The 128,686-nt window shown below is 43.6% G+C and overlaps 2 protein-coding genes and 2 long non-coding RNA genes across 23 annotated transcripts; 3 read left to right on the top strand and 1 right to left on the bottom strand.

The window, feature by feature from the left end:
• Positions 1–8,005: 8,005 nt before the first annotated feature.
• Positions 8,006–23,761, bottom strand: LOC110498813 (myc-associated zinc finger protein). 3 transcript variants are annotated; one of them, XM_021575444.2, is made up of 7 exons: positions 22,927–23,761; positions 19,166–19,316; positions 18,531–18,928; positions 17,958–18,199; positions 17,450–17,513; positions 14,647–14,818; positions 8,006–10,517 (listed from the first exon to the last, which is right to left on the bottom strand). In XM_021575444.2, the coding sequence occupies exons 1-7, from the start codon at positions 22,957–22,959 to the stop codon at positions 10,171–10,173; spliced, it is 1,407 nt and encodes a 468-aa protein (XP_021431119.1). In that variant the 5' UTR covers positions 22,960–23,761; the 3' UTR covers positions 8,006–10,170. The 3 variants fall into 3 exon arrangements, with proteins under 3 accessions (XP_021431119.1, XP_021431118.1, XP_021431120.1); XM_021575443.2 differs by having other exon boundaries at positions 17,441–17,513; XM_021575445.2 differs by having other exon boundaries at positions 17,441–17,513; positions 18,822–18,928; positions 22,927–23,759.
• A 291-nt stretch (positions 23,762–24,052) lies between these two features.
• Positions 24,053–26,060, top strand: LOC110498815. Its single transcript, XR_002469871.2, has 2 exons — positions 24,053–24,602; positions 24,842–26,060. It is a non-coding gene; the product is annotated as an uncharacterized LOC110498815 (long non-coding RNA).
• Positions 26,061–32,382: 6,322 nt separating this feature from the next.
• Positions 32,383–54,025, top strand: LOC118942027. Of its 5 annotated transcripts, none has more exons than XR_005037887.1 (11): positions 32,383–33,235; positions 38,704–38,797; positions 38,881–39,165; positions 41,233–41,344; positions 42,998–44,191; positions 44,283–44,414; positions 47,661–47,833; positions 47,933–48,022; positions 48,131–48,261; positions 48,767–48,884; positions 52,412–54,025. It is a non-coding gene; the product is annotated as an uncharacterized LOC118942027 (long non-coding RNA). The 5 variants fall into 5 exon arrangements; XR_005037889.1 differs by having other exon boundaries at positions 43,722–44,191; XR_005037888.1 differs by having other exon boundaries at positions 38,881–39,049.
• A 12,584-nt stretch (positions 54,026–66,609) lies between these two features.
• On the top strand, positions 66,610–77,927 carry LOC110498816 (neurogenic differentiation factor 2-like). 14 transcript variants are annotated; one of them, XR_005037897.1, is made up of 5 exons: positions 71,861–72,102; positions 74,381–75,209; positions 76,977–77,055; positions 77,148–77,235; positions 77,527–77,927. XR_005037897.1 is itself a non-coding variant. In XM_036955602.1 (4 exons), exons 1-3 carry the CDS (start codon positions 71,876–71,878, stop codon positions 77,037–77,039), a joined length of 1,119 nt encoding a protein of 372 aa, XP_036811497.1. In that variant the 5' UTR covers positions 71,861–71,875; the 3' UTR covers positions 77,040–77,055; positions 77,148–77,927. The 14 variants fall into 14 exon arrangements, 7 of the variants coding, with proteins under 7 accessions (XP_021431124.2, XP_036811497.1, XP_036811498.1 ...); XR_005037896.1 differs by having other exon boundaries at positions 77,166–77,235; XR_005037898.1 differs by having other exon boundaries at positions 77,190–77,235.
• Positions 77,928–128,686: the final 50,759 nt, after the last annotated feature.

The raw sequence follows: 128,686 nt of genomic DNA on the forward strand, positions 1-128,686 counted from the left end.
TTTTCTGAGGTCTTGGCTGATTTCTTTTGATTTTCATATGATGTCAAGCAAAGAGGCACTGAGTTTGAAGGTAGGCCTTGAAATACATCCACTGGAGGAAATGGAGGAAATCAAAAGCTCCAGCTGAAATGGAGGAAGTCAAGAGCTCCAGCTGAAATGGAGGAAGTCAAGAGCTCCAGCTGAAATGTCATTATCCGTTGTACGACGAGAGAGGGGAATAAGAGTGTACATAGTGTGATTATAGATCAGAGACCATAAGTCTCAGAGGTGTAAATATACAAATCAACTGTGAATGTTAATCAGGTTTCATTTCTTGTTAATTTATGTCATTTCCAAGTTAATGTAATTTTAAATAGCATGGCGTTAACTGTTAAAAGTGAGATCTGTTGGATTCTATCTTCTAACTTGAAATATCCTTATTCGTGTTACCATATTATAACTGAGTGTATGGAAATCTACTGAGTGAGAATGGGGGTACAGAAAGTTTACATTCTGTCAGAACATGTTATTGTTAAATCTCATGTATCCTATGGAGAGGAGAAGGAAAACAGTCTGGTTTCTGCCACTGATAAGGTAGAACAGCCGTGAGTTAGGGAGCAGTGAGGAATGGGCGCCGAGGTCATGTCAGATGAAGTGAGAAGGAACAGTCACCACTTGAGTTCCTGCCTAGCAACAGAGATGTATTGGCTGTCCAGATGTGCAAGGAGGAGCCTCCGCCAAGGAGGGTTTACATATATGTGCTTGTGTAAACATGTCTTTGTCTTTTCAGCTGTTTGACCCAGTGGGTGAATAAACTTGGTTTGATCTTTGAATAGTTGTCCATTAGTTTTTTACTCTGTTTGTCACACCCTACAGTATATTGAAACTAATATCACAATCATAATATTCATAATAATAATAATATGTGGCCTAAAGACAATATTAAATCGAGAATGTCTGATGTGTGACGATATTATCAATTGTCGAATAGAGAATGAAGAGACTAATGACCTGTGCAGAGTACATTGACAGCTTGCATTGACAAATAGCACTTCTTCCATTTCATGCTAGAGGTCCATGCAGGCCAGTTGTTTTGATTGCTATACCCTATCAGAAATAGCAGATTCCAACGTTTCTAATGAACCTATTTTTGCAAAACAACTGTACAAATTGTGCGGATGGTCTCTGTTTCAGAATATTACTTTTTCCTAGAATTTTTCATGTCAGTAGGCTACTGGTGACAATCAGCAATAGCCATTTGGGATAGTCCATTCTATTCTTACTGTAAAATATGTCTGTTGACTGTGGTAGGGCCTGTGATGTCTGCTAAACGAACAAGTTCATTTTATTGGCATGGCGCATCCATAGCCTTGATTACTAAGCACAGATATTCTGTTGTTTTGAAATAAATTGCCTTGTATCGTTTTTTTATGACCTTCCTAAACAAAATGTTTATGGACTTAAATGGATTTATGGACTGTGTAAATTAACATCTGAAAGGCAGAGAGCGTCATAATGTTTCAAAATAAATGTAAATGTTTAATTTCTCTGCAGGAGAGGATTGGCCACCCCTCAGAGCCTGGATCCTCTCTATGTTTCTTCCTAGGTTCTGGCCTTTCTAGGGAGTTTCTCCTAGCTACTCTGCTTCTACACCTGCATTGCTTGCTGTTCGGGGTTTTAGGCTGGGTTTTTGTACAGCACTTTGAGACATCAGCTGATGTAAAAAGGGCTTTATAAATAAATGTGATTTGATTTGATAATTAGGTAATCACCAATTGTGAATAAAGAACAAGAAGGGCCATTCTATTGTACTCATCTGTTCTAATTATAATCTCACAATGGTGTACACCATATCAGTCCACCGAATTCAAGCAGTTTTATTAGCCTACTCTAGGCCAACTTGGAGTAGGCTACACAGTGAGAGCGTGCATTTTACAATGGCAAGACCAAGATGAATGGATGCACATGGTGCATTAGTGTTGCTACAAGATGTGAATGAAAACGACTCAGATGGAAGAACTGGATCATGACATCTCTGATGATTATTATTCTGATTCATGCTTAATGGTTTTTCATATCTGGGAAAGGATCCATATCGGGCTGCAGGTAAGCGAGTGTCGGATAATGGTTTGGATCAGATGGCACGGCTGTACTAGGTGAAAGGAGGAACTCGCTGGCCTGTTGCTGTGTTCTACAACATGCTTGACTTGGCTGCTATCAACATACAGGTGTTGTTTAAACAGTGCATGAACAACACCCTTCTGCATGAGCAGAAGAGACTTCATCGTGAGTCTGGCACATGGGCTACGAGAGAAACATATGAGAGCCGAAGCAGCAGCAAAGATTCCATGCGAGTCATTGAGCACATCGATCCACTTTTCATTTTCCATGTGTTTTGTCTTGTTTTTCCTCACACCTGGTTTCAATTCCATAAATCACTTGTTGTGTATTTAACCCTCTGTTCCCCCCATGTCTTTGTGTGAGATTATTTCTTTTAAGTGCTTGTGCACGTGTTTATTGGTGCGCGACGGGTTTTTGTACTCAATATCTTGTTATTTTTATGCCGTTGGTTTTGCTATTAAACTGCTCCGGCTATTACCAAGTTCTGCTCTCCTGCGACTAACTTCCCTGCCACCGGTTTGCACCCCTTACAAAAGTGACAGTCAGTATCTAGTGTGGCCACTAGCTATATTAAGTACTGCAGTGCATCTCCTCCTCATGGACTGCACCAGATTTGCCCGTTCTTGCTGTCAGATGTTACCCCACTCTTCCACCAAGGCACCTGCAAGTTCCCGGACATTCCTGGGGGAATGGCCCTAGCCCTCACCCGCTGATCGAACGGGTCCCAGACGTGCACAGTCCGATGATGCTGTGACACACCGCCCCAGACCATAACGGACCTTCCACCTCCAATTCAATCCTGCTCCAGAGTACAGGCCTCGGTGTAACGCTCTGTCCTTCGACGATGAACGCGAATCCGACCATCACACCTGGTGAGACAAAACCGTGACTCGTCAGTGGAGAGCACTTTTTGCCAGTCCTGTCTGGTCCAGCGATGGTGGGTTTGTGCCCATAGGCAACGTTGTTGCCGGTGATGTCTGGTGAGGACCTGCCTTACAACAGGCCTACAAGTCCTCAGTCCAGCCTCTCTCAGCTTATTGCGGACAGTCTGAGCACTGTTGGAGAGATTGTGTGTTCCTTGTGTAACTTGGGCAGTTGTTGTTGCCATCCTGTACCTGTCCTGCAGGTGTGATGTTCAGATGTACCGATCCTGTGCAGGTGTTGTTACACGTGGTCTGTCACTGCGAGGGCGTTTAGCTCTCCATCCTGTCTCCCTGTAGTGCTGTCTTAGGCGTCTCACAGTACGGCCATTGTAATTTATTGCCCTGGCCCCATCTGCAGTCCTCATGCCTCCTTGCAGCATGCCTAAGACACGTTCACGCAGATGAGCAGGGACCCTGGGCATCTTTCTTTTGGTGTTTTTCAGAGTCAGTAGAAAGGCCTCTTTAGTGCCCTAAGTTTTCATAACTGTGACCTTAATTGCTTACCATCTGTAAGATGTTAGTGTCTTAACGACCGTTTCACAGGCGCATGTTCATTAATTGTTTAAGGTTCATTGAACAAGAATGGGAAACAGTGTTTAAACCCTTTACAATGAAGATCTGTGAAGTTATTTGGATTTTTAAGAGTTTTCTTTGAAAGACAGGGTCCTAAAAATGGGACGTTTCTTTTTTTGTTGAGTTTAGTTGTAACAAAGGCACTCAACGCCTACAGAAACAGAAATGAATGAAAATGTTGTTATGTTCTTCCAAATATTTACATTTGGTATTCTAATGTTACCTAACACCTTCATAAGCAAACCAAATATTTACATTTGGTATTCTAATGTTACCTAACACCTTCATAAGCACAACCAAATTGCATTGGCACTGGGGTTCCAATGAGGCCAGGTTCTAGTGTTAAATTGAGATTTTGTGTCACTGATCTACACCCCATAATGTCAAAGTGGAATTATGTTTGTTTAACCTTTTAGAAATGAATACAAAATAAAAAGCTGAAATGTCTTCAGTCAATAAGTCAATACTTTGTTATGGCAAACCTAAATAAATTCAGAAGTAAAAATGTAAGTAGTTATTATTCTGTGTTCAATAATAGTGGTTAACATGGCTTTTGAATGACTACCTCATCTCTTTATCACACACATACAATTACCTGTAAGATCTGTGAGGGAAATGCTGTTGTCTGAAGACATAGGCTTGAATTGTACATCTTGTCTCATTGGTTCCTGTAGGTGCTGGGTAGAGATATGAGGGGGAGACGGTCATGACCCCCTCCTCAGACGTTTTGGCAGAACGCCCAGAACATGTTCTATAAGTTAAGATAGGAAATGGTGCCAGTCACATGCAGGAAGCAACCCTTTGAACCATATCTATGTAGCTTGTCTATGGAACTACTATATAAGAGGGGCGGCAGGTAGCCTAGTGGTTAGGGCGGTAGGTAGCCTAGTGGTTAGAGCGTTGGGCCAGTAACCGAAAGATTGAATCCCTGAGCTCACAAGGTAAAAAATATGTTGTTCTGCCCCTGAACAAGGCAGTTAACCCACGGTTCCCTGGAAGGCTGTCATTTTGCTCTTAACTGACTTGCCTAGGTTAAATTAAAAAAAGAGAACTAACAGGACTGTCCTGTGAGAACTCCTGATTGACGTGCCCTATGGTGCATTACGTTTGTTGGAAGCTCTCCAGCTTGCTGATAATAAAGAATGATTCGTTTAAGCTTGACTTGGAGTCCATGGTGGTAATTTCAATGACAGATCCCTCAGTCAAGCAGTGAATTTCCACCACAAAGACCAGGGGAGGTTTTCCAATACTCGCAATGAAGGCCACCTATGTGTGACCACTGTTGTGTCATCAGCAAACTTAATGATGGTGTTGGAGTCATGCCTGGTCGTGCAGTCATGAGTGAACTTCTACACCTGCATTGCTTGCTGTTTGGGGTTTTAGGCTGGGTTTCTGTACAGCACTTTGAGATATCAGCTGATGTACGAAGGGCTATATAAATAAATTTGATTTGATTTGATTTGATTTGAACAGGGAGTACAGGAGGGGACTGAGCACGCACCTCTGAGGGGCCCCCGTGTTGAGGAGCAGCGTGGCGGATGTTTTGTTACCTACCCTTACCACCTGGGGGCGGCCCGTCAGGAAGTCCTGGATCCAGTTGCAGAGGGAGGTGTTTGGTCCCAGGGTCCTTAGTTTAGTGATGAGCTTTGAGGGCACTATGGCGCTGAATGCTGAGCTGTAGTCAATAAATAGCATTCTCACAGAGGTGTTCCTTTTGTCCAGGTGGGATAGGGTAGTGTGGAGTGCAATAGAGATTGCACACTCTTGGCTTCCCTTAACCAGCTTCATGAGGAATATTTTTCCAACACCATTAAAGGAGTTTCCACATTTGCTGAGCACTTGTTGGCTGCTTTTCCTTTACCCTGCGGTCCAACTCATCCCGAACCATCTCAATTGGGTTGAGGTCGGGTGATTGTGGAGGCCAGGTCATCTGATGCAGCACTCCATCACTCTCCTTGGTAAAATAGCCCTTGACTTATTGTCCTGTGGAAAAATAAATGATAATCCCACTAAGCGCAAACCAGATGGGATGGCGTATCGCTGCAGAATGCTGTGGTAGCCATGCTTGTTAAGTGTGCCTTGAATTCTAAATAAATCACTGAGTGTCACCAGCAAAGTACACCCACACCATCACACTTCCTCCTCCATGCTTCATGGTGGGAACCACACATGTGGAGATCATCCGTTCACCTACTCTGTCTCACAAAGACATGGAGGTTGGAGGCAAAAATCTCAAATTTGGACTCATCAGACCAAAGGACAGATTTCCACTGGTCTAATGTCCATTGCTCGTGTTTCTTGGTCCAAGCAAGTTTCATATTCTTATTGGTGTCCTTTAGTAGTGTTTTTTATTTATTTTTTACATCAATTCAACCACGAAGGCCTAATTCACGCAGTCTCCTCTGAACAGTAGATGTTGAGATGTGTCTGCTATTATTAGGGCTGCAGTTTCTGAGGCTGGTAACTCTAATGAACTTACCGTCTGCAGCAGAGGTAACTTTGAAGAAACTTTCAAAGTTCTTGAAATGTTTCGGATTGACTGACCATCATGTTTTTAATGAATGATGGACTGTCGTTTCTCTTTGCTTGTTTGAGCTGTTCTTGCCACATGTTCTTTTACCAAATAGGGCTATCTTCTGATTGACTCAAATGCATTAAGGAAAGAAATTCCACAAATGAACTTTTAACAAGGCACACCTGTTAATTGAAATGCATTCCAGGTGACTACCTCATCAAATCAAATCAAATCAAATTTGATTTGTCACATACACATGGTTAGCAGATGTTAATGCGAGTGTAGCGAAATGCTTGTGCTTCTAGTTCCGACAATGCAGTAATAACCAACAAGTAATCTAGCTAACAATTCCAAAACTACTACCTTATACACCCAAGTGTAAGCTGGTTGAGAGATTGCCAAGAGTGTGCAAAGCTGTCATCAAGGCAAAGGGTGGCTACTTTGAAGAATCTCAAATTGAAAACACTTTTTTGGTTACTACATGATTCCATATGTGTTATTTCTGATGTCTTCACTATTATCATACAATGTAGAACATAGTAAAAATGATGGAAAACCCTTGAATGAGTGAGTAGGTGTGTCCAAACTTTTGACTGGTCCTGTTAATCTTCACCAAATCAATGCAAACTGGTATTTTTCCTAAAGATTTGAAAATTGCCAAAGTTATCCCCCTCTACAAATCTGGGGATTCCAGATCTTTTACACATTACCACCTAATATCTGTACTAACACGTTTGACTAAAATCCTAGAAAAATTGGTGCATAAGAGAATGTTGAAACATTTATATCAGCACTTTATTCTATATGAGCACCAATATGGTTTTTGTAAAAACGACTCCACAGATGTGTCTCTTTTGCAACTTGTGGATAAAATCGTTACAGCCCTGAACAACAACGAATACGCACTTGCCGTTTTTTTAGATGTATCCAAAGTGTTTGACACGGTTGATCATGAAATATTATTTATTGAATTGCATTATTACGTTTTCATGATTATACATATAACTGGCTATAACTTTATGTTTGTGATAGAGAACAATTTGTTCATACAAACATCTGTGCACCTACCAGGGCCAAGATATCCTGCCACAGGGTTCAATAATTGAACCTTTTTTTATTCCTAATCTATGTCATTGACCTTGCTGCTGTGTATTCTACCATACTTGTCATTCTCTTTGCTGATGACACCAATTTGATTTTATCACACAATAATTTGTATTCACTAATTAATGAAGCCAACTCAGGCATGGCCAAATTATCTTTAAATGTTAACAAATGTAACTTTATTGTATTAATCATTAATAAAAATAAGCATGGTAAAAAATAAAAAAAGAGCCAGAATCTTAATTGGTGGGAATGAAATGGAACATCCAGTAGATTCCGAATCTGAGTTCTAATTAATGAAAAGTTATCCTGGAAACAGCATACTTAATTTGCCTGCAGCAAAGTGATGAAATCTGTTGGTATCATCAGACAGTTTAGTGGTTTGGTTCATCAAGCTTGCTTCCTAACTCTATACTAACGCTGAACTAACGCCTCCTACCTACACAAATTACACATCATACAAAAGTCATTTGCAAGACTAGCCTCCTCTAATTACCTGGCTCCATCTGAACCTTTGTTTAAGAAACTCAATATCTTGTCTAATTACGACATTAATGTGAGCCCATTATGTACTTTCATCCGTTTACTCAAATAAAAAAAATGCTCATCTCACACTTAATATATTTTACTTGTCAGAGATACCACAGATGTTGTTACCAGTTGCATGCCACCGCCCACCATTCTCATTACACCTGATCTGACATTGACAAAAAAATCCTTAAGACTATCTATCTCAAGCATGTGTGTGACAGACACAAACACCAAATAAATAATGGACACCCCTCACCTCATCTGTTTAGTCGTTTTACTTTTAATAGTAAACATTACAAAATAACATGATCTCTACTTCATCTACAAAATAATAACTTAATATTCATGATCGTGGTAAGCGTCAAAAATGGTTTGGCTCCAACAACTGTTCATAAACATGCATACTGTTGAAATATAAAAATAGAAATACATCCCATTAATGTCCTTAATAAATCCATGACTAAGATTTTAAATAGTTCAGAATAAAATAATTAAAAACGCAGTTGAGTACAATAAGGCATTAAGATGTATCGCAAGAGCTGTACAGGTTCATAGAATATAGTTAAAAAATATAATTTGTTTTGCTTAATGCGGGAACCCTAAAATAACTTTGATTAAATCACTACTTTTCTCAACAGGAAGAACAAGTCTCAAATTTTTTTCAAGCTAACATACCAACACTAAACAGATGAAATGAAGCACTTCGGTACAAAACCAGGACTTATTGAAAGCATACCAGGGGTGGGGCACAGAACACAAGTAGCACCTGGATATACTTATCTCAACCTGACCTTTGACCTTTAAAGTCCTTCCATGACATCACACCTTAACCACTGAAAAAGTCTAACAACCAAAATTATCTGAGGAAAAGTGATCTTTCTCAGATTCATGGGGAGCAGTAAGTCATAATATGAGTTGTGATCAGAATGCTGTGCGCATATACAGTGGGGCAAAAAAGTATTTATTCAGCCACCAATTGTGCAAGTTCTTCCACTTAAAAAGATGCAAATAAATTCATTAAAAATCCTACAATGTGATTTTCTGGATTTTTTTTCTCATTTTGTCTGTCATAGTTGAAGTGTACCTATGATGAAAATTACAGGCCTCTCTCATCTTTTTAAGTGGGAGGACTTGTACAATTGGTGGCTGACTAAATACTTTTTTGCCCCACTGTACATGGTGGTGTCTAGAATTTGAATGAATGAGTTTTAATCATGTGAACTTGTACAAGGAACAAAACAAAGGAGACTATGGCAATGACAGTTACAAACAAAGAAAATGGCAGACATGGGTACAATTAATTTGACTGAATCAATGGCCACTTGATCTGTAGTGTAAGGGGGACTGCGGCTAACGTTCTTGTAGCATGATAACTTTACTTTTCCTAAAAGCAAAAAGTTGTCTTAGTTTCACTTTCATGCAAATTGTGTTTTAGGTGCAAGTGAACTGTGTCATGAGCCTGGCTGTACAGTAGCAGTCATGAGCACCTCATTGTGTATTAAAATGTGGCCGTGCCCAGAGAGGAAGACGCAGAGCAAATACCTGTCTGAACCTTCGGCGAAATTAAACATCAACATTTGTAAGGTGCTTGATACTCCTTAACTCAACTTTACCAATGTTTTTTTCTCTCTACTGTACCTGAAACAAATAGATGAAGTACACTGTTCATAATCACCATTACAGTATGGGCTAACCTCCAGATACATCGTTGGCCCTATTTAAAACAGACATACTCTGTGAAAACACAATTTATACACAGTGTCTACTCCTGTCCATTTCTGGAAGGTAGCAGCCCCTGACTTATGTGCTATTCTCCCCCTCAACTTTTCATTCTCTCTCAGAATATCCTACTAATATACGCAACCTTTTGTAAGATAATTTCCCTGTTACTCTTTTATATCATCCCCCAACTTCTTACTACGAGCCTTTCTTTTGAAGGCTCGGAAAAGAGAGCGACAAAAAGGAGACAAAAGGAAAGTCTTTCTGACATACACATTACTAGCAGAGGGGAGTAGTTGCTGGGACTGAGGGAGACCAAGGGTGGAAGGAGGGAGGGAGAGGGATAGAGTAGACGCACACAAGACCACATATAGGAGTCATAGGAGTCCTGAAAGTGCAAGAAAGTTCAGCCACGTTGGGGAAACTCACTTTCGTATTTGTCGTTGTCTCGGGTTATCGAATCAGCAGCGTACGTCCCCCTCTCGCCACATTCTCCTAACTGTTCTCACATACTTTCTCTCTGCCTCTGTCTCCCCTAAGCCAGCCCGCTCTGTCCCTTTCCACCTTTTCCACTAGCTATGGGACTTTGAGTAGCCACATTCTTTACTGTGGCTCTCCCCTAAGCAAGCCCCCTTTGTCCTCCTAACCTCTCACTATAGGACTTAGGGACTCAAGGGGATGTGGTTCAAATGAGGCTCCACTCTGCTAACTGTGGGACTGAGGCTGGATGCTGGAGCAATCCGACACTAGCAGGTCCACCACCGTGTTGCCGCTGATGTAGAAGTTTGGGGCGGACACCATGTTGCCAAGGGACATGGAGGAGCTGGATGCCCCACTAGAGGTGACAGGGCTGGGAGATCCCCCTTGGCCCCCTGTGCTGTGGGTGCCCATGTGGCCCTGCAGCTGGGTGGGGGTCTTGCAGTGCACCCCGCACAGCTGGCACACAAGGACACCGCCGGAGCCCGTGCCGCCGAAGACGCCAGCGCTCTCCTTCCACTCCTGGCCGTGGTGCTTCTGGGCGTGGACGCGCAGGTAGGTCAGAGTGGTGAAGCCTGGAAGAGACACAGAGAGTTAGCGGTTAGTATCATTTCAAGGCTGTACAAGTAATGCTTTATAGCGTGGCTCCCCAAAAGGCAAGTGATTTTATTTGGCCCCCCAAGTTTTCTGAGCAAAAAAACAAACATTGTTGGACTAAGACTGTAAAAACAACAGCAAATCTGCTGCAAGTGATTTTGATTTTAGAAGTCCGTTCCAAATGATTCCCACGCATGATAAAGAGATATAAGGTACCAGTCAAAAGCTTCTCATTCAAGGGTTTTTCTTTATTTTTAAAAACTTTTTTCTACATCGTAGAATAATATTGAAGACATCAAAACTATGAAATAACACATATGGAATCATGGAGTAACCAAAAAAAGTGTTAAAAAAATCGAAATATATTTTAGATTCTTCGAAGTAGCCATCCTTTGCCTTAATGACAGCTTTGCAAACTTTTGGCACTCTGCGGTCCAACTCATCCCAAACCATCTCAATTGGGTTGAGGTCGGGTGATTGTGGAGGCCAGGTCATCTGATGCAGCACTGCATCACTCTCCTTCTTGGTCAAATAGCACATACACAGCCTGGAAGTGTGTTGGGTTATTGTTCTGTTGAAAAACAAATGATCGTCCCACTAAGTGCAAACCATATGGGAAGGTGTTTTGCTGCAGAATGCTATGGTTGCCATGCTGGTTAAGTGTGCCTTGAATTCTAAATAAATCACTGACAGTGTCACCAGCAAAGCACCCCCACACCATCACACCTCTTCCTCCATGCTTAACGGTAGGAAACACACAAGCAGAGATCATCCGTTCACCTACTCTGTGTCTCACAAAAAACATGACGGTTGGAAAATCTCAAATTTGGACTAATCAGACCAAAAGGAGAGATTTCCACCGGTCTAATGTCCATTGCTCGTGTTTCTTGGCCCAAGCATGTCATTTCTTCTTATTGGTGTCCTTTACTAGTGGTTTCATTGCAGCAATTCGACCATGAAGGCCTGATTCATGCAGTCCCCTCTGAACAGTTGATGTTGAGATGTCTGTTATTTGAACTCTGTGAAGCATATATTTGGGCTGCAATTTCTGAGGCTGGTAATTCTAATGAACGTATCCTCTGCAGCAGAGGTAACTCTGGGTCTTCCTTTCCTGTTGTGGTCCTTATGAGAGCCAGTTTCATAGTGCTTGATGTTAATTGTGACTGCACTTGAAGAAACTTTCAAAGTTCTTGAAATTTTCCAAATTGACTGACCTTCATGTCTTAAATTTCTCTTTGCTTTTTTTTTACCTGTAATTGCCATAATATGGCCTTGGTCTTTTACCAAATGGAGCCATCTTCTGTATACCACCCCTACCTTGTCACAACACAACTGATTGGCACAAAGGCATTATGAAGAAATTCCATAAATTAACAAGGCACAGTTGTTAATTTAAATGCATTCCAGGTGACTACCTCATGAAGCTGGTTGAGAGAATGCCAAGAGTGTGCAAAACTGTCATCAAGGCAAATTGTGGCTACTTTGAAGAATTTCAAATATAAAATATATTTTGATTTGTTTATCATTTTAATTGGTTACTACATGTCACTTCCTAGTTTTAATGTCTGAAAATAGTCCAAATAAATAAAAACCCTTGAGAGAGTAGTTGTGTCCAAATTTTTGACTGGTACTGCATGTGATCGTATTGTAGTGAACATTGTTGTGTCTTCTGTGAAGATGCTGTGAAGTTTGAAGAAGAGGTGAGAGCAATCCTTGACATGTATAATCAAAGTAGAATACTCTCCGGCCATGATAATAAAGATCTGTTCATTTAACTTTGAAACTGTGAAATTGAGGAAATACTCCGTCTGTGTTTGAAGTTCAAGTGGAACCAGTGTAAAGGAGGTTGGAACAGTGATGCCAACTGTGCTGACCAACTCACTGCTGTGTTAAATAATGTAACGACAACAAACCCAAAGCACACAGACTAACAGAAAATACATTCCACCATGATGAAGGCCGGTGAGAGCTTTTAGGACTATCAGGAACGAATGGAGATCTTCCTCCAGCACTCTGGTCTGACCCCTGACAAAGACTCATTCGGCAGTCTGCTGTGTCATGCAGTGGTTACTGGCCTGCGACAAGACCAGAAGACAGCTGTGACCACTACATGCATTGGGTGGGAGACAAAGACCCTTGCTGATGTCAAACCTCACATCCCCATGCAGAAAGACAAATCAGGTCTAAGAACTCCAAGGCTGGTGCTTAACTACAAGCTGCACAGTTGATGTTATTTGCTGGAGGAAGAGGATACTGTGGAGGTGGAGGTCAAGGATGAGGCAGATGGCCTCGGTAGAGGAAGGGGAAGAGGCAGATGGTGAGGAGAGCAAGGCACCTCTGGAAAGAGAGACTGGAGCTGCTACAACTGTGGCAAGCCAGGACATTTTGCAAGGGACTGTCCTGGTGATGGTAATAACCTTCCATATTTGCCCAGAAAATGGCGAAAACCTGGAAGATTTCATTCCCCCTGGAGGTAGTACTGTGGTTCAATATGTTGATGACCTGTTGGTCTGTTCCACATCTGAGGAAATCTATCACAAAGATACATTGTTGATGTTCTTAGCTGAAAATGGTCATAAAGCTTCCCTCTCTAAGATGCAGTTGTGTAGAAGTTATGTTAAATATTTGGGTCATGACATTACTTCTGAGGTGCAAGGCCCTCTCTAAAGATAAGCTTGTGGCGATAAAGTCTCTGCCTAAACCTGTTCCTAAGCAGCACAATGTCGCTGTTGGGAGTGGCTTGCTACTGTCGTCGATGCTTGAAAGACTGTGCGGAGACAGTACAGCCTCTGCAGCAGGAAGACATTATGGAAGAAAGATGGAAATGTCTGAAGTGGTGACTTTAAAGCAGGCTCTAATGTTGTGTTGACACAGTACCACAGAGTTGGCTGTAGGCCTGTGGGGTACTACTCTTAAGCGTTTAGACACTTATCCGAGGCATAGTATCCTGCCTCCGCTCTGTTGCAACTCGGTTTTGACATGTTCTGATATTGTAGCAATATATATAATATATAATATAATATCTACACCGATAGTCGATTTGCATTTGGTGTTGTGCGCGATTTTGGCATGTTGTGGAATAGACCATTTTTTACTTAGTCTGGAAAAACTATTGCTCACAGTGATTTTGTCTCCTCTTTGCTGACGGCCATTCAGCTTTCCTCATCTTTTGGAGTGGTTAAAGTGCCAAGCACACACTTCTGCAAAGGACAGCTTTTCATCCAAAATTCAGAATGCTGCCCCCTACCCTAGAGAAGTTAACGACCGTTCCACAGGTGCATGTTCATGAATTGTTTATGGTTCTTTGAACAAGCATGGGAAACAGTGTTTAAACCCTTTACAATGAAGATCTGTGAAGTTACTTAGATTTTTATGAATTATCTTTGAAAGACAGGGTCCTGAAAAAAAGAGAAGTGTCTTTTTTTGCTGAGTTTATATGTCATTAATTTCCACTGAACCAAAAATAGAAATGAAACATGCAACAACTTTAAAGATTTTACTGAGTTATAGTTCAAATACTTATTTTCCACCATAATTTGCAAATAAATTCATTCAAAATGCTACAATGTGATTTTATCAATTTTTTTTCTCATTTTGTCTGTCATAGTTGAAGTGTACCTATGATGAAAATTACAGGCCTCTCTCATCTTTTTAAGTAGGAGAACTTGCACAATTGGTGGCTGACTAAATACTTTTTTTGCCCCACTGTAACTACTCCTCAGCACCCCCCCTCCCCTCCACACACACACACTTTAAAGTGGCCTTTTATTGTCCCCAGCCCAAGGTCCATCTGTGTAATGAGCTTGGTGTTTAATCAGCTTCTTGATATGCCACACCTGTCAGGTGGATGGATTATCTTGGCAAAGGAGAAATGCTAACTAACAGGGATATAAACAAATTAGTGTACAAGTTGAGACAAAAAAAAGCATTTTGTGCATGGACTTGACACATTTTTCCATGCCAGGACTTGACAAATGTTTATTACCTCTAAATAAACCATTTATAAACTTTGAATGTTTATTAAGATCAGATAAACCACTTATAAACTCGAAACGTTTCTTAACATCTTCACCCGTCAAACAATCTGGGGTGTTGACAGACACTCACTGCGGTTACAGAGATGGCAGGCGTGGTGCTGCGATTGGTTGTGGACCCTCATGTGATCGGTGATGTAGGCAGCAGACAGGAGCTTGCCGCATATGTGGCACGGGACCTTCTCCTCGTGGCGGATCATATGGGCACGTAGCCGGTCCCTCGTGGCGAAGCTGGATTCGCACGTCTAAACACATCAAGAGATATGAGGAATGACTGGTTATCCATAAAGATACAGAGGAAGCAGTAGTTTAAGCCTATAGAGGTTAAGCCCCGTCTAAGCCGGGCAGGTTTTGATTTATTTTAAGACCGCTTAATGTATCCAAGAGATGTATAAAAAACATTATTGGATGAATTTGGCATTACTGCTATTAGCAGTGAATAACAGGTTCACTGGAATCAACAAATAGTCCCCACAAAAAAAATCTACAGGAAGTTTGTTCTGAAGCGCTTCTCCTATATCTGAGAGATAAGGAAGATCAGGAAACATTTTGTTGTTTTTAAACATACACTGCTCAAAAAAATAAAGGGAACACTAAAATAACACATCCTAGATCTGAATGAATGAAATATTATTATTAAATACTTTTTTCATTACATAGTTGAATGTGCTGACAATAAAATCACACATAAATTATCAATGGAAATCAAATGTATCAACCCATGGAGGTCTGGATTTGGAGTCACACGCAAAATTAAAGTGGAAAACCACACTACAGGCTGATCCAACTTTGATGTAATGTCCTTAAAACAAGTCAAAATGAGGCTCAGTAGTGTGTGTGGCCTCCACGTGCCTGTATGACCTCCCTACAACACCTGGGCATGCTCCTGATGAGGTGGCGGATGGTCTCCTGAGGGATCTCCTCCCAGACCTGGACTAAAGCATCCGCTAACTCCTGGATAGTCTGTGGTGCAACGTGGCATTGGTGGATGGAGCGAGACATGATGTCCCAGATGTGCTCAATTGGATTCAGGTCTGGGGAACGGGCAGGCCAGTCCATAGCATCAATGCCTTCCTCTTGCAGGAACTGCTGACACACTCCAGCCACATGAGATCTAGCATTGTCTTGCATTAGGAGAAATCCATGGCCAACATATGGTCTCACAAGGGCTCTGAGAATCTCATCTCGGTACCTAATAGCAGTCAGGCTACCTCTGGCGAGCACATGGAGGCCCCCCAAAGAAATGCCCCCCAAAGGCCCCCCAAAGAAATGCCACCCCACACCATGACTGACCCACCGCCAAACCGGTCATGCTGGAGGATGTTGCAGGCAGCAGAACGTTCTCCACGGCGTCTCCAGACTGTCATGTCTGTCACATGTGCTCAGTGTGAACCTGCTTTCATCTGTGAAGAGCACAGGGCGCCAGTGGCGAATTTACCAATCTTGGTGTTCTCTGGCAAATGAAAAACGTCCTGCACAGTGTTGGGCTGTAAGCACAACCCCCACCTGTGGACGTTGGGCCCTCATACCACCCTCATGGAGTCTGTTTCTGACCGTTTGAGCAGACACATGCACATTTGCGGCCTGCTGGAGGTCATTTTGCAGGGCTCTGGCAGTGCTCCTCCTGCTCCTCCTTGCACAAAGGTGGAGGTAGCGGTCCTGCTGCTGGGTTGTTGCCCTCCTACGGCCTCCTCCACGTCTCCTGATGTACTGGCCTGTCTCCTGGTAGCGCCTCCATGCTCTGGACACTACGCTGACAGACACAGCAAACCTTCTTGCCACAGCTCGCATTGATGTGCCATCCTGGATGAGCTGCACTACCTGAGCCACTTGTGTGGGTTGTAGACTCCGTCTCATGTTACCACTAGAGTGAAAGCACCGGCAGCATTCAAAAGTGACCAAAACATCAGCCAGGAACATAGGAACTGAGAAGTGGTCTGTGGTCCCCACCTGCAGAACCACTCCTTTATTGGGGGTGTCTTGCTAATTGCCTGTAATTTCCACTTGTTGTCTTTTCCATTTGCACAACAGCATGTGAAATTTATTGTCAATCAGTGTTGCTTCCTAAGTGGACAGTTTGATTTCACAGAAGTGTGATTGACTTGGTGTTACATTGTGTTGTTTAAGTGTTCCCTTTATTTTTTTGAGCAGTGTATATTTAACCCCTTATTTTAGGCAATAAACTACAAGATATACAGTGCATTCAGAAAGTATTCAGACCCGTCTACTTTTCCCACATTTTGTTATGTTACAGCCATATTCTAAAATGTATACAATATTTTTTTCCCCAGCTTCAATCTATACCCCATAATGACAGAGAACACCACCACGTTCGTGAGAGTCATCTTTCAACAGATTGATCTTAATACTTTGTAGGCCAAACCGGTCGGACGCTACAGACGTTTTATGAGAACAGCAATGTTTGGGATGTCTCATGGTCTGACAAACACTGCTCTAGCTCTGCCACCACCACAGATGCGGAAGGGCAATATCAGCGGATGCACAGCTTAAACAGATGGATTTTGATTGGGATTTTTTTATTATGTTAATTACATTTCCGCTGGGAAGCGGAAATTGTAGGCTCAGGGTTAATAGCAAAATTATCTTTCATTTTGATTTAATTCAGGGTTGGAGTCAATTCCATTTCAATTCAGTCAATTAAGGAAGTAAACTCAAATTCCAATACCAAAGAAAATTGGAATTTCAGTTCACTTCCTGAATTGACTGAATTTAAATGGAATTGATCCCAACCCCAATTCTATTACAATGGATAGTTATGGTACGAAGGATTTAAGGTACAGAGAAGCAAATTGATGGTTAACAATGACTGTATTGAGATGTGTAAAAGGATATAAAATAGCACAAACATCAAGTACCGGACACTTGAAGGGTCGTTCAGAAGAGTGGACTTGTCTGACATGACTGTTGAGATGGTCGGGCCTGAAAGAAGTGAGACAGGAAGAGTTGAGACCACAACACCTTGTTATACACTTTCTCCAGCTGAAAATGTGAACTTCCAAATTCAAAACTTTGTCAGATGTCTTAAGATAAGTTCAAGTCCCAGGGCGTGTTTTGTGTAGATTCAGCTAAATGCCACAACCCAATATGAATGAAAAAGATACAAAATTTGTGGTGCTTAAATTTTCCATTCATTTTGGGTTGAGCCTTACAGCTGCATCTACACAACTCATGGCATGGGATGTGGACTCATCTTGATCTTCATCTACTTTTGAGGTCTAAAACATCTGACAAACCCGTTGGATCACAGACACAAAGTGTAAGAAAGCGAAATACAGAGAGAGAGAGGCAATATATGAAAACATTTTCTTTGTCTGCCCAAATTAACACAACCCTGCTCTCTGGCCTATAGCGTGCCATTCTCACCTGGAGAAAGCCTTGGCACAGTGGGGGCACACGTAGGGTTTCTCCACACCACCTTGGTGAGAGCGCACGTGGTGGCTCATGCGGTCCTTCCTCTTGAACCTCTGCTGGCAGATGGGGCAGGAGAAGGGTTTCTCATCCGAGTGGGAGAGACGGTGTCGGTTAAGGTGGTACACGTCTCGGAAGGCCTTCCCGCACGTTTCACAAGCGTGATTCTTCCGCACAGGGTTTGGGTTCGATGGCCGCTGGGGGGGAGGGGGTGAGGAGAACAAACATTGTTTGTGAGGAGTAAAAACTGTTTTTTATGCATTGTCGGACATGACTATTACACATGCCTTGTTGATTATTTACATATCATATAGTCGAGTCTCTGTGTCTTTCCGAACCACGCAGACAAACATGGCTCGCTACACCTAGATCATTTCTTTGGACCGTTTGCATAAAGTGCTGAATTCCCTCTATTGAAAATAAGGCTTTTCCACAATCTCCATAAAGACCATGCAAGAGAAAGCTAAAGTCTAGTTTTCCTTTTCACGGACGACGACAACAACAACCTCCAGAAGCACCCTGACCCACCTGTGCTGTCGCCCCCGCCCCCATGTCAACAGCTGCAGGAGGAGCATGGGGGTTAACGCTAGCCACTACGCTTGCCATGGCAACCTCTTCGCCATCCTGACTACCCACAGCTGGCTGCTGGGACGCCAGCACGCTGGGAGGGGGGAGAGGGGGAGGAACGGAGAGGTGGAGCAGGGTGAGGGGGACCGTGTACCTCTCCGTCCTACCTCCCGACACCACCTGCGCTGGGCCGGCACCATTGCCACCCTCCTTTGCCCCCTCCTCCTGCTCCCCTGCTCGCTTCATGCGTACCCCGGTGTGGACCGACTGGTGCCGCCGCAGGTTGTAGTTGTTCTTGAACTGCTTGCTGCATATGGCACAGATGTGGGGCACACGGGCAGGCCGGGACACCGTCTTCACTGTAGGACGGAAGACCGGAAGAAGAGAGGGAATGAAAGAGGAAGACAGGGAGAGGAAATGCACATTAATAACAATATCCCTATCAATTCAAAATATAATAGTATGAAGACTAACACATTATGCTTATAACAGGATAACAGACCACTTGTTTGGCAATCTACATTACTTCCTTTTCAACTTAATTGCTGATAACGGCTGAAGAAGCAATGGTATTTCACAACCCATGATTCTCTCACCAGGTAAGGGTTCTTCATTGAGGGCAGCAGTGTCCACCGTGGAAGGAGGATGGACAATGTGCTCTGTGGGAGGAGTCTGAGGAGAGGCCATATGGACTGGTAAGAGTTCTGATTGGAGGGTCCCCTCCACTTGGTTTTGGGTGGGAGTAGTCTGGAGAAATAAACACAGCCATCAGCAGAAAGTCACTGCATTGTCTAGGGCAGGTATTCCCAAACTGGGGTACCCCCAGGAATAGCGCAATGCCGTCGGGGTTCACCAAATAAAAAATGTGATTCGCATTTTTTTTATATAATTTAAAAAATATATACATATATATAAAAAACATTCTTCACATTTTAAAAACATTTATATTTTCCAACGGGGCAATACATTTTGGTGAGGTCTTTTTCGCCTGAGTAGCCTCGTTTCACTGCAAAAATCAAATGAAACCATCTAGTGTTCAGGGAAACAACAACACAATGTGAAATACAGGTAGCCTCGTCAAATAATCAACATCCAATCACATTAACCGTTACTCTGGTGGGAATTCCACTAACGATCAGTACGTAGCTGCTGCTCATTCCATTTGCTCAAAAATTGATAAATGGTTAAAAAAAAAAGTAAGGCCATAGAGACAGATAACAGCTCTACTGGTAGTACTGCTACTACCAGCAGTACTATACCTGCACCTGTCGACAACAGAAGTTGTTCTGCTTCCACGAGCACATCCAATGCTAGCATCAGTAATTCTACATTCGTGTTAGCCCAGCTAACATGGACACTGACAGTTGTAAATCTGATGCAGCCGAAGAGCTACTGCCCCCTTCCCCAGGAAAGCACCGAACAACAGACAGGGACATTGGACCATCGAAGACGCAAATATGATGAGAACTACATTGATTGGGGTTCACTTATATTGGGAGTAGTGCCTTTCCTCAGCCACAGTGTGTTATATGTTCAAAAGTACTATCTCACAACTCGATGAAACCTTCACTCTTAAGCAGACATTTAGAAACAAAACAGACCAATTTGAAAAATAAGCGACGGGAGTTTTTTGAGCGAGAATTAAGACGACTTTCGAGTAGTAAGACATGTATAAAAGCAACAGATGCCATTAATAAGGAGCTAGAAGCGTCTTATATAGTGAACTACCAAGTGGCTAGGATAGGCAAGCCCCATACTATTGTGGAGGACTTAATTCTGTCGTGGATATAGCTGGGACAATGCTGGGGGAAAAGGCACAAAAAACTATACAGACAATGCCTTCATCAAATAACACAGTTTCACCACGCATCAGTGACATGGCAGGAGATGTTCTGAAACAATTACTGCTTCGTATACAAGCCAGTGAATTCTATGCGCTACAGCTTGATGAGTCAACACATGTGGCGGGCCTGGCACAGCTCCTGGTACATGTCCGTTACATTTATGGGAGGACAATTAAGGAAGACATCCTATTCTGCAAACCACTGGAAACCAGGACAACAGGAGAGGATATGTTTAAAGTACTGGACAGTTTTATGACATCAAATGGACTTTGGTGGTCAAGATGTGTTGGTATCTGTACTGATGGCACAAAAGCCATGACAAGGGGACATAGTGGAGTGGTGACGCGCGTGCAAGCAGTTGCTCCCGACACCACTTGGGTACACTGCAGCATCCACCGAGAGACTCTTACTGCCAAAGGAATGCCTGACAGCTTGAAAGACGTTTTGGACACTACAGTGAAAATGATTAACTTTGTTAAAGCAAAGTCCCTGAACTCTCCTGTATTTTCTGCGATATGCGATGATATGGGCAGCGACCATGTTACACTTATACAACATACAGGAGTGCGCTGATTATCCAGGGGCAAAGTATTGACACTTTTTTTTTTTTTTATAAAATTGAAAGACGAGCTTAGTTTTCTTCACTGACCATCATTTTCACTTGTCTGACCGCTCTCATGATGACGAGTTCCTCACAAGACTGGCCTACCTGGGTGATGTTTTTCTCACCTGAATGATCTGAATCTAGGATTACAGGGGACTCTCCGCAACTATATTCAATGTACGGGACAAAATTGAGGCTATGATTAAGCAGTTGGAGCTCTTCTCTCTCTCTGCACTAACAAGGACAACACACAGGTCTTTCCATCATTGTATGATTTTTTGTGTGCAAATGAACTCAAGCTAACGGACAATGTCATATGAGATATAGTGAAGAACCTGAGTGAGTTTGGTGCAAATTAGGCAGGTACTTTTCCAAAACGGACGGCACAAACAACTGGATTCATTATCCCTTTCATGCCCTGCCTCCAGTCCACTTGCCAATATCTGAACAAGAGAGCCTCATTGAAATTGCAACAAGCAGTTCTGTGAAAATTTAATTTAATCAGAAGCCACTGCCAGATTTCTGGATTGGGCTGCGCTCAGAGTATCCTGTCTTGGCAAATCGCGCTGTTAAGACACGGACGCCCTTTCCAACCACGGACCTCGGCCCGCACTAGCATGAAAACTACATACAGGCACAGACTGTGAGTGGAAAATTATTTAAAACTGAGACTCTCTCCAATACAACCCAACATTGCAGTTATGTGCATCCTTTCCAGCACACCCTTCTCAATTAACCTGTGGTGAGTTATTCACAATTTTCTAGGAACAAAAAGTTGTATATGTAAGATGGTTAAATAAAGAGAAAAATTATTGATTATTATTATATTATTATTTGTGCCCTTGTCCTAGAAGAGCTCTTTGTCACTTCCCACGAGCCTGGTTGTGACAAAAACTCACACTCAGTCTTATGTTTAATAAATGTATGGTATGTGTCTTTTTCCCAATGCAGTTCAACCAAACCCCCCCCCCCCCCATTATTTAGAGGGGCGTTCTACTACGCTCCCATTGGCTAGCTAACGTTGTCTCTCTCACAGGCGATGAGCGCAGACACAGTGGCCTTCCAAGGTAAGGATGGGAAGTGTCATTTAACAATAAGCTGCCTACCATAATGCAGGCCTATTATCATCATGTCTGGTAACATTTGCCCATTTGTCTGGTAACATTTGCCCATGTATTTATTTTTTTGTTTCAATGACTTTTAAAAATAGCTCAGAACTTTGCTGAATTCCCTCAATTGAAGGTCAGCTAAGTTAAAATGGGCTACTTAACGTTACTAGGTCGGTATTTGAAGTTACACTACTAATGATAATATATCATCAGGTTAAAGCATATGTTTATTATTCATCATTTCTCTAATATTTTAGCTAATCATTCAGTCGAATTGCGCTATGCTACAGCCATTGAATCTGTCTTTGCGCGTTAAAGGACGTTAATGGATAGCTCTGTCCACATTACGTTGTTATATTTTTCAATCTTGAAATACAAGGGCAAACGTTATTAATCAGTGACTGAAATTTGGCGCTCCGTGGTATTCACTTCCGGACTTGGAGAGCGTCCAAAGCCTCGAGGAACGCCTCTCTGAATAACGGGGCGTGGTTTTGGCTTAACTGCGGTGTGGGAAAAGAAAGACGCTTCACACGTAGTATGTGTGGCAGGCTTACAATGATGGCAAAAGACAACATTTGAGAGTGCGCTGACCCTGGTGCTAGAGGGGGTACGCAGCTGGAGGTTGAATGTTTGAAGGGGTAACGGGACGATAAAAAGTTTGGGAACCACTGGTTTAGAGTAAATGCTACTTCGTTTACCTAAATGGACAGGCCCCTGGGGCTACAGACAAAAAAAATATTCAACAGCCATTTTTCAGAAAAGCGCACACACGAATAGAAAGAAGGTCAATTAAAACTTACCTGGAAGAGAAAATTGCTCCAAGCAGCATCCATTTTGCACCAAAGCGATGAAGAGTATAAAATCAGCTAAGTAATCCTGATGGCGATTCGACAGTAAAACCGTTGGCATAATATTTAATCGCACTGTTGATGATTGTGGCGAGAAGATCTATGTTGACAGTATTCAAATGCAACAAGAAAAGTATGCTATTGATCATCCGAAAGGGACATGCAACTATCAAAAATGTACCTAAAATATTTATCTAACAGGCGTATTCAAGCTATTCAAATTTACGCAGGCGTTTCGTCTAGGCTGACTGCCTGAGTGGAATTGCCAGCTCCAATAGTGGCCTATTTATCTTTGACTTTGGTTTCAAACTTTAATTTTATCAAAGCATAAGGAATGCATATCTTTTGGCATTGATGACTTTGAAACCAAAAATCTGTGCGCACAAAATCAATGTTATTTATATAGCCGTAGTCATAATAGGTCGATCTTAAAATTAAAAGTAATGCATTACGCACAATGACAACTACTATCAGTGTTACAATAAAAGCATTCGAAAGAGTAGCAGTTCATTATTTTAATTTATGAATCTATTCTGCCGATTTCCCCCAACAGGCCAATCGCTTGTTTTGTCGAAGCCTCGTTGTTGGATTCAAGCCCTGACCCTAAGCTAAGAGCGCTCGCGCCGGGACGCCGCCTATCGCTCCACCTCGGCTGTTCAATTGCGAGGATGTCATCTTTCTTTTTTTATTGCTCGCTCTCCCTCCTCCCTCCATGTATCTTTCTTCCTTTTCTTTTTAAATCCTCTTTCTTCTCCCCCTCCTCTCTTTTTCTTGCACCGCTATGTCCCAGTTGCTCTTAAAGGGATATCATTTATATTCGTTGGTCGCCCTCTTTAAGTTCCCTTTCCCCCATTGGAGCATTTCCTTTCTGCCCCCTCCTCTTCGGGATTTCGGCCGACAGATATTGCACTACAGTATTTTTCAGACCATCATAAATAGATCTCTGCCGTTGCTATAGAGAGAAATATTAATGGAGTCTTTTTGAAGGCCCTAGCTCCGCCATGTTCGTTGGACAAAGCCTATGAGGAAAATGAATGGCTTATTTGTAGGATTTTGATAAACGCCGAAAATAAGGTCTGTGGGAAACACAGATATAGGATATCTTATTTGTTCTATTAGATCATCTTCATTATCTAACGTCACTTTTAGTTCACGTTGGAAGTTTTTTGGTAATAATAAAAACCAAATACATCTCATAAAGTTAATGTAAACTGACTGCTATCATCACAACATATAAGATCTCCTAAGCCTGTGTTAAAGAAGCATTATGTCGAGTTGTTGCATTATAATGTCATGATATATCTGCAGTAACCGTATAATTCTAGTGTTGTAACATATATTATATATATGTATATATAATGCTTTGGGCTCTTACATAACACTCCATACAGAACCAATCAGTCGATATAATGGACATCATAAATCACGCGATGTGAATCAGACAGTGGGGAGGTGCGACTCGTTGGTCAGAAGGTTCCAATCATCGTTTTATGTCATCATTTCCGAGCAGTCAAACAGCGTCAACCACAGCTGTTATTACACCCCGTTTACGTTGGCGGCGGTAAAGACCATTTTTATTGTGCAGTAACTAAAACTAGAAGATCTGGCGTCCTTTCCCTTCGCCAAAGGTACGTATTCGCGTTCTTTTTTACTGTGATTTACAAAGCTAATGCAATGGATTTTAAAAAGTGCTTTTACCCCGTGATAGCCCGCTAATATGACCCGTAGTAGGGAAGGACATTTCCTGAGAACAATTCGATCTGAATATTTAAGTATAGAAGAACATTTCTTGAGTACAATTCGATTAGAATATATCAATTTAAAAAGATGTGCATTAACTTTATGAGATGTATGTGGGTTTTTTCAGCGTACATTTCCGGGGAGCCCGTGGCATGGTGTGACAGACGTGAGGGAGAGGCTGAAAGCGGTGGCTAGCGATCCGTCGCTGATAAACAACTTGACTCGCTTCGACACGGCTGTGCGGTGACTGGGTCAGGGATGTTAGGCGATGGAGAACAAAGTATGGAGCATGGTGGTACAAATAAAGGGGGAGAGAATGTGAGTAGGGGTTTGAAGGGGAGAGAGAGTTATGGAGGCAGAAAATGACGTTTGAAGAGAGCAACATAGTTTCCAGCGGCAGCTCGGGGGTCGAGAGTGCAGAGGAAGGGCAAGATGCGTCGCGGGGTGAGGAGGAGCATAAAGTGATTATGAACTTTAAGGGAGGAAGGGGGAGTTGGGGCGACGAGTCCGATAAGGTTGACGGCTGTGATAAAGTAGTTGATTGGGGAAATTGTCAACGCTAAAGTGTTACTGGATGGGAGCTTGTTGGTGTTCTGTAAGGACAATGCGCAGAGGGGAAAAGCTCTTGAGTGAAGCAAATAGGAAAGTGTAAGGTGGTGTCGAGCAGCTGGACTGATCAAGCAGGAAAACTGTGGATTAAAGGGGTGATAACAGGAGTGAATGTGAGTGTTGGCACTAAAGAGGTAAGAGACAACTTGAGATGAGTTATTCTAGTAAATGATCAAAGATTGCAAAAAAACAAGGGGTGGAGTTAGGGTAGATAGCCCGTTTATTCTGTTACACTTCAAGGACCGGGTACTGCCAAATATAGTAACCATAGGATACATGAGTGTATCCTATAAACTGGGTGGTTTGAGCCCTGAATTCTGATTGGCTGAAGGCCATAGTATATCAGACCGTATGCCACTGGTCTGACAAAACATTTAGTTTTACTGCTCTGATTACATTGGTAACCAGTTTATAATAGCAATAAGGCTCCTTAGCCTGATGTGATTTGTGTGTGTGAAGGAAACATGGCTCGTCCCTAGACGAGCAAGGACTTGCTTATAGGATGCTGGACAGTATGAATAACTGGGTGAGAACAGCGTTAGTGGGGCCAGCTACTGAGGTGATACCTAAGAGTTCAGGGGGGAGGTGATATCTCAGGTGGATATGAGAGGGGATGTGGACAGTATGAATAACTGGGTGAGAACAGCGTTAGTGGGGGCAGATACTGAGGTGATACCTAAGAGTTCAGGGAGGAGGTGATATCTCGGGTGGATATGAGAGGGGATGTGGACCGTATGAATAACTGGGTGAGAACAGCGTTAGTGGGGCCAGCTACTGAGGTGATACCTAAGAGTTCAGGGAGGAGGTGATATCTCGGGTGGATATGAGAGGGGATGTGGACAGTATGAATAACTGGGTGAGAACAGCGTTAGTGGGGGCAGATACTGAGGTGATACCTAAGAGTTCAGGGAGGAGGAGATATCTCGGGTGGATATGAGAGGGGATGTGGACCGTATGAATAACTGGGTGAGAACAGCGTTAGTGGGGGCAGCTACTGAGGTGATACCTAGGAGTTCAGGGAGGAGGTGATATCTCGGGTGGATATGAGAGGGGATGTGGACAGTATGAATAACTGGGTGAGAACAGCGTTAGTGGGGCCAGCTACTGAGGTGATACCTAAGAGTTCAGGGAGGAGGTGATATCTCGGGTGGATATGAGAGGGGATGTGGACAGTATGAATAACTGGGTGAGAACAGCCTTAGTGGGGGCAGCTACTGAGGTGATACCTAAGAGTTCAGGGAGGAGGTGATATCTCGGGTGGATATGAGAGGGGATGTGGACTGTATGAATAACTGGGTGAGAACAGCCTTAGTGGGGGCAGCTACTGAGGTGATACCTAAGAGTTCAGGGAGGAGGTGATATCTCGGGTGGATATGAGAGGGGATGTGGACAGTATGAATAACTGGGTGAGAACAGCGTTAGTGGGGGCAGATACTGAGGTGATACCTAAGAGTTCAGGGAGGAGGAGGAAAGCAGTCCCGTGGTGGACGGAGGATTGTGGGGCAGTTGTGAGGAATATAAACAAGACATTTAGAGTACTGAAAAGGACATATAACTTCCAACATCTGATTCAGTATCAGCAGGCCCTGGTGAGGAGAACTCTCCCTCAGTCTGATTCAGTATCAGCAGACCCTGGTGAGGAGAACTATCCCTCAGTCTGATTCAGTATCAGCAGGCCCTGGTGAGGAGAACTCTCCCTCAGTCTGATTCAGTATCAGCAGGCCCTGGTGAGGAGAACTATCCCTCAGTCTGATTCAGTATCAGCAGGCTCTGGTGAGGATAACTCTCCCTCAGTCTGATTCAGTATCAGCAGGCCCTGGTGAGGAGAACTATCCCTCAGTCTGATTCAGTATAAACAGGCCCTGGTGAGGAGAACTATCCCTCAGTCTGATTCAGTATCAGCAGGCCCTGGTGAGGAGAACTATCCCTCAGTCTGATTCAGTATCAGCAGACCCAGGCCCTGGTGAGGAGAACTATCCATCAGTCTGATTCAGTATCAGCAGGCCCTGGTGAGGAGAACTATCCCTCAGTCTGATTCAGTATCAGCAGACCCTGGTGAGGAGAACTATCCCTCAGTCTGATTCAGTATCAGCAGGCCCTGGTGAGGAGAACTCTCCCTCAGTCTGATTCAGTATCAGCAGGCTCTGGTGAGGAGAACTCTCCCTCAGTCTGATTCAGTATCAGCAGGCCCTGGTGAGGAGAACTATCCCTCAGTCTGATTCAGTATCAGCAGACCCAGGCCCTGGTGAGGAGAACTATCCCTCAGTCTGATTCAGTATCAGCAGGCCCTGGTGAGGAGAACTATCCCTCAGTCTGATTCAGTATCAGCAGGCCCTGGTGAGGAGAACTATCCCTCAGTCTGATTCAGTATCAGCAGGCCCTGGTGAGGAGAACTCTCCCTCAGTCTGATTCAGTATCAGCAGGCCCTGGTGAGGAGAACTATCCCTCAGTCTGATTCAGTATAAACAGGCCCTGGTGAGGAGAACTATCCCTCAGTCTGATTCAGTATCAGCAGACCCAGGCTCTGGTGAGGAGAACTCTCCCTCAGTCTGATTCAGTATCAGCAGGCCCTGGTGAGGAGAACTATCCCTCAGTCTGATTCAGTATCAGCAGGCCCTGGTGAGGAGAACTATCCCTCAGTCTGATTCAGTATCAGCAGGCCCTGGTGAGGAGAACTATCCCTCAGTCTGATTCAGTATGAACAGGCCCTGGTGAGGAGAACTATCCCTCAGTCTGATTCAGTATAAACAGGCCCTGGTGAGGAGAACTATCCCTCAGTCTGATTCAGTATCAGCAGGCCCTGGTGAGGAGAACTATCCCTCAGTCTGATTCAGTATCAGCAGGCCCTGGTGAGGAGAACTATCCCTCAGTCTGATTCAGTATAAACAGGCCCTGGTGAGGAGAACTCTCCCTCAGTCTGATTCAGTATCAGCAGGCCCTGGTGAGGAGAACTATCCCTCAGTCTGATTCAGTATCAGCAGACCCAGGCTCTGGTGAGGAGAACTATCCCTCAGTCTGATTCAGTATCAGCAGGCCCTGGTGAGGAGAACTATCCCTCAGTCTGATTCAGTATCAGCAGACCCAGGCTCTGGTGAGGAGAACTATCCCTCAGTCTGATTCAGTATCAGCAGGCCCTGGTGAGGAGAACTATCCCTCAGTCTGATTCAGTATCAGCAGGCCCTGGTGAGGAGAACTATCCCTCAGTCTGATTCAGTATAAACAGGCCCTGGTGAGGAGAACTATCCCTCAGTCTGATTCAGTATCAGCAGACCCAGGCTCTGGTGAGGAGAACTCTCCCTCAGTCTGATTCAGTATCAGCAGGCCCTGGTGAGGAGAACTATCCCTCAGTCTGATTCAGTATCAGCAGGCCCTGGTGAGGAGAACTATCCCTCAGTCTGATTCAGTATCAGCAGACCCAGGCCCTGGTGAGGAGAACTCTCCCTCAGTCTGATTCAGTATCAGCAGACCCAGGCCCTGGTGAGGAGAACTATCCCTCAGTCTGATTCAGTATCAGCAGACCCAGGCCCTGGTGAGGAGAACTCTCCCTCAGTCTGATTCAGTATCAGCAGGCCCTGGTGAGGAGAACTATCCATCAGTCTGATTCAGTATCAGCAGGCCCTGGTGAGGAGAACTATCCATCAGTCTGATTCAGTATCAGCAGACCCTGGTGAGGAGAACTATCCCTCAGTCTGATTCAGTATCAGCAGGCCCAGGCTCTGGTGAGGAGAACTCTCCCTCAGTCTGATTCAGTATCAGCAGACCCAGGCTCTGGTGAGGAGAACTCTCCCTCAGTCTGATTCAGTATCAGCAGGCCCTGGTGAGGAGAACTCTCCCTCAGTCTGATTCAGTATCAGCAGGCCCTGGTGAGGAGAACTATCCCTCAGTCTGATTCAGTATCAGCAGGCCCTGGTGAGGAGAACTATCCCTCAGTCTGATTCAGTATCAGCAGACCCTGGTGAGGAGAACTATCCCTCAGTCTGATTCAGTATCAGCAGGCCCTGGTGAGGAGAACTCTCCCTCAGTCTGATTCAGTATCAGCAGGCCCTGGTGAGGAGAACTATCCCTCAGTCTGATTCAGTATCAGCAGGCCCTGGTTAGGATAACTATCCCTCAGTCTGATTCAGTATCAGCAGACCCTGGTGAGGAGAACTATCCCTCAGTCTGATTCAGTATCAACAGGCCCTGGTGAGGAGAACTATCCCTCAGTCTGATTCAGTATCAGCAGGCCCTGGTGAGGAGAACTATCCCTCAGTCTGATTCAGTATCAGCAGGCCCTGGTGAGGAGAACTATCCCTCAGTCTGATTCAGTATAAACAGGCCCTGGTGAGGAGAACTATCCCTCAGTCTGATTCAGTATCAGCAGGCCCTGGTGAGGAGAACTATCCCTCAGTCTGATTCAGTATCAGCAGGCCCTGGTGAGGAGAACTATCCCTCAGTCTGATTCAGTATGAACAGGCCCTGGTGAGGAGAACTATCCCTCAGTCTGATTCAGTATCAGCAGGCCCTGGTGAGGAGAACTATCCCTCAGTCTGATTCAGTATCAGCAGGCCCTGGTGAGGAGAACTATCCCTCAGTCTGATTCAGTATGAACAGGCCCTGGTGAGGAGAACTATCCCTCAGTCTGATTCAGTATCAGCAGGCCCTGGTGAGGAGAACTCTCCCTCAGTCTGATTCAGTATCAGCAGGCCCTGGTGAGGAGAACTATCCCTCAGTCTGATTCAGTATCAGCAGGCCCTGGTTAGGAGAACTATCCCTCAGTCTGATTCAGTATCAACAGGCCCTGGTGAGGAGAACTATCCCTCAGTCTGATTCAGTATCAGCAGGCCCTGGTGAGGAGAACTATCCCTCAGTCTGATTCAGTATCAGCAGGCCCTGGTGAGGAGAACTATCCCTCAGTCTGATTCAGTATAAACAGGCCCTGGTGAGGAGAACTATCCCTCAGTCTGATTCAGTATCAGCAGGCCCTGGTGAGGAGAACTATCCCTCAGTCTGATTCAGTATCAGCAGGCCCTGGTGAGGAGAACTATCCCTCAGTCTGATTCAGTATGAACAGGCCCTGGTGAGGAGAACTATCCCTCAGTCTGATTCAGTATAAACAGGCCCTGGTGAGGAGAACTATCCCTCAGTCTGATTCAGTATCAGCAGGCCCTGGTGAGGAGAACTATCCCTCAGTCTGATTCAGTATCAGCAGGCCCTGGTTAGGAGAACTATCCCTCAGTCTGATTCAGTATCAGCAGACCCTGGTGAGGAGAACTATCCCTCAGTCTGATTCAGTATCAACAGGCCCTGGTGAGGAGAACTATCCCTCAGTCTGATTCAGTATCAGCAGGCCCTGGTGAGGAGAACTATCCCTCAGTCTGATTCAGTATCAGCAGGCCCTGGTGAGGAGAACTATCCCTCAGTCTGATTCAGTATAAACAGGCCCTGGTGAGGAGAACTATCCCTCAGTCTGATTCAGTATCAGCAGGCCCTGGTGAGGAGAACTATCCCTCAGTCTGATTCAGTATCAGCAGGCCCTGGTGAGGAGAACTATCCCTCAGTCTGATTCAGTATGAACAGGCCCTGGTGAGGAGAACTATCCCTCAGTCTGATTCAGTATAAACAGGCCCTGGTGAGGAGAACTATCCCTCAGTCTGATTCAGTATCAGCAGGCCCTGGTGAGGAGAACTATCCCTCAGTCTGATTCAGTATCAGCAGGCCCTGGTGAGGAGAACTATCCCTCAGTCTGATTCAGTATCAGCAGGCCCTGGTGAGGAGAACTATCCCTCAGTCTGATTCAGTATCAGCAGACCCAGGCCCTGGTGAGGAGAACTATCCCTCAGTCTGATTCAGTATCAGCAGGCCCTGGTGAGGAGAACTCTCCCTCAGTCTGATTCAGTATCAGCAGGCCCTGGTGAGGAGAACTATCCCTCAGTCTGATTCAGTATCAGCAGGCCCTGGTTAGGAGAACTATCCCTCAGTCTGATTCAGTATCAGCAGACCCTGGTGAGGAGAACTATCCCTCAGTCTGATTCAGTATCAACAGGCCCTGGTGAGGAGAACTATCCCTCAGTCTGATTCAGTATCAGCAGGCCCTGGTGAGGAGAACTATCCCTCAGTCTGATTCAGTATCAGCAGGCCCTGGTGAGGAGAACTATCCCTCAGTCTGATTCAGTATAAACAGGCCCTGGTGAGGAGAACTATCCCTCAGTCTGATTCAGTATCAGCAGGCCCTGGTGAGGAGAACTATCCCTCAGTCTGATTCAGTATCAGCAGGCCCTGGTGAGGAGAACTATCCCTCAGTCTGATTCAGTATGAACAGGCCCTGGTGAGGAGAACTATCCCTCAGTCTGATTCAGTATAAACAGGCCCTGGTGAGGAGAACTATCCCTCAGTCTGATTCAGTATCAGCAGGCCCTGGTGAGGAGAACTATCCCTCAGTCTGATTCAGTATCAGCAGGCCCTGGTGAGGAGAACTATCCCTCAGTCTGATTCAGTATCAGCAGGCCCTGGTGAGGAGAACTATCCCTCAGTCTGATTCAGTATCAGCAGACCCAGGCCCTGGTGAGGAGAACTATCCCTCAGTCTGATTCAGTATCAGCAGGCTCTGGTGAGGAGAACTCTCCCTCAGTCTGATTCAGTATCAGCAGGCCCTGGTGAGGAGAACTATCCCTCAGTCTGATTCAGTATAAACAGGCCCTGGTGAGGAGAACTATCCCTCAGTCTGATTCAGTATAAACAGGCCCTGGTGAGGAGAACTATCCCTCAGTCTGATTCAGTATCAGCAGGCCCTGGTGAGGAGAACTATCCCTCAGTCTGATTCAGTATAAACAGGCCCTGGTGAGGAGAACTATCCCTCAGTCTGATTCAGTATAAACAGGCCCTGGTGAGGAGAACTATCCCTCAGTCTGATTCAGTATCAGCAGGCCCTGGTGAGGAGAACTATCCCTCAGTCTGATTCAGTATAAACAGGCCCTGGTGAGGAGAACTATCCCTCAGTCTGATTCAGTATAAACAGGCCCTGGTGAGGAGAACTATCCCTCAGTCTGATTCAGTATCAGCAGGCCCTGGTGAGGAGAACTATACCTCAGTCTGATTCAGTATCAGCAGGCCCTGGTGAGGAGAACTATCCCTCAGTCTGATTCAGTATCAGCAGGCCCTGGTGAGGAGAACTATCCCTCAGGTGAAGAGGTCATGTTTCCGTTGGTTCTGTAACACCATTGGAAGGGCGACACCTGTGGGAGAAGTGTGGGGGATGATCAAGAGGATGAGTCGGGTCAGAAGGGAGTGGGAGACTACAGAAAGATAGGAAGGGTGTTGATCCATCTGGAGAGACTACAGAAAGATAGGAAGGGTGTTGATCCATCTGGAGAGACTACAGAAAGATAGGGAGGGTGTTGATCCACCTGGAGAGACTACAGAAAGATAGGGAGGGTGTTGATCCATCTGGAGAGACTACAGAAAGATAGGGACTGTGCCCTGCGACCCAATGTACACCTGGCCCACCATCGATCTGGACTGTCTCTATGACCATGTTCACCTGTACAGGGAAACAGTCCCCATCCTTGCCAATACTCTCGAGGACGTCGCTTTAAACCGCAGTCCGACCTCTCCACCCAGGAACAGCAGAGCAATCTCCACCCCGAAAAAGATCACCGGGACAATACCCCGGACCAGCACCCTGGAACTCACAGCCACGACCACAGCACCACCAACCTCAATGCCTACCACAGCCAGCGCAGCACAGACCACCCCAGCCCAGCTTCAGAGCCACCCAGACGAGGCCTCCCTGCCCCCCACCGCAGACCCACACTTGGAGGAGGCGCAGGCACAGGCTGTGAGAGGAGCAACTGGCCCAGCTCCCACCAACCAAATGAGTGACATTAAACATGCTGAGTCTACTATGCTCACATGTGATAGGCCGAGGGTCATGGTAAGATGAGCACAAGAACTCCACCATCCTCACACTACACCCACCCAAGTGGCATGACACAAATTCTATTTAAATACTAAACAAATCACATTTGCATAATAAGAGTTTACTTTAATTGAAAAATCTTATTTTAATAGTTCTTGTTGGATTGTGAGTGTGTGTCTCATTTTGAAGGTAAAGAAAAATAAAAAAAGTTATGAAATCTTTTTACGTTGCATGTTGGAATTTACAAGGATTGAAGTCCTCTGCTTTTGGACTAAAGAGCAGAAACCCAGACTTCCTGAAAGAAATTGATGATGTTGATATTGTAGCACTACAGGAAACATGGTGCAGAGGTGATGTTTCCACTGGCTGTCCACTAGGTTATAGGGAGATAATCATACCATCCACTAAATTAAAAGGAATCAAACAGACTACTTCCTCACCGACCTAAACCCAGAGTCTCTCAGAGCCTTCACAGTCAGCCCACTAACACCTCTCTCAGACCACAGTAAAATCACAGTATCTGAGACGAGCAGAACCCAACCATGAAGCATCACGGCCCAAAAAGCAATTAGTAGCCAAAAAATACAATCTCTCCTGGACAACTTTTTAGCCTTAACATTCTCCTACAGCAATGAAGGTGTAAATTTGGCTGTTTAGAACATAAACTATATATTTGACAAATTAGCCTCCTTGGCTAATTTAAAGAAGCATAAGAGCAAACCAGAAATAACAGATATTGAAAAATGGTTTGATAATGATTTCAAAAATCTAAGAAAGTCATTGAGAAATATATCTAATCAAAAACACAGAGAACCAGACAACAAAAATATACGCCTTCAATATGGGGAAACACTGAAGCAATACAAACACACCCTAAGAACAGAAAAGGAACAGCACATTAGAAATCAGATGGATGGAATTGAGGAATCCATAGAATCAAACCACTTCTGGGAGAATTTTTATAAATTAAACAAACCTCATCATGAGGAATTGGCTATCCAAAATGGGGATATGTGGAGAAATCACTTTGCAAACGTCTACAGCAATATAACACAGAGCCCAGAACAAAAAGATATACAAGAAAAATTACAAATCCTTGAATCAGCAGTTAAAGACTTTCAGAATCCTGTGGATACCCCAATTACAGAAGAAGAATTATTGGAAAAACTATGCACTCTCCAACCCAAAAAGGCCTGTGGTGCTGATGGTATTTTAAATGAAATGATCAAATATACAGACCACAAATTCAAATTGGCTATACTCAAACTCTTCAACATTATCCTCACTGCAGGTATTTTCCCCGATATTTGGAACCAGGGATTGATCACACCAATCTATAAAAATGGAGACAAATTTGACCCAAATAATTACAGAGGAATTTGCGTTAACAGCAACTTGGGGAAAATTCTCTGCAGTATTATAAATAGCAGACTACATCATTTCCTTGACAAACACAACGTCCTGAACAGAAGTCAGGTTGGATTTCTAAAAAAATTAAAATCGTACAAAAGACCACATCTACACCCTCCACACTAATAGATAAACAAGCAAACCAAAACAAAGGCACAATCTACTCATGGTTTGTAGATTTCAAGAAAGCATTTGATTCAATTTGGCATGATGGTCTTTTTTTTATAAACTAATAGAAAGTGGTATTGGAGGGAAAACATGATTTTATTAAATCAATGTACACTAAAAACAAATGTGCGGTTAAAATTGGCAACAAGCAAACAGACTTCTTCTCTCAGGGACGGGGAGTGAAACAGGGCTGCCCAATAAGTCCAACACTTTAACATCTACATTAATGAATTAACAACAACAAACAGACTTCTTCTCTCAGGGACGGGGAGTGAAACAGGGCTGCCCAATAAGTCCAACACTTTAACATCTACATTAATGAATTAACAACAACAAACAGACTTCTTCTCTCAGGGACGGGGAGTGAAACAGGGCTGCCCAATAAGTCCAACACTTTGACATCTACATTAATGAATTAACAACAACAAACAGACTTCTTCTCTCAGGGACGGGGAGTGAAACAGGGCTGCCCAATAAGTCCAACACTTTAACATCTACATTAATGAATTGGGGCAAAAACATTAGAAGAAATCGGCAGCACCTGGTATCACCCTACACAACACTAAAATCAAGTGTCTGCTGTCAGGACCTGGTTACGAACTCGGGAAAGGGAGGGAAACGAGGCACAGGTGCAAATAATAATCTGGAAACAGGGGAAAACAAAAAGGTCAAAAAAGCACAATGGGGGCATCTAGTGGCCAAAACCGGAACAATCCTGGCCAAATCCTGACAGTCTGCTGTACGCAGATGACCTGGTGCTGCTGTCTCCCACTAAAGAGGGGTTACAGCAGCACCTAGATCATCTTCACAGGTTCTGTCAGACCTGGGCTCTGACCGTTAACCTAAAAAAATACAAATATAATGATATTCCAAAAAAAGGTCTGGAAATAAGGATGACAAATATAAATTATATTTGGACACAGTTCTATTAGAACACACCAAAAACTACACATATCTAGGACTAAATATCAGCAACACAGGTAGCTTTCACATGGCTGTGAACGAGCTGAGAGACAAAGCAAGAAGAGCATTCTATGCCATTAAAAGGAACATCAAAATCGAAATTCCAATTAGAATCTGGCTCTAACTTTTTCAATCAGTTATAGAACCAATTGCTCTATATGGCAGTGAAGTATGGGGTCCAATCTCTAATAATGAATTTACCAAATGGGACAAACATCCAATCGAAATACTGCATGCAGAGTTTTGCAAGACTGTATTGCAAGTGCAAAGAAAAACTCAAAATAACGCACGAAGAGCAGAATTGGGCCAATACCCCCTCCTCATTCGAATAGAAAAAAGAGCCATCAAATTTTACAACCACCTAAAAACAAGTGACCCCAAAACATTCCATCACACAGCTCTACAATGCCAAGAGATGAAAAAAGAGAAGAGTCCCCTCAGCCAGCTGGTTCTGAGGCTCAGTTCACCAACCCAAACCAACCCCATAGAGCCTCAGGACAGGACTCAGAAAATCTGGCCCAACCAAATCATCACAAAACAAAAAGAAAAATGTGTCACCTATTGGAAAGACACCACAGTAAACTTCAATGCTATTTGGCTCTAAACAGACAGTACGGGGGGCAGACTATCTGACCACTGTGACTGATAGAAAACTGAGGAAAACATTGACTAGGTACAGACTCAGTGAGCACAGTCTGGGTATAGAGACCGGTTGTCACAGACAAACCTGGCTGCCCAGAGAGGACAGGCTGTGCTCACTCTGCTCCAGGGGAGAGGTAGAGACAGAGCTGCATTTCCTACTACACTGTGATAAATACTCAGACCAAATTCCCAAAATTATAATTCAATACAAAGAATTTTAAACTATAAAAGATGAAGAAAAAAATCCAATATTTATTGGGTGAAAAGCCAAAATGTGTAGTTTTGGCAGCCAAATATGTGTCCTCCTGCCACAGCCTGAGGGACAGCCAGTGAAAAGTGCAAAGTAATGTCGATAATATTTCCCATCGTGTTTTGTCTTTCATACAACGTCATGTGTCTTCTCAGTCATGTTGACATTGGTCCACTACCAGGTCATGTGTCTTCTCAGTCATGTTGACACTGGTCTACTACCAGGTCATGTGTCTTCTCAGTCATGTTGACACTGGTCCACTACCAGGTCATGTGTCTTCTCAGTCATGTTGACACTGGTCCACTACCAGGTCATGTGTCTTCTCAGTCATGTTGACACTGGTCCACTACCATTGCTTTAATGTATTGTTATTCTCATTAATATTGTTGTTGTAGTTGTTGTTAATGGTAATCCCATGTCCACTACTACTATTATTATTGCTGTTGGTCCCACCATTTATTTATATATAAATATACATGTTTATTTTATTTTTTATTTTTCAATATATATACACTTTACAATGTAAGTAATAATGAACTTGCCATGTCAATAAAGTCAATTGAATTGAATTGAATTGATAAGGAGGGTGTTGATCCATCTGGATAGACTACAGAAAGATAGGGAGGGTGTTGATCCATCTGATTGGTTTAAGAGACGTCTGGATACTGTGTATCAGGATTTTATGGTTTTAAAGATGCAAGGACAGGACGTACTGGGTCAGTATTTGAAGTGGAGGAACGTGGGTTTGCAATCAGGAAACGTATTACAGATCATTTGGCTGTATATACGGCTGAGATGATGGCCATACTGTTGACCTTGCAGTGGGTGGAGGAAGTTAAACCAGAAAGAGTAGTTATTTGCTCTGATTCATGTGCAGTGTTAATGAGTCTCCAGTGCTTTAGGTCACGTAGTAGACAAGACCTGCTTTATGTGGTGCTACAAACCCATGGCAGGATTAGACAGATGGGTATACAGATAAGATTTACTTGGGTCCCAGCCCATGTGGGGGTGGAGGGGAACGAGGCAGTTGATGTACTGGCTAAACAATCACTTAGTAGTGGGGATGTTGATGTTGTAGTTTCAATGAGCAAGGCAGAGGCAAAAAGCCTGATATGGACAGTGATGGTGCAGAGATGGCAGGAGCAGTGGAATAGAGATTCTGAAGGTGGGCAGAGAGAAGTTGTGGAGGGGAGGACGACAGGAAGGGACAGAAGAGAGGATGCTATTTTTACAAGATTAAGGATGGAACACAGCCAGTTGAATAGGTCTTTAAATGTGATAGGAAAGCATCCAACAGGAAAGTGTTGAGAGAGACCGTGGAGCATACAGTATTGCCACAGTGTGGGGAAAGAAAGAGGCTGAGATCTAGTATGAGGGAGAAGGGGATACAGGAAACCCCACTGAAGAAGAAGCAGCAGCATGGTGTCATTTCCTGTTTTCGGTGCTAGGCTGGGTCTAATTTCTTTGACTGCGTCTCTTGTCTCGGTCTTAAATCTCCATACTTTTTGTTGTTGTAGTAGTACACTAGTATACTTTCTCGCATGGATTTCAACTCTAGCCAATGCTTACTTCATTCATATATCCAGGAACCAATATCCAAAGTGGGTACTTAGAAAGACCCATTAATGCATATGAGGGGGTACTTTGGGGGCACTATGGGCAGAGCAAGATGTGATTGGGCCGACAATGACCAAAATAGGTTGAGAACCACTGGACTAGGCAAGCATTAGATGGTACATTAACAATCCCAACAATAATCATCCATTAGCCAAGATGCCCAAAATATTACTGTCCCATGCTTGTTGAAGCCAAAAGATGAATCATTATCTGTCTCTAAAGGCATTGTAGACTACTTAATTTCCATGCGAAGCGCAACTTCCAACCCATAACGGTCTTTAGATTCCCTATAAGAAAATAAGTGTGTAAGCAAGGTAACTCCACTAGTCATGCATTGATACAGTAGATTATTGTGTCCTATGGATCAGATCATGTAAATGTAATTCATGTTATATCTTCATTTAGAATAAATAATCTAACTGTTTTTCTTTAGATGCTATCTTTGAGAAGAAAAAGAGCCAGGCTGGTTTACAGAGACCTGACTAGAGGCGTGACAGTGCCGACACCCCTGCCATCAACTTGGATCGGTGAGAAAGTTGCTCTGTTCACTTCTGTTCCACCTAATTTAACCAGGATAGTCAACTCAGTAACACGTGTTGCTACTCTTTAGCGAGTACTGGGAGAACAGAGCCGGTTCCCTCTGCAGCAGAAGTTGTGCCCAGCTGCAGTGATGCACCTCTATCATAAAAGAAAAAAGGAAGGCAGCGGATGGAAGGAGGGAGATACTCTACATGCCTGCAGTGGAGCTGGACTGTCCTCCACTCCACACCATCAGCAGTGTATGTAGTGTTTTGCAGGAGGCTGAGCTATGGCGCGGTGGGAATTGTGGCTCAGATAAATAATTCTGTGCCACCTGTGCTGTGAGAACATTGTTCACCAGTTGGAGTTATGGAAGGTAATGAATTTTAACTTATGTCAACAAACCTGTCAACTTCTGGCTTTAAACAATTGCTTCCCAGTCAAAAATGTTGATCATGTATAGGGCTGTGGCACTCACGATATTTTGTCAGCCGGTGTTTATGAAGCAAATGGCTGTCGCTCTCATGGTAATTGACCGTTAAATTAACAAACACATTTAGCATCTCCCAGCTTGCAGACCTTTGGAAAATCTACATTTTTTTAAGTATAATAAATGCATGTAATATAGCCTTCACCATCACAATAAATCCATGATTTATTTTTGGCAGGTCTAAAGAAGCATGACATAAAGAAAATGTATATTTCAGAAGAACAGAATAGCATACTCTGAGTTGTCCTCATGTTAGGTCCTGATCTGGCTATGCCATATGGCTGTGGGCTACACTAGTTTATTTAGCAGACAAGATTTGCTTAGAATTCCGTGGCATTATTTTATAGTATGAAGAATAGAATTGAATCAAATATAAATCATATTTTCTCCAAACGATTTGAGGGAGTGCGCACATGCGGCTATTCTGTGTTGAGCGGTTAGGGATAGGTACTGCTATATGCTTAATTTAGAGTTATTAATAGAACTTTAGAAGTTGTGATACAAACGTTGGGTGATATGTTTAATGTTTAATACATTGTTAGGCTGCATGATGCAACTCTAATGATGATTTGAAAAAAGTTGCTTGAAAGGCATGTAGACACTACATCAGTGTCTCATTCACAATTTGACAACCACTTGATAATGCCTTGAATTTCAAGTCGGCATCCCCTTTGTGTCGCTGTAATGCACCCCAAAAAAACATGCCTTTTGCAGCCAGTGGCCGTTGTGCCCTTCTCCCTAAACATTTATATGCAATGAGCCTGACCCAACAGATCAGAATTTTTAGCTTAAAATGTTGGTAAACTATTAGGCTATTTCTTCACATTAAAAACGCAGCAATGCGCACACGGCAGTAGGTAATAAGCGCTAATGTTGCATTAGCGGAAAACACCATTATCAAAAGTGACCACAAATGTGATTATGCAGGTAATGCTTTTATTATAAAGGTGCATTTATATGGTGAAAATAATCTTCCCCAATCTTGAAAGTCACGCGCTGCTTATGTATACCAGTTAGGCTCTACACCCTTTGTAAAGCGGATTAACGATGCTTAATTTTAATAAATTAATTGGACACTTTAGTCGTGATCCAAACCTTATCAGAACATATAGGCCTATGGGCTAGGCTACAAGGATGTGTGCGTCTATGATTTGAGAAAGGCATTGTTTCTTATGCTGGGCATCATTCAAAAGTGATAATATATCATATATAGCGATAGGCTAATATTGTCACCCATCAAGCTATTCTTGATTTAATCTTCTCTTTACATATACTAAATAATATTTGTGTGAAATGTGTTTTTATAATGGACCGTTATCATGCACATGTATCGAAATGGGCAGTGGGGGAAAAAATTGATGTAATCTATTTAAAATAGCGAATGGAGGCCTAGTAGGCCTAGTCTATAGAAAGCTGATGGGATCCTCCTCTTTTTAATAAAGGCCATCACTCTGTTTTCTCAAGCAATTGCCTATAGAAATTTTGCGCAACATGAACTCATGGGATCTCATTAAGTGTTTGATTTGATTTTTGACACATTTGCATAGATGTCAAAGTGATTAGAGGGACAATGGAGTGCTGAGTACCAGGCAGTTAGCCAGTTTGATAGGCTACTAATGACCATCAGCAGCATCATAGCTTGGAGAAGCCTAATTACCGTGACTAAATGGTCACGTGGAATTTGACTGCCTTCATGACTCGTGACCTCCGGTGTGGCGGTAATACGGTCACCGCAACACCCCATGTCATGTACATACAGTTCACTTTCTATAAAAGTTACAGTTCCCTGCAGTGGTAAGGTAAATGTGACAAAATCTCTCGTGCCAAGCACAGAGTTGATTTGGAGTTTTCTAATAACTTGTGCAATGAAATATCCCCCTGATAGTGTAGTTTCAAATCTGCAACTACTGTCGTCTGTTCTACAACAACTTTGTGTCTGCCTGTTTGTCTTAGTCAGGGCAGTTCAACCCATGTGTTCCTGTGGTCCTACGATGGCAGTGGAGGAGACAAGATGACCATGACTGTCACAGCCAGTACAACTCTATTCTGACTGTTAACATTAGAGGTAGGACTTATATTACATTTGGAAACTAAGACGTCTGTGTCCTTCACCATTTTGCAAAGAGTATCAGAGCATCCAGTGTAGCAGCACCATGTTCAGAGACAGTTTCTCCCTCAAGTCATAAGACAGAGTATCAGAGCATCAAGTGTAGCAACACCATGTTCAGAGACCGTTTCTCCCTCAAGTCATAAGACAGAGTATCAGGGCATCAAGTGTAGCAACACCATGTTCAGAGACCGTTTCTCCCTCAAGTCATAAGACAGAGTATCAGAGCATCAAGTGTAGCAACACCATGTTCAGAGACAGTTTCTCCCTCAAGTCATAAGACAGAGTATCAGAGCATCCAGTGTAGCAGCACCATGTTCAGAGACAGTTTCTCCCTCAAGTCATAAGACAGTATCAGAGCATCAAGTGTAGCAACACCATGTTCAGAGACCGTTTCTCCCTCAAGTCATAAGACAGAGTATCAGAGCATCAAGTGTAGCAGCACCATGTTCAGAGACAGTTTCTCCCTCAAGTCATAAGACAGAGTATCAGAGCATCAAGTGTAGCAGCACCATGTTCAGAGACAGTTTCTCCCTCAAGTCATAAGACAGAGTATCAGAGCATCCAGTGTAGCAGCACCATGTTCAGAGACAGTTTCTCCCTCAAGTCATAAGACAGAGTATCAGAGCATCAAGTGTAGCAACACCATGTTCAGAGACAGTTTCTCCCTCAAGTCATAAGACAGTATCAGAGCATCAAGTGTAGCAGCACCATGTTCAGAGACAGTTTCTCCCTCAAGTCATAAGACAGAGTATCAGAGCATCCAGTGTAGCAACACCATGTTCAGAGACAGTTTCTCCCTCAAGTCATAAGACAGTATCAGAGCATCCAGTGTAGCAGCACCATGCTCAGAGACCGTTTCTCCCTCAAGTCATAAGACAGAGTATCAGAGCATCCAGTGTAGCAGCACCATGTTCAGAGACAGTTTCTCCCTCAAGTCATAAGACAGAGTATCAGAGCATCCAGTGTAGCAACACCATGTTCAGAGACAGTTTCTCCCTCAAGTCATAAGACAGAGTATCAGAGCATCCAGTGTAGCAGCACCATGTTCAGAGACAGTTTCTCCCTCAAGTCATAAGACAGTATCAGAGCATCCAGTGTAGCAGCACCATGTTCAGAGACAGTTTCTCCCTCAAGTCATAAGACAGAGTATCAGAGCATCCAGTGTAGCAACACCATGTTCAGAGACAGTTTCTCCCTCAAGTCATAAGACAGAGTATCAGAGCATCCAGTGTAGCAGCACCATGCTCAGAGACCGTTTCTCCCTCAAGTCATAAGACTGTTGATGAAAACTGAACGGACTCTTTGCTGCTATGGCAACTACTGTACTTAATATACTGTAATCTACTTATTTCATTGTATTGTGCACACTATGCTGTATTCCTGCGCAAATAACAATTTTGATTTAATTTGATCTAGTTGACCATAACCCTGTTCACTCTGTAGTTTTGATGAAAATATGGAGTCATTTTGAAAGTTCTTAGGAGACATGCATCTCACCAACATCGGATGTAATGTTTAGCAATGTAACGGAATGTCTGGAAGAGCTCATGATGTCTGGCTGCAGTTTTATAACTGTGAGCTGGAACCTGTCACTCTGATCCTCCACAGACTGGCCTGCCACCCCCCAACTGTGAGCTGGAGCCTGTCACTCTGATCCTCCACAGACTGGCCTGCCACCCCCCAACTGTGAGCTGGAGCCTGTCACTCTGATCCTCCACAGACTGGCCTGCCACCCCCCAACTTTGAGCTGGAACCTGTCACTCTGATCCTCCACAGACTGGCCTGCCACCCCCCAACTGTGAGCTGGAGCCTGTCACTCTGATCCTCCACAGACTGGCCTGCCACCCCCCAACTGTGAGCTGGAGCCTGTCACTCTGATCCTCCACAGACTGGCCTGCCACCCCCCAACTGTGAGCTGGATCCTGTCACTCTGATCCTCCACAGACTGGCCTGCCACCCCCCAACTGTGAGCTGGAGCCTGTCACTGATCCTCCACAGACTGGCCTGCCACCACCCAACTGTGAGCTGGAGCCTGTCACTCTGATCCTCCACAGACTGGCCTGCCACCCCCCAACTGTGAGCTGGAGCCTGTCACTCTGATCCTCCACAGACTGGCCTGCCACCCCCCAACTTTGAGCTGGAGCCTGTCACTCTGATCCTCCACAGACTGGCCTGCCACCCCCCAACTGTGAGCTGGAGCCTGTCACTCTGATCCTCCACAGACTGGCCTGCCACCCCCCAACTGTGAGCTGGATCCTGTCACTCTGATCCTCCACAGACTGGCCTGCCACCCCCCAACTGTGAGCTGGAGCCTGTCACTGATCCTCCACAGACTGGCCTGCCACCCCCCAACTGTGAGCTGGAACCTGTCACTCTGATCCTCCACAGACTGGCCTGCCACCCCCCAACTGTGAGCTGGAGCCTGTCACTCTGATCCTCCACAGACTGGCCTGCCACCCCCAACTTTGAGCTGGAGCCTGTCACTCTGATCCTCCACAGACTGGCCTGCCACCCCCCAACTGTGAGCTGGAGCCTGTCACTCTGATCCTCCACAGACTGGCCTGCCACCCCCCAACTTTGAGCTGGAACCTGTCACTCTGATCCTCCACAGACTGGCCTGCCACCCCCCAACTGTGAGCTGGAACCTGTCACTCTGATCCTCCACAGACTGGCCTGCCACCCCCCAAATGCCGCAAACAGATATTTCAGTGGACCTCCTGCGCCAGTTTGCAGCCCCGCAGCTGGAGTGGGGAGTGTCTTTGAGGGGGATTACCTTTCCATAAATCCAATACATGCTGGAAGGTAGTTATTGTATTTTAAATTGAAAATCAAACAATATATGTAAGTGTTCTTTAATATGAGGAGTATTATTTTTTATCTTTTCTATCTCCAGACAATTGAGCTCTACCGGAAACTCACAAATGAGTCATTTGAGGAGTTCAAACACTGGCAGTTTGAACGAGAGACTGTCAGGGATTTGGCGCCACTGACCTCAGATGGAACAAAGTGCCTTCTCGGTCCATAGGTATGTCAATGATAACAATGAATGGACAACTATAGAGTCTCATTAAGCTAGGATTCTTATTTTCATTCAGTGTTGTTCATCATTTATAAGGGGAAATATATCCAACCTCGGTTGTCTTTCTTATATACACTACCGTTCAAATGTTTGGGGTCACTTAGAAATGTACTTGTTTTTTTAAAGAACACTTTTTGTCCATTAAAATAACATCAAATTGATCAGAAATACAGTGTTGACATTGTTAATGATGTAAATGACTATTGTAGCTGGAAACGGCTGATTTTTAATGGAATATCTACATAGGCGTATAGAGGCTCATTATCAGCAACCATCACTCCTGTGTTCCAATGGCACGTTGTGTTAGCTAATCCAAGTTTATCATTTTAAAAGGCGGATTGATCATTAGAAAACCATTTTGCAATTATGTTATCACAGCTGAAAACTGTTGTGCTGGTTAAAAAAGCAATAAAACTGGCCTTCTTTAGACTAGTTGAGTATCTGGAGCATCAGCATTTGTGGGTTTGATTACAGGCTCAAAATGGCCAGAAACAAAGCACTTTCTTCTGAAACTCGTCAGTCTATTCTTGTTCTGAGAAATGAAGGCTATTCCATGTGAGAAATTGCCAAGAAACTGAAAATCTCGTACAACGCTGTGTACTACTCTCTTCATAGTACAGCGTAAACTGGCTCTAACCAGAATAGAGTGGGAGGCCCCAGTGCACAACTGAGCAAGAGGACAAGTACATTAGAGTGTCTAGTTTGGAAAACAATAAGGACAATAAGTCCTCAACTGGCAGCTTCATTAAATAGTACCCTCAAAACACCAGTCTCAATGTCAACAGTGAAGAGGCGACTCCGGGATGCTGGCCTTCTAGGCAGAGTTCCTCTGTCCAGTGTCTGTTCTTTTGTCCATCTTTTCTTTTTATTGGCCAGTCTGAGATATGGCTTTTTCTTTGCAACCCTGCCTAGAATGCCAGCATCCCGGAGTTGCCTCTTCACTGTTGACTTGGAGACTGGTGTTTACTTACAAGCCCTTAACCAACCATGCAGTTTTAAGAAAATACTCCCCCCCCAAAAGGTAAGAGGATAAGAATAGCAATTAATTAAAGAGCAGCAGTAAATAACAATGGCGGGTATATATACAGGGGGTACCGGTACAGAGTCAATATCAGTGTGCGGGGTACCGGTGTCAAGGTAATTGAGGTAATATGTACATGTAGGTAGAATTCATAGTGACTGCATAGATAATAATCGAGAGTAGCAGCGGTGTTCCGGAGGGGAGGGAAATGCAAATAGTCTGGGTAGCCATTTGATTAGCTGTTCAGGAGTCTTATGGCTTGCGGGTAGAAGCTATTTAGGAGCCTCTTGGACATAGACTTGGTACCGCTTGCCGTGCTGTAGCAGAGAGAACAGTCCATGACTAAGGTGGGTGGAGTCTTTGACAATTTTTAGGGCCTTCCTCTGACACCGCCTTGTATAGAGGTACTGGATAGCAGGAAGCTTGGACCCGGTGATGTACTGGGCCGTACGCACTACCCTCTGTAGTGCCTTGTGGTCGGAGGTCAAGCAGTTGCCATACCAGGCAGTGATGCAACCAGTCAGGATGCTCCCGATGGTGCAGCTGTAGAACCTTAAGGATCTGAGGACCCATGCCAAATTGTTTGTCTCCTGAGGGAGAATAGGTTTTGTCGTGCCCTCTTCACGGCTGTCTTGGTGTGCTTGGACCGTGTTAGTTTGTTGGTGATCTGGACGCCAAAGAACTTGAAGCTCTCAACCTGCTCCACTACAGCCTCGTCGACGAGAATGGGGGCGTGCTCGGTCCTCCTATTCCTTTATTCCACAATCATCTCCTTGGTCTTGATCACGTTGAGGGAGAGGTTGTTGGCTTTGCACTACACGGCCAGGTCTCTGACCTCCTCCCTATGGGCAGTCTCATCGTTGTTGGTGATCAGACCTTCCACTGTTGTATCATCAGCAAACTTAATGATGGTGTTGGAGTCATGCCTGGTCGTGCAGTCATGAGTGAACAGGGAGTACAGAAGGGGACTGACCATGCACCCCTGAGGGACACCTGTGTTGAGGATCAGCATGGTGGATGTGTTGTTACCTACCCTCACCACCTGGGAGCGGCCCTTCAGGAAGTCCAGGATCCAGTTGCAGAAAGAGGTGTTTAGCCCCAGGGTCCTTAACTTAGCAATTAGCTTTGAGGGCACTATGGTGTTGAACGCTGAGCTGTAGTCAATGAATAGCATTCTCACAGAGGTGTTCCTTTTGACCAGGTGGGAAAGGGCAATGTGGAGTGCAATAGAGATTGCATAATCTGTTGATCTGTTGGGGGGGGTATGCAAATTATGGTGGGTCTAGGGTTTCTGGGATAATGGTGTTGATGTGAGCCATGACTAGCCTTTCAAAGCACTTCATGGCTACAGACGTGAGTGCTCCGGGTCGGTAGTCATTTAGTCAGGTTACCTTAGTGTTCTTGGGCACAGGGACCATGGTGGTCTAATTGAAACATGTTGGTATTACAGACTCAGACAGGGAGAGGTTGAAAATGTCAGTGAAGACACTTGCCAGTTGGTCAGCGCATGCTCGCAGTACACGTCCTGGTAATCCGTCTGGCCCTGCGGCCTTGTGAGTGTTGACCTGTTTGAAGGTCTTATTCCCATCTGCTGTGGAGAGCGTGATCACACAGTCGTCTGTAACAGCTGATGCTCTCATGCATGTTTCAGTGTTACTTGCCTCGACGCGAGCATATTTATTTAGCTCATCTTGTAGGCTCGTGTTACTGTGCATCTCTCGGCTTTGCTTCCCTTTGTAGTCTGTAATAGTTTGCAAGCCCTGCCACATCTGACGAGCGTCGGAGCTATTTTAGAACGATTGTCTTAGTCCTGTATTGACGCTTTGCCTGTTTGCTAGTTCGTCGGAGGGCATAGCAGGATTTATTATAAGCTTCCGGGTTAGAGTCCCGCTCCTTGAAAGCGTCAGCTCTGCCCTTTAGCTCGGGGGAATGTTGCCTGTAATCCATGGCTTCTGGTTGGGGTATGTACGTACAGTCACCGTGGGGACGACGTCCTCGATGCACTTATTGATAAAGCCAGTGACTGATGTGGTGTACTCCTCAATGCCATCGGAGGAATCCCAGAACATATTCCAGTCTGTGCTAGCAAAGCAGTCCTGTAATTTGTCCTTTAATTCATCATCACCCATTGTAATGCTCATTATTTTTTCTGATTGTACTTTACATTTCAGGTCACTAAGTGTACCAGGTGTGTGACTGGTAGCGGGCTTGCTGACATAGAACAGATGGAGAGGTTAGAACGTTAGAACATTTGTGAAGATCACAAAAGAGATGACACCAACTCATCGTGTTGACGCCCTCAAAGATGCCCTCTACTACGCATCCAGGGTCAAGGAGAAGCAAGGTATAACTGTATAACTGGAAATCAGTTAAGTATTGAGACAACCTATTGTTCAGGATTGTGTTGATAACATTTTGCCCCCCAAAAAAGCTGATGTTATAGCACCGGCAATACAACTCCGTCGGCAGAAGGTCCTGATAGAGGAAGCCGAGGCAAAGAAGCAGTTGATGGTGTTGCTTAACCGCATTCTAGGTTAGATTCCAGGTGTTTTATTTATATGTAATGATCCTTTTCTGCAAATTCAATCAGATTAATTGGCAGCAGGGCTTCATTATCATGAGACAAGGCTTTCTCCCACAGAGCTCATCTTTATGGAATGGTTTGCCGATGTGAAAGAGTCAGATCTTCAAGTCTAGACTGAAGACTTCTCTCGTCTGTCAGTCCTATGATTGAGTATCGTCTTGCCCATGGGTGGGAAGGTGAACAGAAAGGTACTAGCCCCCACAACCCACCCCACCCATAAACCTTGACATCCTAAAACAGGAAAGCCATCTGACCCTAGAGTGTTTTGTACCCTCTATAGCCATTGCGGTCTTTGCCTGACCCTGCTGGTCATCTACAGTATGAACGTTTGAACGTGTGTTTGTGTGTCCTATGCCGTTCTGATTATCCATCTGTCTGACAAGCACACCAAGAGCTGCTTGTATTGTTCTTCTGACTCTGCATTGCTTGCTCTTTGGTGTTTTTAGACAGGGTATCTGTAAAGCACTATGTGATGCTGTTTTACAACTGCTGATGTAAAAAGGGCTTTATAAAATACATTTGATTTGATGATGAAATCCTTGCTGTGGTTTCACTGACAATTTGATATTTGAGTAAAATTCCTCACATTGTCCATAAGATATTTCTCTCTAACCTGTGAGCATTGCACATGTAGAACTCAGCACAACTGCCAGTGTGGTTTATTATGTTCTGCAACCCTTGATTATGTCGTAGGCAGCACCCAGTCGGACATGGAAGTTTGGACCCGTAAGACGAAGGAGACCCTCACAGACAAGAGGACGTTGTTCCTTACCTGGCAGGAGAGATGCGTGGAAACTCTCGCAGAACAACAGTAAGTCACATAAGCAGTTGCTACATCTCTGACCTAAGGTTTTATCCCGTCTCTAAACACCCCTTTCTGTCTGGCTTAGCCTGTGTCCTAGTCTCACCATCTCTAAACACCCCTTTCTGTCTGGCTTAGTCTGTGTCCTAGTCTCACCATCTCTAAACACCCCTTTCTGTCTGGCTTAGTTTGTGTCCTAGTCTCACCATCTCTAAACACCCCTTTCTGTCTGGCTTAGTCTGTGTCCTAGTCTCACCATCTCTAAACACCCCTTTCTGTCTGGCTTAGTTTGTGTCCTAGTCTCACCATCTCTAAACACCCCTTTCTGTCTGGCTTAGTTTGTGTCCTAGTCTCACCATCTCTAAACACCCCTTTCTGTCTGGCTTAGTCTGTGTCCTAGTCTCACCATCTCTGTACACCCCTTTCTGTCTGGCTTAGCCTCACCATCTCTTGCATCTGCATAGCTACTTCCTGTTACTTTATACACTTATCACCCATTCCTGCTTTCAGCTGACCCTTTCCACTACATAACCCAGAAACATGAGTACCCCCCTTGCTTTAATCTATTGTACATGAAGTACCAACACTCCACTCTGCATAATCCACTCTACACTCAAAGGGATGTTGCCTTCCTAACTGGTTAGTTGTATGTTGAGATGCTTTCATACTGTTTACATTTTCACTTAAATATCTGTATAATATTTTCAAGGTCTGACATGGTGTCCCCGGCAATCACAGATGAAAGGAACGCTCAGTTGACTACTCAGCTTGAAAAGTAGGATGTTGTCTCTATATTTGTCCCACTGTATTGGGACTACAGCTTGAAAAGTAAATAGCTTTTTTTAGGATGTTGTCTCTATATTTGTCCCACTGTATTGGGGCTACTCAGCTTGAAAAGTAAATAGCTTTTTTTAGGATGTTGTCTCTACATTTGTCCCACTGTATTGGGGCTACTCAGCTTGAAAAGTAGGATGTTGTCTCTATATTTGTCCCACTGTATTGGGGCTACTCAGCTTGAAAAGTAGGATGTTGTCTCTACATTTGTCCCACTGTATTGGGGCTACTCAGCTTGAAAAGTAGGATGTTGTCTCTACATTTGTCCCACTGTATTGGGGCTACTCAGCTTGAAAAGTAGGATGTTGTCTCTACATTTGTCCCACTGTATTGGGGCTACTCAGCTTGAAAAGTAGGATGTTGTCTCTACATTTGTCCCACTGTATTGGGGCTACTCAGCTTGAAAAGTAGGATGTTGTCTCTACATTTGTCCCACTGTATTGGGGCTACTCAGCTTGAAAAGTAGGATGTTGTCTCTACATTTGTCCCACTGTATTGGGGCTACTCAGCTTGAAAAGTAGGATGTTGTCTCTACATTTGTCCCACTGTATTGGGGCTACTCGATATAGGTTCTAAACCTTTTAACATAAATGTTCACGTTTCAGCCTGGAGAAAAGGTTGAAGGTCATGGAGAAGAGAAACCGGATTGTACGCTGGTCTCGTCAACACTGTGCAGCAATTTTGGAAAAGTCTGCAGACTAAGATGATTCTCTGTCTGCTGGCTACAATCCATAGACTGGTCCTGTAGCGCTCTTCCTATTGTGGCCTGGTCAGAAAGTCTGCAGACTAAGATGATTCTCTGTCTACTGGCTACAATCCATAGACTGGTCCTGTAGCGCTCTTCCTATTGTGGCCTGGTCAGAAAGTCTGCAGACTAAGATGATTCTCTGTCTGCTGGCCACAATCCATAGACAAGTCCTGTAGCGCTCTTCCTATTGTGGCCTGGTCAGAAAGTCTGCAGACTAAGATGATTCTCTGTCTGCTGGCTACAATCCATAGACTGGTCCTGTAGCGCTCTTCCTATTGTGGCCTGGTCAGAAAGTCTGCAGACTAAGATGATTCTCTGTCTGCTGGCTACAATCCATAGACTGGTCCTGTAGCGCTCTTCCTATTGTGGCCTGGTCAGAAAGTCTGCAGACTAAGATGATTCTCTGTTTGCTGGCTACAATCCATAGACTGGTCCTGTAGCGCTCTTCCTATTGTGGCCTGGTCAGAAAGTCTGCAGACTAAGATGATTCTCTGTCTGCTGGCTACAATCCATAGACTGGTCCTGTAGCGCTCTTCCTATTGTGGCCTGGTCAGAAAGTCTGCAGACTAAGATGATTCTCTGTCTGCTGGCTACAATCCATAGACTGGTCCTGTAGCGCTCTTCCTATTGTGGCCTGGTCAGAAAGTCTGCAGACTAAGATGATTCTCTGTCTGCTGGCTACAATCCATAGACTGGTCCTGTAGCGCTCTTCCTATTGTGGCCTGGTCAGAAAGTCTGCAGACTAAGATGATTCTCTGTCTGCTGGCTACAATCCACAGACTGGTCCTGTAGCGCTCTTCCTATTGTGGCCTGGTCAGAAAGTCTGCAGACTAAGATGATTCTCTGTCTGCTGGCTACAATCCATAGACTGGTCCTGTAGCGCTCTTCCTATTGTGGCCTGGTCAGAAAGTCTGCAGACTGAGATGACTCTCTGTCTGCTGGCCACAATCCATAGACTGGTCCTGTAGCGCTCTTCCTATTGTGGCCTGGTCAGAAAGTCTGCAGACTAAGATGATTCTCTGTCTGCTGGCTACAATCCATAGACTGGTCCTGTAGCGCTCTTCCTATTGTGGCCTGGTCAGAAAGTCTGCAGACTAAGATGACTCTCTGTCTGCTGGCTACAATCCATTGGCTGGTCCTGTAGCGCTCTTCCTATTGTGGCCTGGTCAGAAAGTCTGCAGACTAAGATGATTCTCTGTCTGCTGGCTACAATCCATTGGCTGGTCCTGTAGCGCTCTTCCTATTGTGGCCTGGTCAGAAAGTCTGCAGACTAAGATGATTCTCTGTCTGGTGGCTACAATCCATTGGCTGGTCCTGTAGCGCTCTTCCTATTGTGGCCTGGTCAGAAAGTCTGCAGACTAAGATGATTCTCTGTCTGCTGGCTACAATCCATTGGCTGGTCCTGTAGCGCTCTTCCTATTGTGGCCTGGTCAGAAAGTCTGCAGACTAAGATGATTCTCTGTCTGCTGGCTACAATCCATTGGCTGGTCCTGTAGCGCTCTTCCTATTGTGGCCTGGTCAGAAAGTCTGCAGACTAAGATGATTCTCTGTCTGCTGGCTACAATCCATAGACTGGTCCTGTAGCGCTCTTCCTATTGTGGCCTGGTCAGAAAGTCTGCAGACTAAGATGATTCTCTGTCTGCTGGCTACAATCCATAGACTGGTCCTGTAGCGCTCTTCCTATTGTGGCCTGGTCAGAAAGTCTGCAGACTAAGATGATTCTCTGTCTGCTGGCTACAATCCATAGACTGGTCCTGTAGCGCTCTTCCTATTGTGGCCTGGTCAGAAAGTATACAGGTACTGCAGCCAATTTAGTGTTGTTGAACACTGCATCACTCCCTGGCAGATCACTGCTGTTATCTACGTCTCATTCAGCCAGGTGTTTTGAACTATATGAAACGATTTCTATCAAACTTCACGATTTTCATGACCATTTCTTAAAATTGTTTTTCAGATGGACAAACCATTGCTGTGCGGCTCTCCAGAAAATTCAAGCGTACATCAGAGAGAATAAAACCGCAGATCAACGCCTACAATGGAAGGAACAAGTCACCTTAATTCCCCCCAAGACAGGAGTATGTGAAGGTTCTCCAGCAAGACCATCCAGTCTGGTCCCAGGTGTCCAACAACCTGGGGGACAGTCTGCTCCGGGCAAAGCAGTGTGCAGTGATGCTGCATAACATGTGCCTTAGGGCAGCGGAGGAGAGGCACACAATACAGGCAGACCTACACAATGGCCTTTTGTATTGCCAGCAAGAGCTGGGGCCTTTTAAAGATGCATAACATGTAAAATGCAGAACATATTAAAGCTCCAGCAAGCATTTTCAATGTTGGCTGATGATGGCTCAGTCAGCACAGATGTAAAAGAGGACAGTGAATCAGAAGATGAAAGTGGTTGAGGAATGAATGTCTGTGTGTGTGTGAGTTTTATAGGGCAAACTATACACTGAGTATTTCTAACATTAGGAACACCTTCCTAATATTGAGTTGCACCCCCCCAGCCCCCCTTTTTCCCTCAGAACAGACTCAAATTGTTAGGTAATGTCACCTGTACCCCCGCACATTGACTCGGTACCGGTACCCCCTGTATATAGCCTCGTTATCGTTATTTAATTGTTACTTTTGTAAACTTTATTTAGTAAATGCATTTTCTTAACTCTATTTTCTTAACTGCATTGTTGTATAAGGGCTTGTAAGTAAGTATTTCATGGTCAAGTTTACACCTGTTGTATTCTTTCGCATGTGACAAATACAATTTGATTGGACTCTACAATGTGTGGAAAGCGTTCCACAGGGATACTGGCCCACGTTGACTCCAATGCTTCCCACAGTTGTGTCAAGTTGGCTGGATGTCCTTTGGGTGGTGGACCATTCTTGACACATGTGTGAAAAACCCAGCAGCGTTGCAGTTCTTGACACAACGGTGCGCCTGGCACTTACTACCATAACCCCGTTCGAAGTCATTTAAATAATTTGTCTTGCCCATTCACCCTTCTGAAGGGCACACAATCCATGTCGCAATTGTCTCAAGCCTTAGAAATCCTTTAACCAGTCTCCTCCCCTTCATCTCCACTGATTTAAATGTATTTAGCAAGTGACGTCAATGAGGGATCATATCTTTCACCTGGAATCACCTGGTCAGTTTATGTCGTGGAAAGAGCAGTTGTCCTTAATGTTTATTACACTCAGTGTATATGTTTGTCATACTTGGGACAAATAGGATGTTATGCAGAAAAATATGTTGGTAAGACAAGGCTATGTATGGAAGTCAGTGATTTATGTTACCTATACTGTAGGTTAATGAGGCAATACAAATGTGATGTGATCAACATATGGATTAAATGAAAGGGCCGAGATTCAACAAAACCTTAAGAAGACATTTCTTAACTGTCTTATGAAGAAGGTTTTATAACTCAAAAAGGTTATTGGAAATGTTATTGTGCAATTTCTTATGTTTCCCATTAAGCATAAAGTTGGGAAGGAATTAGATTCTTGAAAATGAAGTTAATGGATTTGTTCTTAATTCCAAGATGGCTAAACTCTTGTATTAAACTCGGTGAGAGAATAAGCTCATGTTTAATTGACTCACAAACTTCATCTGACATTTTCAGTAGGGTTATTTTAAACCCAAGAACATGTTTTAGAACCATTATCTTAGTATGAAATATGCTAACTTGTTTGCCATTTCTAGCTACAGTTGAAGTCGGACGTTTTCATACACTTAGGTTGGAGTCATTAAAACTTGTTTTTCAACCACTCCACAAATTTGTTGTTAACAAACTATAGTTTTGGCAAGTCGGTTAGGACATCTACTTTGTGCATGACACAAGTCATTTTTCCAACAAGTGTTTACAGACAGATTATTTCACTAATTCACTGTATCACAATTCCAGTGGGTCAGAAGTTTACATACACTAAGTTGACTGTGTCTTTAAACAGCTTGGAAATTTCCAGAAAATTATGTCATAGCTTTAGAAGCTTCTGATAGGCTAATTGACATAATTTGAGTCAATTGGAGGTGTACCTGTGAATGTACTTCAAACTCAGTGCCTCTTTGCTTGACATGGGAAAATCAAAAGAAATCAGGCAAAAAATAGTTGACCTCCACAAGTCTGGTTCATCCTTGGGAGCAATTTCCAAACGCCAGAAAGTACCATGTTCATCTGTACAAACAATAGTATGCAAGTACAAACTCCATGGGACCACACAGCCGTCATACCGCTCAGGAAGGAGACGCGTTCTGTCTCCTAGAGATGAACGTACTTTGGTGCGAAAAGTGCAAATCAATCCCAGAACAACAGCAAAGGACCTTGTGAAGATGCTGGAGGAAACGGGTACAAAAGTATCTATATCCACAGTAAAACGAGTCCTATATCGACATAACCCGAAAGGCCGCTCAGCAAGGAAGAAGCCACTGCTCCAAAACCGCCATAAAAAAGCCAGACAACGGTTTGCAACTACACATGGGGACAAAGATCGTACTTTTTGGAGAAATGTCCTCTGGTCTGATGAAACAAAAATAGAACTGTTTGGCCATAATGACCATTGTTATGTTTGGAGGAAAAAGGGGGATGCTTGCAAGCCGAAGAACACCATCCCAACCGTGAAGCACGGGGGTGGCAGAATCATGTTATGGGGGTGCTTTGCTGCAGGAGGGACTGGTGCACTGGGGGACTTCACAAAATAGATGGCATCATTTAGGGAGGAAAATTATGTCGAGATATTGAAGCAACATCTCAAGATATCACTCAGGAAGTTAAAGCTTGGTTGCAAATGGGTCTTCCAAATGGACAATGACCCCAGCATACTTCCAAAGTTGTGGCAAAATGGCTTAAGGACAACAAAGTCAAGGTATTGGAGTGGCCATCACAAAGCCCTGACCTCAATCCTATAGAAAATTTAAGGGCAGAATTAAAAAGCGTGTGCGAGCAAGGAGGCCCGCAAACCTGATTCAGTTACACCAGCTCTGTCAGGAGGAATGGGCCAGAATTCACCCAACTTATTGTGGGAAGCTTGTGGAAGGCTACCTGAAACTTTTGACCCAAGTTAAAGAATTTAAAGGCAATACTACCAAATAATAATTGAGTGTATGTAAACTTCTGACACACTGGGAATGTGATGAACGAAATAAAAGCTGAAATGAATCATTCTCTCTACTATTATTCTGACATTTCACATTCTTAAAATAAAGTGGTGATCCTAACTGACCTAAGACAGGGAATTGTTACTAGGATTAAATGTCAGGAATTGTGAAAAACTTAGTTTAAATGTATTTGGCTAAGGTGTATTTAATTTTCTGACATACACACAAATAAATACATGATCAAGGAAATACAAAAATAGTGACAATTGTATTTATTTTTCTCTTCATATCTGTACAGTCTTGGCCAATAGTTTTGAGAATGACACAAATATTATTTTTCACAAAGTCTGCTGCCTGTATGATGAGTTTGTATGATGGCAATTTGCATATATTCCAGAATGTTATGAAGAGTGATCAGATGAATTGCAATTAATTGCAAAGTCCCTATTTGCCATGCAAATGAACTGAATCCCCAAAAAACATTATCACTGCATTTCAGCCCTGCCACAAAATGACCAGCTGACATCATGTCAGTGATTCTCTCGTTAACACAGGTGTGAGTGTTGATGAGGACAAGGCTGGAGATCACTCTGTTATGCTGATTGAGTTTGAATAACAGACTGGAAGCTTCAAAAGGAGGGTGGTGCTTGGAATCATTGTTCCTCCTCTGTCAACCATGGTTACCTCCCAGGAAACACATGCTGTCATCATTGCTTTGCACAAAAAGGGCTTCACAGGTAAGGATATTGCTGCCAGTAAGACTGCACCTAAACCAACCATTTATCGGATCATCAAGAACTTCAAGGAGAGCAGTTCAATTGTTGTGAAGAAGGCTTCAGGGCGCCCAAGAAAGTCCAGCAAGAGCCAGGACCGTCTCCTAAAGTTGATTCAGCTGCGGGATCAAGGCACCACCAGTACAGAGCTTGCTCAGGAATGGCAGCAGGCAGGTGTGAGTGCATCTGCACGCACAGTGAGGCGAAGACTTTTGGAGGATGGCCTGGTGTCAAGAAAGGCAGCAAACTGACCACTTCTCTCCAGGAAAAACATCAGGGACAGACTGATATTCTGCAAAAGGTACAGGGATTGGACTGCTGAGGACTGGGGTAAAGTCATTTTCTCTGATGAATCCCCTTTTAGATTGTTTGGGGCATCCGAAAAAAATTGTCCGGAGAAGACAAGATGAGCGCTACCATCAGTCCTGTGTCATGCCAACAGTAAAGCATCCTGAGACCATTCATCTGTGGGATTGCTTCTCAGCCAAGGGAGTGCTTTCCTTCACAATTTTGCCTAACATAGCCATGAATAAAGAATGGTACCAACACATCCTCTGAGAGCAACTTCTCCCAACCATCCAGGAACAGTTTGGTGACGAACAATGACTTTTCCAGCATGATGGAGCACCTTGCCATAAGGCAGAAGTCATAACTAAGTGGCTCGGGGAACAAAATATTGATATTTTGGGTCCATGGCCAGGAAACTCCCCAGACCTTAATCCCATTGAGAACTTGTAGTCAATCCTCAAGAGGTGGGTGGACAAACAAAAACCCACACATTCTGACAAACTCCAAGCATTGATTATGCAAGAATGGGCTGCCATCAGTCAGGATGTGGCCCAGAAGTTAATTGACAGCATGCCAGGGCGGATTTCAGAGGTCTTGAAAAAGAGGGTCAACACTGCAAATATTGACTCTTTCCATCAACTTCATGTAATTGTCAATTAAAAGCCTTTGACACTTATGAAATGCGTGTAATTATACTTCAGCATTCCATAGTAACACCTGACAACAATATCTAAAGACAGAGGGAGCAGACTTTGTGAAAATGAATATTTGTATCATTCAAATTTCACTACTTTACATGTATTCAATTAATTATGTAATTATTATAGTCCATTTTATTCATTTATATTCATTTATATACACTGAACAAAAATATAAATGCAACAACATCAAAGATTTTACTGAGTCACAGTTCATATAAGGAAATCAGTCAATTGAAATAAATTCATAGAGCCGTAATCTGTGGATTTCACATGACTGGGAATACAGATATGCGTATGTTGGTCACAAAAGAAGTTAGGGGCGTGGATCAGAAAACCAGTCAGTATCTGGTGTGACCCCCATTTGCCTCATGCAGGGCGACACATCTCCTTCGCATAGAGTTGATTTGGCTGATGATTGTGGCCTCTGAAATGTTTTCCCACTCCTCTTCAATGGCTGTGCGAACTTGCTGGATATTGGCGGGAACTGGAACACGCTGTCATGTCGTACACGTCGTAAACGTGCTCAATGGGTGACATGTCTGGTGAGTATGTAGGCCATGGAAGAACATTTTCAGCTTTCAGAAATGGTGTTCAGATCCTTGCAACATGGGGCTGTGAATTATCATGCTGAAACTTGAGGTGATGGTGGTGGATGAATGGCACGACAATGGGCCTCAGTACCTCATCACGATATTTGTGCATTCAAATTGCCATCAATAAAATGCCTTGTGTTTGTTGTCCGTAGCTTATGCCTGCCCATACCATAACCCTAACGCTTCCCTAGGGCACTCTGTTAACAGTGTTGACACCAGTATCCGCTCGCCCACACAACGCCATACACACTATCTGCCATCTGCCCCGTACAGATAAAACTGGGATTCATCTGTGAAGAGCACACTTCTCCAGCGAGCTAGTGGCCATAGAAGGTGAGCATTTGCCCACTGAAGTCGGTTACGATGCCGAACTGCAGTCAGGTCAAGACCCTGGTTAGGGTCACAAGCTTCAAACACGCAGATGAGCTTCCCTGAGACGGTTTCTGACAGTTTGTGCAGAACTTCTTTGGTTGTGCGAACCCACAGTTTCATCAGCTGTCCAGGTGGCTGGTCTCAGACCATCCCACAGTTTCATCAGTTGTCCAGGTGGCTGGTCTCAGACGATCCCACAGTTTCATCAGTTGTCCAGGTGGCTGGTCTCAGACGATCCCACAGTTTCATCAGCTGTCCAGGTGGCTGGTCTCAGACGATCCCACAGTTTCATCAGTTGTCCAGGTGGCTGGTCTCAGATGATCCCACAGTTTCATCAGCTGTCCAGGTGGCTGGTCTCAGACGATCCCACAGTTTCATCAGTTGTCCAGGTGGCTGGTCTCAGACGATCCCACAGTTTCATCAGCTGTCCAGGTGGCTGGTCTCAGACGATCCCACAGTTTCATCAGTTGTCCAGGTGGCTGGTCTCAGACGATCCCACAGTTTCATCAGCTGTCCAGGTGGCTGGTCTCAGACGATCCCACAGTTTCATCAGCTGTCCAGGTGGCTGGTCTCAGACGATCCCACAGTTTCATCAGCTGTCCAGGTGGCTGGTCTCAGATGATCCCACAGTTTCATCAGCTGTCCAGGTGGCTGGTCTCAGACCATCCCACAGTTTCATCAGCTGTCCAGGTGGCTGGTCTCAGACGATCCCACAGTTTCATCAGTAGTCCAGGTGGCTGGTCTCAGACCATCCCACAGTTTCATCAGCTGTCCAGGTGGCTGGTCTCAGACGATCCCACAGTTTCATCAGTAGTCCAGGTGGCTGGTCTCAGACCATCCCACAGTTTCATCAGCTGTCCAGGTGGCTGGTCTCAGACCATCCCACAGTTTCATCAGTTGTCCAGGTGGCTGGTCTCAGACCATCCCACAGTTTCATCAGTTGTCCAGGTGGCTGGTCTCAGACCATCCCACAGTTTCATCAGTTGTCCAGGTGGCTGGTCTCAGACCATCCCACAGTTTCATCAGTAGTCCAGGTGGCTTGTCTCAGACCATCCCACAGTTTCATCAGTTGTCCAGGTGGCTGGTCTCAGACCATCCCACAGTTTCATCAGTTGTCCAGGTGGCTGGTCTCAGACCATCCCACAGTTTCATCAGCTGTCCAGGTGGCTGGTCTCAGACCATCCCACAGTTTCATCAGCTGTCCAGGTGACTGGTCTCAGACCATCCCACAGTTTCATCAGCTGTCCAGGTGGCTGGTCTCAGACCATCCCACAGTTTCATCAGTTGTCCAGGTGGCTGGTCTCAGACCATCCCACAGTTTCATCAGCTGTCCAGGTGGCTGGTCTCAGACCATCCCACAGTTTCATCAGTTGTCCAGGTGGCTGGTCTCAGACCATCCCACAGTTTCATCAGTTGTCCAGGTGGCTGGTCTCAGATGATCCCACAGTTTCATCAGCTGTCCAGGTGGCTGGTCTCAGACGATCCCACAGTTTCATCAGTTGTCCAGGTGGCTGGTCTCAGACGATCCCACAGTTTCATCAGCTGTCCAGGTGGCTGGTCTCAGACGATCCCACAGTTTCATCAGTTGTCCAGGTGGCTGGTCTCAGACAATCCCACAGTTTCATCAGCTGTCCAGGTGGCTGGTCTCAGACGATCCCACAGTTTCATCAGTTGTCCAGGTGGCTGGTCTCAGACGATTCCACAGTTTCATCAGCTGTCCAGGTGGCTGGTCTCAGACGATCCCACAGTTTCATCAGCTGTCCAGGTGGCTGGTCTCAGACGATCCCACAGTTTCATCAGTTGTCCAGGTGGCTGGTCTCAGACGATCCCACAGTTTCATCAGTTGTCCAGGTGGCTGGTCTCAGACGATCCCACAGTTTCATCAGTAGTCCAGGTGGCTGGTCTCAGACCATCCCACAGTTTCATCAGTAGTCCAGGTGGCTGGTCTCAGACCATCCCACAGTTTCATCAGTAGTCCAGGTGGCTGGTCTCAGACCATCCCACAGTTTCATCAGCTGTCCAGGTGGCTGGTCTCAGATGATCCCACAGTTTCATCAGCTGTCCAGGTGGCTGGTCTCAGACGATCCCACAGTTTCATCAGTAGTCCAGGTGGCTGGTCTCAGACGATCCCACAGTTTCATCAGTAGTCCAGGTGGCTGGTCTCAGATGATCCCACAGTTTCATCAGCTGTCCAGGTGGCTGGTCTCAGACGATCCCACAGTTTCATCAGCTGTCCAGGTGGCTGGTCTCAGACGATCCCACAGTTTCATCAGCTGTCCAGGTGGCTGGTCTCAGACGATCCCACAGTTTCATCAGCTGTCCAGGTGGCTGGTCTCAGACGATCCCACAGTTTCATCAGCTGTCCAGGTGGCTGGTCTCAGACGATCCCACAGTTTCATCAGCTGTCCAGGTGGCTGGTCTCAGATGATCCCACAGGTGAAGAAGCCGGATGTGGAGGTCCTGGACTGGCGTGGTTACACGTGGTCTGTGGTTGTGAGGGCGGTAGAATGTACCGCCAAATTCTCTAAAATTACGTTGGAGGCGGCTTATGGTAGAGAAATTAACATTCAATTCTCTCACAACAGCTCTGGTGGACATTCCTGCAGTCAGAATGCTAATTGCACGCTCCCTCAAAACTTGAGACATCTGCGGTATTGTGTTGTGTGACAAAACTGCACATTTTAGAGTGGCCCTTTATTGTCCCCAGTATAATGATCATGCTGTTTAATTAAGCTTCAGCTTCTTGATATGCCACACCTGTCAGGTGGATGGATTATCTTGGCAAAGGAGAAATACTAACTAACAGGGACGTAATCAAATTTGTGCACAACATGTTTGAGAAGTCAGCTTTTTGTGGCAGCCTAGTTGTTAAGAGCGTTGGGAGAGTGACCAAAAGGTCGCTGTTTTGAATCCTCAAGCCGACTAGGTGAAAAATCTGTCAATGTGCCCTTGAGCAAGGCATGTAACCCTAATTGCTCCTGGAAGTCTTTTATTTCAGCACATGAAACATGGGACCAACACTTTGTGCTTGTGTTTTTGTTCAGTATATTTATGCATTTATTTATTTCTGTATTTCCTTAATATGATAATGAGGGGGTGTCATTCAATGTGGTATCTAACACACCATTGGTTTATCAATGAAAGTGTTTAACTGTTAGTCTACACCTGTTTATGAATCATGTGACAAACACATTTGATTTGAATGTCACTGTGCATTGCTTGATTGCTTTTTGCCTGGCTTTGATGGCATAGAAAGTAAACAATCACTTGTTAGATACCACCCACATACGTTTGGTGGACAACCCTCATTATCATATTTGAGGAAGAAATACATAAATAAATTAAGAAAATGTAAATGAATGAAAGTGGGATTACATATTTAAATAATGATTTCTTTTTTTTTTTTAAAGGCAGACCCTCTTAACTTGACCTTCAGACCTGTCAATCGCCTATCTCAATTCCAACCAATCAGGGCGCTTGGACGCACTCCAAGGCTCTGCCCACGCAAACTTCAAGTCAAAGCATGTTCACCTACCGTCATCTTTCCGCTCCGAGCCATCAGAGGAAGTTTTTGTGTCCTGAGAAGAACGGGAAGATGGTGGAAACTGAGGTTTTGTTTCAAACTGCTAGTGAGTCGGGTGAAGATAATAACACAGAGAGTGAGAATGAGTGGGTGTCAAAGAAAAAGGGAAACAAGAGAAGTAAAGCTGTGGTGGAAAATAGGAAACCACTAGACTCGTTTTTAGTTGGCTTTGTAGTTGGTTTTGGATTAATGCTACCTGGGAAATCCATTTAACGTCCCGAGGAACATCTGGAATGTGTTGGAGGGAAGTGTGAAATCGCTGAGAGTCACAACAAGTGGTCTTATATAGATTTTCTGTGCTTCTGCAGAGGAGAAGAAGCGTGTATTAAGACAAGACAAAGATATCGAAGTGGAATGTTTCCTGTATGGATTTTTGTAGCAGGGCGCCTATAAAGGGGGTTATTTCTGGGGTGGCACAAGAAGTACTGTAAAGGCAGAGGACATAACTGAAGACATAGATGGAGTGGTACCTAGACTGACCTGTATGGTGGATGGAGAAAATAATTTGACTGCATCCATGCTACTGTTCTTTGATGAAGAGTCTCTCCCGTCTCATATAAAGTTAGGATTCATGAGATACCCTGTAAGAGCTTTTGTGCACAAGCCCCTTCAGGGATTTCCTCCTCTTCGTCCGAAGAGGAGAGGCGAGAAGGATCAGAGGACCAATATGCGGCGTGGTAAGTGTCCATGGTTCTTTTAATACGTAAATGTACACATGAACAACTGACTACAAAAACAAGAAACGTGAAAACCCAAAACAGTCCTATCTGGTGCAAACACAGAGACAGGAACAATCACCCACAAACACACAGTGAAACCCAGGCTACCTAAGTATGATTCTCAATCAGAGACAACTAATGACACCTGCCTCTGATTGAGAACCATACTAGGCCGAAACATAGAAATACCCAAATCATAGAAAAACAAACATAGACTGCCCAACCAACTCATGCCCTGACCATACTAAATAAATACAAAACAAAGGAAATAAAGGTCAGAACCTGACAAGTGTCATAATTATAAAATATGTGGTCTTGTGTCAAGTGTGTGCAGGAGGGAAGAGTATCATATGCCAGATGAAGTGAAATGCTCCAACTGTGGAAGCGAACATGCGCTTGAATTCCTGGAGTGCCATGTTAGGGTGAAGGAGACCGAGGTGGCAGGGGTTAGGAATGTCCAGCATGTCTCCTATCTGGTTGTGAGGAGATTGGAAGGAACGAGTGGAGGGGAAGAAACAATGGTAGTAGAGCCACCACGACCAGTGAAGGTTTCTCATCATCATCTGAGGGACAGTGAAATGCTACATGTTAACAAGGTGGACTTTGTAGTATTTAATGCAATGATCATTAACTGTACAGCACAAGCAGAGAAGAAGTGAATCATTGTGAATGCAGCTGAACGTTTTGTTGGTGTCTTTGTGATTTCACAGCTTAGGACGTGCACGAAATCCTGTCTGTGAATGTCCCGCCATCACAGGCCCCTGAGCCTGTGTAGGGATGAATTTTGAAGTGGACTGTGATTGAAGAATTGGGATGGGTTTTGTTAGTTGACGTGTCTTATTTTGTATCATGTTTTCTATTTTCTCATTCAATACCTTGTCTAGCTGGCGGCGGTAATGCACCATAAACACTGGATGCCTCTGTTAAACCCCATCAAAAAAGAAGAATGCCATTTTGAGAAAATGCAAGTTATGCAGTGACTGACTCTCACATGCTGTTTTTCTATCTTGAAGTGGTGTGCGTCCATCGAACATGTAAGTGTTGTGAAATGTGCATATTGGTGTGGGCAACATCTGACCCCGCAATAACATCTGCTAAACTGACAAATGTGACAAATAAAATTAGATCTGATGTGAGTTGTTAGGTTTAAAGGGAAACCGCACCCGCTTATTTGACCTTGTTATTCTCGCTCCTCAACAAATGCTGGAAGCCATGACAGCAGCGAAACATGAGTTGGCTTGGGGGTGTGGTTTGACATGGGAGGTTTTTGGGTGTGACCTTGCCACCACCAAGACACACCCATTTGTCAGAACCTTGCCCTCAGCTGTTTCCCACCACTCAATAAAAACAAACTAAACACTTGCAGGTTGAGTTCAATAACTACAGGCAGATGTAGCCAGCAGCATACCACCCTGCATACCACTGCTGGCTTGCTTCTGAAGCTGAGCAGGGTTGGTCCTGGTCAGTCCCTGGATGGGAGATCAGATGCTGCTGGAAGTGGTGTTGGAGGGCCAGTAGGAGGCACTCTTTCCTCTGTTCTAAAACATATCCCAATACCCTAGGGCAGTGATTGGGGACACTACCCTGTATAGGATGCCATCTTTTGGGTGGGATGTTAAACGGGAGTCCTGACTCTTTGAGGTCATTAAATATCCCATGGCACTTATTGTAGGGTTGTTAACCCCGGTGTCCTGGCTAAATTCCCAATCTGGCCCTCAAACCATCATGGTCACCTAATAATCCCCAGTTTACAATTGGCTCATTCATCCCCCTCCTCTCCCTTGTAACTATTCCCCAGGTTGTTGCTGCAAATGAGAATGTGTTCTCAGTCAACTTAACTGGTAAAATAATGGATAAATAAAAAAAAAAGTGAGATGATGGAGGAAGCTTTGAATAGGTCAGAAGAATGCAGTTGCTGAATTTATGTAGATAATCTAAACAAGGGTTTTGATAACTTTCAAATGTAGTAACAGGTCTATGTAGAATAAACAGCCTTTTACATACAGTGGCTTGCGAAAGTATTCACCCCCCTTGGCATTTTTCCTATTTTGTTGCCTGCAACCTGGAATTAAAATAGATTTTTGGGGGTTTGTATCATTTGATTTACACAACATGCCTACCACTTTGAAGATGCAAAATAATTTGGGGGGTGAAACAAACAAGAAATAATACAAAAAATGTTTTACTTGAGCGTGCATAACTATTCATCCCCGCCCCCAAAGTCAATACTTTGTAGACACCTTTTGCAGCAATTACAGCTACAAGTCTCTTCAGGTATGTCTCTCTAAGCTTGGCACATCTAGCCACTGGGATTTTTGCCGATTCTTCAAGGAAAAACTGCTTCCGCTCCTTCAAGTCTAATGGGTTCCGCAGGTGTACAGCAATCTTTAAGTCATACCACAGATTCTCAATTGGAGTGAGGTCTGGGCTTTGACTCGGCCATTCCAAGACGTTTAATGTTTCCCTTTAAACCACTCAAGTGTTGCTTTAGCAGTATTCTTAGGGTCATTGTCCTGCTGGAAGGTGAACCTCTGTCCCAGTCTCAAATCTCTGAAAGGCTGAAACAGGTTTCCCTCAAGAATTTCCCTGTATTTAGCGCCATCCATCATTCCTTAAATTCTGATCAGTTTCCCAGTTCCTGACGATGAAAAACATCCCCACAGCATGCTGCCACCACCACCATGCTTCACTGTGGGGATGGTGTTCTCAGGTTGATGATAGGTGTTGGGTTTGCGCCAGACATAGCCTTTTCCTTGATGGCCAAAAAGCTACATTTTAGTCTAATCTGACCAGAGTACCTTCTTCCATATGATTGGGGAGTCTCCCACATGTCTTTAGGCAAAAACCAAATGTGTTTGCTTATTTTTTTCTTTAAGCAATTACTTTTTTCTGGCCACTCTTCCATAAAGCCCAGCTCTGTGGAGTGTGCGGCTTAAAGTGGTTCTATGGACAGATACTCCAATCTCCACTGTGAAGCTTTGCAGCTCCTTCTGGGTTATCTTTGGTCTCTTTGTTGCCTCTCTGATTAATGCCCTCCTTGCCTGGTCAGTGAGTTTTGGTGGGCAGCCCTATGTTTGCAGGTTTGTTGTGGTGCCATATTCTTTCCATTTTTTTAAATAATGGATTTAATTGTGCTTTGTGGGATGTTCAAAGTTTTGGATATTTTTTAGAACCCAACCCTGATCTGTACTTCTCCACAACTTTGTCCCTGACCTGTTTGGAGAGCTCATTGGTCTTCATGGTGCCACTTGCTTGGTGGTGCCCCTTAGTGGTGTTGCAGACTCAGGGGCCTTTCAGAACAGGTGTATATATACTGAGATCATGTGACAGATCATGTGACACTTAGATTGCACACAGGTGGACTTTATTTAACTAATTGTGTGACTTCTGAAGGTAATTGGATGCACTAGATCTTATTTAGGGACTTAGCAAAGGGGGTAAGGGGGTGAATACATATGCACCGTTTTTGAATTTTTTTAGTTAATTTTTTTCATTTCACCACCAATTTGGACTGTCCATCACATGAAAATCCAAATAAAAATCAATTTAAATTACATGTTGTAATGCCACAAAATAGGAAAAACATGAAAGGGGATGAATACTTTTGCAAGGCACTGAAATACCATTAAAGCACTGTTCTGCTAATATGTGACCCACCATCTCTTTTCAGTCTTATTATCAAAGCACAAGGCGAGACCCAGATGCAGACACGGGAGGCAGATAATTGGAGTCTCACAATGTTTATTAATCCAAAGGGGTAGGTAAGAGTATGGTCGTGGACAGGAAAAAAGGTCAAAACCAGATCAGAGTCCAGGAGGTACAGAGTGGCAGACAGGCTGGTGGTCAAGGAAGGCAGAATGGTCAGGCAGGTGGATACAAAGTCCAGAAACAGGCAAGGGTCAAAATCAGGAGGACTAGAAAAAGGAGAATGTAAAAATCAGAACGGGAAAACCACTGTATGACTTGGAAACGTACAAGACGAGCTGGCAAAGAGAGACAGGAAACACAGGGATAAATACACTGGGGAAAATAAGCGACACCTGGAGGGGGTGGAGACAATCACAAGGACAGGTGAAACAGATCAGGGCGTGACCCAGACATATCAGTAATGGTTTTTAAAACGGCAGTAAATTAAGCTGACTGATCTGTTTTGCTGCCATAGGAGGCTCCGCAGATAGCCAGGTGTCGCGGTGGTAAGTATTCCCTCAATGGTGCTGGAAGGAAAGCTCTGCTGTCGGGACAGCTTCATGGAGGCCCTAACAGTTTGTAGATACCGTTTGTCGCTGTTAAATTGCATTTAATGTATTGTTTAGATGCATGCATCTAAAAAAACATTGGTTGAGTTTGCCCCACCAAGATTTATAAGCTAAAATTGCCAATGGTCGTCGTATCAAACAGTCTTATTGCAGTTGAAAAAAAGAGACTCGGAATGATTTGGGTGTAGGCATACTACTACAGTACCTATTCACGACCACTAGATGTCAGCCATGCATCATATACAGAGTAGTGCTCAAAGGTGCTGATTGGTAGATTGGCACATTCCACTTTAAAACCCACTTTAATGTATTTAACCAACTTCAACCCCTTATGAGGGAACAGAAACAGAGCCATACGCTATAAGGGCACATAGGCCAACATATCTTATTTTAGGGTTGTTGATAATGGGGTAGCAGGTGAGATTCTCAACCAGGAGGGCCTCAGTTTTTAGGGGCTCCCTGAAGGCAGGGAGAAAACATACAAATAGAAAATAGCTGCAGTAAGGACAAAATATATGACATTTAATAGGAGAGTACTGTTTATCAGGAATTAAAATATTTAAAACAATGTTAATTTTCATATTTTGAGTGTTGACAATGAATATCAATCACAATTTGTGTATACATGTTATCTCTGCCGTAGGAGGTCCCCAGATTTTCTGAAAGCATATTAGAAGGACCTTGGAAAAGAAAAGGTTGAGAACCACTTTCCAAGAGGTTCAGAAGGCAGATTAGTAGATGGAATGTTGCTGTTTCAAGCCCGGGCAGGGCATAAAAACTGAACTGTGGGAACCTGATGGCTGCTGGTCTCTGATCCCAGGTACCTGCTGTTGTGGCCTAGAGCAAGACACTTAAGCCCTAAAACTGCTCTCCATCCTGTGGCACTGTGCTCCATGGCTGACCCTTTGCCATTCTATGTGTGTATGAGTTAGGCAGAAGACACATTTCTGTTCCTCAAATGCACAAAAAAGTATCTATTCGATTCTATTCTAAGAAAGAGTATCCTATAGCCGGCAGCCGCAGAGTAATCCGCTTTTGGGCAGACACTTTTCCCCCGCAACAACAACCAGCAGAAATAGCCTGGGTGGGCTAGTGCCTTAGCATGCCTTTAATGCTAGTGCCTTAAATTAAAGGCAATCTAAAATGCTTCCATCTTGCCTGTAATGTATAGCAAATATAATTTCATAATAATGCCAAAACCAGCAACTGGATCTAGACACACTGCTGTGCACAGGTTTTTCTCTTCCTTTTTTGCGTGCCTTGTGGTCTGCGTGCCTTGTGGTCTGCGAGCCTTGTGGTCTGCAATACTGCTGGTTTTCTTTATTGATTGAATGTCATTGATTGGCTGGGAGAGCCAGCTCACCTGAGGTGCGTTCCGTTCGCTTGAACGTTTGCTAAGTTGCAGAACGGTTTGTACTGAACAACACGTTTCCCCAAAAAGTTAATGAACAGACTTTGAGGTACGTTTGGTGGGTGTGCGAGGTGTTTCTTGAAGCAAAGAGTGACATATTTAAAGGGCAGTGGCCATGCTGACAGCGTTCCACAACACAACCCCCTCCCTGTTTTTCAACTGGTCGTTCAGTAAAGCACCGTTTCCATTTAATTAAAGGTTCCAGAACGTAAAAATGTACTGAACGCAGCCCATGTTTCCCCATTTAGCCCTGTATTAGTCCCAGAATAGAGGAGAAGATTGAAAACCAGCAGTGTTGTGGACCTCAAACCCTGTATCTGAGACTGTGTCAATTGCTTTAGGCCAGATAGTTTTGTCATTCTTATTATTTCCTTTGAAAAGGTTTCATTTCAATCAATATAAGCATACCTGAGTGTCCTGCACTGATGATTCTTCTGTTCCATGCTCTGTATCATGCTATCATCAAAGGTACAGTATATAGGCCATGGCTATTACCATATGGTCCAGCTAATATTATACAATTTAAAGGAATATGGCTATTGTTGCATTCAGTCCAGGGCCAGAGCTTAGCTTTCACCCCCATGGGTGCGAAGCATAGTCTGAACAACACGTTTGTGTGTAAAATCTGAATCAGTAAGGGCAATCGCTAACTGCTTCCCCAAGTCGAACATGTACAAAGTATATTGCTTTTCAATATAATTTACAAATGATTTAAGCAAATTGTTTCTACCATGATGAACACAAGCTTGTATTAGGCTACAGAAATGTGTACCAGCAGGTACAAGGCCCCAGATCGCTTTTTAGCTAGCTAGTTGGCATGATCTGACGCTGACGCCTAGACGGTCACAGATTGGTTGGATGCAAAAATGCATTATGCAAATCCATGGCAACGGACGAATGCGCCAATATGGGTCTTAATATCTTAAACAAATGCATATTTTAATCACTTGTCAATTTCCAAATACTTATTTTCTAAACTAAATATAGGGCGATAGGTAGCCTAGTGGCTGTAAGGTTGCTAGATCGAACCCCCCGAGCTGACAAGGTAAAAATCTGTTGTTCTGCCCCTGAACAAGGCAGTTAACCCACTGTTCCTAGGCTGTCATTGAAAATAAGAATTTGTTCTTAATTGACTTGCCTAATCAAATAAAGTTGAAATACAATTAACATTCAAAATATATTTTTATTCAGCTTGTGACAATTATATTCAATGACATGACAAACTCACGACCCATATGCATGCTGGCACATATTGGGCACCTGGATCTCCCCATTTCCAGATGGATATCCTGCCGAAATTCAGGGTTTAGACGAGTATTAAGAATGTGCCTATTGAAGCTTATTCGCAATACATATTCCTTAACATGTGCCTCTATCTCTTCTTTTGCCCCTCTGATTCCACATTGTCCCACCACCCATCAGTATCCTGCCCACTAGCACTGCCAGGCATGTGGGCATCTCTAAGCTAGGAGGCTCTCTCAGAGCACAGCCCTGATTATCTCTGTTCAAATGACTCATTTAGCCAAATGTACCTTGGTGATCTTTGTGGTTAGCTTTGTGGTTTGGTGTGGAATTCACATTGATGATATATTTTCTCTAATTGCAAGAAACAGTGATATACACTATATATACAAAAGTATGTGGACACTCCTTCAAATTAGTGGATTCGGCTATTTCAGCCACACCCGTTGCTGACAACTGTATAAAATCGAGCACACAGCCATGTAATCTCCATAGATAAACATTGGCAGTAGCCGAATAGCCTTACTGAAGAGCTCAGTGATTTTTAACGTGGCACCATCATAGGATGCCACCTTTCCAACAAGTCAGTTCGTCAAATTCTTTCAACTATAAGTCCTGTTATTCTGAAATGGAAATGTCTAGGAGCAACAACGGCTCAGCCACGAAGTGGTAGGCCACACAATCTCACAGAATGGGACTGCTGTGTGCTGAAGCTCGTAGTGAGTAAAAAATAATCTGTCCTCGAATGCAACACTCCCTTCCGAGTTCCAAACTGCTTCTGGAAGCAATGTCAGCACAATAACAGTTCGTCGGGAGCTTCGTGAAATGGGTTTCCATGGCCTCGGCTCGTGTGGTGTAAAGCTCGCCTCCACTGGACTCTGGAGCAGTGGAAACGCGTTATCTGGAGTGATGCTTCACCTTCTGGCATTCCGAAGAACTAATCTGGGTTTGGCGGATGCCAGGAGAACGCTATCTGCCCCATTGCATAGTGCCAACTGTACAGTTTGGTGGAGGAGGAATAATGGTCTGGGGCTGTTTTTATGGTTCTTGCTAAGCCCCTTAGTTCCAGTGATGGGAAATCTTAATGCTACAGCATACAATGACATTCTAGATGATTCTGTGCTTCCAACTTTATGGCAACAATTTGGGGAAGGCCATTTCCTGTTTCAGCATGACAATGAGCACAGAGCCCTGACCCCAACCTCATCGAACAACTTTGGGATGAATTGGAACGCCGACTGTGAGCCAGGCCTAATCGCCCAGCATCAGTGCCTGACCTCACTAATGATCTTGTGCCTAAATGGAAGCAAGTCCCCGCAGCAATGTTGCATCATATAGTGTATAGCCTAGTGTATGGATATTGAAAGGGAAGTCAATGCATTTTCAAAAAAACAATTCACTGGATGTAGGTGTTTTTGCCATGTCCCCAGATGTTATTCATCAACTTCCATGAGAAATATAAGCCATAACATATTACAATATTTAAAATCTGTCTCCATTATTTTATAGTCCTAGTTAAAATTCTCATCGATGACATGTTTTTCACGATTATTGTATTTATTATTATTATTTTATTTTAGATCTAGATCTTTTAGATTCTAGTTCTGTGTGCCCCTGAAATAACTTTTCACCAATGTCTTTTGTTGTAATTCTCATTTAAGAAAACACCGTCCTGCAATGACACCACATTCAGGAAGTGTCACAATTTCTTTGGTGGGAAAACAACAGTACAAAGCAACATAAATATGTACCCTCAGTTGTATCTATTTTACAATGTTTTATGATAGTCGGTGTGCTCCACTCATACATTTCCACCCTGTTAGGCTAAATTATGAAGAAGATTAACCCAATTACTAAATAATAAAATATGTTTGATAGAGAAGTTCAAATCCTGTTAAAGTGGTCCCCATTATTCTAACTCAATCTGGCTCACTCACAAGAGCTATGGCTAATTTAGACTCCAAATGTCCATCCTGTTAGAAGTATACACTAACAGGTTGGAAAATGCACCTGAGATTGACTGACTGTTTCTCGGAAAATCAAACGTGTCCTTTTTCTGATAGAATACAACATACAAACAAAAAACATACTTATTTTTCAAAAGTTAAGCGTCCAAAAAGCACCTGACAGTAGGAATGACCTAGCTAGGCCTAAGTAGATTCATAAATGGGTGTCCATTGTTAGGCCTATTCTCTGATAGGAGTGAAATCTGTCATAAAAACGACATCAAACGAGAATATTTATTCTCTCTCCGTTTTTGTTACTCTTTCTCTCTCTCTTACTGGCTGTGACAGATGGCGAGTGCCTCTTCCCTCCAGAAGGCACTCTCTGTGAATGCGGGCGCATGTCAATCACCCGCGCTCATGTCATGACTCTTGCCAATGATGTGTCAGCCATATGGCCTTGCATCATAGCTTGTATGTAACCCACTCAGCCCTGGTAGAGTATACCACACTACTGTATCTGCGTAGTTGGGGTAGGGATAGCACAGCGAAAAAGCAGCGAGCTTGGCTTCAGCCGCACCAATTGAAGTGTCCATGCAGGAGCGGTGTGGACTTGGACTGGCCACCCGGAGATGGTCTAAACAAACGCGCTTTCGCCACTCACCCAGCTCCAAGACGGCGGTAGGTTTACATTTTTTGGATGGCCCTCAACGAATTATGGAACTAACACCAACGAGAGAATTTATACAAAGGTTGGATGGAACATGTGTTATTTCATAAGATTGCTCTTTAGAGAAACTAGGCTACAGCGTATCTTGCGCATGAATGAAATTATATTGTTCAACCCTCGTTGTTTTATCTCATATCAAGAGTGACAGAGTCAAAGACATAATTTAACCCTGCTCCACGCTCTTTATCTGCGCTATCATGTAACGCGAACACGGGAAGGGATTGATTCCATGCACAGCGCGGACAACTACATTTAATAAGAAAGCCTTTAACGATCAATTTGATCGTTTGTCGTTTCCTTTGAGAAAGGGTTGGTACTTTATATTAAAAGTCCCTGAAATCGTATCTCCGTTTGAAATGGAGCCATTTAAGGGACAGACTTCATTTGACAGAACCTAAAATCAATTTAAAAGGAAATCATACTAAGCAGCACATGGGATACGGTAAATGTGTCTGTGTCAGAGCATTATGGCCCTACAAGATATGAAGGAGAGTGCGTGGTAGCGGAAGAGAATTCTACTTTTCAATTCACATTACATCCTTGCCTTACCTTCGTTGTGTCTGGCAACGCGACATTCTTGGTCAGTAGCTCAAATTGACCATGAATATGACAGTAAATACCACTAGCCAGTAAGCACAAACTATTCAATGACAAACGTTTCTTATAAACATATTAAACTCAACCGAACCATATTACACTCTTGAATAATGCAACAATTCACAAGCAGACAACTATTGGTTTTATATTATTGTCTGTAGGCTACACGCATTACATTTTAGCTTCAAGACCAAATACAGACTTGCTATAACAGCATGTCATTAAGTAACGTTAGCCTATCAAAAAATGAAAGATTAACCCTGTCATACAATATTAAAGTAAGCTACAGTAGGCCAACATTACAACAAACAAGGGTTGATTTTGAACAATATCATGCAAATCATTACATGTGGTAATTGCGACTGAAAACGTGGGTAGGCTATAACACCGGGAGTAGCTGTTTATATGGAAGTAAATCAAATGTCTCAACTAGGGTCCGAAGTTGGTTAGGTAAGCTACCAGATCAGGAAAAACTCTGGGCCCCAGGAAAACAACACAGCCATATAAAGTCGAATGAAGAAGCCTGAAGGAGAAGAGATTACTAGAAACAAACGTTTACCCTTTTATCTGTTGATTCATTGTCAGAGTAGAGGACCTTGTGCATATCAGGAAAAATAACAACTTAATGTTTATATACCAGGACAAATTAGCTACATTTCCATAAATGTTTGCATCTTGACCTGTCCCCAAATGAATATAGTTCGTTCAGAGTTCGTTTTGATATTTAAACCTGTGTGTCCTGATCGTGTCTGGTGTAGAAGGACACAATCAACATACGCGTGATGGCGCACGCGCGAGAGCATTCTGGTCAGCATGTTACTGTAAACATAGTTGTCCAGAGATGATTTTATCCTCTTTTTCCAAATCTAGATAACCTACAAAAATATAGACTGAAGACTTAGTTCTGCTGTGGCAGCCTGCTAATTTTTGAAGGGGAAAGGGAAGAAAAGAAAGCTAAGGCTATTTTACAGCAAATCTGTCATGTCAAATTGGCATTACCGTTTAGGCCATTCACACATGCGTAGAATCGGTTATTATTCGAAGCAAATAACAATGAAGTAAATTGAATATTATCAGAAATTTGTTTTAATTTATGGGTAGGGTATATTCTAAAATTAGTCCACAATTTCTTATGCCTGTGTTGGAATGTGGCCAGAAATGGTGTGTGTGTGGGGGGGGGGGGGGGGGGGAAGAGTCTACTCGCCGCACAATGTGCCCCATGAGACCTTATGATCAGCCAGCCCATAGGGCCAGCACCGAAAAACCTGCTGTGAGACTGCACGCCAAGGCACGTGCACGGAGAATTGAGGGAAGCGCTTAGTTGGTCCCGTCTGTCTGTCCCGTCTGTCCCCTCTGTAGCATCCCCCTACTAAGATAAGACATATATTTAATAATAGCCTGTTATTTTGACGAATAGCCTTATCAAAGTCATTTTAGACTCATGAATTAACACGATGTCTAAAGTTATTATAATAACATTAGCCTATTCTATTAGAGGCCTATGGAACATGGCTCAAGTGCACACATAGGTAGGTATACATCTAATTTTGGATAAGACCTAGCCTATCACCAAGACCATGCACTGTCTGAAACTGCTTCTAGTTCTCATCTGTCTTGTGATGTGTTTTCCAGTGCCACCATGTTGACAAGGCTATTCAGCGAGGTTCTGCCGGATGTCCAGAAGCTCTCGGGTTGGGTGGAGAACAGCGAGGGCGAGGACTCCAAAACCAAGGAGGAAGACATGCAAGACGACGACTTGGATGACGGCGACGCCAGAGATGGAAGCAGCCGGGATCAGTCCGAGATGGCTGGGGATGATGACGTCGACGATGAGGACTGTGGTGATGAGAACGAGGGGGAAGACACAGCCGAAAAGCCCGGGCCAAAGAAACGCAAGATGACGCCAGCACGAATTGAGCGCTCCAAGGTGCGGCGTCAAAAAGCCAACGCACGAGAGAGAACGCGTATGCATGATTTGAACTCTGCGCTGGACAACTTGCGCAAAGTAGTCCCCTGTTATTCCAAAACGCAAAAACTCTCAAAGATAGAGACGCTGAGACTTGCCAAGAATTACATTTGGGCGCTCGGGGAGATCTTGCGCAATGGGAAAAGGCCAGATGTAGTATCCTACGTGCAGACACTGTGCAAGGGCCTGTCCCAGCCCACCACAAATCTAGTAGCTGGTTGTCTGCAGCTCAACTCTCGGAACTTCTTGACAGAGCAGTGTCCTGACGGGGCCCGGTTTCATGTCCCCAACTCCTCTTTCTCCGTGCACCCTTACTCCTACCAGTGTCCCCGTCTGTCTAGCCCTCAGTGCCAACCCGGCTCCAGTCGGCATATGAGGACCCATAACTACGGCTACGGCGACGCGGTCTACCCAGGGGCAATCTCCCCAGAGTACGACAGCCCAGACTATGGGGGCCATCACAGCTCGCCTGTGTGCGTCAACGGCAACTTTTCCGTGAGTCAACAGGAGTGTGGGTCGCCGGACACAGACATGAACTATCACTATGCTATGCACTACTCTGGACTGTCTGCTTCGCGCGCCACTGCTGTCCACGGACTAGCGTTCGGCACATCGGGAGCGCGCAGTGGTTCCGCGCACTCTGAAAACGTGCCGCCGCCATTTCATGACATACACTTATTACACCATGACAGGACGCCCGTGTACGAGGAACTTAACGTCCTTTACCACAACTGAATTCACCAAAACCCTAACAACCCACCGGACCCCTAAATACCCAACTAAAAATCGTAACGTTAGCCTACCCATTTTGACACTGGATGAGGTTTTTAGAAAACGGAAGGTGGGGTGGCAGGAATTGAGAGAGAAATACCAATATTCTCAATGTTGGTTCTCTGTTTTATTGATGTCGTTCCTGAATTGTCGTTATGCACATTTTAAGGTATGTCAGAAATCAATATTTCCAATCAAATGTCGCCGTGTATGCATAATGCGAGTGCACTCAAAATAAAATGTGTTACATGAACGAAACATCTTATAAACAAAAAATAAAACAATATTTTATAATTATCTGACATGAGGTGGTTGACCAAATAAATTATTTCTGACTTGAGAAATTGAGTCAATCTCACTGTATGCTGAAGGGCAAGAGCTCCACCATGGAATCACAAATACATTATTTGAGTACATAACTATCTAAGTGACAAGAACCACTTTCTGCATTAGGTTCGTTTCCAAATCCAATATTGAAACGAAAGACAATTCATCATTAAACTGACCAAACGCTTAATGGGCGTATTAGGAATAGGTCAATAGCCTAGTATACTGTACACCCTAAAAAATAAACGTTTCCTGGAAAGTCCTTCGTGGTAATTTAAAGTAATCAACCTTTAGATTCCTGTAGGATCCATTAGGATAATTAAGGTTAAGGGAACCTTACATTTAATTTAAGAACCCATAATCTGCTATCAGTTCGTTTTTTAAACGTTGTAGACATAAGGGATGCCTTGAATAACCCTGTTCAAAAGAGGGGTTTTGGAACCAGCAGTGCGCTCCTGAGTAAATGGCGCTGGTGCGTGTATCATTTTACAAATGTGATCTCTCTCATGCCAGCAAAATAGACGCGAGCACTAGCTGTCGCCAACCAGAGCCAGGACCATGGACAGTTCTTCCACTCGTGTGCCATCAACGGAAACGTCACTATTTTAAAAAAATGTACTTATCCTTTATATAACTAGGCATCACCAACTACCTTAGTTAGCTCGGACTCGCCAACCATAATAGTTTATGCCTATGTAGGACTATTGGATATTTATTCAATCATTATTTATTGAAGTTCTTGTCTCTCATCATCATTGCATCTCTGCTAGCTAGCTACCTGCCACTTTTTTTGTTTAGCATAGTAACGTTGAATGTTTATCCTGCCCCTGTCCAGTTAAGTTGTAGATAGTTTGGGTGCTGTGAGAAACTCAGCCTCCACAAACAAGGTAAGACACACACAGAGATATGACGCAATCTAGGTTATGTTAAACGTGCAAAAATGAAAACATTCAGATGTTACGTCTATCAACTACCCATGTTGAATGTGCCTAATTTATGTCTTTCAGGCTGATGTGTTGGGGTGGACTGCTTTGATAGAGAAAATCAACCTCACATAAAACACACACAGAAGACTTAATCTAAGTTATGTTTAGCTAACCTGACAAAAATCTTTCAACCCATGATACACTCTTTCAACATCTCTTTCCATCTTTCTCCCTTTAGTCCCTGTCTTATCCTGGACAGTTAAGTGGTGGAGAGTTTAGGTGCTGTAATAGAGAAATGTAGCAACCTCCACAAACAGGTAAGGCACACACAAACAGCGAGAGAGATGACCAAATGTCGTGAATGCTCATGTTTTTTATATTGTGTTTGTGTCTAATTTATGTATTTAAGGCTGGTATATTGGGGCAGCCTGTTCTGTCCTCTGTATTTCAGACGAAATCAAGACAATGTTTAAGGCTCTCTATGGATCCACAACAAGGTTAGCCTCTAAAGTCTTTGGATGTATTTGCAGTGTGATTATAGTGTTCTGTGCCATTTCTTTGTCTTTCCAATACTAACTGAATAGTGAATGAATTTACAGTGGGATTATTGTATGTTCTGTTACCCTGTCTTTGTCCTCCATACTGTCTTGTTATTATCACTGCAGCTGATTGCATAGCACATACTCAACTTTAATTGATGATAATCAACACCCGTAATCAATGCCATTGTTATTACAAAAGTAATTGTTAGTCTACGTGCTATCTTGTATGTTTCTCTTATGTTTTAGGTATCCCAATACCCGGCAAAACATGGGTGTGTGTGCACTCTTTAAAAAGTACTCCTCGTTGAGAGACCAGACATTGAAGGGATATATAAGAATTCTTCAAATTTACTACTCATATTAATTCACACACTAAAACTTTTTACACCACTGTGCCTACCCAGACCATGATGCTGGCTTGGATATTTTGTTCTTACATTGTTTATTCCGTCACATTTCCAGCAGCTTAACAAGACCATCATCACTGTAAAAAACGACCCACGGGCTTAGTAAATATTGCAAAAGAAAATCAATGATTTTTACTTAAAATAAAAGGTTTCTGGTTTTACTTCTTTTTTTTTTATATAGTACTTAATTTATGTGTTGAAAATCCAAGGTAATATGCTGCTAAATTTGAACAAATATTTCTAAGTAACAACCAACAACTATTTTTTTTATTTCAAATTATCATTGTTGGACTGACATGCTAGTGTAACCAGTGTGAAATGGTCAGCTAGTTAGCGGGGTGTCAGCTAGTTAGCGGGGTGCCAGCTAGTTAGCGGGGTGCCAGCTAGTTAGCGGGGTGCCAGCTAGTTAGCGGGGTGCCAGCTAGTTAGCGGGGTGCCAGCTAGTTAGCGGGGTGCCAGCTAGTTAGCGTTTCAATCGGTGACGTCACTCGCTCTGAGACCTTGAAGTACTGTAGTTGTTCCCCTTGCTCGGCAAGGGCTGTGGCTTTTGTTGAGCGATAGGGAACGATGCTTCGAGGGTGTCAGTTGTTGACGTGTGCAGAGGGTCCCTGGTTCGAGCCCAGGTATGGGCAAGGACAGGAACAGAAGAAAAACTGTTACATTGATGCTGTTGACCCGGATCGCTGGTTGCTGCAGAAAAGGAGGACTCAAACAAGGTTCCGAAGGTACAGTCACTGGGCCTACACAGGGCACACCCTTTAATTTGTCAATTTTCATCTCACATGTTTTTAGATTCATATTTGAAACTTAAACATTTCAATAGCTCCCTAGTCATGTGACCTACTGACTTCAAACAAGGTCCAGAATGTCCAATCAGTGGGCCTACACATTGCACATCCTTAAGTTTGTCCTTTAGTTTGTCCAGTTTACCCTTTTCTTTAGTATTTCTCTACAATAATTGGTAGTTCTAAGTACTTATTTTCCATGTTTTTTATTTTTCCACGTTATTTAACAGCGGTACACAACAGGAGAGAGACAGAATATCTCCTTTCGTCGTTAATATCAACCATAAAGGAAAAGGGCAAAGCACGAGAGTCATGTTATTAATTGTCCAAAGCAGGGATGGAGGGTGAGGTGGGCTGCAGTGGGTTTGCTGGTCAGTACATATACTGAACATGTAACCATAGTAATGGTGGCCAGTAAATCAATGAATAAAAATGTAATATTGACAAATTAAACAGAATGTAGACCTTTAATCTTTTCCAACATGTCAACAGACACAGCATTTCACCGTGTTAACTTTCTCTTTATCCCTGGTTGATGTACATGTCAGAGCCTCTTCAGTGTGGATGGGGTATAGCATACATTTTCAACAACAAAGACTGCCCTTCCAGTTCGTGTTCTTTACTCTGAACTCTTGTCTTCATTCCTAGAAACAGCACATGGAACCACCGTTAGCAAAACAAAGCGTAACATGTTATATATAAAATATCAATGCAGTGTGATGAATTAGCCATACATTGTGTTATATCATAAATTGTCTTCCATGCCGTCACTGTTGTCAAAAGATTATAAACATGTTAAATAAAGTTATTAACCTAGTCAGTCTTTGGGCCACATCCAGGTTCTTTATCAGTGACAAAGATGACGCAGTTGTTGGCTTTGTTGACCTCTGAAATCATAGGCATGAACTGAACATATGGCTGTCCCACACAACTACATGAAAATAAAGAATTGACATTTACTTTGAATTAAATGTCATTACCAGACATGTTTAGTCTATCCTCAGCCGTTTCTTTAAGCAGTTGCTCCATGTGTTTTTGAAGGTTCTGTATCAATTTGGAAGGGGATGCTGGGGAAGTTCTGTGCAACTTCCTTGGCCATCTACATCAAAAAATTAAATATAGTTTTTGACCTAATTGTCACATTACAGCTAACCGTTCATTATTGAAAATACAACTATCAAACCTGCATTACAAAGACCCCGCAGCTGAAGGTGTCCTGCTGCATGGTGGGAGTTATTTCCCCTCCTTTCCACTTTATGTCCACCCAGTCGTCTTTTCCATGGCAATATCTTCTCATTTTGAAGTATTCTCTTTTTTATGTAAACATTATGGAATTCTGATTATTTATAGGCAAATGAATACACAGGCCAAAACTGTATGCTGATTTCCTGATCACTATATTCTAGTAGAGGTAATTTCCTTTATGCCCCATTCTACACACAGCCTAAATTATAGGCACTGAACCATTTACAGGACAATAATACAAGTAGCATATAGGATCCAACCCTCACAGAGGGAATAAATGTAGAGCGTTTGTAGACTTTAAGAAAAAAATATTAAGGGACAGTTGCATCAGTACGTGCTTAAAGAAAGTCCTATCACAGATGACAGTCTATGACAATAGAGAATGAATTGTAACCACCAAAGTGTGTTTGTCAAAATAATATCTGAAAATGTCAGTTGTTGAACATAATACTTATATTTGCAATAGCAATTTATGATGTATGCAGTTGAGGAATATTCCATATACCAACACTACATGTAGGACGGACATAAGACATTCCCACATACAGTAGGATAGAGGTATTTTTCAGCTATGATTTTACCATGCAGAATCCAGAATGGATATGACAGTGGGACCAGCACAGGACGTACTACACCCTTACAACAATCTACTTTTTGATCTTCTTGACTTCTTGTCTGGTAAACTGCTACTATGTGTCAAGAAAAGAGCCCCAATTAGGGGTTAGTGTACTCCAGTAAAGAAGGGCTGGTTTAGATTAAAAACTATTGCCATGTGTCCCCGTTCAGAGGCATGAGAGACTAGTCAGTGGTAGAATTGAGTTGGCACTTTATTGGCCCAAACACCCACAGACACACAAGGTTGAGGTTACTCATGGACAGTAATTCGTTTTTTTTTTTTTTTTTTTGCATTGATGCATTGTGTCTTCTAACTGTCCAAGAATAGGATCCAAAGTGTTAGGAAATATTTGTTCCCATAAATACAGAGGAGGATGTCTCTCCTCATACCTCTGGCACTTTAGTCAGACTGCCAGACTGTGTAACAACTTCATGATGGGGCTGGCAACACAGTTCCCATTGACTAAGCACCACGGAGACCAATCAGGAGAGAATACCAATACCAGGGTGCCAATTGAAAGTCAAGGGGTGTGTCTGTGCCTTTAGGATTACTCTCTCTTTACAGAAAACCCCTGTAGTTCAAGTCATGAGCTACCCTTCCCCTTTCAGTCTGCTCTGCGCATGTCTGAAAGTGACAGAGCCAGCAGCCAAGAGACGTTTTCACAGTATGTCATAAAAAGGTATTGCACTTATGAATGTATGTGAAATGCTAATATGTATTACAATCAGTACAATGGAATAACTATAGTCCACTGACTATATAAGGGTAGTCAGTGGACATTCTGAATCTTGTTTGAAGTCAGTAGGTCACATGACCAAGGAGCTATTGACATTTTAAAGTTTGAAAAATGTATGTAAAATCTTATGAGGTGGAAACAGACAAACTGAAGGTGGTGCAATGTGTAGGCCCAGTGAGTGGACATTCTGAACCGGGTTTGAAGTCAGTAGGTCATATGACCAAAGAGCTACGGAAAAATTAAAACATGTAAATAAATAATTTAAAATAGTGCGAGATGTAAATCGACAAAAAAAGCGTGTGCAATGTGTGTCTATGCCATCGGGTTAGCAAGAACCAGTTTTAGGAGTGATAGTTAAAGAGCTGCTGAAATGTGAAAATTAGATTTGTCACAATGTTGAAGGTCCCTAACTGCTGTTGGTGGACGTAAGGAAAACTACAGGCGAATATCCAACCTGAAGCTGTCTTTACCTCGGGCTACAGTAGCTAATGTAAACTCACTCACTTTTGTACATCGCCTTGGTCCGTACAATTGACCTTATTTTAGCGCCCCAAAAACATAATATTTCCAGATCAACTGTAATGTCAATACCATTGTAAAGCACACTTTCTCCCCTTTCCAACTAAATAAATGGCATGACCTAAACGATCTGTCCAACTTATCACTTTATCGCCTCTACAATGTAAAGAAAACACTATAAAGAGTTTATTTAATGTGTCATTACATACCTACAGTGGGGCAAAAAAGTATTTAGTCAGCCACCAATTGTGCAAGTTCTCCCACTTAAAAAGATGAGAGAGGCCTGTAATTTTCATCATAGGTACACATCAACTATGACAGACAAAATGAGAAGAAAAAAATCCAGAAAATCACATTGTAGGATTTTTTATGAATTTATTTGCAAATTATAGTGGAAAATAAGTATTTGGTCAATAACAAAAGTTTATCTCAATACTTTGTTATATACCCTTTGTTGGCAATGACAGAGGTCAAATGTTTTCACACACTGTTGCTGGTATTTTGGCCCATTCCTCCATGCAGATCTCCTCTAGAGCAATTATGTTTTGGGGCTGTTGCTGGGCAACACGGACTTTCAACTCCCTCCAAAGATTTTCAATGGGGTTGAGATCTGGAGACTGGCTAGGCCACTCCAGGACCTTGAAATGCTTCTTACGAAGCCACTCCTTCGTTGCCCGGGCGGTGTGTTTGGGATCATTGTCATATAATACAATTCCTCATCTTTAGGTTTTCACGTATCCAGACATTCCTGAGTACTGATACAGAGCTTATTCTTGAGGCAGCTAATGAAGCACACATAAAGGGATGGAACACTAAACAATTTGTCTATGAAATCAGACATCCTGGAAAAATTGTCTGAAAGTATCTTCAGTTTACAGCCTATATGTCAAGTCTACAAATTTGCCAAGTTGCTGAAGCTTTGGTAAAAAAAAAAAGTACCCATGCCTTAAAGAGCCTGGTCCTACTCAGGCCTGCAAACCAGCCTGAAATACAAGATAGGCAATTACAGATCGAAACTGGTTCGGTTGCCCAGAACTGGAAGTGAACTCTGTCAAGGGAACATCACCAGAGGACTGTTGCCAAGAACATAAAAGCCAAAGAAGGTGGAGGTAAATGACTGGAGAAACAGATGAGACCCTGGAGAGGGAGCGAGTGGAGCTACTGGGAGAAGTAAAAATACGTGACAACCACAACATTGGCAAAGACCTTCTCATATCGAAGACAAGATGTCATTCAGGCCCTTCCTGTGAAGGACTTCAAAGAAAGATGGCCAGCCCTGTTTGAGCCCACTCGGGTACAAAATATTGCTGAATGAAAATAGTCAATGTAGGTAAAACGTATATTGATTTAAATATTTTGTGTTGTCTTGACCAAATATTCTAATCTACAATTAAATATTCATTAAAGTCTGAACATTCTCAATCTGCACAAGATTGGGGAAGGGTTTCCTAATAGCATTCTGTCTCTCAGATCATCCTTTGTCCTTATGTGATCAGAAGATGTTTCCTCCCCCGTCTCCTCTCTCTCAGATTAAGGAAGACTTCAGAAGAATGACAGCTGTTGCTCTCGAGTCCACCTTTATCCAGAAGACGAATTGACACCAAAACAAAAGGAGGACATGCAGAAAGACGGGACACACGGGACGGGACACAGTAACACCTTCACAATGGTATATAGATTATACTATATGTAATTAGTTGCCAGTATTAAATGCATTTATGTGTATAACATATTACAGTGCAACATCATCCAGGAAAGAAGAGAGTGTGATCCGTGGCCTGATCATATACGTCGGCGAGAGGGTTGAAGACCTTATTGCAGAGTACAAGGTAAAGGTTTTCATTTTTGTATCCTTATTTATCTCTAAATTAGGTATCTTCATTTGTTCCCCTCTCTCTCCTCTCAAATGGTACAGTTAATCTAGTAGCCTAGTCTGTTATTTCTAAACAATTTCACTCAGGATGCTGACGACACCATGATCCGAGAAGACCTCATTCAACATTTGATGAGGAGGATCTGTGAAGGATCTGCACCAGAATATAGAGCATGGGGATCTGCATCGAAGGAGCAGAGGTCCTTGCTGGTATTTCCAGTGTTTTGCAGTCATGTACGTTGCTTATGGGCCTCATCTATGGCTTAAATCTAAAGTACCCCAAATATCTGAAATATACCTTTGAGGTGTTCCAAAAAGTATTCTTGGAACTTAATGATCTCAGGACCTCTCCACGGGTCCAAGCTCAGAAGGCAAAGTTACTCGTTTTCAGAGATATCTAAAGATAACTATGAGAACTCTCAAAGGGCCACTCACAAACTGTGGTCTAAACCCTACTCAGTAAGCTGAAAAGCTAGTTGATAGATGGTATAGGAGCTACAGTTTACATGATGCTCTTTGTCAGGTGAAGTCATAAGAGACATTGTCAATTCCTGTTTAAAAAGCAGCTTTGTTTGAAAACTTACTCCACATGCACTAGTGGATATCTGAGATTATTTGTCAGGTGCAAGCTATCTGGATGTAACTCTACCTAAGGAGACAAGGTGGAGTTATACCCAGAATGCTTGTACCTGTCAAAATAATTTGCCCATATGGGCTTCACTAATGCATATGGAGTCAAGTTTAAGGGACAATTTGGCATATACACTACCGTTCAAAAGTTTGGGGCCACTTAGAAATGTCCTTGTTTTTGAAAGAAAAACACATGTAACCTCTTGAAACTAGGGGGCACTATTTTTATTTTTGGAAAAATAATGTTCCCAAAGTAAACCACCTATTTCTCAGGACCAGATGCTAGAATATGCATATAATTGACAGCTTAGGATAGAAAACACTAAAGTTTCCAAAACTGTCAAAAATATTGTCTGTGAGTATAACATAACTGATTTTGCAGGCGAAACCCTGAGGAAAATCCAATCAGGAAGTGCCTCTTATTTTGAAACTGTTGTCTTCCTATGCACCCCTATTAGCCATTGAAAGGGATATCAACCAGATTCCTTTTTCTACGTATTCCCTAAGATGTCTACAGCATTTTGACGTAGTTTCACGCCTTTATGTTGAAGAATGAGCGTAAATGACTACATTGCGTAAGTGTCCAGCTGAGGGCTCTCAGAGTGATTCTTGCATAAAAGACAGAGGTAGTCATTTTTCCTCTTGCTCCTACTGAAAAGCCAATTTTCCCGGTTGATATATTATCGAATAGATATTTGAAAAACACCTTGAGGATTGATTATAAAAACGTTTGCCATGTTTCTGTCGATATTATGGATATAATTTGATTTGATTTGATTAATTTGTCGTGACCGCTATTTCCGGTGGATTTCTTAACATAACGTGACAAACAAACGGAGGTATTTTGGGTATGAAAATAATCTTTATGGAACAAAAGGAACATTTGCTGTCTAACTGGGAGTCTCACCAGTTAGAAAGTGAAAACATCCGAAGATCATCAAAGGTAAACGGTTAATTTGATTGCTTTTCTGATTTTGTGACCAAGCTTCCTGCTGCTAGCTGGACATAATGCTATGCTAGACTATCGATAAACTTACACAAACGCTTCTCTTGCTTTGCCTGTAAAGCATAATTTCAAAATCTGAGATGACAGGGTGATTAACAAAAGGCTAAACTGTGTTTCACTATATTTCACTTGGGATTTCAAGAATATGAATATTTTCTAGTAATATTTTTTGACCGTTGCTGATTAGTGTAGTTGATGACAATTCTCCCGGATCCACAATTTTTTGAAAGTGTTTTTTCCTCTTTTACATTTTTTTCCTTCAAATCAAATCAAATCAAATGTATTTATATAGCCCTTCTTACATCAGCTGATATATCAAAGTCCTGTACAGAAACTCAGCCTAAAACCCCAAGCAGCAAGCAATGCAGGTGTAGAAGCACGGTGGCTAGGAAAAACTCCCTAGAAAGCCCAAAACCTAGGAAGAAACCTAGAGAGGAACCAGGCTATGAGGGGTGGCCAGTCCTCTTCTGGCTGTGCCGGGTGGAGATTATAACAGAACATGGCCAAGATGTTCAAATGTTCATAACTGACCAGCATGGTCAAATAATAATAATCACAGTAGTTGTCGAGGGTGCAACAAGTCAACACCTCAGGAGTAAATGACAGTTGGCTTTTCATAGCCGATCATTGAGAGTATCTCTACCGCTCCTGCTGTCTCTAGAGAGTTGAAAACAGCAGGTCTGGGACAGGTAGCACGTCCGGTGAACAGGTCAGGGCTCCATAAGTTGTGCCTAACAACTTGAAATACATTTTAGACACTACAGTGAAAACTTTGTTAAATCAAGGCCCCTGAACACTCCTGTTTTTTCTGCACTATGCAATGATATGGGCAGTGTCGTTTTTAAAAATATAGAGACGAGCTTAAAACTTCTTATGGGCAGGTGGGACAGTAGCGTCCCACCTGGCCAACATCTGGTGAAATTGCAGGATGCGAAATTCAAACTACAGAATTATAAATATTTAACTTTCATGAAATCACAAGTGTAATACATCAAAATAAAGCTTAACTTCTTGTTAATCCAGCCGCTGTGTCAGATTTCAAAAAGGCTTTACGGCGAAAACACACCATGCGATTATCTGAGGACAGCGCCCCGCATACAAAAGCATGAAAAACATATTTCAACCAGGCAGGTGCGCCACGAAAGTCAGAAATAGCGATATATAAATGCCTTACCTTTGATCTTCTTCTGTTGGCACTCCAAAAGGTCCCAGATACTTCACAAATGGTCATTTTGTTCGATGATGTCCTTCTTTACATCCATAGAAACTCAGTTTAGCTGGCGCGCTTCAGTCAATAATCCACCCAGTTTCCCTCCATCAAAATGCATACAAAATGAATCCCAAACGTTACTAATAAAGTTTTCCGAACAAGTCAAACAACGTTTATAATCAAACCTTAGTTACCCTAATACGTAAATAAACAAATTTAAGATGGAGAATCGTTGTTGTCTTTACCAAAGAACGCACTCTCTCCAAGCGCTTGTAAACACTACAGCCAAAATGGGAGTCACCTAGAAAAACTACAATTTCTGGCTAATTTTTCCAAAAACCTGCATGAAACTCTTTCTAAAGACTGTTGATATCTAGTGGAAGCCCTAGGAACTGCATTCTGGGAGGATTTCGCCTTATAATAGAAGTGACAGCCATTGAAAACAGGGGTGGGCTGAAATTATTTTTTGGGGGGATGGATTGTCCTCAGGGTTTTGCCTGCCATATCAGTTCTGTTATACTCACAGACATAATTTTAACAGTTTCAATTAACAAATAAGGTTTTATTTGTAAGATGGTTAAATAAAGAGCAAAATTATTGATTATTATTATATTATTATTTGTGGCCTTGGTCGTATAAGAGCTCTTTGTCACTTCCCATGAGCTGTGTTGTGACAAAAACTCACACTCATTCTTATGTTTAATAAATGTATAGTGTATGTGTGGCAGGCTTACAATGATGGCAAAAAACATCATTTGAGAGTGCGCTGACCCTGGTGCTAGAGGGGGTACGCAGCTGGAGGTTGAATGTTTGAAGGGTTGCTAGTTTAAAATCCTAGATGCCGTTGCCTGCCGTTGTGCCCTTGAGCAAGGCACTTAATCCCCCACAACAACTGCTCCATGGGTGCCCCTTGTGGCAGCCAGAGCACCTTGTCCCTATCCAACCTGTGTGTGTGTTGTTCGGGAGTTAGGACAAAACGGAAGTCAAAATTTGGTTGGACCTTGTGTACAATTGACAAATAAAGTTATTTTAATCTTAATTACTTGGACGTGATCAAATGAATGTCCAAAAGATGAAGTTACAGACACTACATTCTGTTTATCTAACTGAATAGTGGCCGGTGACTTTAATGCAGGAAAACTGAAATCGATTTTACCTAATTTCTACCAGCATGTCATCGGTGCAACTAGAGGCGAAAAAACTCTAGCTCACCTTGACTCCACACACAGAGATGCATATAATGCTCTCCTCACCGTCCATTTGGCAACTCTGACGATAACTCTATCCTCCTGATTCCTTCTTACGAGCAAAAACTCAAACAGGAAGTACCAGTGATAGGTCACTGTAGGGACAACGTTGTCAATGCACTTATTCATGAAGCCGGTGACTGATATGATAAACTTCTCAATGTCATCTGATTAATCCCTCTCAGCCTTTCCCTCAACGTCAGCAAGACAAAGGAGCTGATCGTAGACTACAACAAACGGAGAGCCGAGCACACCCCCATCCATATCGACGGGGCTGTAGTGGAGCAGGTCGAGAGCTTCAAGTTCCTCTGTGTTCCTGAAAGGTGCTACAGAGGGTAATGCATATGGCCCAGTACATCACTGGGGCAAGCTCCCTGCCATCCAAGACCTCTGGATATAGAGGTCCTGGATGGACCTCTATACACTCCAGCCACCCAAGTCATAGACTGTTCTCTCTTCTACCACATGGCAACCGATGCACCAAGTCTGGAACCGGCAGGACCCTGAACAGCTTCAACCCCAAGCCATGTGATTGCTAAGTAGCTAGTTCAATAGTTACCCAATAGCTACCCTGACTATCTGCATTGACCCATTTATGTTGCTGTTTATTGTCTATCCTATTGGCTAGTCACTTTATCCCTACCTACAGTATATGTACACATCTACCTCAATTACCTCGTACCACTGCACATCGACCCGGTACCCCGTGTATATAGTCAAGTAATCATTACTCATTGTGTAGTGATTTCTTGTGTTATTATTGTTCTATTATTTCTCTTTTTTTCTCTGCATTGTTGGGAAGGGCCTGTAAGTAAGCATTTCACTGATAGTCTACTCCTGTTGTTTACGAAGCATATGACAAATACAATTTGATTTGATTTGAAGGGTTGGGTCAATCTCTCGTACATTAAACTTGAGGGGGGAAACGCAGATGAAAAACAACAAAACAAGATGAAAACAGGGCTATAGCTCTAAAAACAGAACATTTCTGGAGGCACCTTTAGAGGTTCTTAACAATGTCTACACTGTATTTCTGATCAATTTGATGTTGTTTTAATCACATTTTTATTTGGCATACCCCCCACGGCATTGTGCATACCCCAGTTTGGAAACACCAGCTCTAGAGAAACATACAGGCTACTCATATGTTGACAGATGGAAATGTGATATATGCTAATTTAGGCTTTGAACGCCAGCCACCGTGATTATTTTAGAATTCATATGGGCTACCCAGTGATGTGCGATAGAAATGATAGCCTATAAAAAAAACGAACGACACACATTTATGATGAAAAAATATATACACCAATACCATTTTTTGGCTCATTGATGAAGATGAAGGTTAATCGAAAACCGATTGAGTTGATCAAGAAAAATGTCTGATTGGCCTGTAGAAAGTTGCGGTTCTAGCTTGTATGGCTCCTTGGGCGAAGCCCCCCTTCAGCACCCCCCTCCCCATCAAAATAAACAAACACCATTCGGAATTAACTGTCATTTTGAACAGAAATAAATAATCATAACATTTAAAACTATGTAAATATAAATACAAAAATAAAGACTCAAACATATCAAAAAGAAGTAACAAAGACCAATAGAAACAAATTGTAGTCTATCAATACTAATAAAAAATATAATTTAATTACTACACTATTACCCTATTGCTAAAAAAAACACAAATACATTTCACAAATCCTATAACACACAAATACACAGAATAACACACTTATAAAGAAGAGAACCTGATTATTACACTATTGCACTTCAAACAAGAAACACACAAACTAAAGTTCACAACTAATTGCATTATTAATTGCATTAGTACGGTACAAAGTTAGAGGTGCGCTATTTGATAGATTCCCCCGCTCCCCCTTACCTCGGGCTTCCAGTGGGGAGACCTGAGGTCAACTCCCCATCTCGTACTTCTGAGTGGGAGACCTTCCCAGGCAGTAGCCTGCCTAGCTCACAAACTAGAATCAGGGCGCCCACTCCGACAAGGTCACACGGTGACATGATATTATTGACATTACGTGCATATTAACGATAGAAAACAGATCGCACAAATGTCCCCATTCGGAATATTTTATTGATTTATCGATTGATAGATTTTTTTTTTTCTGTTTATGCATCTTGCCAACTCCTTATGGAATTGTCATGCCGTCATGTTTTGCTTGACAATGACACTGGAGTAAGGACAAGCACAAACAGATCTGGGACCAGGCTATGATGGAGGGACAATCGGAGATGTTGGCGCCATTAAAAGAAGGGAATAATGCAGGAAGCAAATTATAAGCTAAATGTCATACTGTAATTGCAGTGAAGCGTGGACATTGTTACAACTGGTATAACTGTTACATTGATAAATTGTAGCATACTGCAAAACAAACTCAACCCAATATTTATTTCTAAATCTTGATACAGTAAATGGTGAGTCAATCATTTAAATGGGGCATACCGATGATAGCCTATTTGTTCGTAGGCTAACAATGTCAACACTATGCTTAATACTCGGTAATGAGGTTTTGGCTACACTTCATTTATTGGACAAAAAGTATATTATTAACTTTATCAGCTGCTTAATACCTGCGAATTGAGGATAACTGACCCTTTTACATTTTATCATTTCATTATGGGACATATAGGCCTATCGCAAATTGCTTTAAGCATATAGATGTAGAAAATGTACATCAGAGTTTGACACATTTGGATATGCCTTTCCGCTACAATTTTTGTTTAAGGGTATTTTTTTTACATAGCCCATACATCAAATGTTTAATATATTTGAAACAAACTTATTTGAAACTGTCTCACCTGTTATCCACGATGTATGTTAACCAGATGCAACGAATCATTTCATTTGAACCATGTAACAGATTCTAATAACATGGCATTCTCGCCGAGATAGCTTTAGCGAATAACAAGTGCACGACACATTCATAACCACATGTGTATCTTCAGAAATGTGGCCAATGTGAATTATATAATGTTGCTTCCAATATTCTCATTTTATAGCGTCGAACCATACGTGTTTGTAGAGTGTTAGTCTTTTATAAGCATGATGGATTTTATATTGTCAGTGGTAGCTTAATGAAAGGACTCCCCACTTTGGACCGCTGCCCCGGGACCCATATGACCCACCGTCTGTGCATGGTATGAGCAGCAGCGGGCACTGGGGTGCACGAAGAAGGGTCTGGCCAATCAAGGCCTGTCCCCAAACAAAAAGGGAATAATTAGCCTAATATATTGTGCTACACATTTCTTACCAATGTATTTTCTGTTCAGAAGTTAACGCCTAATGGTTTTCATATGGTATCAAATACAATGGTCAGATGGCTCAGATTATGCATAAAAACTGTGGTGATTTATGCTAAAATAATGGGCCTAAAATAACACGCATATGTGGGCCTATTCAGACAACAGTCAGTGGCCCATAAACGATAACAGCCTATTTGTGAGACTTAACAGCCTAGCCTATGTGTGAAACGGTCTACCTTTATTGGTGGTTCCGATTCAAAATTATATTTGCCTGAAGGAAAATGTTAGTGTTTTTTATCGTGCCATATAGGCCTTACTTATATTTAAGCGTTTTAACATCAAAGCGGTCATGGGTACTTTGGCGAGGTAAGAGGCCCACCACATTAAGATAACAGCTTGCTAGGCTACAACTTGGCAGGTCCTCAAATGTAGGCCTAAACGTGTCTCAACCAAAACTAAAATATTGCTCTCCTACCAACAGATATCAATATGAATTCAATTAGATGAATTAATAGTTACTTCATGGGACAAATAACCGCATTTCCAGGCTTAGTCGTCGTCGATTTGCTATACACCTTTCACAATGTTGTACCTTTCCCTTTAGGAAAGCGATCTGTTAATATCTGTGCTCCTTGGTGTCCTTGTTCTTCGTAGCGCCAGCTGTGTACTTTATGTCAGTTGCCTTGTCGAGTACTGTCAAGTTTATTTCTAGCCTATTTGGCTTTAATTTTAATTTGATGCACTTTAAGATTATTCCGTATAATGAAAAGCGCTTTACAAATGTAATACATTAATAGTCTTATTATTATTATAATAATAATTATTATTATATTAAAGAATTCATTGAACGTCAACAGTGAGAAAGTTTACACAAGACAGCTGATTACATCGCAATTCGCAAATGCGTGTGTATGATTTCAATATCTAAAATAAAGTTTGGTGTTATCTTTATAAATTCCCCAACCTGCAGTTGTAGCCTATGAAGTAAAAAAAAGAATACAAAACTGTGATGAATTACAACAACATTGCAGCCCAATGACCTGGGCCCGGTTTCCCAAAAGCAATGAAAAAAATGTCAAATAAAAACCCTACGTCATCACGCACAGCCTTTTATCTGCAACAAGTCTGTTTGATGCAAAAAAAAACAGCTCTGGTGGGAAAAAAACGCTTATTCTTTTTATGCGGATTTTAGAATATTTGCATGAAAATCTGGGAGGCACGAAATTACAGACATAAGCCTAGACGCAAAAAAACATCGCGACTGGATTCGAGGCCCTGCCCAATTTTTGTCTAAACTTGAGGTCTATGGGCTAATGCTGAACTAAAATAGAATTTCCTCTAACAAACATAGGCTATAGTATTTTCTTTATTTGAAATTCAGTGATTTTTTTAGGCTCTAATAAAAAAAGTCTTTCCACAGTCGAGGGTGAAGGACAGGCCATAAAGGACACACGATGAAAGTGTTATAATGTTATTTGAAATGCTTCAATCCTATCGACGAATTTCATAGCAATCAAATAACGTACATCGTTGGAGGTGGTGGTTGACCGCTGGCAAAACGCTAAATGTCTCAGCACGAGTAGGCCTGAGCACAAGAGGAGCCCGTCACCGCGCTGCCAGCTGCAATACGTGCCAGCCAAAGCACCGGCCAAACTGGTACTTTGGGAGGGGAGAGTATTTCTTTCCTAATTCAGTGGCATCTGTTCATTATTCTCCACGTTATAGGCTGAAGAAGGGCTTGTGAGCGCGTTCCCAAACAAACGCGAGCATTTTATTCATTTATTTACAGTGAACTGCAGAGCTGTTGTCTGGACATTTCTGGAAGGGAGAAAGAGATACGTTCCATAGCGGTAGAGGGACTGATAAAAATTACAACCCCTTTTGCTGTGGATAGCTTTAATGTAAAAAATATCACGTTTATTTTCACATCAATTAGTGCTAGATTCACTGAAATGAATGTAAAAGAGATAAGACAATGGAAGTCGAAAGTTTTGCAGAGAAACAGATTATATAATATTAATGGGTTAATAATAATAATACATGCATACTGACATCTAAAATGTAATTAGATTATTCGCTTTGACATTTACTATTGATTTTGGTGTAGATAGGCCGAACAATAAAATGTATATATATATATATATATATATATATGGTCGTTATATAAAATCATTCATTTGTTTTTAACCAACTCTTGTGGGCAACAAATCATATGATTCAATTACTTTAAAAAAATGTCCCATAAAAAAATGGTTTGCTATTATTTTTATTAGGTTTAGTATAAGATAAAAATGATAAGTTCAACTTTTCAGAGGAGATAAATAGGAAAATGTGAGCGGGCATACTATAAGGTAAATGCGTCGGTTTACTTTATTCTAGTTCCAGAAAATATTGATGATTAATAAAACAACAAATCTCGAGTAACCTAATCCTCTTGCTAAATACAAGTGTTTTGCTTCACACCCCTGATGAAGCAGGTGACAGGCCTATATAGTCCATGAGCCAGGTCGTCGCTCGCGTCTACTTGGGTTTACGATGTCTCATAGTGATTGTCTTGAAGGAATTTTAATAATAATTGTATTTATTTAATTCCTCCATCTCATTCGTTTTTCCCATAGGGATTTCACTCAATGAAAAATAATGTCAGTAAACAACACGTTATTGTTCATGTCTACCCATTAAATTAGCGATTCAGACACCTTTTTGGGCACAAACTTAACAATATTTTAAATATATTTATATCTGGCCCACCGAGCTCATTTGGTTGTGTATTCTACATCACTATGAACATCACTATGAACATTTTCAGATATTATTGGGCATTCTATAATTATATTTCGTACAAGTATGGAGACTTATATCTCCCTCCCTAACTTTAAGCATCAGCTGTCAGAGCAGCTTACCGATCACTGCACCTGTACACAGCCCATCTGTAAATAGCCCACCCAACTACCTCATCCCCCCCATATTGTTATTTATTTTTGCTCTTTTGCACCCCAGTATCCCTACTTGCACATCATCATCTGCACATCTATCACTTCAATGTTACTAATAAATTGTAATTATTTCGCCACTATGACCTATTTATTGCCTTACCTCACGGCATTTGCATACACTGTATATGGACTTTTTCTATTGTGTTATCGACTGCACGTTTGTTTATCCCATGTTTGTCTCTGTGTTGTTGTCACGGGCGTCTTCCTGGAAATGACCGGACCAAGGTGCAGCGTAGTGAGCGTACATTTTCCTTTATTTAATATAAATGTCGCCAGCAAAACAAGAAACAAAGAAACGACCGTGAAGCTTACTAGGGCTATAGTGCCACTAACAAAGTCAACTACCCACAATAACAAAGGGAAAAAAGGTTGCCTAAGTATGATTCTCAATCAGAGACAACGATAGACAGCTGTCCCCTGATTGAGAACCATACCCGGCCAAAACATAGAAACAGAAAACATAGAAATAAAGAAACTAGAATGCCCACCCTAGTCACACCCTGGCCTACCCAAAATAGAGAATAAAAGGCTCTCTATGGCCAGGGCGTGACAGTTGTATTTGTCAAACTGCTTTGCTTTATCTTGGCCAGGTCGTAGTTGTACATGATAACTTGTTCTCAACCGGCCTATGTGGTTAAATAAAGGTGAAATATATAAATATATATTTTTAAGTATGGTCATGCGAATTTAATCCAATTGTCCAATCGCCTTGAGTTGTTTGGCGGCCATATTGGATACAGGCTTATGTGGAGTTTAGACATGAATCATGTAATGGCCATCTATCTAAAAACATATATTTTTAAACACTCTTAAAACTGTGTGTGTGAAATGTGGTGCCCCTATTAGCAACGGTACAATCGAAAAACATAGCTGGCTCCACTACTTGGAATTATTTGGTTAAGCTTCCAACATGAAAATGGCACAATATGGGCTATTTTTAAACAATACTTGTAGCTGGTGCTTTCAAAGTTGTTTATATTATATATAATTTGAAAGGTAGGCTTCCTCTCCACTCCTCGGCGCCAGAGGGTGATGACAGGTTGCCCTATGCTGGGCAGCTGACATCGTCAGAAGACTGTTGCTGCAAAACAGCAAATGAGAGACACAAGGGGTGAGATGACATATACGTACTCCCCGAGATTTATGCCCATTGGTTGAAAGAACGGAAAGTGATTATTGGTTTGATTATTCAGGAAGCTTGCCTTAGTGTGCCATGCTCATAGGCTGAAGTTAATAGGTGAGTGACATTCTGCACGCTTGCTAATTTCGACACTTTGTGGAGTCCATGACCCGACGAATTGAAGGTGTTCTGATGATATCCAGAAACAAAATGCCACAATTTCAGCAAATAGACCTGTTTTAATCTGGACTAACTATTCTGCAACTACGACCAATTTTCCCTAATCGGTCACTATATACAAGATCCACTGAAATGATTCCATGTGAGGATTGGACACTGTGTTCCTAATTGGATTTAAAATGTTCAACTAGCCATCGGTGTATTTTTCTTTTCAAATGATCAGATTACAGATTTTCTCTGATTAATGTCTTAATTATTTTGGCGTTAAATAATATCTCACTATGGTTAATCATTTTCATAGTGCCATATAAGCAGAAAAAATATTGCCTACTTTTAGCTTGCTATGTGAAAAATCCATTATCATAATGAAGAGGCATAAACTAGGCTACATACAGCGCATGCCCTTGACTTCTAAATGACTATTTAAAGGTGAGTGACATCATCTAGTGAGGTCATCATCACTCGAGCAATGCCTCCTGTGGATACTCCGGACCCATGTGCACTCCTGAGTGACACACACACACACACACACACACACACACACAACAAATTGTATAAAGTTATTACAAAGTATTAAGCCTATAAAAAGATTGCTTTGATCACGTGGACTGGGATACGTTCCGCATTGCGTCAAACAACAACATTGACGAATATGCTAATTCGGTGAGCGAGTTCATTAGAAAGTGCATCGGTGATGTCATACCCACAGCAACTATTAAAACATTCCCAAACCAGAAACCATGGATTGATGGCAGCATTCGAGCGAAACTGAAAGCAAGAACCACTGCTTTTAACTAGGGCAAGGTGACCAGAAACATGACCGAATACAAACAGTGTAGCTATTCCCTCCGCAAGGCAATCAAACAAGCTAAGCGTCAGTATAGAGACAAAGTAGAGTCGCAATTCAACGGCTCAGACACAAGAGGTATGTGGCAGGGTCTACAGTCATTCACGGATTACAAAAAGAAAACCAGACCCGTCGCGGACCAGGATGTCTTGCTCCCAGACAGACTAAACAACTTCTTGCTCGCTTTGAGGACAACATAGTGCTACTGACACGGCCCGCTACCAAAACCTGCGGCCTCTTCTTCACTGCAGCCGACGTGAGTAAAACATTTAAACTTGTTAAACCTCGCAAGGCTGCAGGCCCAGACGGCATCCCCAGCCGCGTCCTCAGAGCATGCGCAGACCAGCTGGCTGGTGTGTTTACTGACATATTCAATCAATACTTATCCCAGTCTGCTGTTCCCACTTGCTTCAAGAGGGCCACCATTGTTCCTGTTCCCAAGAAAGCGAAGGTAACCGAGCTAAACGACTACCGCCCCATAGCACTCACTTCCGTCATCATGAAGTGCTTTGAGAGACTAGTCAAGGATCATATCACCTCCACCCTACCTGACACCCTAGACCCACTCCAATTTGCTTACTGCCCCAATAGGTCCACAGATGACGCAATCGCAACCAAACTGCACTCTGCCCTAACCCATCTGGACAAGAGGAATACCTACGTGAGAATGCTGTTCATCGACTACAGCTCAGCATTTAACACCATAGTACCCTCCAAACTCGTCATCAAGCTTGAGACCCTGGGTTTCGACCCCGCACTGTGCAACTGGGTGCTGGACTTCCTGACAGGCCGCCCCCAGGTGGTGAGGGTAGGCAACAACATCTCCACCCCGCTGATCCTCAACACTGGGGCCCCACAAGGGTGCGTTCTGAGCCCTCTCCTGTACTCCCTGTTCACCCACGACTGCGTGGCCATGCACGCCTCCAACTCAATCATCAAGTTGGCAGACAAGACTACAGTGGTAGGCTTGATTACCAACAATGACGAGACTGCCTACAGGGAGGAGGTGAGGGCTCTCGGAGTGTGGTGTCAGGAAAATAACCTCACACTCAACGTCAACAAAACAAAGGAGATGATCGTGGACTTCAGGAAACAGCAGAGGGAGCACCCCCCTATCCACATCGATGGGACATCGAGTAATGGAGAGGGTAGTAAGTTTTATGTTCCTCGGCGTACACATCACGGACAAACTGAATTGGTCCACCCACACGGACAGCATGGTGAAGAAGGCACAGAAGCGCCTCTTCAACCTCAGGAGGCTGAAGAAATTTGGCTTGTCACCAAAAGCACTCACAAACTTTTACAGATGCACAATCGAGAGCATCCTGTCGGGCTGTATCACCGCCTGGTACGGCAACTGCTCCGCCCACAACCGTAAGGCTCTCCAGAGGGTAGTGAGGTCTGCACAACGCATCACCGGGGGCAAACTACCTGCCCTCCAGGACACCTACACCCCTCGATGTCACAGGAAGGCCATAAAGATCATCAAGGACAACAACCACCTGAGCCACTGCCTGTTCACCCCGTTATCATCCAGAAGGCGAGGTCAGTACAGGTGCATTAAAGCAGGGACCGAGAGACTGAAAAACAGCTTCTATCTCAAGGCCATCAGTTTGTTAAACAGCCTCCACTAACAATGAGTGGCTGCTGCCAACATACTGACTCAACTCTAGCCACTTTAATAATGGAAAAATGTATGTAAAAAAATGTATCACTAGCCACTTTAAACAATGCCACTTAATATAATGTTTACATACCCTACATTACTCATCTCATATGTATATACTGTACTCGATACCATCTACTGCATCTTGCCATCTTTATGTAATACATGTATCACAAGCCACTTTAAACAATGCCACTTTTATATGTTTACATACCCTACATTACTCATCTCATATGTATATACTGTACTCGATACCATCTACTGCATCTTGCCTATGCCGTTCTGTACCAACAGTCATTCATATATCTTTATGTACACATTCTTCATCCCTTTACACTTGTGTATATAAGGTAGTAGTTGTGGAATTGTTAGGTTAGATTACTCGTTGGTTATTACGGCATTGTCGGAACTAGAAGCACAAGCATTTCGCTACACTCGCATTAACATCTGCTAACCATGTGTATGTGACGAATAACATTTGATTTGATTTGAAAACATGGGCACCACATTGTGAATGACTACACTTACAAAGGTCAGTTCCTCCGCAGTGGGCACCCACCTCAGCCCTGACCTTCCACCTGCCTGGCCATCTCAGTCTGCCAGCCTGTACGCCATGCCCAACGAGGAACAGAACTGACACAGGCGTGGCGGTGAGGCAGTTGAAATTCCACTGCATAAGTGCACAATGGTGGCAGATGTGTGTGACTCTGAAATCATCACAGGAGACAAAGTAGGGGAGTTTTATTTTTTGTGTGTTGTCCTGTATAGTACAGTATACATAGCATACATATATACATAGTATACCTATATACATATACATAGAGTGGGGCAAAAAAGTATTTAGTCAGCCACCAATTGTGCAAGTTCTCCCACTTAAAAATATGAGGCCTGTAATTTTCATCATAGCTACACTTCAATTATGACAGACAAAATGAGGAAAAAAATCCAGAAAATCACATTGTAGGATTTTTAATGAATTTATTTGCAAATTATGGTGGAAAATAAGTATTTGGTCAATAACAAAAGTTTATCTCAATATTTTGTTATATACCCTTTGTTGGCAATGACAGAGGTCAAACGTTTTCTGTAAGTCTTCACAAGGTTTTCACACACTGTTGCTGGTATTTTGGCCCATTCCTCCATGCAGATCTCCTCTAGAGCAGTGATGTTTTGGGGCTGTTGCTGGGCAACACGGACTTTCAACTCCCTCCAAAGATTTTCTATGGGGTTGAGATCTGGAGACTGGCTAGGCCACTCCAGGACCTTGAAATGCTTCTTACGAAGCCACTCCTTCGTTGCCCGGACAGTGTGTTTGGGATCATTGTCATGCTGAAAGACCCAGCCACGTTTCATCTTCAATGCCCTTGCTGATGGAAGGAGGTTCTCACTCAAAATCTCACGATACATGGCCCCATTCATTCTTTCCTTTACACGGATCAGTCGTCCTGGTCCCTTTGCAGAAAAACAGACCCAAAGCATGATGTTTCCACCCCCATGCTTCACAGTAGGTGTGGTGTTCTTTGGATGCAACTCAGCATTCCTTGTCCTCCAAACACGACGAGTTGAGTTTTTTAACAAAAAGTTATATTTTGGTTTCATCTGACCATATGACATTCTCCCAATCTTCTTCTGGATCATCCAAATGCTCTCTAGCAAACTTCAGACGGGCTTGGACATGTACTGTCTTAAGCAGAGGGACACGTCTGGCACTGCAGGATTTGAGTCCCTGGCGGTGTAGTGTGTTACTGATGGTAGGCTTTGTTACTTTGGTCCCAGCTCTCTGCAGGTCATTCACTAGGTCCCCCGTGTGGTTCTCGGATATTTGCTCACCGTTCTTGTGATCATTTTGACCCCACAGGGTGAGATCTTGCATGGAGCCCCAGATCGAGGGAGATTATCAGTGGTCTTGTATGTCTTCCATTTCCTAATAATTGCTCCCACAGTTGATTTCTTCAAACCAAGCTGCTTACCTATTGCAGATGCAGTCTTCCCAGCCTGGTGCAGGTCTACAATTTTGTTTTTGGTGTCCTTTGACAGCTCTTTGGTCTTGGCCATAGTGGAGTTTGGAGTGTGACTGTTTGAGGTTGTGGACAGGTGTCTTTTATACTGATAACAAGTTCAAACAGGTGCCATTAATACAGGTAACGAGTGGAGGACAGAGGAGCCTCTTAAAGAAGAAGTTACAGGTCTGTGAGAGCCAGAAATCTTGCTTGTTTGTAGGTGACCAAATACTTATTTTCCACCATAATTTGCAAATAAATTCATTAAAAATCCTACAATGTGATTTTCTGGATTTTTTTTCTCATTTTGTCTGTCATAGTTGAAGTGTACCTATGATGAAAATTACAGGCCTCTCTCATCTTTTTAAGTGGGAGAACTTGCACAATTGGTGGCTGACTAAATATTTTTTTGCCCCACTGTATATATATGTAGTTAAACATTAGTGTGCCACTTCATCCTAGTCTGTACATCTCAAATTCTCAATTCAGTACACTGTTTCTATTGTAGACCTATGCAGTTGATTCTGTCAAGTGACCTTGTATTACCATATCGCAGGTGCATGTGTACCTGCAATATTTGTGTGTGTTTATACATCAGGAGTGTGTGATTACAGTATTATGTACATGGGAGGGTATAGAGATTGTTGCTGGTTTGCACAGATGGTGGGGTATGGGGGTGGGGGGTGATTTTGAATGGGCAGCTCTGATGATGCCATGCCACGGTGGTCACACAGACAGCTAGTAATTGGCACCCATATCGACCAGTTTGCGGAGCTGTGGGGTGAGTAGCCTCCCAACTGGACCTGTCAGATGGCATTGCATCCAGCTCATTGGCCTCTCCTCTCTCTTCCTATCTTTCATCTCTTTTTTTTGTCTTGGTATCTCACACATGTTCATGTATTCACATACAGTATGCTATCTCTCTCTCTCACACACACACACACACACACACACACACACACACACACACACACACACACCTGTCTGTCCCTCTTTTGCTCTAAACTTGATCATTAGCCTATGACATGAATATGTTTTCCAGTATGTCCTCTGATTGTGGGGGGTTCTATTTTAAGGTGGTCATACTATGGATTATTTAGCTATTTGATTTAGAATTTAGGTAGGTATCCCCCAAATGTAACTTTTGGCCTTCATTACTATAGCCCATAGAAAAGCATCAAATAACACATTCAAAAAAGACAGTAAAAAAACAAAAACAAACAGGAGACAAAGGGCTGTGAGACATGGGTTTACATCTAGATACATGAAAAGTTGAAAGTATACAGAGGGGAAACAGAGGACGAAGAGCAGAGGGGCAAATGATTTTGGAGCAGGGGGAAAGGTCTCAGATTCTGGTGGTGTATGTGCGGGGCTATAGCGGTGTGCCAGCGCATCCGGCTAAACATCCTTGGGTACCGGTCGGTGTTGCAGAAGCGGGCCTTACTGAACCCCACCCGGAGGTCCTGGTACTCCGCGGGAATGGCGGAGAGGTTCAGGGCAGTTTCCAAGCTCCCAGGAAGACGTCCCGGGGCAGGCAGAGCTGATTTCAGGCAATGAGTGTGGCAGAACGGACTCCAGCCCACGATGACACCAGTAGACCAGTCAATCGAACGATTGTGTCGCTGGAGCCAAGAGAATCCCAAGACCACAGGAACCTGCGGAGACTCACTTAGCAGGAATTGGATCATCTCGCTGTGGTTCCTTTACACTCGTAGGTTGACGGAGTTGGTATGGTGGGTGACCCAGCCTTTTGAGCGCCCGTCCAGCATTCTAACATTCATGGGAATGGAGAGGGGTTGAGCAGGGATGCCCAGCACGGACATCAGGGTAATGTCCATAAGACTCATATCGGCCCCCAAGTCAATGAGTATCTGAAGAGACTTGGACTGGTCGTCCCACACCAGGGCGTCATGGAGAGGGGGGCGAATAGGGGGAGAAGCAAAATTGTCCTTAAGACCTACCAGAGTACTCATTCCTACCAATGAGCTAGGTCTCTTGAAGGGACAGGTAGACACATAATGACCGGTAGTATCACAATACAGACATCTCTGGGTGTTAGGTCTGCGTACGCGTTTGGCTGGAGACGGCCTAGCCCTGCCGAGCTGCATCAACTCGGGATGAGGTAAATCGTCAGACTTCGGAGGCTCTTGGAGGAACTCGGGTAAGCTTGGATCCTCTCGGGGGTGTAGACGTCGGGGACTTCCGGAGTTCATCAGATGCAAGGTGGGATCCTTGAGTGAGCGATTGGGACTGCAATCAGACCTCTTCTCCCTCCTACGTTCCCATAGCAGTCCATCGAGCCGGATGGTCAAAGCGATGAGTGAGTCGAGATCCGTAGGTAGTTCCCGGGCTTGAATCTCGTCCTTTACTTCCTCTGATAATCAGTGCAGGAACAGCTCTTCCGGGTTCAAGGCAATCTCCGCTGCCAGCGTGCGGAAATCCACCGCATAGTCTGCCACACTGAGGGAATTCTGCCGAAGCTGGAGTAACTTCCGGGTTCATAGTCTGCCGCACTGAGGGAGTCCTGCCGAAGCTGGAGTAACTTCCGGGTTCATAGTCTGCCGCACTGAGGGAGTCCTGCCGAAGCTGGAGTAACTTCCGGGTTCATAGTCTGCCGCACTGAGGGAGTCCTGCCGAAGCTGGAGTAACTTCCGGGTTCATAGTCTGCCACACTGAGGGAGTCCTGTCGAAGCTGGAGTAACTTCCGGTTCATAGTCTGCCACACCGAGGGAGTCCTGCCGAAGCTGGAGTAACTTCCAGGTTCATAGTCTGCCACACTGAGGGAGTCCTGCCGAAGCTGGAGTAACCTCTGGGTTCATAGTCTGCCACACTAAGGGAGTCCTGCCGAAGCTGGAGTAACTTCCAGATTCATAGTCTGCCACACTGAGGGAGTCCTGCCGAAGCTGGAGTAACTTCCGGGTTCATAGTCTGCCACACTGAGGAAGTCCTGCCGAAGCTGGAGTAACTTCCAGGTTCATAGTCTGCCACACTGAGGGAGTCCTGCCGAAGCTGGAGTAACTTCCGGGTTGATAGTCTGCCACACTGAGGGACTCCTGCCGAAGCTGGAGTAACTTCCGGGTTCATAGTCTGCCACACTGAGGGAGTCCTGCCGAAGCTGGAGTAACTTCCGGGTTCATAGTCTGCCACACTGAGGGAGTCCTGCCGAAGCTGGAGTAACTTCTGGGTTCATAGTCTGCCACACTGAGGGAGTCCTGCCGAAGCTGGAGTAACTTCCAGGTTCATAGTCTGACACACTGAGGGAGTCCTGCCGTAGCTGGAGTAATTTCTGGGTTCATAGTCTGCCACACTGAGGGAGTCCTGCCGAAGCTGGAGTAACTTCTGGGCACCCTCTCTCCCGGACACCGGAGCCTCAAAACATCTCACCTCTACCATGAATATCTGAGGCAGACGGCGGATTGTTGCTCCCACACCGCCGTGGCCCAGGCGACTGACCCCCCCCGGACAGCAGCCTATTAATGTACGGATATCCTTGAGTGGTCCGAGGGGAACGAAGAAGGCTACAACTCATGATGAGAGAGCGCTGGGAGAGAAAGGTCTGACAGTTTCTTGAATCTCCATCGTAGCACTCCGGAGGAGGTAACCGGGGTTCTCGGGAAACCGGGGTGACGTTGCTGCTACCAGTCGGGTTACCGAGGGGCTGGGAGGTTACCGTTGTGGGAATTGCTCCCGCAATGCGTCCAATGCTAGGTCGTGAAGTTTGGCCATTTCCATTCCATCAGACTGCGAAGCAACTCCTCGTACCTACCGATGGTGGCTCCTTGGGAGGAGATGGCGTTGCGGAGCTGGGCCAAGTCTGCTGGGTCAGTCATGGCCAGTTCGTACTATCACGTTTCAGGTAAGACCCAAATGCAGACTGTGTTGAAGTAACAATTTTTTTTACAGCAACGGGGCAGGCAAATGACAGGTCAAGGCAGGCAGGGATCGGTAATCCAGAGTAGGGAAAAGGTACAGGAAGACAGGCAGGCTCAGGCAGATTGGTCAGGCAGGCGGACTCAGAGTCCGGACAGGCAAGGGTCAAAACCAGGAGGGCGAGAAAAAGAGAGACTAGGGAAAAGCAAGAGCTGTGACAAAACGCTGGTTGACTTGACAAACAAGACAAACTGGCAACAGACAAACAGAGAACACAGGTATAAGTACCCAGGGGATAGTGGGGAAGATGGGCGACACCTGGAGGGGGGTGGAGACAAGCACAGGGACAGGTGAAACAGATCAGGGCGTGACAGACAAATTCAATGGATTGAGATGCATCCAATGCAAAAATATCTGAACCTTAAACTGACAGATTTGGATGGGGATTTACCGTTGAAGTCGGAAGTTTACATACACCTTAGCCAAATACATTTAAACTCAGTTTTTCACAATTCCTGACATTTAATCCTATAAAAATGTCCCTGTATTAGGTCAGTTAGGATCACCACTTTATTTTAAGAATGTGAAATGTCAGAATAATAGTAGAGAGAATGATTTCCGCTTTTATTTCTTTCATCACATTCCCAGTGGGTCAGAAGTTTACATACACTCAATTAGTATTTGGTTGCATTGCCTTTAAATTATTTAACTTGTGTCAAACATTTTGGGTAGCCTTCCACAAGCTTCCCACAATAAGTTGGGGGAATTTTGGCCCATTCCTCCTGACAGAGCTGGTCTAACAGAATCAAGTTTGTAGGCCTTGCTCGCACATGCTTTTTCAGTTCTGCTCACAAATTTTCTGTAAGATTGAGGTCAAGGCTTTTTGATGGCCACTCCAATACCTTGACTTTGTTGTCCTTAAGCCATTTTGCCACAACTTTGGAAGTATGCTTGGGGTCATTGTTCATTTGGAAGACCCATTTGTGACCAAGCTTTAACTTCCTGACTGATGTCTTGAGATGTTGCTTCTATATATCCACGTAATTTTCCTGCCTCATGATGCCATCTATTTTGTGAAGTGCACCAGGCCCTCCTGCAGCAAAGCATCCCCATAACATGATGCTGCCCCCCCGTGCTCCACAGTTGGGATGGTGTTCTTCGGCTTGCAAGCATCCCCCTTTTCCTCCAAACTTAACGATGGTCATTATGGCCAAACAGTTCTATTTTTGTTTCATCAGACCAGAGGACATTTCTCCAAAAAGTACAATCTTTGTCCCCATGTGCAGTTGCAAACTGTAGTCTGGATTTTTTATGGAGGTTTTGGAGCAGTGGCTTTTTCCTTGCTAAATGGCCTTTCAGGTTATGTCGATATAGGACTCGTTTTACTGTGGATATTGATACTTTTGTACCTGTTTCCTCCAGCATCTTCACAAGGTCCTTTACTGTTGTTCTGGGATTGATTTGCACTTCTCGCACCAAAGTACGTTCATCTCTTAGGGACAGAACTATTGTTTGTGCAGATGAACGTGGTACCTTCAGGCGTTTGGAAATTGCTCCCAAGGATGAACCAGACTTGTGCAGGTCAACAATTTTTTTCTGAGGTCTTGGCTGATTCCTTTTGATTTTCCCATGATGTCAAGCAAAGAAGCACTGATTTTGAAGGAAGGCCTTGAAAAACATCCACAGGTACACCTCCAATTGACTTCAAATTATGTCAATTAGCCTATCAGAAGCTTCTAAAGCCATGACATAATTTTCTGGGATTTTCTAAGCGTCAATTTAGTGTATGTAAACATCTGACCCACTGGAATTGTGATACAGTGAATTATAAGTGAAATAATCTGTCTGTAAACAATTGTTGTAAAAATTACTTCTGTCAGTCACAAAGTAGAGATTTGTTAAGAAGAGATTTGTGGAGTGGTTGAAAAATGAGTTTTAATGACTCCAATCTAAGTGTATGTAAACTTCCGACTTCAACTCTATGTTAACATTTTTTCCTGTTATTACTGCAAGGTATCAATACAAATCACAGCATAGATTACAGGTCCTCTGACTGAGAGTGTGAATTATGTTATTGATTTGACCTTTAATTAAGGTTGTAAGTCAATTAAGGTATTCTTTATTTGCAATAATGACCTGTCAGAGTAGCATATCCATATGTGCATATCCTTCTTTTTGTTAGTTAAGGGGATTTACAAATGTCAGCCAGGAAACAATCTGACCTGGCAACGTGTGGCTCCTAGGAGGAATATTGGTAGACAACAGAGGAACATTGCTGCAACGAATAAATTTGATAGACAGAGGTTAGATCGAGCAGGAGGTTGAAAATTCAGGGTTCAGCCAAACAGTCTCAGGAATGAATGTATGTGTGTGTGTGTGCATCTGTGTGTGTGTTCGACAGCTGTTCATTAGTACATTACAACCACACTGGTTATTTCCAAAACGGGCAGCACCACTGGGTATGATGGAATGGCCTGTTTCCTCAATGAATGAAATGAGGAAACAATGGAGAAAAAAGAGGAAGACTGTCACTGTCCACCATCCTTGGGTGCTGAATGTCAAGTATGAGATTTTTTGTTTACTTTAGAATTGGAACCTTTTACTACTGTGACAATGTCTACTCAAGTATGCCCAGCCCAAAACACACCTAATTCAACAAATAAAGGACTTAATGAATCAGGTGCGCTAGTTCTGGCCCAGAACAACATAAATATGCAATCTTGTGGGCACTCAAGTAATGGATTAGGTCTACTGAATTGACAGATAGCCTACATAATAATGTCTACTAAATGACCATTTATAAGTCCGTGTCCGAGTCAGAATGGCCCATAGGGTAGGATGTTTCTGTAGTGAGGCAGCTTGATGTACCAGTACACCCCCTGGACAGGACACTAGTCTATTTTATTGTCATACAACAACATAATATACATTTTATTTTCATGCTTGAATAAGAAATAAAAGACGATGGAATGTCCACACAGTATGTCTGACGGAGCTACATCTATAATGCTTGAATGTGCATACAGGGTTTCTCTAACATATGACCAATGGACACTTCTATTTCTATGAGCTGTAAATTAAACTTAAAAACACCTGGCTGTACCTGCAGTTTAACTAGCACTTCTCTGCAGTATGCTAGTTTCTGCAGTACAGAGGGTCATTGGAGGCAAGGGTTTGCCTCCCGAGTTGACTGTGGGATGTCAAATTGGCACATATTCCCTACCTCCCCTTCCTGGCTCACCCTCACTCTCTGACTCTCACTTAGCCTCTCACCTGTCTTTAGTGCTCTTCCGCTCCATCTCTCCCCATTTCTGCCTGTTGTCTTATCTCGCTCTCTCTCCATCTCTCTCATGACACCGCAAGAGAAGCAAACACATCCATGTGTGTGTCCCTGCCTTCCTCTTCACCCATCACCCCCATCTCTCTCTCCCTCCGGTCTCTGTCTTCTCTCTCCTCCATAAGAGGAGTAAACACATCCATGTGTGTGTCCCTGCCTTCCTCTTCACCCATCACCCCTCTCTCCCTCCGATCTCTGTCTTCTCTCTCCTCTATAAGAGGAGTAAACACATCCATGTGTGTGTCCCTGCCTTCCTCTTCACCCATCACCCCTCTCTCCCTCCGATCTCTGTCTTCTCTCTCCTCTATAAGAGGAGTAAACACATCCATGTGTGTGTCCCTGCCTTCCTCTTCACCCATCACCCCCATCTCTCTCCCTCTCCGGTCTCTGTCTTCTCTCTCCTCCATAAGATAAGCAAACACATCAATGTGTGTGTCCCTGCCTTCCTCTTCACCCATCACCCCTCTCTCCCTCCGATCTCTGTCTTCTCTCTCCTCTATAAGAGGAGTAAACACATCCATGTGTGTGTCCCTGCCTTCCTCTTCACCCATCACCCCCATCTCTCTCTCTCTCCGGTCTCTGTCTTCTCTCTCCTCTATAAGAGGAGTAAACACATCAATGTGTGTGTCCCTGCCTTCCTCTTCACCCATCACCCCTCTCTCCCTCCGATCTCTGTCTTCTCTCTCCTCCATAAGAGGAGTAAACACATCCATGTGTGTGTCCCTGCCTTCCTCTTCACCCATCACCCATCTCTCCCTCCGATCTCTGTCTTCTCTCTCCTCCATAAGAGGAGTAAACACACCAATGTGTGTGTCCCTGCCTTCCTCTTCACCCATCACCCCCATCTCTCTCTCTCTCCGGTCTCTGTCTTCTCTCTCCTCCATAAGAGAAGCAAACACATCCATGTGTGTGTCCCTGCCTTCCTCTTCACCCATCACCCCCATCTCTCTCCCTCTGGTCTCTGTCTTCTCTCTCCTCTATAAGAGGAGTAAACACATCCATGTGTGTGTCCTGATGTGAGGCTTGAGATGCTCGAGTTAGAGTGTTGACACAGCAGGCTCTGTCGCCTCAGATTAAAAGAGATTATAGAATGGGAACAAGATAGAAGTCTCACGCCAGGAGAGAATCGTGGGTCGTGTTCAGCACAAAATTGAAGAAAATGGTCCGAAACAGGGAGGTATTATCTGAACAAGAAATGCTTGTTTTTCACGTTCCGTTGCACAAGTCTTTTAAAAAAGTCTCCCTTATATAGCTTGAGAAAACTAGGCCTTTAAACTATCAACAGTTTCCTATGGAGATTCTCAATTGGATTTGCTCAACTCCTGCATTCTCTCTCCTCCGTCCTCTATTGCCTCCTTTTGAAAAAGGTAAATAGTAATCGAGTAGAGGCGGCGAGGAGAGGGAAAGTGCACGAAAATACGCTTGTATGAAATTAGACTCTCCTTCTCCAATTGCTCGTCATTAGGCAAATTACGTTCACAGGGTGAAATCCCAAAATGAATGTATAAAGTAATAAAAATTAATTTAACTAGTTGTGCAATACATTTTATAGATAAAATGATAAGTAGCATATAATTTTTAAATGTTTGCATGCTTTTCTCCTTCGAGAAAACAATAGCTGATTGAAAGGGGTGATTTTCAAACTCTTTTGCGAAAGACTCAGGTAGGATACACATGTGCTTCCTTGCCAAAAGGAGGCTATAAAGAAGGGGTCTTCCATTTGCCTACTAACGAATTGACACTCTTCTCGACCACTTACACACTACCGTTCAAAAGTTTGGTCCTTGTTTTTGAAAGAAAACCAGATTTTTTTGTCCATTAAAATAACATAAAATTGATCCGAAATACAGTGTAGACATGGTTAATGTTGTAAATGACTATTGTAGCTGGAAACGGCTGATTTTTAATGGAATAATCTACATAGGCGTACAGAGGCCCATTATCAGCAACCATCATTCCTGTGTTCCAATGGCACGTTGTGTTAGCTAATCCAAGTTTATCATTTTAAAAGGCAAATTGATCATTACAAAACCCTTTTGCAATTATGTTAGCACAGCTGGAAACTGTGTCCTGATTAAAGAAGCAGTAAAACTGGCCTTCTTTAGACTAGTTGAGTATCTGGAGCGTCAGCATTTGTGGGTTCAATTACAGGCTCAAAATTGCCAGAAACAAGTCTCACTTGTATGGAAATTCTTTGGTTGCGCAAACCTACAGTTTCATCAGCTGTCCGGGTGGCTGGTCTCAGACGATCATGCAGGTGAAGAAGCCAGATGTGGAGGTCCTAGGCTGCCGTGGTTACATGTGGTCTGCGGTTGTGGTTAAAATGGCGCCGGAAGAAATGGCAGCAGATTTACGGGCGCCCAACCAATTGTGCTATTATGTGTTTTTTCCCCCGCATTATTTGTAACTTATTTTGTACATAATGTTTCTGCAACCGTATCTTAAGGCAAAAAAGAGCTTCCTGATATCAGGACAGCGATCACTCACCTCGGATTAGACTAAATATTTTTCTACAACAAGCAGGAAGCACAGGACATTCTCCAAACACCCGACAGGGCCGACATCCCCGTTATTTGCAAGAGGAAGCGACGCAGGTACAGAGGACAGAGCCGGATGCCTGGTCAGGACCACGAGAAGGCGACTGGGAAAGCTGCCGTTACTGTCAATACTACTCGCCAACGTGCAATCATTGGACAATAAATTAGACGAAGTACGATCACGAATATCCTACCAACGGGACATCAAAAACTGTAATATCCTATGTTTCACGGAATCGTGGCTGAATGACGACATGGATATTCTAATATGCTGCGCTACCATGCGCAGTACTCTCCTGTACATTGCTGGTGCAGCGGGATATACGCTGCACCAGCAAGATAGAACAGCACGACAAGGGGGGCTGTCTGTGCATATTTGTAAACAACAGCTGGTGCACGAAATCTAAGGGAGTAACTAGATTTTGCTCGCCTGAAGTGGAGTATCTTGTGATAAAATGCAGACCACACTATTTGCCTAGAGAGTTTTCAGCTATACTTTTCGTGGCTGTTTATTTACCACCACAGACAGATTATGGCACTAAGACCACACTCAGTCAGCTGTATAAGGAAATAAGCAAACAGGAAACCAGTCACCCAGAGGCGGCGCACCTAGTGGCCAGAGACTTTAATGCAGGGAAAAATCAGTCCTACCAAATTTCTATCAACATGTTAAATGTGCAACCAGAGGGAAAAAAATCTAGATCACCTGTACGCCGCACACAGAGACGCGTACAAAGCTCTCCCTCGCCCCCCATTTGGTAAATCCGACCACAACTCCATCCTCCTGATTCCTGCTTACAAGCAAAAATTAAAGCAGGAAGCACCAGTGACTCGGTCTATAAAAAAGTGGTCAGATGAAGCAGATGATAAACAAGAGGACTGTTTTGCTATCACAGACTGGAACATGTTCCGGGATTCTTCCGATGGCATTGAGGAGTACACCACAGTCACATCAGGCTTTATCAATAAGTGCATCAAGGATGTCGTCCCCACAGTGACTGTACGTACATACCCCAACCAGAAGCCATGGATTAATGGCAACATTCGTACTGAGCTAAAGGGTAGAGCTGCCGCTTTCAAGGTGCGGGACTCTAACCTGGAAGTTTACAAGAAATCCTGCTATGCCCTGCGACGAACCATCAAACAGGCAAAGCGTCAATACAGGGCTAAGATTGAATCATACTACACCGGCTCCGACGCTCGTCTTATGTGGCAGGACTTGCAAACTATTACAGACTACAAAGGAAAGCACAGCCGCCAGCTGCCCAGTGACACAAGCCTACCAGACGAGCTAAATCACTTCTATGCTCGCTTCGAGGCAAGCAACAATGAGGCATGCATGAGAGCATCAGCTGTTCCAGACGACTGTGTGATCACGCTCTCCGTAGCCGGCGTGAGTAAGACCTTTAAACAGGTCAACATTCACAAGGCTACGGGGCCAGACGGATTACCAGGGCGTGTGCTGACCAACTGGCAGGTGTCTTCACTGACATTTTCAACATGTCCCTGATTGAGTCTGTAATAGCAACATGTTTCAAGCAGACCACCATAGTCCCTGTGCCCAAGAACATGAAGGCAACCTGCGTAAATGACTACAGACCCGTAGCACTCATGTCCGTAGCCATGAAGTGCTTTGAAAGGCTCACATCAACACCATTATCCCAGAATCCCTAGACCAACTCCAATTTTGCATACCACCCAAACAGATCCAAAGATGACGCAATCTCTATTGCACTCCACACTGCCCTTTCCCACCTGGACAAAAGGAACACTTATGTGAGAATGCTATTCATTGACTACAGCTCAGTGTTCAACACCATAGTACCCTCAAAGCTCATCACTAAGCGAAGGACTCTGGGACTAAACACCTCCCTCTGCAACTTAAAAAAAAAAATGTAATTTTATTTCACCTTTATTTAACCAGGTAGGCTAGTTGAGAACAAGTTCTCATTTGCAACTGCGACCTGGCCAAGATAAAGCATAGCAGTGTGAACAGACAACAGAGTTACACATGGAGTAAACAATTAACAAGTCAATGACACAGTAGAAAAAAAGAGAGTCTATATACATTGTGTGCAAAAGGCATGAGGAGGTAGGCAAATAATTACAATTTTGCAGATTAACACTTGAGTGATAAATGATCAGATGGCCATTTACAGGTAGAGATATTGGTGTGCAAAAGACCAGAAAAGTAAATAAATAAAAACAGTATGGGGATGAGGTAGGTAAAATTGGGTGGGCTATTTACCAATAGACTATGTACAGCTGCAGCGATCGGTTAGCTGCTCAGATAGCAGATGTTTGAAGTTGGTGAGGGAGATAAGTCTCCAACTTCAGCGATTTTTGCAATTCGTTCCAATCACAGGCATCAGAGAACTGGAACGAAAGGCGGCCAAATGAGGTGTTGGCTTTAGGGATGATCAGTGAGATACACCTGCTGGAGCGCGTGCTACGGGTGGGTGTTGCCATCGTGACCAGTGAACTGAGATAAGGCGGAGCTTTACCTAGCATGGACTTGTAGATGACCTGGAACCAGTGGGTCTGGCGACGAATATGTCGCGAGGGCCAGCCGACTAGAGCATACAGGTCGCAGTGGTGGGTGGTATAAGGTGCTTTAGTGACAAAACGGATGGCACTGTGATAAACTGCATCCAGTTTGCTGAGTAGAGTGTTGGAAGCTATTTTGTAGATGACGTCGCCGAAGTCGAGGATCGGTAGGATAGTCAGTTTTACTAGGGTAAGTTTGGCGGTGTGAGTGAAGGAGGCTTTGTTGCGGAATAGAAAGCCGACTCTAGATTTGATTTTTCGATTGGAGATGTTTGATATGAGTCTGGAAGAAGAGTTTACAGTCTAGCCAGACACCTAGGTACTTATAGATGTCCACATATTCAAGGTCGGAACCATCCAGGGTGGTGATACTAGTCAGGCGTGCGGGTGCAGGCAGCGAACGGTTGAAAAGCATGCATTTGGTTTTACTAGCGTTTTAAGAGCAGTTGGAGGCCACGGAAGGAGTGTTGTATGGCATTGAAGCTCGTTTGGAGGTTAGATAGCACAGTGTCCAAGGACGGGCCGGAAGTATATAGAATGGTGTCGTCTGCGTAGAGGTGGATCAGGGAATCGCCCGCAGCAAGAGCAACATCATTGATATATACAGAGAAACTGGATCCTGGACATCTTGACGGGCCGCCCCCAGGTGGTGAGGGTAGGTAGCAACACATCTGCCACGCTGATTCTCAACACTGGAGCTCCACAAGGGTGCATGCTCAGTACTCTCCTGTACTCCCTGTTCACCCATGACTGCATGGCCAGGCACGACTCCAACACCATCATTAAGTTTGCAGACGACACAACAGTGGTAGGCCTGATCACCGACAACAATGAGACAGCTTATAGGGAGGAGGTCAGAGACCTGGCCGTGTGGTACCAGAATAACAACCTATCCCTCAAAGTAACCTAGACTAAGGAGATGATTGTGGACTACAGGAAATGGAGGACAGCGCATGCCCCCATTCTCATCGACGGGGCTGTAGTGGAGCAGTTTGAGAGCTTCAAGTTCTTTGATGTCCACATCAACAACAACCTAGAATGGTGCAAACACACCGAGACAGTCGTGAAGAGGACACGACAAAGCCTATTCCCCCTCAGGAAACTAAAAAGATTTGGCATGGGTCCTGAGATCCTCAAAAGGTTCTACAGCTGGAACATCGAGAGCGTCCTGGTTGCATCACTGCCTGGTACGGCAATTTCTCGGCCTCTGACCGCAAGGCACTACAGAGGGTAGTGCGTACGGCCCAGTACATCACTGGGGCTAAGCTGCCTGCCATCCAGGGCCTCTACACCAGGCGGTGTCAAAGGAAGGCCCTAAAAATGGTCAAAGACCCCAGCCACCCCAGTCATAGAGTGTTCTCTCTACTACGGCATGGCAAGCGGTACCGGAGTGCCAAGTCTAGGACCAAAAGGCTTCTCAAGTTTTCACCCTCAAGCCATAAGACTCCTGAACAGGTAATCAAATGGCTAACCGGGCTATCTGCATTGTGTCCCACCACCCGCCAACCCCTCTTTACGCTACTGCTACTCTCTGTTCATCATATATGCATAGTCACTTTAATCATATCTACATATACAGTCGTGGCCAAAAGTTTTGAGAATGACACAATATTAATTTCCACAAGTTTGCTGCTTCAGTGTCTTTGGATATTTTTGTCAGATGTTACTATGGAGTACTGAAGTATAATAACAAGCATTTCATAAGTGTCAAAGGCTTTTATTGACAATTACATGAAGATGATGCAAAGAGTCAATATTTGCAGTGTTGACCGTTCTTTTTCAAGACCTCTGCAATCCATCCTGGCATGCTGTCAATTAACTCCTGGGCCACATCCTGACTGATGGCATCCCATTCTGGCATCATCAGAATTTGTGTTTGTTTTTTTTGTCCACCCGCTTCTGGAGGATTGGCCACAGGTTCTCAATGGGATTAAGGTCTGGGGAGTTTCCTGGCCATGGACCCAAAATATCAATGTTTGTTTGTTTGTTAGATGTTTGTTTGTTGCCTTATGGAAAGGTGCTCCATCTTGCTGGAAAAGACATTGTTCATCACCAAACTGTTCCTGGATGGTTGGGAGAAGATGCTCTCGGAGGATGTGTTGGTACCATACTTTATTTATTATATAATGTTACTTACCCTACATTATTCATCTCATATGCATACGTATATACTGTACTCTATATCATCGACTGTATCCTTATGTAATACATGTATCACTAGCCACTTTAAACTATGCCACTTTGTTTACATACTCATCTCATTTGTACATACTGTACTCGATACCATCTACTGTATCTTGCCTATGCTGCTCTGTACCATCACTCATTCATATATCCTTATGTACATATTCTTTATCCCCTTACACTGTGTACAAGACAGTAGTTTTGGAATTGTTAGTTAGATTACTTGTTATTACTGCATTGTCGGAACTAGAAGCACAAGCATTTCGCTACACTCGCATTAACATCTGCTAACCATGTGTATGTGACAAATAAAATTCGATTTGATTTGATTTGATTTGATATTCATGGCTGAGTTCTTAGGCAAAATTGTGAGTGAGCCCACTCCCTTGGCTGAGAAGAAACCCCACACATGAATGGTCTCAGGATGCTTTACTGTTGGCATGACACAGGACTGATGGTAGCGCTCACCTTGTCTTCTCTGGACAAGCTTTTTTCAGGATGCACCAAACAATTGAAAAGGGGATTCATCAGAGAAAATTACTTTACACCAGTCATCAGCAGTCCAATCCCTGTACCTTTTGCAGAATATCAGTCTGTCCCTGATGTTTTTCCTGGAGAGAAGTGGCTTCTTTGCTGTCCTTCTTGACACCAGGCCATCCTCAAAGTCTTCGCCTCACTGTGCGTGCAGATGCACTCACACCTGCCTGCTGCCATTCCTGAGCAAGCTCTGTACTGGTGGTGCCCCGATCCCGTAGCTGAATCAACTTTAGGAGACGGTCCTGGCGCTTGCTGGACTTTCTTGGGCGCCGTGAAGCCTTCTTCACAACAATTGAACCGCTCTACTTGAAGTTCTTGATGATCCGATAAATGGTTGATTTAGGTGCAATATCCTTGCATGTGAAGCCCTTTTTGTGCAAAGCAATGATGACGGCACGTGTTTCCTTGCAGGTGACCATGGATGACAGAGGAAGAACAATGATTCCAAGCACCACCCTCCTTTTGAAGCATCCAGTCTGTTATTCGAACTCAATCAGCATGACAGAGTGATCTCCAGCCTTGTCCTCGTCAACACTCGTCAATGAGATAATCACTGACATGATGTCAGCTGGTCCTTTTGTGGCAGGGTTGAAATGCAGTGGAAATGTTTTTTGGGGATTCAGTTCATTTGCATGGCAAAGATGGACTTTGCAATTAATTGCAATTCATCTGACCACTTCATAACATTCTGGAGTATTTGCAAATTGCCATCATACAAACTGAGGCAGCAGACTGTGAAAATAAATATTTGTGTCATTCTCAAAACTTTTGGCCACGACTGTACATACTACCTCAATCAGCCTGACTAACCGGTGTCTATGTAGCCTTGCTACTTTATAGCCTCGCTACTGTATATAGCCTGTCTTTTTACTGTTGTTTTATTTCTTTACTTACCTATTGTTCACCTAACAACTTGTTTGCACTATTGGTTAGAGCCTATAAGTAAGCATTTCACTGTAAGGTCTACCTGTTGTATTCGGCGCACGTGACAAAAACTTTCATTTGATTAGAGGCCGGTTGGATGTACTGCCAAATTCTCTAAAATGACGTTGGAGGTGGCTAATATCAGAGAAATTAACATTAAATTCTATGGCAACAGCTCTGGTGGACATTCTTGCAAGTCTGCATGCCAATTGCACGCTCCCTAAAAACTTGAGACATCTGTGGCGTTGTGTTGTGTGACGAAACTGCACATTTTAGAGTGGCCTTTTATTGTCCCCAGCACAAGGTGCACCTGTGTAATGATCATGCTGTTGAATCAGCTTCTTGATATTCCTCACCTGTCAGGGGGATGGATTATCTTGGCAAAAGAGAAATGCTCAGGGATATTAACAAAGTTCTGCACAACATTTGAATGAAATAAGCTTTGCGCTCATATGGAACATTTCTGGGATCTTTTATTTTAGCTCATGAACCATACGACCAACACTTTACTGGTTGCGTTTATATTTTGGTACAGTATAGTTACACCGAATATGTACACCGCAAATGTGCACTGCAAATAGGTTTGAGCATTTCTGCAATATGCAGATGGTACCTCCATTTTTAGACTTTAAAATGAATAATGTGATTATTGAAGAATATAACTTTGGGCTCTCCAACCCTGTTCCTTGAGAGCTACCCTCCTGTAGGTTTTTGGTCAAACCTAAGTTGTAACTAACCTGATTCACCTTAACATCCAGTTAATTATTCGAATCAGGTGCGCTAGATTAGGGTTCTGGAACAGGGTAGGAGAGCCCTCATGAGCTTAGTTTAACTGTCATCCATTCCCCATCAGAACCCAAATTATAAATGTATCATAAATGTTCTCCATTTGGTCTACTACCCCCACAACTGTCACAGGACTTGTCTGAAGGTAACTGGAAGTCCAAAACAAAAGTATTTCCTGAGCTTTCTGACATCTCCTAGATATAGGACAGGCACTTCAAAATGTTATTCCTTATAATATTTCTGGGACTGTCAGTTTTTTAAACATTTATGAATGTATTATTCAATGCGTTTCTATGGGCTATAGTAAAGGCAAAATGCAATATTTTATCAAATAATAATAATACTTTTTAAAAACTATACAGTGGTCCTAAATTCTAAATCAAACAGATAAAAAGATCTGTGTGCTAACCACCTTAAAACAATTCCATATGTAAGTTTGGTAGAACCCCCACACAAGAATTTTAGAGGTTAAGTTTGGATTTCATTACAAATGTTCTTGGGTATCTCCATGGTAACAGGAACTTTACGAGCATTCCCAAGTACATTGGCAACTCACTACAGACAGTCGGTGTGACATGCACTGCCACACCAACCCTGAAAGTATGTGTGACACACACACACACACACACACACACAAACCATGACACACAAACCCGTAGGTCAAATCAACAGTGACTTGTATCTTCCATACAGACAATATAATATGCAAATGATTTTGTTAACTTTTTTGTTCATTAGCAGCTTCACAGTATGACAGCATTCCATGTACCCAAATTGTGATATACCACACACACACGCACACGCACGCGCACGCACATGCACACACACACACACACCTAACACAAATAGGTAGACCTACAACACAATAAACAGTACCGAGGTCTGGGTATTCCTGGTTTTACACATGCCTGCATGCTTTTCAAATCTGCAGCTTCCAGAAGTGACAGAGTTGGCACAGTCGGAGTGGTGGTGCCAAGGGAAATGGATTGACACAGTCGGAGTGGTGGTGTCAGGGGAAATGGATTGACACAGTCGGAGTGGTGGTGCCAAGGGAAATGGATTGACACAGTCGGAGTGGTGGTGCCAAGGGAAATGGATTGACACAGTCGGAGTGGTGGTGTCAGGGGAAATGGATTGACACAGTCGGAGTGGTGGTGTCAGGGGAAATGGATTGACACAGTCGGAGTGGTAGTGTCAGGGGATATGGATTGACACAGTCGGAGTGGCGGTGCCAAGGGAAATGGATTGACACAGTCGGAGTGGTGGTGTCAGGGGAAATGGATTGACACAGTCAGAGTGGTAGTGTCAGGGGATATGGATTGACACAGTCGGAGTGGCGGTGCCAAGGGAAATGGATTGACACAGTCGGAGTGGTGGTGTCAGGGGAAATGGATTGGCACAGTCAGAGTGGTAGTGTCAGGGGATATGGATTGACACAGTCGGAGTGGCGGTGCCAAGGGAAATGGATTGACACAGTCGGAGTGGTGGTGTCAGGGGAAATGGATTGACACAGTCGGAGTGGTGGTGCCAAGGGAAATGGATTGACACAGTCGGAGTGGTGGTGCCAAGGGAAATGGATTGGCACAGTCGGAGTGGCGGTGCCAGGGGAAATGGATTGGCACAGTCGGAGTGGCGGTGCCAGGGGAAATGGATTGGCACAGTCAGAGTGGCGGTGCCAGGGGAAATGGATTGACACAGTCGGAGTGGTGGTGCCAGGGGAAATGGATTGGCACAGTCGGAGTGGCGGTGCCAGGGGAAATGGATTGGCACAGTCGGAGTGGCGGTGCCAGGGGAAATGGACTGACACAGTCGGAGTGGTGGTGTCAGGGGAAATGGATTGGCACAGTCGGAGTGGCGGTGCCAGGGGAAATAGATTGACACAGTCGGAGTGGTGGTGCCATGGGAAATGGATTGGCACAGTCAGAGTGGTGGTGCCAGGGGAAATGGATTGGCACAGTCGGAGTGGCGGTGCCAGGGGAAATGGATTGGCACAGTCGGAGTGGCGGTGCCAGGGGAAATGGATTGGCACAGTCGGAGTGGCGGTGCCAGGGGAAATGGATTGGCACAGTCGGATTGGCGGTGCCAGGGGAAATGGATTGGCACAGTCGGAGTGGCGGTGCCAGGGGAAATGGATTGACACAGTTGGAGTGGTGGTGCCAGGGGAAATGGATTGGCACAGTCGGAGTGGCGGTGCCAGGGGAAATGGATTGACACATGGCCCACCCGTGCCAGGCCAACTCGTGGGGAGAGATAGAAGGGGGGGACTGAGGGGAGGTTGGAACTTTTGCATCTTAAATTCCACAACATCTGTTTGGTAGTCACGTGCAACACAGTATAGTGAGGATGATGTTGGGTTCGCAGGTGAGCACTTTAATTGGTGTGTGTGTGTGTGGGTGCGTGTATGTGTATAGGGTGGGGGGTATGGAGGGATGGGAGTGTGTCGGAGTGTGTGTGAGGAGGGGTGGGTTGATGATGTAAGGCACATTTTTATTTTGCAGTGTTTGGTTAGGCAATGTTTAGTGTGTTAAAAATGGTCTTGAACTAATGGAAGAACATCTCTGCATCAGACTTTTGGCATGGAAGGCATGGCCATTTCTACAGGCTTACCCATGAAGTCTGACAACGACATCACAATTGGTAGTATAACAACTGGGATGAGAGTGATTTAAAATAGCTGAGTATGGTTCATTTGTAGTTGAAAAAGGCTACATTCTTGTATTATGGTTATAAGGGGTCATGGTTTTCATCTCATATACTATCCTTATTCTGATACGGTCAAAAGCCTGCACACTCTTCTTGACTTGAATTTTCAGAGGGTAGGGGGGCAATGAAGCTTCACCCTTCTCATGGGTTTCCAACACACACATGCACACACACCCTTCCCCCTCTTCTCATGCCTGTTGGCACTATGGGGAAAAGTACCTCTCCATTTATCTGCCCCCCCCCCCCCCCCCCCCCCCCCCCCCCACTCCCTGATGCCAGCCGACGGGCCTCGTGGCGTGCCATCTGCTGCGGCCCCCTCCCCAAACTTCTCAGCATCCTACCCATAAGCTATCTCTCTAGCCCGGTTCTGGGCATCACCAAACAGGATGCTTTAGCGCGGATCACTTCATCCTTAATACTCCCGTCAGCCAGCACGCAGGAGCAAGGAGGCAGAATACCAAATACACACATATGTTTACAATAATACACATCATTTGTATCAACAGATATCTATATAGTCGGATGTAGCCTCCAGTTTACACAAACCGATATCCAAAAACGAAGACATAATACAATGTATGTAGTGCACAATGTAAACGGCTAGATGCACATGAATGCACCCACACACTCGCACACTCACACACACACACACACACACACACACACACACACACACACACACACACACACACACACACAAGGAAGCACCACTCACAGTACTGCACACTCCCTTAATCACACTATGGCTGGTGTAAAAATCTCCCTAGAGACCCTCCACTGCCGTAGGCTCAGCTGTCCAGTGTGTGTGTATACTTTATATTCTGACCGTCCCGCCCTCGGACTTTCACACCAGCCTTTAACAATCTAGATATGTCATATATTACAAACCCAGATCCATCTACAGCAAAACATGGTGATGGATGTTAATCAGTCTCATGTTTCATCTTCTAAACTCTGCTCTTTATACCCCCCCCCCCCCCCCCCCCCCCCCTCCCGGGGGTAAAAGAGAAGCCATGCCAAAAGGGTAATTAAATGTTTTTAAACCTGTCCCCTTGGAGGACACAGAATGGTGCGGGAGAAATTAATAAGAGAGGCCTACAGCAATTGTAAGCGTAAGGAGATGTATTATGTACAAAGGTTGGGTTTAAATGTAGTTTTCAATCCAGTCAATTCAGGTGAATTTAAATTAAATTCAGTTATTGAATTTTTTTGAAACATGGGATGATTTAATTAATTTACTGAAATTCAGGAATAATGTGAAAACCAATCAGGGCATTCGCTCGATATCTGAGAAATAATCTGCACATCTCCTCATGTGGTTTAATGAGATTAAGCACAAATTGCTTCACCAGACCATTGGGTATATAGCTCACTTTGTACGTGGTGTGGACGGCCTTTTCAAAGTTTGTAAGGGTCATATTCATTTGCAGCAGCACAGGTCCTTGCTACTTTTTCCAGTATTCTACTAATCATGAATGTACACAGGCTACAGTATGTGGATGGACTCACCTCAATGCATCCTTGTGCTCTGCTGCCTATACAGTGGTATTCAGATGGTCATGACTGAAGGGAACGAGGGAAGGAAGTGATGCAAGACTATTGGGATGGCGCTTCGGTTGCCGTGGCACCCAGCATGAAGTCAGGCTTGCTGTGTGGGAGGGGGGGGGGGTTTAGCGAGCGAGAGAGAGCAAAAGAGAGAGAGAGGGAGAGGGAGAGGGAGAGAAAGAGAGAGAGAGAGAGAGACAGAGAAAAGAGAATAAGAAAGAGGGGAGGGGGAAGCCAGGATAATTTGTGATGGGGCTCATTTGCACAACCACACTTAATTGGCTACAACAATTAATTCATGTGTTGGAAAGTTGGCACGTTAATTTAAGAGGGTTTTAATAAGCGATTAGAGGGACATAAAGTTAAGTATTATTTGTATTTTTAGGGAATATTTATTTGGTTGATATTGTAAATATTAAGTCACTTTGCCATTGATTAGCATCACTATCAATCCCCTACTTTTCAAATCTTCCCCTTCCCAGACCCTCCCCCCACATACTCTCCCAAATTATAGTGTCTCTTAGTTTGTCCCCCTTAAACTCACCCTCTTTTCTCTCTCCCTCTCTCTATTTCTCCCTTCGTATGAAATATTGCATGAATAATGAGCGGAGCAGGTTGGAATCCTGGAGAAGATGTCCTTGGAGATGAATGCATTTTCAGCAGAATAATTAAGTTAATTAACAAATTCACATGCATATTCATCAGCCTTTTAATGTCTTCTCCGCAAGGTTTGATGAGCAGTGGGGTAATAACCATCTCATTTGCATACGGCGTTCACAGAACTCTTCGTTAAAAAGAGTGGGAGAGAGGAAAATGTCAGAAAGGGAAAAACAACAAACAAGAGCAAAACACGAGGAGACGTGAGAGGAAAGCAGCGGCACAATACCTCTGAGGTGAGGGGGTGGAGGCAGTGATACCGTGTGACACGGACCGGTGTAAGGCGCCACGGCGATGACGGATGGGTGACATTAGGAGGGCCGGTCCACATGAGCCCTCCACCCCTCCCTGGCAGATTGACTTTCTGAGACATCTCTGTTCTGTCGTCTTCTCTCTCCCTCCATGCTTCTGTCTCTGTTTTCTCTCTCCTTCTTTCCCCTCCTACACTTCCCAACCTCTCCGTCTTATCTCTGTCAAATTCGACCCCCCTCACTTTGTCTGTTTCTATCTCTCTCTCTCAGTTGCTCTCTCTCTCTGCATGTCATATTTCCTTTTTTCTCTCGCTTTCTCTCTGTATGTTTCTGAAATGCATATCGGATGAATACAATGTAATCATGTGTCGGAGTCCTTTCATTACTCTCTCTCATTTTACTCTCTCTTTCTCTCTCTCTCTGCCTTCCACACTCTATCTCTCCATCTCTCGCCGGAGGGCAGTCTGCTGCTCCTGGCTCTGCTTGCAACACCACCTCTCTTTCACACTTCCCTCCTGAACCTCCCACATGTACATGCACATCTCTCAAACGTCATCCCTTGATATCTTTTTTTGTTCTCTCTATGTCACCCCTCCCCCCATCGTCCCTCTTTTCTCACCTGTGCCAGACATGGGCTTTGGCCACCTGTCAGCACTACTAACTTCACCTCACAATGACCTTTCCTGAAATTCACACAGAGTGACAGACACTGCAACATGATGTCACTACAATTCATTTTCTACTGGCGTTTACACGTCAATTATGTGACACATTATTACGGGAAATGGACCAGTGCCACTTGCTTCACTGTTTCAATCTATCTTTTTTACAGCACCAGTACTAACATTTAGTCAAATAACTGTACGTGATAATGAGTTATGACTGATATATGTTTGACACAGTACTTATGACATGAAAGTATATGCAAAATCCTTATGCTATGATATGGCGGGAAGTTTGGTGTTATGCTCCTTCTATTCTTTGTCCCCAACGCACTAGACGACCAGTTTTGATACCTTTTGGCCGTGCCCTTGTCCTACTCCTCCTCTGTTCCTCAGGTGATGTGGAGGTTGACCCAGGCACTGCGTGTCCCCAGGCGCTCTCATATGTTGACTTCTGTAACCGTAAAAGCCTTTGTTTCATGCATGTCAACATCAGAAGCCTCCTCCTTAAGTTTGTTTTACTCACTGCTTTAGCAGACTCCACCAACCCTGATGTCCTTGCCGTGTCTGAATCCTGGCTTAGGAAGGCCACCAAAGATTCTGAGATTTACATCCCCAACAACAACTATTTCCGTCAAGATAGAACTGCCAAAGGGGGAGGAGTTGCAATCTACTGCAGAGAAAGCCTGCAAAGTTCTGTCATACTTTCCAGGTCTACGCCCAAACAGTTCGAGCTTCTAATTATTTATTTTTTATCTCTCCAGAAATAAGTCTCTCACTGTTGCCACCTGTTATAGACCCCCCTCAGCTCCCAGCTGTGCCCTGGACAACATATGTGAATTGATGCCCCCCATCTATCTTCACAGTTCGTTCTGTTATGTGACCTAAACTGGGATATGCTTTACACCCCTGCAGTCCAACAATCTAAGCTAGATGCCCTCAATCTCACACAAATTATCAAGGGACCCACCAGGTATAACCCTAAATCCGTAACCATGGGCACCCACATAGATATTATCCTGACCAACTTGCCCTCCAAATACACCTCTGCTGTTTTCAATCAGAATCTCAGCGATCACTGCCTCATTGCCTGCATCCGCTATGGGTCCGTGGTCAAACAACCACCCCTCAACACTATCAAACGCTCCCTAAAACACTTCTGCAAGCAGGCCTTTCTAATCGACCTGGCCTGGGTATCCTGGAACCAATACATGCAGTCAGTCAGGAAAGCAAAGGCCAGCTTTTTCAAACAGAAAGTTGCATCCTGTAGCTCTAACTCCAAAAACTTTTGGGACACTGTAAAGTCCATGGAGAATAAGAGCACCTCCTCCCAGCTGCCCACTGCAGTGAGGCTAGGAAACACTCACCACCGATAAATACACGAAATCGAGAATTTCGAAAAGCTTTTCTCTACGGCTGGCCATGCTTTCCTCCTGGCTAACCCAACCCCGGCCAACAGCTCCGCACCCCCCGCAGCTACTTGCCCAAGCCTCCCTTCACCCAAATCCAGATAGCAGATGTTCAGAAAGCACTGCAAAACCTGGACCCAAACAAATCAGCTGGGCTAGACAATCTGGACCCTCTCTTTCTAAAATGATCTGCAGCCATTGTTGCAACCCCCATTACCAATCTGTTCAACCTCTCTTTCGTATCGTCTGAGATCCCTAAAGATTGGAAAGCTGCCGCAGCCATCCCCTCTTTAAAGGGAGTGACACTATAGACCCAAACTGTTTCAGACCTATATCCATCCTGCCCTGCCTTTCTAAAGTTATCGAAAGCAAAGTTAATAAACAGACCATTTCGAATTCCATCGTACCTTCTCCGCTGTGCAATCCGGTTTCCGAGCTGGTCATGGGTGCACCTCAGCCATGCTCAAGGTATTAAAGGATATCATAACCGCCATCGATAAGAGACATTACTGTGCAGCCGTATTCATCGACCTGGCCAAGGCTTTCGACTCTGTCAATCACCGTAATCTTATCGGCAGACTCAACAGCCTTGGTTTCTCAAATGACTGCCTCGCCTGTTTCACCAACTACTTTGCAGACAGAGTTCAGTGTGTCAAATCGGAGGGCCTGTTGTCCAGACCTCTGGCAGTCTCTACGTCAGCTATCTGTGCAGCTCACCGATCGCTGCAGCTGTACACAGCCCATCTGTAAATAGCCAACCCAATCTACCTACCTCATCTCCATATTGTTTTTTAAAAACGTTTTTGCTCTTTTGCACACCAGTAGTTCTACTTGCACATCATCATCTGCACATCTATCACTCTAGTGTTAATTTGCTAAATTGTAATTACTTCGCCACTATGGCCTATTTTTGGCCTTACCTCCACATGGCATTGGCATACACTGTATACAGACTTTTCTGTTGTGTTATTGACTGTACGTTTGTTTATTCCATGTGTAACTCTGTGTTACTGTTTGCGTCACACTGCTTTGCTTTATCTTGGCCAGGTCGCAGTTGTAAATGAGAACTTGCTCTCAACTGGCCTACCTGGTTAAATAAAGATGAAAAAAATCAAATAAAATCACTTACACTACCAGTCAAAATAGTTAGAACACTCTCATTCAAGAGTTTCTTTATTTTTACTATTTTATACATTGTAGAATAATAGTGAAGATATCAAAAGTATGCAATAAAACATATGGAATCATGTAGTAACCAAAAAAGGGTTCAACAAATCAAAACATATTTTTATATTTGAGATTCTTCAAATAGTCACCCTTTGCCTTGATGACAGCTTTGCAAATATATTTTGATTTGTTTAATACTTTTTTGGTTACTACATGATTACATGTGTGTTATTTAATAGTTTTGATGTCTTCACTATTATTCTACAATGTTGAAAATAGTAAAAGTGAAGAAAAACCTTTGAATGAGTAGGTGTTCTAAAACTTTTGACAGGTGGTGTAGATGGACAGTACACTAGCACTACCACATCCCACCCCTAGGTAGCAGCAGCAACGGGTCCTGATGCTGTGCCAGTACCTTGATAAGCACACAGGTGCGGGCGATCAGGATGACCTGCATTCAGTGAGGGAGATCTGGCTCGGAGCCTCTCGGCCTAACAGTGTTTGTTTTATGTTAGTTAACCTCTTTAGTTTTGGTCTTTTTGCATTTTCCTTTTTGGATATATTTGTTTTCGTCAACCTAACCTGAACAAATAATAATCTGCTTGGGCTGAACAACCCTAAGGAGTCCTGATGAGCTGGCCCTGGACCCAGGTAAGTTTGCTATCTCCTGGGCACATGCACACAGTCTGCATACTTTGACTTCTCATGTGAACACACACTTTAAATCAGTTTACAGACCATTTAGCTAGGCCTAGAACCCCTAGAGACATAACGAGTGTAGCAAAATCAGTAGGCTAGCTAATTGGAAAGTATTCCGACTTTTCTCCAGATTTTGTTACGTTATAGTCTTATTCTAAAATTGATTATTGTTTTTTTTCCCTCATTCAATCTACACGCAAAACCACATATTGACAAAGCAAAAACAAGTTTTTCTCTGCAGATCTACTCAAACTCTGTCAGGTTGAACTGGGAGCGCCGCTGCACAGCTATTTTCATTTCTCTCCAGAGATGTTCGATTGTGTTCAAGTCGGGCTCTGGCTGGGCACTCAAAGACATTCAGACTTTTCCCAAAGCCACTCCCGCATTGTCTTTGCTGTGTGCTTATGGTCGTTGTCCTGTTGGAAGGTGAACCTTCACACCAGTCTGAGGTCCAGAGCGCTCTGGAGCAGGTTTTCATCAAGGATCTCTGTACTTTGCTCCATTCGTCTTTCCCTCGATCCCGACTAGTCTTCCAGTCCCTGCAGCTGAAAAACATCCCCACAGCATGATGCTACCACCAACATGCTTCACTGTAGGGATGGTGCCAGGTTTCCTCCAGATGTGATGCTTGGCATTCAGGCAAAAGAGTTCAATGTTGGTTTCATAAAACCAGAGAATCTTGTTTCTCATGTCCTTTAGGTGCCTTTTGGTAAATTCCAAGCGGGCTATCATGTGCCTTTAATGGAGGAGTGGTTTCCGTCTGGCCACTCTATCATAAAGTCCTGATTGGTGGAGTCCTGCAAGGATGGTTTTCCTTCTGGAAGATTCTCCCATCTCCACAGAGGAACTCTGGAGCTCTGTCAGTGACCATCGGGTTCTTGGTCACCTCCCTGACCAAGAACCTTCTCCCCCAATTGCGGTCGGTCAGCTCTAGGAAGACTCTTGGTGGTTCCAAACTTCTTCTATTTAAGAATGGCTGGTGGATGAGCTGTCAGTGGTTAGACTTCCACATCAACCAGAGATTAATGGAGAAAAAAACAGTAGCTCTCTCTCTATCATCCATTCAACTCTACCTACATGTGCATAGTACCTCAACTAACTAGTGCCTGCGCATATTGACTCTGTACTGGTACCCAACCTGTATATAGTCTCCACATTGGCTCTGTACTGGTACCCAACCTGTATACAGTCTCCACATTGACTCTGTACTGGTACCCCCTGTATATAGTCTCCACATTGACTCTGTACTGGTACCCCCTGTATATAGTCTCCACATTGACTCTGTACTGGTACCCAACCTGTATATAGTCTCCACATTGACTCTGTACTGGTACCCAACCTGTTTATAGTCTCCACATTGACTCTGTACTGGTACCCAACCTGTATATAGTCTCCACATTGACTCTGTACTGGTACCCAACCTGTATATAGTCTCCACATTGACTCTGTACTGGTACCCAACCTGTATATAGTCTCCACATTGACTCTGTACTGGTACCCAACCTGTATATAGTCTCCACATTGACTCTGTACTGGTACCCAACCTGTATATAGTCTCCACATTGACTCTGTACTGGTACCCCCTGTATATAGTCTCCACATTGACTCTCTACTGGTACCCAACCTGTATATAGTCTCCACATTGACTCTGTACTGGTACCCAACCTGGATATAGTCTCCACATTGACTCTGCACTGGTACCCAACCTGTATATAGTCTCGCTATTGTTATTTTACGGCTGCTCTTTAATTACTTGTTATTTTTATTTCTTATTCTCGTCCTTGTTTTTTTAAACTGCATTGTTGGTTAGGGGTTCGTAAGTAAGCACTTCCCTGTAAGGTCTACCTACACCTATTGTACGCGGCACATGTGACTAAAACAATTTGATTTGATTTTTCTCTCATCCCTTTTTATCCTCATTTACTGGTTCAAACAGCCAACTAAATCAGCCTGCTACCAACCCTTAGTAAACTTTTTGAAAAAAATGTGTTTGACCAGATTCAATGCTATTTCACAGTAAACAAATGAACAGCAGACTTTCAGCATGCTTATAGGGAAGGACATTCAATTAATGTACGGAACATACTGAAGTGACTGATGACTGGCTGAAAGAAATCGATAATAAGAAGATAGTGGGAACTGTTTTATTAGACCAGTTCAACTTTTGACATAATCAATCATAGTCTGCTGCTGAAAAAAAAACTTGTGTTATGGATTCACATCCTCTGCTATGTAGGTGGATCGAGAGTTAACTGTAACAGAAGAGAGAGTGTTCTTTAATGGAAGCCTCTCCAACATAGTCCAGGTAGAGTCGGGCATACCCTAGGGCAGCCACCTAGGCCCCTTACTCTAAAAAAAAATTCTCACTAATGACATTTATTTATTTAACCGTTATTTAACTAGGCTAGTCAGTTAAGAACAAATTCGGATTTACAATGACGGCCTACCAAAAGGCCAAATGCCTCCTGCAGGGACAGGGGCCTGGGATTAAAAATAAATACAATATAAATATAGGACAGAACTCACATCACATCAAGAGAGGCAACACAACACTACATAAAAAGAGACCTAAGACAACATAGGAAGGCAGCAACACATGACAACACAGCATGGTAGCAACACAACATAACAACATGGTAGCAAGACAACATGGTAGCAACACAACATGGTAGCAACACAACATGGTACAAACATGATTGGGCACAGACAACAGCACAAAGGGCAAGAAGGTAAAGACAACAATACATCACACAAAGCAGCCACAACTGTCAGTAAGAGTGTCCATGATTGAGACGTTGAATGAAGAGATCGAGATAACTGTCCAGTTTGAGTGTTTGTTGCAGCTCGATCCAGTCGCTAGCTGCAGCGAACTGAAAAGAGGAGCGAACCAGGGATGTGTGTGCTTTGGGGACCTTTAACAGAATGTGACTGGCAGAATGGGTGTTGTTTGTGGAGGATGAGGGCTGCAGTAGATATCTCAGATAGGGGGGAGTGAGGCCTAAGAGGATTTTATAAATAAGCATCAACCAGTGGGTCTTGCGATGGGTATACACAGATGACCAGTTTACAGAGGAGTATAGAGTGCAGTGACGTCTCCTATAAGGAGCATTGGTGGCAAATCTGATGGCCGAATGGTAAAGAACATCTAGCCGCTCGAGAGCACCCTTACCTGCCGATCTATAAAGGATGTCTCCGTAATCTAGCATGTGTAGGATGGTCATCTGAATCGGAGTTAGTTTGGCAGCTGTGGTGAAAG

The sequence above is a fragment of the Oncorhynchus mykiss genome, chromosome 20 (genome assembly GCF_013265735.2).
Source record: "Oncorhynchus mykiss isolate Arlee chromosome 20, USDA_OmykA_1.1, whole genome shotgun sequence".
Lineage (NCBI taxonomy): Eukaryota > Metazoa > Chordata > Actinopteri > Salmoniformes > Salmonidae > Oncorhynchus > Oncorhynchus mykiss.

What these genes read in the sequence shown, in the direction of transcription:
- LOC110498816 (XM_021575448.2), top strand. Translation starts at nt 71,876, where the DNA reads ATGGCCTTGCATCATAGCTTGTATGTAACCCACTCAGCCCTGGTAGAG. An exon ending in CACCCAGCTCCAAGACGGCG is followed by an intron (nt 72,103 to 74,380) that starts GTAGGTTTACAT and finishes TGTGTTTTCCAG; the next exon opens with TGCCACCATGTTGACAAGGC.
- LOC110498813 (XM_021575443.2), bottom strand. Translation starts at nt 22,959, where the DNA reads ATGGATGCTGCTTGGAGCAATTTTCTCTTCCAG. An exon ending in GGGCGGGGGCGACAGCACAG is followed by an intron (nt 18,200 to 18,530) that starts GTGGGTCAGGGT and finishes CCTCCCCCCCAG; the next exon opens with CGGCCATCGAACCCAAACCC. An exon ending in TCAAGTGTCCGGTACTTGAT is followed by an intron (nt 14,819 to 17,440) that starts GTTTGTGCTATT and finishes TGATGTGTTTAG; the next exon opens with ACGTGCGAATCCAGCTTCGC.